This window comes from Equus przewalskii, chromosome 16 (assembly GCF_037783145.1).
Source record: "Equus przewalskii isolate Varuska chromosome 16, EquPr2, whole genome shotgun sequence".
Lineage (NCBI taxonomy): Eukaryota > Metazoa > Chordata > Mammalia > Perissodactyla > Equidae > Equus > Equus przewalskii.
In genome coordinates, this window is record NC_091846.1 from 6,798,852 (window position 1) to 6,943,030 (window position 144,179).

General features: G+C 39.6%; 1 protein-coding gene across 8 annotated transcripts; it reads right to left on the bottom strand.

The window, feature by feature from the left end:
- Window positions 1-4,634: 4,634 nt before the first annotated feature.
- Window positions 4,635-90,570, bottom strand: USP12 (ubiquitin specific peptidase 12). 8 transcript variants are annotated; one of them, XM_070578712.1, is made up of 10 exons: window positions 90,151-90,373; window positions 73,042-73,120; window positions 48,773-48,853; window positions 38,094-38,307; window positions 30,306-30,535; window positions 26,472-26,548; window positions 26,271-26,354; window positions 12,403-12,600; window positions 8,953-9,031; window positions 4,635-7,752 (listed from the first exon to the last, which is right to left on the bottom strand). In XM_070578712.1, the coding sequence occupies exons 5-10, from the start codon at window positions 30,516-30,518 to the stop codon at window positions 7,651-7,653; spliced, it is 753 nt and encodes a 250-aa protein (XP_070434813.1). In that variant the 5' UTR covers window positions 30,519-30,535; window positions 38,094-38,307; window positions 48,773-48,853; window positions 73,042-73,120; window positions 90,151-90,373; the 3' UTR covers window positions 4,635-7,650. The 8 variants fall into 8 exon arrangements, 7 of the variants coding, with proteins under 7 accessions (XP_070434813.1, XP_070434812.1, XP_070434814.1 ...); XM_070578711.1 differs by lacking the exon at window positions 73,042-73,120 and having other exon boundaries at window positions 90,151-90,570; XM_070578713.1 differs by lacking the exons at window positions 73,042-73,120; window positions 90,151-90,373 and adding an exon at window positions 89,573-89,897.
- Window positions 90,571-144,179: the final 53,609 nt, after the last annotated feature.

The window sequence follows — 144,179 nt, forward strand, 5'->3', positions numbered from 1 at the left end:
GATTTCCAGATTCCCTCTTTGGGCCTAACAATCTGCCTGCATCTCTGTGGATGTCAACCGTACCTTTCTACCCCGCCTTTCTCCACCTATTCTGTGTGGTTGTGTATATGTTTAAGTACACAGGTGACTTCCATAGCAATGTTTCCTCTGACTCCCTCTTAGATGACAAATCCCTCAAGGGCAAGACGATGCCTTCAACTTTCTTAATAGTGACCTACAGTGCGTATATAAGCATTGGTTATTTGCAAAAGCCTTTTGATATTCTCAAACTCTTCCAAAAAGTTCAAGAGGAGGGAACACTTCCTAACTCATTCTATAAGGCCAGAATTATCTTGACACCAAAACCAAACAAAGACACTACAAGAAAACTACAGACCAGTATCCCCTATAAATATCCATGCAAAAATTGTCAACAAAATATTAACAAACCAAACTGAGCATCATATTAAAAGGATTATACACCATGACCAAATGAGATTTATTCCCAGAATGCAAAAACGGTTCAACATATGAAAATCAGTCACCATAATACATCAGTTTAACAAAATGAAGCAGAAAGACCAACATGATCATCTCAATGATACAGAAAAACCATGTGACAAATTCTCTACCCTTTCCTGATAAGAACACTCAAACTCAAAATAGAAAGAAACTTTCTCAACATGATAAAGGCCAAATATGAAAAACCCACAGCTTATATCATACTCAATGGTAAAGACTGAAAACTTTTCCTCTAAGGTCAGGAACAAGGAAAAGATGCCTGATTTCACCACTTTTATTCAATGCTGTATTGGAAGTTCTAGCCAGAGGAATGAGGCAAGAAAACGAAATAAAAGCCATCCAAATTTGGAAAAGATGAAGTAAAATTACCTCTGTTTACAAATGACATGATCTTACATGTAGAAAACCCTAAAGATTCCCCCCAAACTGTTAGAGTAAACAAACTCAACAAAGTTGTGGGATATAAAATCAATACACAAAAATCAGTTGTTTCTATACATTAACAATGAATAATTCAAAAAGGAAAATTAAGAAAACAATCCCATTTCCAACAGCATCAAAAAGAATAAAATATTTAGCAATAAACTTAACCAAGGAGGTAAGAGACTTGTATACTGAAAATGATAAAACATTGCTCAAAGAAATTAAAGATGACACAAATAAATGGGAAGACATCCCATGTTCATGGATTGGAAGACTTAATATTGTTAAGATGATGATACTACCCAAAGTGAGCTACAGATCGAATTCAAGCCCTATCAAAATCCAAAGAGCAAGTTTTGCATAATTTAAAAACCCATTCTAAAATTCTTAAGGAATTTCAAGGGAGGCTGAAGAGCCAAAACAATCTTGAAAAAGAACAACAAAGTTGGAAGCCTCACACTTCCTGATTTCAAAACTTACTACAAAGATACAGTAATACAAAGTGTGGTACTGGCATAGGGACAGACATATTGACCAACGGAATAGAAAAGAGCCCAGAAATAAACCTTCACCTATATGGCTAATTGATTTTTTTATTGAGTTCCTGATGGTTTACGACATTGTGAAATTTCAGTTTGTACATCAATACTTGTCTGTCACCATATAGGTGCTCCCCTTCTCCTGGTAACCACTAAACTGTTCTCTTTTTCCATGTGTTTATCTTCCGCCTATGAGTGAAATCATACAGTGTTTGTCTTTCTCTGTCTGGCTTATTTCACTTAACATAATACCCTCCAGGTCCATCTGCCTTGTTGCAAATGGGACAATTTTGTCTTTTTTATAGCTGAGTAGTATTCCATTGTGTGTTGTGTGTGTGTGTGTGTGTGTGTGTGTGTGTGTGTGTGTGTGTATATATATATATATATATACACACACCACATCTTCTTTATCGAATCATCGGTCAATAAGCACTTGGGTTGCTTCCATGTCTTGGCTATTGTGAATAATGCTGCAATGAACACAGGGGTGAGTAAGTTACTTTGAATTGTTGATTTCAAGTTCTTTGCACAGATACCCAGTAGTGGGATAGCTGGGTCATATGGTATTTCTATTTTTAGTTTTTTGAGAAAACTCCATACTGTTTTCCACAGTGGCTGCACCTGTCTGCATTCCACCAGCAGTATATGAGGGTTCCCTCTTCTCCACAACCTCTCCAACACTTGTTACTTTTCGTCTTGGTGACTATAGCCATTCTAACGGGTGTAAGGTGGTCTTAGGGTAGTTTTGATTTGCATTTCCCTGATGATTAGTGATGTGGAGCATCTTTTCATGTGCCTATTGGTATGGCCAACTGATTTTTGACAAGGTGGCAAGATCATTCAATGGAGAAAGAACAGTCTTTTCAACAAGTGGTACCAGGAAAACTGGATATCCACGTGCAAAAGAATGAAGTTAGACTCTCACCTACACCATATACAAAAATTAACTCAAAATGGATCAAAGACCTAAATGTACGAGCTAAAACTATTAAAGTTTTAGAGGAAAACATAGAGGAAAAGTTTCATGACATTGGATTTGGTGATGATTTCTTGAATATGACACCAAAGGCATAGGCAATCAAAGAAAAAATAACTTAGACTGCATGAAAATTAAACTTTTGTGCAAAGGATATCATGCCTAAGAGTGAAAAGACAACTCACAGAATGAGAGAAAATATTCGTGAATCGTGCATCTGAAAAGGGATTAACATCCAGAACTTACAAAGGATTCCTACAAATAAACCACCCAATTTTAAAAACGAACAACTCAATTTAAAGAAACGGATAAAGGACTTGAATAGACATTTCTCCAAAGAAGATAAACCAATGGCCAATAAGCACATGAAATGATACTCGACATCACTTATCAGGGAAATGCAAAACAAAACCACGACGAGACATCACCTCACACCAGTTGGGATGACCACTCCCAAAAAACCCCACAAAATCCAGAATACATTAAGTGTTGGCAAGGATATACAGAAACTGGAACCTTGGTGCACTGTTGGTGGGAATGGAAAGTGGTGCAGCCTTTGCGGAAATAGTATGGCAGCGTTCCTCAAAAAGTGCAACACAGAACCATGCGATCCAGCAACTCCTAGTATATACCTAAAAGAACTGAAATCAGGAACTCAAATGGATACTTGTACCCCCGTGTTCACAGCAGCAGTACTCACAATAGCCAAAAGGTGCAAACAACCCAAATGGCCATCAAGAGACGAATGGATAAAGAAAACCCATACACACAACAGCATATCATTCAGTCTTAACAAGGAAGGAAATTCTGATGCATGCTACCACATGGACGAACCTTGAAAACATTATGCTAAGTGAAATAAGCCAGACGCAAAGGGACAAATATCCTGATTCCACTTATATGAGATATGTAGAGCAGTCAAATTGAGAGATATAAAGTAAAAACGAAGGTCCTAGAAGCTGGCAAGGAGTAGAAATGGGAAGTTACTATTTAATGGGTACAGAGTTTCTGTTTGGGAAGATGAAAAATTCTGGAAATGGATAGTGGTGATAGTTGCACAACACTGTGAATGTACTTAGTGTCACTTAATTGTACACTTAAAAATGGTTAAAATGGTAAATTTTATGTTATGTGTACTCTCCACAAAAAAAAATTTTGATAATGACAGCCATGGTTAAGAGCTTGGCAATAAAGTTATACCTATTTGAAGCCCGGATCTGCTGCTTCCCAGCTGAGTGACTGGGAAAATTACTTACCCTCCGAGGAGCCTTAGTTTCCTGTTTTGTAACATGAGGATGTCACTATTTCATAAAGCTTGTCATCAAGATTAACACTTAAAAAAAAAGGAAAACGCTGAGGATAGGGCCTATCATGCTATCAACTCAAAAATGATGGGTCGTGATTTCAGCAGCACTGGAGATAAAAAAGATCGTGGGTCATCACAGACAACACATGAGAGGAGAGAGGTAGAAAATAACATGCACAGGGACCGGGTAACAAGGGAACTTGAAGAAAAGGAGGGGCAGTCTCGGATTCTCAACAGTTCATGAAAAACTCTCTTGAATACGGAGAAGTTCATTTACTAAACGTTCAATATGGAGTGTGTGATACAGACGTTTAGAAAAGAGAACGCAATCTGAGGTCCCCGAGGACAGTCCAATTCTCCTGTTACTGTGTTTCTTCTAAGAACGCTCTTTCAGAGAGATGAATGAGCAGAGTGCTTCCAAGACCGGGTTCCCAGGAGCGATGGCAGACAGATGACACATCACAGCGGTGTAAGCAACTGCCTCAGTTACTCAACAATGGACCAGGCTTCAAGCACAGGGTGAACAATTACACGTGACAGGTCTTACAGGGGCGATTACTGAACTGGAAGGGAGGAGGAGCGCTGGAAATAGTGACTTTTAAGGTATTTTCCCATCTAAGATTGTATGATACTGAATTTAAACTTTTAAACTTGGGACTTGGGGCAAGACAATGCTACCACAGAAGGCAAATGCAAGATTCGTGCTGATCAGAGGAGGCTCACAGGGAACACTGTCCTACAAACGTGGAAGGCTGTCTAGGAAAATCTCTTTGCATAAAAAAAGTAGTAACTTTTGAGCAAAAGCAGTAAGACAATTCCCAAAGTGTAAACTTCAAATTTGAAATACGTTTTAGGCAAAAAGGAAAAAAACACACTAAAAACCCACAAGCACAAATAAACCAACTTTAATAGATATTATTTTGTATTTATATAGCGCCTTCTTCAAGAACCTTAAATGCTTTACAGACATTATATCTAATTAATCCCCACAACAACCCTGTGAGGTAGGTATTACTCCCATTTTACAAGATAGGGAGACTGAAGCACAGAGAGGTTAAGTGACTTGCCCAAGGTCACACAGTTAAATTCACTGAAGAGCCAGGACCTGAGCGCCTTAGCCTCCCAGCTCCCAGTTAAATACCTCATGAGAGAATCTTTAATGAAAAGTGTCTTTAAAGAAAGTATCAAGAGTAGTATGTTATGAAAGTGAGGTCTTTCTACTGCCATCAAGGAAAGAAAAAAACCCTATACTGATGGTTAGAGGCAACAAGACCCATATATTATACATTTTCTCTTTTCCCTTTTCTAAAGTCTCATGGCTCCTGTCTTAAGCAATCTTCTCAAGGTAAAGTTTCTAAGGCAGAAGCCATATGACTTAGAAGTGAGACTTAATTTAGAATATTTACTTTCAGTTACGATAATTTATAGAAATTTTTATTCCAATATACACACTATGGGACAGCCATCCCAACAGACATGTACATAGTTAGATAGCAGTCAGCCACCATTTACAACTTAAACCCGCCCCGCATCTCCATCACAGTCAACCAACAGACAAGCTCACAATGCTCTCCATCATGGGTCACTTTTCTCACTTACTATATCTGCATGTTTTTAACCCAACCCTAACCCTATATGTTTTAAAGTATACTGACTTTCTGATAAGCTTCGAAACATTGTACGTAGATGCAGCTGCACTAAGAGTAAAAAGTAAATTGAGAACCATCACCCCATAGTCCCTCGCCTGACAAATCATACTATTAAATACGGTGTAGATGTGGACAGTGTGTGACTACCATGGAACTCAATAAAAATGCTTTAATATGAAGTGTAACCTTGGCTTTTACTGTATGTTTTAAATGCAACATGTAAAAACAAACACAACATAGTATTCTAACGCTGTACCTTTATGCAAATGACTTCATCTACCTTTCTCATACATGCTGTGGCCCCCAAGGAAAAGCTGACTCTGCCCCACTGTCCTCTTCTCTGTACTGAAAGCTGCAGGAATACAGCTTTAAATTCTGAGACAATTTGGCTTATGCCCTCAAAATGAAGAATGTACCTACTCCCATGCTATGACCTTCCCACCATCTTGGCTGTGACTCTCTGTGCAATGTTGGTAGATCAGGCAGGCTGCGCAATTGGTACAAACCATTCCAGCCAGGGTAAGGCTTTAGAAACTATGTGTTAAAGAGCAATTTGTCAAATACATCATAATTTTCTCCCAGCACATCTGTTCAAATAGCCCAATTAGCTGAGCGACCCTGTCACAGATCTGTTCATGGAACGAATAGGTGAAGTCATTTCCTGAGCTAAAAGATACAGATAATAAATGTTAATAATAGCAGCAGACAAAAACATTCTTTTTTGTTGTTTTTCATAATCAACAGTATTAGTAAAATAAGTTTAGAAAATTACAGCAACTAAAAAAAAGATTACTGCCTGAAAAGACTTTGATAAAGAACACCCAAGGCCTGATTGCTCTTATTTTGAATGTGCATTCAATTATTTTCTGCGAGTTACATTCGGCCACTGTCAGACAACTTACTGATGCATGGAAAAGTGTCAAATGCAATGGTTTACAGACATTAATACATTACATATATTACTTCTCAAAACTCCCAACAGAATGAAGTCTTTAACAAACACAAAGTTTAACTTCTGAACGTTCGTAAAGGTGGAAGGAAAAAAACACCTTTTTTTGGTATATTTCCGGTTTAGTTCATTAAAATTTCATCTTAAAAGGGTTTTCAGTTAGCTGCTGCTGGGGGGATGACGGATGACTTCGTTCCAGGGTAAAGAACGACATCTGAAAATAGCGTAACTGCTATGACATGAATTTTCTAAACATGGCCTCAACCTGAAACATTAGAGTATTTAAGAATTCTAAATGGTATGCCACCACTGCACCAGAGTTTCTCTTATCATTCCAACAACTACAGGGAATTTCTGACAGTTTCTTATTTTACTGAAATTAAAGCTGGATTAACAAAAGGACAGGCGCCGAGCCAGAGATGGCAGTTCCTCCCGTAAAGAGCGCTGGCCCCCCTCGCTGCGGCCCCTCCCAGGGTGTCCTACAGCCCACCTTAAACAGAGACAGACAAAAGGACCAGTTACACTGACAAAGCTAATAAACATATGCTCCAATTTACGGACAGAATCATGGGCACTTCATACAATACTTACACTCTACCAGTTTTCAGTAAAATAAATAAGGAAAAAAATTATAATTACAAAGCCAGTCTTTCCCCTTGGGGAAACAAAAAGCCACTTTTGACCAATTGCTCCCTACATATACATATACTGTATATTATTATAAGCTTCTTCAGAGAAGCAAAACATATTTGTCTTCCCGACACTGGATTCGAGCATCTGTTAGTTTTTTTACATCAGGAAGGCAACTGCAAGTGTTGGGCCCAAAAGTATTTCTGGTTTACGCTTGAAAAGACCACCAAATAGTCACTCTTTCTATACATATTCAACACAGGCAAATTCATGCATTGTGTTCAATATTATCTCCTTAAATTACCAATACAACCTAGCACAGATTCCTATTCTTTCTACTGCACCCCCAAGGAGTTCACATCATTACTGGTGCAATTAAAAAAGAGAAAATGCACGTCAATGACTGGAAGGCTGTTTGACAAGAGGAGCTGGTATCTCTGATTTCACTTCCTTGTTGTGTGGAACTGCGCAGACAGCATGATACCTGAGCAAATAAATCAACTACCATGATAGGAAGAGCCTGTTAATCCATAGTCTTTGCTTTATTGTGTGCAAAGTGTGCTACTGCCCCCTGAGCTTCCCGCATTTCTCTTTTCTTGAAAAATCAGTGCTTGATCCTTTCCAAAATAACCAGAGAAGAAATGAGGCAGAAAGTCTCTCTTCATCACGGTTCCCCCTCAGTCCCGAGACTGATAGAAAAGGATGTAACCAGACTCAGAGTTCTTTGAGATATCTGATGTTAACCCGTAGAATTCTTCAATAGCTTGTGCATCTATTTTCTGTAAGGTAAGAACGTAAACATTAGGACACAAATGAGCTCTCTGAACTGCTTAAATCCAGTAAAAGCTTCAACATTTCTTAGAATCATGCCTTTCATGTTCTCATTTATAAAACAGCTCTGCACAACCAGAATGGCTTAAATTTAAAAGACTAATAATACCAAGTACTGGTGAGACTACGGGGCAAGTGAAACTCTCATACATAGCTAGTGGGAATGTAAAATTGTACAGACACTCTGCAGAAAAGATTTGGCATTATCTTCTAAAGTGGAACATACAATTACACTTTGACCCAGCAATTCAATTCCTAGAGATAGGCTGAACTAAATACTACATGAAATATATGAAACGACCAGCTGTCAACCATGTGGGACTTACGAAAACGGCAATTTCATACAGTCCAACCTAACACATACCCAAGAAAAATGAACGCATATGTCCAGCAAAAACGTCTACAAGAACGCTCAAAGCAGTTTTATTCCTAATAGTCAATTATGGGCAAAAGCCAAATTTCTAACTTGGTATATTCATACAACAGAAAACCACGCAGAAATAAAAAAGAACTACTACTACAGGCAACGAGACTGAACTGCACAGACACAATGCCGAGGAACAAAGCCCACCACAAGAGAAGTCATACTGGATGAGCCCACCGATATTCGAACGTAAGCAAAAGTAACCATATTGATAAAAGTCAAAACAGTGGGTTCAAGGGTACGGTGGGCGGAGGGGAGGAAAGCGGGGGGTACTGACCAGGAAGAGGAATAAGGGCGCTTGCTGGGGTAGTGAGAAAGCAGTATATCTTGATTTGGATGGTGGTTACAAGTGTGTGTGTATGTCAGTGTGTGTGCACTCACAAGCACAAATTCAAGTTACTGCTTAAGATTTGTGTACTTTACTGTATGTATGTTATAGCTCAGTACATTTATTTTTTAGTCATAGAAGATTTTTTTAAAAACTAGCTCTGTTGTTTAAAGCTTTCCCTTGTTTTATTCTAAACATTTGAAAAGCTAGCTGACCACTGAAGCATTGGGATTGGCTACTAAGGAGCAAGAAGTAGGAATTAGACGACAATCCCAGGACCCAGACATCTGTCTGAGACTCATCACCTGTCACATATGAACGAGAGACTCGGAGAAAAAATAAAGAGTAACATACACACAACTTTGAAGAAAAATGAGAAATTAAGAAACTACTTACTTCTACAATGTCGTCATCAAACAACAACCAAAAATCGTGACTCTTAACTATTGCAATATAATGGCCTCGATTGGGACCACTGAAACAAAGAGAAAGACGAGTTATTTTCATACAATATTTATTACTAATATTCTTCTTCTATGCCCTAAGTTTCATCTTAGATAAAGAAGAAAAAGTGAAACAGATAAAAATACTCCTTACCTAGTTTTTTCCAAAAAAGGTAAAGCTACATTGATTTGAACTGGCATTCAATTGTAAAATCAAATAATTAGTACCCTATTTTGAGAGATGTAATCAGTATTCCATTTGTATAAAGCTATACTATTACAATTCTTTACTGTCTTCATAATAATTTTTAAATTAATTATTTTTTGAAATAATTTTCAAATTTGCTTCTATGAAAGATTTAAATAAATTTCCTAACATTTTTTGGGAAGGGGGGGGTCATAGCCAGAACATGCTGAGTTATACTACAAAATGATGCATGTAGAACTATTTCTAAGTCTTACTCCCTTGGCAATAGCTTTTCTCTTGAGGAAAGACCCTATGGGAGGCTTGAAAAAGCAAAGGGATCAAACCCATGGTTCTGAAACCAAACTCAAACTTCAAAAACTTCTTTAAAAACAAACGACATTTTGTTAGTGTAAGAAGTGCTATCTCTAAGTACCTAATTCTGAGCACCATTATAATTCTTATAATTGCCTCTACATCTCATTTTAAACAAATCTGAAATACAGAAATCTAGAAATGTGTAAAAACAAAGATGGGACTATTTCTTTTAAAAGAAATTCTTTGCTTTTTAAAAGCCATGGCAAAGATTTTAACCTCTCCCAGTTTAAGTACGATTCATTATAAAAGCTCACATATAATTGTTTAAAGTATAATTCTATTACAATTCTTATATTATAGAATTTGAAATAATTTTCAACACAAATTATTCTTTATGGTGAAGACTATTTTAAAAATAGCAACCTCAGATATTAGAATAAGCCACCTCTCATGTTTCCAATGACTCAGATCCTCTGATCCTGTGGTTGAGATGAGTCTGTTAGGTGACGAAAATGACACAAACAAGAGTACTTTTTTCCCTGAGGAAGATTTGCCCTGAGCTAACATCTGTTGCCAATCTTCCTCTTTTTTCTTTTTTTGCCTGAGGAAGATTAGCCCTAAGCTAACATCTGTGCCAATCTTCCTCTATTTTATATGTGGGTTGCCATCACAGCATGGCTGCTGAGTGGTGTAGGTCCATTCCTAGGATCCAAACCCATGAACGCAGGCCAGTGAAGTGGAGTGTGCTGAACTTAACTACTATGCCACAGGGCCAGCCCACAAAAGTACTTTTTATACAGAAGAAAACACCTCAAAACTTCTTAAAAAAAATCATCTACTACTAAAATAAGTCTACTTTCTCCATTTCTATAGGATTCATCTAAGGAGTCTTATGTTTTATAAAGAGAGGGTAAGAAATGAAAGAAAAAATTTTTAAGGGGTTGAGAATAAAGAAAACTCACAGACAGGCTGAGGAACAGCCTGAGAGGGAAGGAGGCAGGTAGGTTGAGGACCAGGAGGTATAAGATTGAAAAGGTGAGGCAGCGCATTCCTTTGGCAAAGAGCTACTTTGAAGAACGGTGGAAAAAAGTTAATTACAGAAACTAGTACTAACACGAAGGGCTGAGGCTAAGAAACTTAGACGCAAGGAACTTGTTACCTAGGGATTTGCATCCTGAACCTAAGACCAGCTCAGTTCAGTACACACGATGCCTAATGTGTGCAAACGACCGTGCTGGCTGCTGTGGGGACTGGAAAGACACCATCAGTGCAGTGACTGACTACTCCAAAAACACGAGACAGGGCAAAGCAGGATCCGAAAGCAGAGCCCCAGGGGGAGTCAAAGGGAGAGACTCAGCCAGCGAGGGCTGAGGAGTCAAGACAGGTTGGTTACACAGTGGGGTTGGGGTCTGAGAGGGGCTTAAAGGAAAATACTTCATAACTCAGCAAACACTTGTTGGAAATCTACTCTATGCCAGACAGCAGGGATAGAGAACGAGCATGCTGGACGGCACAGACGTGAACATGAGGCTCCTCGACAGGCGAAGGACACGGGCAAGTTTAAGCCCTCACACTCTCAGGTGAGGCGTACCTACAAATAAACCTTGTAAATAAAAGGAAAAGTGAAGAGAGGTTTTAAAATATTAGTCTTTTGTTAATGAACAAAGTATTTCCTGATTTAAGAAGTGCCCATTCTCATAAGGGAAACAGACATATAAACTGATAAATAAATACACGAGGGCCCGTTACAGCTAGCTAAACGCATCTGGCAGTCGTGTGAATTCAGAGGCACAGCCCCAAGTGGAGACAGGCTGGACAGAACAGCACCGAGACAGGCTTCCTGCAAAGTTTAAAAGGCACAGGAGGGGACAAGAGGAAAGCATGAGGTAGTCACAGCGAGAGAAGAGGAGGCAGGAGGCGCGGGGCCTGGTTGCGAGCAGGAAGCTCAGAGTTCAAGATCCTGCAAGCAGAGCAATTCCAAAAGACCCAGCATAATCCAAGTCGAGCAAAATTAACTGCCGCTGAATGCAAAGAGGCTGAAGAACAGCACAGTGACAGTGTGGGAAGGCAGCATGATCATTATTGCTCTTAAAATAGCAGCAGCAGCTAAGCAGTTTACATTTCCCTTTTAGTCCTAAGGATGCAGCGAGGTAGTTACTAACATTTACATTTCATAGAAGAGAAAACTGACATTCAGGGAATTCTGTATGAAGTCACACTGGCCATAAATGGCAGAAACAGAACGGAAACCCAGGCTGTTCTGACGTTCCAAATATAAATTTTTACAGAAACAGAACGGAAACCCAGGCTGTTCTGACGTTCCAAATATAAATTTTTATTATGTGACGCTCTGCTGTCGTAGTTTGAGAATCTTTTGAGCTATTTTATAAATTAAGATATATAGAGAAAGATCACACAAAACTGGTTAATAGGAAATAAATCATTTGGTAAAATCAGAAATCTTATCTTTGAAGATTATTTTCAAAGCCACTTTAAATGTTTTTCACAACGATTAACATGAACATAATCAGTTTATCTCAAAAATAATTTATTCTGCAAAATCTATTTAGGCAGCATCATTTTTACCAACAACCCAAAAATAATAATAATAATACTAAGAGAAAAACAGGCCTTAAAGTTCTCTTAGAGTAATATTTAAATAACAGGAATGAAAATCAAACCCAGACAATAACATAGTATTTTAATATATAGAAGTTTTAAGGAGGAAACGATAAAATGTATTGTATCTGGAATATCCATTTTGTACTACACTTATCTTGATACTCAAGCGGTGAAGGGTAAAGACCTCTAAAAGGCCTCTGTTGGACTCTCTCCCCAGCACCTGCAGGCGCTGCGCCGCTGACACAGACCCTCACCACCAGGTCCCATGAGTGCAATTACCTTCCACAGTGAACCACAACGGCGACAAGGTCGTACATTCTGTCAGGATTGGTTGCATCGCCTGAAGTGTTAAATAGACGAAGTTCTAAAGGAAAAACTACCCGGTAAGAAAGTTTTGTATATCGATGAAGTTGATCCATATACTTAAATCTTTTCAGGTGCAGAGCTAGAATCATGGGCAGTTTTTTAACTTTCATCCTATTAAAATAAACATGAAAACAAAACTTCGTGAAAGACAATCACCATGACCTTAAAAGAATTATCAAACTTTATGATTCAATTAACAAAGTTAATGGTCAGTTTCAACAGCCCAGAACTGCCCACTTTTGCATATTTCTACCAATTATTTTTCTTTTTTTTTTGAGGAAGACCAGCCCTGAACTAACATCCATGCCCATCTTCCTCTACTTTACATGTGGGACACCTGCCACAGCATGGCTTGACAAGTGGTGCGTAGGTCCATGCTCGGGATCCGAACCGGCAAACCCCGGGCCGCCGAAGCAGAACACGTGAGCTTAACTGCTGCACCACCGGGCTGGCCCCTCTACCAATTATTTTTATACCGGCAAAGCAATATCCGGAATGTCCTAAGATGACCCCACCCAACCATCAGCACCAAACCACACAATTTGACTCAGCACTTGATATGGCTCCAAAACAGATGGGATGGCATCAGTCCTTTGGTAAGAAATCCGTATTTCTGAAATATAGGTCCTTTACAATAAGGCTAAATACACATGATGCCTACAACCATTGGAGGAAAAACCAGTTCCTTAAAGCTGCTAATTCCTTTGGATGTGGGTGGAGACTGAAATCCATTTTTTCTATCAACCTATATAATTCAATAACAGATTGAGAATAAGAGACAATGAAAAAAGCATTGAAGACCATTCCACTAAAGGAGTTTAACAGAGAGAAGAAATAACTCCACATTAGGAATAATGAATACATGTATCCTAGAAAGGGAGTAAAATAATCTGGAAATGTAGGAGCTACGTTTTTAACTGTGAAACCCAGGCTATCCTTCACATTCTAAATAATCTTCATCATGCCCCTAAATGCCCCCCTCCCTGAGACCGCTCTGCACCCCACTTCACCTGACAGCAGCTTATTCTTTCAAAGGCTCAGCTCACTTCTTCTACCATCTGGCACAAACACCTGCTCTCTTCAATCCTCCATCAGCACTTCAGAGTCACTTTATACACAGTTTATTACACTATAAAATACTTAGATAATTATGGGGTCTTTCCCCTTTTTAGGGTCTGAACCCTTGGCAGGTGGAAATCCTTTCTTTCATTTTATTTCTCCACTATCTAGCAACATGCCTGGCACATGAAGGATATTTGACAAATGTTGCAGATCTAAATCCTGTATGTGTTCAGTGGAGCAAAACACTTTTCATAATTAAAAAATGAAATTTACTAAGCCATTGCCTCTAATGAAGGAGGGAAAAAAACCCATTTTGATAGTATTATACTAAAGCTGCATTATACAGAACTTAAACGTGGTAGGCAGTTTATTATTCTGGAAGTATTTACTATTCTACTAACCTTGCCTTTGAAAAACATTAGTGAAAATAAATGGAAACACTTAATCATTCCTGGAAAGCAATCTAGCAATATGAATTAAGACCCTTTATGGCCTTTGCCTCAGAAATCCCATTTCAAGAAATTAAATTAAATATGTCATCTCAAATATAAGGTTTCCGAGAAGAATTTACTTCTGGAGTTATTTTATATCATGAAAATTGGGAAAATCCTAACTATTCAATAATAGGAAATGGTGAAATAAATTAAAATACACCATAACAGAATATTATACAATTTCAAGCAACGTTGATGATGAAAGTTTCTAAATGGCACGGGAAAATACTTATGGAAATTAAACAAGTCAAGACAGAAAATTATATACAAAATAACCCAACTATTAAACATCAGATATTCCATTAAACCTATACAGAGTTGCTAAAACAAACTCTTTCAAAACAACAAAAACAAAGCATCCTTTGAAAGTTTCCTGGGGAGTGTAGATCCAGAAGAACTTCCTCAGCGTGAAACAAATATGAATGTAATAGATGGCAGTTAGTTAAGATTAGCAAGAGGAGGCAGGCATGCCCTGTGGTTAGGAAAAATGTGCTTTTAGAAACTAAACAAGCAGACGGGAAAAATAAGTCCAAATGGAGAAAAGACAAAATATCTAAATGCTAGTTCATAAAATATGTTCGATCAGACAATACATGAAGGATATGAATCCTACTGGCAGTTTCCTCCCAGGGGAGGAACTGTCAGGTACTACAAAGAAACCAAACACTTGCAGGGATAAACATGATAAAGTCAAACAAAATATTTGTGGACCTGTATCTCAAAGATGAGGAGAGACTATCTTGCAAAATTTTCCTTGTACTGAAATGGTTCAGGAAGAAAAGAAGAAAACTGCTCGCACACACATGCAAGGAGTCTGAAATATTATGTAGATTTTGCAGCAGAAGAAAGAAAGATGTTGATTTCCTGCTCAAAACACCAATTGTACCAACACACCAAAGAATTTATTGGGTTCTGGTTTTCCTTCCATTCAAACTTGTGTGGAAAGAGGTTACATTAGGGAGCCCTGGATCTCTGTCATTGTTTTTTAAAAAGTTGTCTTAGAATGCTAATGTTTTCTACAAAAGACAAACGTGTCGAAGAAAAAAATAGGAGGATAGAGAACACATCTTTCCTTTTCAGTTATAAAGTTTGAATTAAACATCGATTTTTATCTTCTGTAAACTGACATAAATCAATTTTCTATTTAAATTTTTTAATGGCATTTATTCACTACAGAAACAATGATTAAAGTTTGGATGAATTGTTACACATTTTCTTGCTTTTACATCTTTAAAACAATGAGGTACATTCATTTTGCACTCTAACTTGAGGTGTTTAGCTTTCTTGATAATGTCTAATTATAGATTAAAAGTATTTAAAAAAGTAGAAGGATGGAAAAAGACATAAACATTAAGAAAGGCAGCTGGCTGTGGCTGATACCAGTATCACACAAAGTAGACTTCAAGAGAAGGAATATTACTAGAGATAAAGAGAGACATCCCATATAGAGTGGGGCAATGAATCAAGAGGACATAATCTTAAAATTCTATGCTCCAAATATCAAAGCTTCAAAATTTGATAGAATTAAGGAAATAAACAGATACACAATTAGAGTTGAAGTCTTTAACAGACTTCTCTAAAAAAAAATTAGTAACAATAGGGAAGATATGAACAATCTAATTACAGATCTAGTTGACATTTACAGAACACTCCATCACAAACAGCAGAATGTGCATTCTTCTCAAGTACAATGAGGACATTCACCAGTGTACTGGACAATGAAAGAACTCTCAACAAATTCCAAAAGTTGAAACCACAGAATATGTTCTCTGACAAAAATAAAAACCAAAAAATATCCAGAAAAACCACCAAAATATAGAAACTAAACAACATACTTCCAATAATCCATGGGACAAAGAGAAAATCACAAGGGAAATTAGAATAGATTTTGAAATGGATCATAATGCAAATATAACATGTCAGAATGGGTGGGAATCCAGCCAAAGCAGCAGTAAGAGGTAAATTTATAGCTTTAAAATCTTCATATTAGGAAAGCAAAAGGGTTTAAAAATCAATAACCTAAGTTTCCAACTTAAGAAGCTAGAAAAAAATGGCTAATGAAACCCAAAGCAGGCAGAAATAATAAAAAACAAAAACAAGAGAGGTTCATAGCATTTAAAGCTATAAAATTCTAGCAAGGGTAATCAAGGAAAAAGAGAGAAAACATAAATAGCCAATATCAGAAATCAAAGATGGGCTATTACTATAGATTCCACAGACACTGAAAGGGGAGTTAAGGGTACCACCCAGCAATAGAAAGGAATGAACCACTCACATGTGCAGTGACTTGAACAAGTCTCAGGGGACTGCGATGAGTGAAGAAAGCCAATCGCAAAAGGTCACACACTACATGATCTCATTTAGAGAACATTCCCAAACTGACAAAATCATAGAGATGGAGGAGTCGCTAGTGTTAGGATGGGACCAGCGGGGGTGTTGTGTGTGACTACGTGTCAAGGGGTAGCACAGGGGAGATCAGGCACAAGGGAGATGGGACAGTTCCGTATCTTTACTGTTTTGGTGGTTACATGAATCTACACACGATATAGTTGCACAGAACTACACACACACACACACACACACACAGACACGAGTACATTTAAAAGTGGTGAAATCTAAATAAGGTCTATGGATTGTACGAATGCTGATTTCCTGGCTTTGCTATTGTAGCCTAGTGATATGAGATGTTAACCGGGGAAGATGCTGAGGGAAGGTGGTACACAAGACCTCTCTTTACTATCTCTCTACCATTTTTACAAACTTTCTGTGAATCTATAATCATTTCAAAACAAGAAGCTAAAAAATTAATTAAGGGAATATTGTGAATAATATTACATTAGATAATTTAGATAAAATGGACAAATTCTTTTAAAAAACACAATTTACCAAAACAGAGGCAAGAAATAATAGAAAATCCAAAGAGTCTTGTATCAATTTGTAATCAAAAATCTCCCTTTCAAAGGAAACAAAGAGGACCAAATCACATAACTGATTAATCCTATCAAGCATTTAAGAAAGAATGCCTATCTTATACAAACTCTTTCATAAAACAGGAAATGATCCCCAACTCATTTTTGAGGCCAGCATAAACCCAGTACCAAAACCTGACCAAGCTATTACAAGTAAAATTACGGGCCAATATTCCTCACATTTCAGATGTGAAAATCATCAACAAAACATTACCAAACTTAATCCAGCAATATATAAACCCCACTTGGTGACGATATAATAGTTATATTAAATGAACTGATGATTTTTTTCTCAAGTTCTTTCTAAAAATCAGTAACTATAGAAATGAATAAATTAATAAAGTAATAATAAATATGTAAAGGGCACTTACAAAAATTAATACAGCATATTTCTCCTTCTAAAGAGAAGCATCTTCACCTCAAATTAGATTTTCTAGAAATTTTACATCTCTGCAGAAAACTTACGCTGCTTAACAATGTGATTTTTAAAAACAAGCATGTCCTCTTCCAACCTAATCAAAGTATTCTGCGTGAGACCAGGAATGAGGAGACTATGGATGCTATCCTCTCAGCAACAGTTTACTGTCCACATTGTACCCACGTTAGAGACTCTATGACTGCGGCACGAGTCTCCTACAACAGGAGACGTGGGGTGTGCTGAGGGGAGAGCCATCCTCCCTATTTCGGGTCCTATTCCCCAGAAGCAGCCCCTGAGACTAGAAGTCACACCCCAGATTTATCAAGGTGGTGCGCCCTGGCAGAGTGAGGGAAGCAGGGAGGGGAGGGGAGGATGCCAGGGAAGGGTTCCACCTCAGGCAAAACCCAGGGTGCAGCTTCAGCCCCGTCCCACGGGCAAACCCTGGACTACGAATTTCACTGCAGATCTCTCTCAACCACAGCAAGGTGGCTGGGCTTTCACTCTTTTCCACCTGTCAGTCAGAGGTCAGAGGCCACAGGTGGCAGAAATTCCCAGAAACTTCCTTCTGAAGTAGCCCAAGGGGTCCTCTAAACAAGAGACATAAGTGACAGCGACTCCAAAGGCATCGGCGGCAGGAGGAGCACTGACACTGTCTACGATGGCTCCTGAACTCGAAGGCACAGAGCGCAGGCCCAGTACGTCAATGTTGTCTGCTGCTTTCTTTTTTTCAAGAAGAGCCAGAAAACATTTTTTTAAGTAAAACTTCCCATTTGTATAAACTGTGTGAGCCAAGCAAAGAGATCTACAGATTGAATTTGACCCAGGGGGCACTAATTTGCAAACTCTGTCACAGAGAAATTTAATATCCCAGCACAAACACACAGAGAAGTCTTGACCACACAGAAAAGCTTAATAACTGTACAGATATAAAATTCCACACTCATAAACTGTAATGTCAACAAGGATGGACTGCAGCAGATTCACTGAGGGGTGAGAGGGGATACAATGCTACGAGGAAGACACTAGGTGACTGAGATGTGGGCACTGACAGCAAAGTCAGACAAGACGAGGGACCCTGACCTCCAGCACGTGTTACAAACGAAGGACAGGTCAGTGGATGGATGAGGTCCACGGAGAGTCCCAACCAGCAGATGGCACGGAGTACTGAGCACTATCTGGAGATGCTGCCAGGTATGCAACCAGGCACCATCAATCTGCCAAAAGACAGAAGGACCCAGACAACCAGAAACACAGGTCAGATTCAGGAGGATTACAGGGGGAAGTGCTAGAGTTTGCATGTTTACAGCCCCCCCAAACTCATACGCTGAGATCCAAATGCCCAAAGAGATGGTATTAGTAAGTGGGCTTTGGGAGGTGCTTAGGTCATGAGGGCAGAGTCCTCATGAATGGGATCAATGTCTATATAAAAAAGGCACCAGTAAACTGACAAATATTAATGTACAACTGAAATTTCACAATGTTATAAATTACTGTGACATCAATTAAATAAATAAAGGCACCAGAGCACTTGCTAGCACCACTCCATGTGAGGGCACAGTGAAAAGGCAGTGGCTATGAACCAGGAAGAGGGCCCTCACCAGAACGCAACACGCTGGTGCCTTGATCTTGGACTTCCCAGCCTCCAGAACTGTGGGAAGTCAATTTCTGTTGTTTGTAATCCACCCAGGCTATAGTATTTTGTTACAGCAGCCTGAATGGACTAAGACAGGGTGTGTGTGCAAGGAGTGGTTGGGAATATTGACCACATGGCAAATCCCTACCGCTGAAAAGATCCTAACATGACATTTACTACATAGGTAACCATGACAAGACCTGGACACAGAGGAGTAAGATACGGATCTAGTTATGAAAATGGAGCAAAAGGGAAGGACTTGATTTCAAAAATAGGAAGAATCTCAATTACTAGATCTAGGGCAGATAGAGATGGACATGTGACCATGAGAACTTGCTGCCGAGTCACCTGGGCATGCAGGAGTCTTCTTCAACACCTGGGAAAGACAGGAGTGGTCCTGAAAGTGGGCTAAGCCAAATATGGTATAGAGAAAACACAGCGAGGAAAGAGAGAGGAAGGATGCGTAGGCAAGGAGCCAGGCAGGCTGGCTCAGCTCCCAGTCCACTGTCACTCATCCTCAGATCCCACTCTAAGTGACAGAGGAGCGACAGAAATATTGCTCTTTAAAATCTCAGGCACCACTCCCACCCCACTGCCCAGAGGACAGGGAAACACTACCTGAAACCAAGCCATCAAGTCCCTCCTCATTCCAATTCCCCAGGGACACCACTCCACTCTTGCCCATAAGCTGTACCCTCCCCTTGGACAGAAGGATACGACTGTTACATTCACATTTACCAAGCTAGTAGTTTTCCCGGACCGTGCTGTAACATAGTTCAACAGGTATGCTACAGAAAAGGAGTCTATGTGCCAACAAATTCTGGAAAAAGCTAGATGAAAAGATAAACCTCTTTATACTGTGGATCTTCTCAGAGTCTACAATATAAAGCACAAATAAATAACTAAGAAACTTTATTATATAGCAAATTCATTTGATGGAATATTTATTTTATGGCATATTAGTAACATTTCCAGAAATCGCTCCTCAGTGTTCCCAGACAGAAACCTTTTTTTAAAGAAGATACTGTCTTTATACTAATACAAATATAGATATATTATGAATGAAAGTCAAACCACATGCATTTTTTTTTATTGTGGTAAAAACTACGGAACATAAACTTTACCATCTTAACCCTTTTTAAGTGTACAGTACAGTAGTGTAAGCTATAAGCGCACTGTTGTGCAACAGAATCTCTGGAACTTTTTCATCTTGCAAACTAAAACCCTATACCCATTGAACAACTCCCTTTTTCCCCTCCCTGAAGACGCTGGCAAGCACCATTTCACTTTCTATTTCTAACAACTTGACTACTTTAGATTCTTCTTCTAACTGGATTCATACAGTATGTCTTTTCGTGACTGGCTTATTTCACTTAACATAATGTGCTCAAGGTTCATCCATGTTGTAGCATATGACAGGATTTCCTTCCCTTTTTTTTTTGGTGAGGAAGATTGGCCCTGAGCTAACATCTGTTGCCAGTCTTCCTTTTTGCTTGAGGAAGACTGTCACTGAGCTAACATCTGAGCCAATCTTCCTCTATTTTGTATTTGGGATGCTGCCACAGTGTGGCTTGACAAGCGGTGCTAGGTCTGCGCCCAGGATCCGAATCTGTGAACCCTGGGTCACTGAAGCGTAGTGTGTGAACTTAACCACAACGCCACCAGGCCGCCACCAGGCCGGCCCCAGGATTTCCTTCTTTTTGGCACCAGGGTTTCCTTTTTTTAAAGGCTGAATAATATCCCATTGTATGTATATACTACATTTTCCTTATCCATCCGTCAATGGACACTTAAGTTGCTTCTACCTCTTGGTTACTGAGAATAGTGCAACAATGAATATGAGAATGCACGTATCTCTTTGAGATCCTGTTTTCAATCCTTTTGGATATATACCTAGAAGTGGGAATGCTAGATCACACAGTAGTTCTATTTTTAATATTTGGAGGAACCTCCATACTGTTTTCCATAGCAGCTGAACCATTTACATCACGACCAAGAGCACACAAGCACACAGTATCTCCACATCCTCGTCAACACTTGTTATTTTCTCTTTTTTTGATAGTGGCCATCATAACTGGTATGAGGTTTTATCTTATAGTGGTTTTGAATTGTATTTCCCTGATGATTAGTGATTTTGAGCATCATTTCATGTGCCTATTGGCCATTTGTATGTCTTCTTTGGAGAAATGTCTATCCAAGTCCTTTGCTCATTTTTTAATCAGATGACTTGGTTTTGTTGAGCTTAGGAGTTCTTTTAATATTCTGGATAGTAATCTATTAGATATCCGACTTTCAACTATTTTCTACCATTCTGTAAATATTTTGCAAATATTTTCTTTCATTCATGCCTTTTCACTCTGATTACTGTTTCCTTTGCTGCACATAAGATTTTAAGTTTAATGTAGTCCCATTTGTCTATTTTTGCTTTTGTTGCCTGTGCTTTTGGTGTCATATTCAAGAAATCATTGCCAAATTCAATATCATAAAGCTTTTCCCCTAGGTTTTTTTCCAGGAGTTTTATAGCTTCAGGTTTTATACTTAGGTCTTTAATCCACTTTGAGTTAATTTTTCTATATGGTATAAGTTAAGGGTCCAACTTCATTCTTTTACACGTGGATATCCAGTTTTCCCAAAACCACCTGTTGAAGACTATCCCTTCTCTATTGAAGCCTTGGTACATTTGTTAAAGATCATTTGACCTATAGGCAAGGGCTGACTTCTGGGCTCTCTGTTCTGTCCCATTGGTCTGTGTGTCTGTCCGTGTGCCAGGACCACATTGCTCTGATTACTGTCGCTTTGTACTATGTTAGGAAGTGTGAGGCTTCCAGCTGTGTTCTTCTTTCTCAAGACTGTTGGCTATTCAGAGTCCTTTAAGAGTCCCCATATGAATTTTGGATGGCTTTTTCTATTTCTTTAAGAAACACCATTGAGATTTTGATAGGGATTGCACTCAACCTGTAGACGGCTTTGGGTAGTACGGCCATTTTAACGACATTAAGTGTTCCAATCTATCAACACGAGAAATCTTTCAATTTCTTTGTATGTAGCTTCTTTAATTTCTTTCAGAAATATTTTATAAGTTTTTAGTGTACAGATCTTTCACCTCCTTGGTTAAATTTATTCCTAAGTATTTTATTCTTCTTGATGCTATTGTAAATGGGATCATTTTCTTCTCAGATTGTTCATTGTTACTGTACAGAAACACAACTGATTTTCGTGTGTTGATTTTGTATCCTGCACCTTTGCTGAATTTGTTTATTAGTTCTAACAAGGTTTTTCTTCTTTAATCTGTAGGGTTTCCTATGTATAAGATCATGTCACCTGTGAACAGAGGTAATGTGACTTCTTCCTTTCTGATTTGGATGCCTGTTACTTCTTTCTTGCCTAAGTGCTCTGGCTAAGACTTCCAGTACTATGCTGAAAAAAAGTGGCAAGAATAGGCATCCTTGTCTAGTTCCCGATCTTATAGAAAAAGCTTTCAGTTTTTCCACTGTTGAGGATGATGTTAGCTGTGGGCTATTTGTATATGGCCTTCAATATGTTGAGGTAATTTCCTTCTATTCCCAGTTTGCTGAGTGTTTTTATCATGAAAGGGTGTTGAATTTTGTCAAATGCTTTTTCTGCAACCACTGAGATGATCATGTTTCTGTCCTTCATCCAGAGTGAAATGTTTTTAAGTCAAATTGATTTTGTTTCTTTAGTACGAACTATGATCTCTATATCCAACACATGTTTATTCTGTTATCTTAAGACTAGAAACTATAGACTTTTAGAGCTGGTAGAGACCTTAGAAGTTGACTAATCCAAGTGAGACCCAAAGAAGATTAAATGACTTGCCCAGTATCACACTGGAAATTAGCAGAAGGACTGATACCAGATCCTAGCAGAAAACAGATAATTTCTGATTTCTGTCTTTTCATGAACTTACACAGAATTTATCCTACAGAAGTACTCTAAAAACTGTCTGAAAATACGTGGGGAGTATGAGTGTGTGTGTGTATACATACAAAATACATTCATCAAAGCACCATAACAGTGAAAAATGAGAACCACCTAAACTGTTGGATTTGGAGGATTGGCAGGTTAGTGTGTCCACACAAAAACACCATGCAGCACCTCTTACAAATGATGAAAAAGTATATTTTCATTGACATCTTTGTAATTTATTAAGGGAAAAAGTCACAAAACTGGATACAAAGTTTGATTCCCTTTCAAGAATTACGTGTGCACATACATATGCACTTAAAAAAATCTAGGATATATACAAAAACGTTAATACTTTTATGAATAATGATTCTTAATTGATTTACTCTTATCTATATTTTCTAATTTCTTTACAAAAAACATATTCCTCATGTAATTTAATAAAAGATCTAATCTTAAATAATATATTAAAATCTCATGGACGTCTTCAAAACAAACAGCTTGACTCTGCAGACAATTCCTAATTACTCACTACGATACTTGTCATTCTGTGTGCTCACAGATGGACCTTCCTCCTTGTAGCCAATACAGTTTGAGTTGCATTCCTCTTAGCTACATTTAGTCCTTAACTGTAACTTCCTTAACCAACAGTCCTGGGTACCTTCTACGACATTTTCAGGATTAATCTAATGGATCAGCCCCCATGCCTCTAACCAAACTTAGCCGAGGTGCTCCAGCGTAGTCTGCGCTAATGGAAGGGAACACTGTGTACTGCTTTCGTTACCTGTGTCCATTCCCCAAAACACCTCCCTTCTTAGTAGATAGTCTGTGTCCAAAACAAAAACACAATCACTTAAAAATCTAAGTTCTTCCACTTCCCTTCATGAACATTTCAGTTCAACCATTAGATGGGGCCACGTAAGGCAGACATCTGTGCAGGCAGGGGAGAGGGGAAGCCCAAGCAGAGTAAGGAGCATGACTGTATGAGAGAAGTCTGCGTGTACATGCAGGGGAGTAGGAGGTGCTAAGATTGGTTACCTACAGGGGCACTGACCGAATAAGCAAATATACAGAGATAATGGGAACCAATTTTTACAGTCAGAGAAGGAAATTACAAATATTAAAAAGGAAGAAATCAGAATGAACCCTAGGGTGTTGGCTGAAATTGGAGATATTTTGAGTTCATGGTTTTTCAATATAGACAGAACAAGAGATAAATAAGCACACATGTAAATATGCGCACACACACACACACACACACATCCCCTCCAGCTCTGTTCACTAAGGGGGCTCAGGAACAGGGACATCCCTATAGCACTGAGCACACCTATACCAAGATCCTAGTTTCTAAATATCATTCTCCAGCTAAAAGGAACCAGGGCTCCTTGGAGAAATGGCTGGTCCCAGGGTGGGGGCAAGGAAAGTACAAAATGAGCTTGGAACATCTTAATTCTACCAGAAAGTAAAGAAGTGCTCAAGAACAATGGGACATGTCAAAAAGACACAGGAACTCACTTGAAGAGGCTCCTGCTGGCTAAATCAGGGATAATTTGAACATGAAAATAAATAAGAATGATAATGGATCATAACCCACCGAATAAAACAGAAATCCTTGAGTCTACACTGAGATTTAAAAAATGAAAAAAATTGCAAGTTTGATGAGGAATGGGGATATTTACGATCTCAAAATACCTTCACACAAAATACTTATGAATTACAATGGGGAAAAGCATAGCTTAACAGTGAAGAACTCCGGGAAACATCACCTTAATCAAGTGTTCACAGATAACAGCACCAGCAGGGATGTGCGGGAAAGAGTTAACACAGCAGGCCTCAGACTAGCCTTAGAAAGGCCTGCTTGCAAGGATGATCCTTGGTTAACACCTGGGAACTTGGATTTGGGGAGTGTTCCCACCATTCCCCAAATGATAAGGGTGTCTCAGTGTGCCTCAAATGTTTCTGCAAATAGTATGGTTTATGCTGAACACCTTTCCTTCTGGGAGTCTTGAATTTTGGTACAAGCTAGGTAGAGGGTACCTACGTGAGCAGCCCCCAGTTAAAACCTTGGGCACTGAGTCTGTAATGAGCTTCCCTGGTAGACAACACTTCTCCCATGTTGTCACATTCGATGCTGGAGGAATTAAGTGAGTCCTATGTGATTCCACAGGGAGAGGACTCATGGAGGCTTGCCTGGCTTTCCCCTTTGCTGACTGTGCTCTGTCACTTGTCTCTAATAAATCTGAGCTGTGAGCATGACTATATGCTGGGTCCTGCAAGTCCATCTAGTGAATCAGCAAATCCAGGAGTGGTCTTGGGAACCCCTAACACATGAGACGTATCAAAATTGTGTGCCACTTAAGAGGATACAGTGAGAAGAACACAGCATCACTTCTGTGAGATTCCTGCCCAAAATATATACCCTGAACCTAATCATAAGAAAACATGAGCAAACCCAAATAACTAATTTGTAATTTTTAAAAGTGTCAAGATTACTGACGTCAAGAAAAGACTAAGGAACTGTTCAAAACGTAACAAGACTAAAGAGACATGATTACTAAAGGTTATGTGTGATTCTGGCCAGACCCTTTCTTCTATAAAGTACAGTACTGGGACGACTGATGACAGCGGAATAAGGTCTGTGATCCGGGAACACGCCAGCGCTGCCTTCCTGATCCAGATGGATATGCCACATGGGAGAACTCTCTTGTTGACAGGAAACAGCTACTAAAGTGTCCAGGATCAGGGGACATCACATCAGGACCCTACTTTCAAATAGTTTAGAATAAAAAAACATTCTTGCTACTGTTCATGCAACTTTTCTCTGAGTTTGAGATTGTTTCAAAATAAAAAATAATAACAAGGACGATGATGATGATTCCATTTGTTGATACCAAAATCCAGTCTTTATAATAATTTACTAAGAGAAGGTACAAAATCCCATGTAGGGATAGCAGAAAACAGGGCAGGGGTGAGGAAAGCACTTTTCCCCTCATCCTCCCTCACCAAGAAAGAAGTTTACACGGTCAGGAGAGCTCCGAAGCCAAACATTCTGACTGTGCCGGCTTCCGAGTACTGAACAGTCACTGAACGCAGACAGTCACCTGAGGTGCCAGAGCTGACGCCTGCTTATCCAGTAATTACCTAATGAGTCTTAACTGTCCGTGACAAAATTAAGAATTTCTACTCAGTGTAAATGTCCATAGATCACTTTCAGCTGGAAAAGCCATCTACACCATCCATTACCAAAGAATCACTAAAAAATTTCAAAAACATGAAATTACCGTTTGTGTGCTTCCTGTTTGCTGCGACATTCTTCACAGTAATATTTGTATTCACTGCATAGAGTTTCTGTGTTGCTAAAACCCCTGTGTAAAATTCAACATAAATTTATTTTGTCTATACTAGAAAATCACATATTCATTTAAAAACATTCTAAACCAAAGATATTCATTAAATTTCAAAATAAACAACTCCACACTTACCTTAAGCAGTGAGTAATTGATGTGTTTTGTTCCACGTCAACAGAAAGGTCTAAAAAATCTTCATCTTTGCTGCTTATCTGTAAAAATAGGAAATTACCTTTGATTTCTTTAAATATCAGTAAATCACTGTCCCACTAGTCCATTAATTAATGATAGAATTAAACGCATTCTATTATTAGTAGTAAGTACATGAAGAATTCTTTTTCCTAAGTTGAAAACTACTTGATTCACATTATTCAAAAGGACACAATAAATAACTCTTATCATATGTAGAAGGACAACACCAAAGCACACCTGGAACTGATTACTGGCAAAGGCCAAGAGGATGTGAAATTCCATTACTTTCCAAAATCTTGATGTTACTGTAAAGCACAAAACAAACTGTACCACATACACTAATTCTTAAAAAAACAGAGGCAAAGACTTACTGAGAACACTTGCCAAAGGACATGATACCTGTATTGTTTTATCATTTAAGAAAATAATTTAGCCCAAAATGCCAAATTACAATCTTCATTTATAACCCTCGTTTATTTCTTCAAAAAAAATCTAACAGTCCATGTTAAGGAACAGGAAGACTCAATATTGTCAAGATGTCAGTTCTTCACAACTTGTCTTACAGAGTCAACACAATCCCAATCAAAATCACACTACATTATCTTGTGGATAATAAATCAGTCTCTATGATTCTAAAATTCATGTGAAGAGGCAAAAGACCCAGAAGAGACAACACCATATTAAAAACAAAGCTGAAGGACTGGCACTACCCAACTCCAAGACTTACTATAAAGCTACAGTAATCAAAACAGTGTGGTACTGGAGAAAGGACAGACAGACAGATCAATGGAACAGAACAGACAGCCTAGAAATAGACCCACATAAATACAGTTAGGTGATCTTTGACAAAGGAGCAAAGGCTATTCAATGAAGAAAGAGTACTCTTTTCAACAAATGGTGTTGGAACAACTGGACATTCACATGCAAAAAAAAATGAATCTAGACACAGACCTTACACCTTTCATAAAAATTAACTCAAAATGGAGTACAGTCCTAAATATAAAATGCAAAACTATAAAACTCCTAGAAGATTAACATAAGAAAGAATCTAGATGATCTTGGGTTTGGTGATGACTTTTTAGATACAATACCAAAAGCATTTCCATGAAGGAACTTTATTGAAATTAAGATCTTAACATTAAAACTTCTGATCTGCCAAAGACACTATTAAGAGAATCAAAAGACAAGACACAGACTGAGAGAAAATATTTGCAAAAACATATCTGATAAGAGACTGGTATCCAAAATACACAAAGAACTCTTAAAACTCAATAATAGGAAAATAACCTGATTTTAAAAATGGGCTAAAGACCAGTAAAGACATCTTACTCAAGAATATATACAGATGGCAAATAAGCATAGGAAAAGATGCTCAACATCGTATGTCATCAGGGAATTGTAAATTAAACAATCAGATACCACTACACACATACTAGAATAGCTAAAATCCAACACTGACAACACCAATGCTGACAAGGATGCGGAGCAACAGGAGCTCTCATTCATTGCTGGTGGGGATGCAAACGGTACAGCCACTGTGGAGGACAGTTTGGCAGCTTCTTACAAAACCAAGCATACTCATACCACATGATCCAGCAACTGTTTTGCTTAGTACTAACCAGAGGAGTTGAAAATTTATGGCCACACAAAAATCTCTACATGAATGTTTAGAGCAGCTTTATTCATAATGATCAAAACCTGGAAGCAACCTAGATGGCCTTCAATAAGCGAAGGGATAACCATGGTACATCCATGCAAGGGAATATAGTTCAGCAATCGAAAGAGATAAGCTACTGACCTATGAAAAGACATGGAGGAAACTTAAATATATGTTGCTAAGTGAAAGGAGACAATTTGAAAAGGTTGTAGACTCTATGATTCCAACTACATAATATTCTGTAAAAGGCAAAACTATGGAGGCAGTAAAATGATCAGTGGTTGCCACAGGTATGGGGAGCAGGGAGGGATAAATACACGGAGCACAGAGGGTTTTTAGGGAAGTGAAACTATGCCGTTTGATACTGTAACGATAGACATATGCCACTTCATATCTGTCAAAACAAATAGAACCACGGAATAGACAACACCTAGAGTGAACCCTAATGTAAAGTATGGATTTTGGTTAATGACAATATATCGATATTGGCCCATCAATTGCAACAAATGTACCTCACTAACGCAAGATGTTAATAATAAGGGAAAGTGGAGAGAAGAAGGTATTTGGGAACTCTCTGTAATTTCCACTCAGTTTTTCTAAATTGACAATTTTTTTTATTAATTAAAAAAAAGACAGTTCATTATTAGTCTCTGCCTGTGTAAGTTTATCAAATTTAGTAAACCAAGACACTGTGATTCTTGCAAACATCCATGAAACATTTCTCTTACTTTTCTTGCTTGTGGATTCTCTTTCCCAAAGGACCATGCTACTCTCCTATGCTATTAAAAACTAGTAGTACAACCATCATAGTAAGACTGGATTAGGCAAAAATCATCAGTGGATGCTAAATCTTAGAGAGAGATTTTGATGAGGAACAAGATTTTTGTGTTTCCCCACAGACTGCCTACTAGTTACAAGGGCATAAAAACCAGTCATTATCCAGTGGAGAAAATGAACGACACCTAGAATGAGATCAAAATTAATTTCACCAATGAGGGGCAGATGGATATTGTGAGCCTAGATGTGAAACCCTGAGAAGGACACAGCAATAACTACAAACTATTCCAGCCAAGAATGCATAACCTGCATCTAATTAGAAGGAAACATCAGACAAACTCAATATGAGGAATGTTAGATTTAAAAAAAGGAGGGGAGGGAGGAGGGTATATTCTTTAAAAATGGATATGTCATAGAAAACAAAGACAGTGGAATTGTTTCAGACTGAAGGAGGCTAAAGAAAACATGCTAACTACATACAATGCAAACTACTACCAAACTCTAAACTGAATTCTGTACTGCAGGGGAGGAAATGCTATAAAGGACATTATTGGTTCAACTGGCAAAATTGGATAATGGATGCCGCATTAAGTAAGAGTTTGATCTTTCATTCCTCAAGTGAGAAATTAGGTAACAAGGTAAGAATATAAGAGGAGTGCTGGCTTATCTGATCCTATGTGTAATCAGTTTTCAAGCTTTTTCCCTACTGTTCATCTTTATGAAGGATCCAGCAAATGGGTATTTTCCCCTCTCTGAGTGTACACAGTATGCTTTGGGGGTTTTTCGTTTGTTTGTTTGCTGACGAAGATTCACCCTGAGCTAAAATCTGTGCCAATCTTCCTTCATTTTGTACGTGGGACGCCACCACAGCACGGCCACTGACGAGGGGTGCAGGTCCTTGCCTGGAAACGGAACTCAGGCTGTCAAAGCAGAGTGCACCAAACTTAACCACTAGGCCACGGGGCCACTCCCCAATATGCTTTAGTTTTTATTCCAACAATAAACAATAAATGTAACTGTAGGAAAAGGAAAAACAATCACTATAACTCCCTGACCTATAAGCCTCTGAAGAGCTTAACTAAGACATGTAATTTCCAGAACATGGCTCTAAGCCTCCTGTATTTGAGCAATGAGGATTTTCCTCTCACCTCAGGTATTCACTCTTCATAAGCAGCATTACGAAAAAGTGTAGATTCCTTTCAACTGGCAAGTACATCTTTAACATTCATTTATACTATACCTAAGAATTACAACTTTCAAGTTCATGTCTCATCCTCATCCTCAAAGAACTTTCAAGATAATGAATTCAATTTGTTCTACACAAAATTTTAGGATATACTTACAGTTTCACAAGTAAGACATCTGGTTTCATTAGTTAATGTTCCCTGAAAAATCTCATGAACCCAAGTTGGGTCTGGTGTGCTGTTGTTATTCTCACTGTCAATATTACCATTAGGTAAACGGCCATTTTGTTTTTCCTGCTTTCTCTCTTCTTGTAAAATATCAGCAATCGTATTTAGTAGGTAATTTAAGAATTCATGGGCATCTTGCTGCATGTAGTTGTCAAAAAGCTCTAAAAATAAAAATATATTAGAGAATTATTTCAGAATTAAATAACTTCATTAAAAAACTAAATTTAAAAAAGAATATCTAGTATTCTATCAGAACTAAATACAAATGTTTGGTATTGTTAGTAATGTACAAGAAATAGATATCTTTCTTATATAAAATTGTGACTGAATTTACGGAAAAGAAAGTTAAGATGAATGAGAATCTTTTTTTTAAGAAAAAAACAAAACCCATCCTTATGCATTTACCTAATATACTGAGGAGATAAGAAACAACTGCTTTTATTAGCTCATCTAATCTATTACTCCACAAATATTACAACATGGCCACTTTTAAAGTGGAAGCTGGACAACCTGTTGCCACTGCCAAACCAAATGCCTAAGAACCACACAGAAAGTTTGCTAAAATCATAAATTACTGGGCCATCCATCCTAGAGATTCTGATTTAGTAAGTCAGAGATGAAGCCTGAAACCTGGGACTTTCCAAAGCTCCTCCAGGTGACTCCGAAGTACTTAGGTTTAGGAAATAATGGTATCATGAATTATCTATTTAATCCACACAATTTCTAAGGCCCCTTCCAAACAAGAGATTTTATAACTCCATGAAATGTTCCCTGTAGTTACACAAATGAGTAAATCTAATGGAAATACAGACAGTCGCTAACATCAAGCACTTTATCCTGTGCTTGGCATTACACAACCTTAAGATCGAAGAGTAAGGGCTTTAGAGGCAGTATCTCATTTGATCTTCTTAACAACCCTGTGATCCTGTTGTTAACGTTATTTATAAATGAGGAAATGGGATCAGAGAGGGTGAAGTCACGCTGCTAGGAAATGGCAGGGCCAGGACTCAAACCAGACAGTCCGACTCCACCAAGCTGTAGACCGAGCTGCAAGCAGCAACGCCCACGCGACCGAGCCACGACGCCTGGGGTCCAACAGAACGCACCGAGATCCTCCACGCCCATTTGATAAATCCCCGAAAGATTATTGTTTACATTTTTTTAATGAAAGAACAAAACTTTAGAAAAAAATTTAGGGAAAGTCTTTCTAAGATAAAAGGAATAAAAATTACATTAGAGGAGCTACAGATATGACTGCATAAAATTAAGTTCTATGCATTAGAACTCATTTAAAAAGTTAGAAAGTGAAATCTGAAAATTATTAACATCTTCAACATATAGAGAGCTTACACCAAAGAAAATACGAAGTGGGCAAAGGACTTGAAATCAACAATTTATAGAAAGAAAATTCAAAGGGTTAAGAAACATGAGGAAAATGTTCAACCCTGGGGTAATCAAAAAGATCTTGATTTTCCTTTCTGTAAAATGGAATACCATCCTCCTTTGCGAGATTATTGTAAAAATAAAGTGGGGACAAATGAAAATACTCATTGAGGAGGTATATTAAAAGAAAATAATGATTTTAATCTTGGTGTCAAAAAGATCTCTAAAAAGCATCACATTTAAGGCGCAGCTACTAGAGCAAGATGGTCTGGATTCCTATTACAGCTCTACCTCTAATTATATGGATGTCATAGGCAATTTACTCAGCTTTCTGTTGGAGCTCAAATCAAACACAATAATATTAACAATACAGCTGGAGCCACACTTCATTTCTCTGCTGTAACGTTTGCCTTGAGGGATTTGATTAGTCTTAAACGTCTTATGTTATCTTTAAGAACAATAAAAGCCCTGAGTCTTAGGAGTTACCGCATTAGCCTACGTGGACTCAACGCCTGATTCTAATTTGGTATACTGTGTGTCCACTGGTTTCCACTCCACCTCTCTGAGAACAAGCCAAGTCACGTTCAGAACCCTCAGATGGTTCCACCACTGGACTGGTTTAGGCCAAAGCCAAGACAACTGAAGTCCATTACCTTTAACCTTGCCTCTCAACACAATAATCTTCCATCCCTGAAAATACTACTCCACCCTCACCCCCAGTCTTCTATCCTCTAGTACTCTCATTCGCTTATTCTATCTTATTTCCTTCCTCATCCTTGGGATTCTCTACTTCCCCAACGCTTTCTGCTGTTCCTTCTAGGAACCGCTTTCTGTTCTAAACTCCCCATCTCTTCAACCTTCGGCATTTTCTAGCTCCCTGCAGCCACTTCTAAACCATTACACTTTCACCTGCATATAAAAACTTGCCCTCAATCAAAAAAGCTCTTAAGATCTGGCCATACTACCCTTAATCCTCCTCTTTCTACAATCATTCTGTCAACCTCCCCTTGCCCTCTAATGGCCTGATTCATGGTTTCTTTGTCCACCCTGACTCCTGCACTAACCTTGACGCTTTCAGTGTCTAGGGAGCTTCCTTAAGTGCACGTGAACCCCTTAAAAATCAAGAGTTCTCATCTCTCACTCACTCACCCGTCTCCAGGTCACAAATCTAGAACCACCCACCTCAGGAGGTCCGCCAAGATAAGGACTGGAAGGAAATTATGCTAGAGTTGATTAAGGGGCTTTAAAAAAGTGGAAATAAACTTGAAAAGTCATGGAGGAATGTAAAAAGAAGGATAATGGGAGAGGACCAGTAAAAAGGTTTTATAAACACTGCTAAGGGCCTAGTTAAGGTGAGAGATGAATAATTCACTCTAATGGATCTACATGCTGGCTCAATGCCACAATTTAAAGTTGTCCCATGTTTCCCTGTTAAAAAAGCTATTCTAGCATATACGTATGGTTTTCAAAATAATTACCTTTTTTGTAAAGCAAAAATGTGCAAACGTTTTTGTTTTCTAAAAACTTGAAATATCTTTTTTTAGATATTCTTTTAACACAGAGCAATGACTTCATATTCACAGAAATACTTCAACTGACTTGAATGCTCTAGAAATGAAATGCAAAGTAAACCAGAAAATACTCTTTAAGTATTTTATTGAAATATTTAAAATAATTTATAGTCCATTTTCTAAAAATATAGTATATGAAGTATGCCAGAATCTTGCAGTGCCTAACAGCAGCCGTTACAGTTTTTAAAACATCAACCAGGACCACATAAACATTGAAACAACATCAACTAAATGGCCTCAGGACAATCCCTGTAAACCGTATTAAATTTCACTTTTAAAATCTTGGTTTTCTTACGGTTTGCTTTCTTCTCTGCTAAGTAGCATAAGGGGAAGGTGGACTTCACACTTGCTTTGGCACATTAAACAAACTCACTCATTCAACAAATATTTAGTAGGCACCTACTCGATGCCAGGAACTGGATTATAAACTGGGAATATAACGGTGAGAAAAACAAATGGGCTCCTCCATCATGGAACTGACAGTCTAGTGGGAGAGACGGACAGTTTCATAATAAATAAATGTATATGAAACGGATAAACTGTTAAAGTCCTGATATAGCTGCAACATTAATCCAAAAAAATTAAAACTAAATCACTGCTTAAAAATAAGTTACGTTTTCTTCATAATTGAGAGATAGCTATAGCTTTCATTACACAAAATATCTTTCATGCTCTTTTGGAGAAAAAGGATTGAAATGAATATGGGAAATTATTTACTCAAATCTATTTAATATGCGTTATTTGTGAACAATTAAATTTCTTCACTTGAGGAAGACCAATACTTAAATATACACATTTACATATTTATATCTGCATCTCTCCACAGCACCTGAAACACTGCCACGTACATACAGGTCCCTTGAGAACAAGACCCTTTCTATCTCATTCACGACTGTATCCCCAGCACTTAGAACAGTGCCCACCACATATTAGATGTGCTTGACATTTTCTGAATAAATGAATGAACAATAGGGGCTGAAACAGCTAAAATGACATGAGAAGAATAAATGTGGCCCCAAACAACAATATGAACTATGGACACAGCTAAGTTCAGTGAGTCGGAGCACAGAGCTGCAGACGTCAGCTAATCTGACTTCAAGCCCACCTTACACGATGCCAAGCTCTCCAGCTGAGTCAAGTCCAACTAACACAGAATAAGATCATCAATCTGTGTGTTAACTCTTCTAAAATAACAGAGAGCCTATAGAAAGCTAGTAATTCTAAACAGATAACTTCAGTTCTTACCTAGATTGCCCCAACAGCCTCCTGGCTGGTCCCCCTGCATCCATTCCTGCTGCCCACCCCCACCGCTTCCCACGGCCATGCCACACATCAGCAGAGGGATCTTTCCTCACGCAGATCAGACCGTGTCACTCATCCACTCAGAACCCTGTAATGGTTTCCTATGGCTTTCAAAACAAAACCCAAGCTCTAGGCCCTGCCTTTCTCTCCAACTTTATCTTCATCCTACTCCACTCCAGCCAAGTTAATTTTCGTGCTGTCCTTCAAGCACCCAGGGCAACTGCAATTTCTGTTCTATCTGCTTCGAACAACTTTGCCTTGCATCCTCAAATGGTTTGTTTCTCAATTCCAATCTCTGCTCTAAAAACACTCATCAATTCCCTCAATTTTCTATCCCCTTTCCTTGCTTTATTTTTCTCCATGTCAATGACACATTATATCATATAATTGCTTGTCTTCTCCACTAGAATCTCAGCTCCCTGAAGGCAGAGGCTCTATCTTATTTCTACATCCCTAGTTTCTACACAGTGGCTAGCACACAAGAGGATCTAAATATATAATAATCAGTTCACACATTCAGCTAGTTTCCCATCATCAAAGACAACATATTTATGGAACAAGTGTTAGCACACTGGGCTACAGTCCTCTCATGCTATGATTAGGTAAGATAAATTAAAATTCTAAAAACAAAAATTCATTACTGAAATTAAAACATTCTTTCCAAGGGATATCAAAATGATTAGGATATAAAGCAATGGTGGTTAAAACAATATGGTAGTAGTATCTGTCTCTTAAGAATATAGAATATGAAGTTTTTAACATAATGTGGAAGGAAATTCATTTACGAACAGTCCAAAAGTGAAAGTTAGTGGAACACTGAACTGGGCAACATACTTTCCAGAGATTTAAAACAAACCAGCAAACAAAATCTCAGAAGGAGAGTTAGGCAATGGATACCTATTAAATTCTCTTTGCTTTGCATGCTCTTCTCTATATAATTATTAGGAAAAAAATCAAAACCCAAAAATATATTTCAAAACATACTTACAAAAGCCAGCAACATCAAATAATAAACATGCTTTTCTATTAAACATTGTTTCTGAAGTACAGAAAAGTGAAACAAAACTTATGAAGAAGGGTTTAGAATATGCATCCTGGAATCAGTCTCATTCAACAAAGTATTTAAGAAGTCTATCATGCATCAATTTACTCTGCCTAAATACATTGAAAAAATTCAAAAAATACTGAACATATAAAACCATAGGTATTCAACCACACAGAAGTTTCAAAACACAGTAACTTAAACTCTGTGTTTAGCTTGAGAATCAATCTAAATTTAAAAAATCATTGTATACCTAAAGATCACATTATGGACTGCCTGCAGGTATCCCCTACCAAATTCCTATGTTGAAACTCTACCCCCTGATGCAATGCTATTAGGAGATGCCGCCTTTGGAGGTCATTTAGGTCTTGAGGGCTGACATTAGTGCCCTTATAAGAAAAGACATGAGGGGCCAGCTCTGTGGCCAAGTGGTTGGGTTCGCGCGCTCCGCTGCAGCGGCCCAGGGTTCGGATCCTGGGCGCAGACATGGCACTGCTCGTCAGGCCACGTTGAGGTGGCGTCCCACATCCCACAGCTAGAAGGACCTGCAACTAAAAATATACAACTGTGTACGGGGGCGGGGTATGGGAAGATAAAGCAGGGAAAAAAAAAAGAAGATTGGCGACAGTTGTTAGCTCAGGTGCCAATCTTTAAAAAAAAAAAAAACAAAAAAGAAAAGAAAAGACATGAGAGCTTCTTCCTCTTTCTCTCTTCGCCAGGTGAGAATACAGCAAGAAGGCAGCTGTCTGCAAACCAGGAAGAGGGGCCCTCATTGGACACTGAATCTGCCAGCATCTTAACCTTGGATTTCCCAGCCTCCCCAACTGTGAGAAATAAATGTTGACTGTTTAAGCCACCTAGTCTACGGTATTTTTGTTACAGCAGCCAAAACTAAGACAAACTATGACAGGAGCACATGGAATATATTAAACAATAAGGTCAAGAAAAATGTACTATTAAATGAAAAGGAAAATAATGTGTGTTTGCGTGAGTTTCGTGTTTCTGATGTTGAACGTTTCTAAAATACTAACGACATCACTGAGAAAGGATGGCATGTTCAATATCATGTACACGAATTTTCTACCAGGACAAAATTTTTCAAGTTTCACACCAATACAGACAAAAAGACTAAGAAGACTTGAACCTCTCAGTTCACATTCTAATAGAGTTGTATTTGGCTTTCTCAAAAACAGAAGATACTATACAGATCTATAATTTAAGAAGGTATATATGTTTAGCTTTCATCAAGGAAACACAAAAAAGACATATTTTTTTGAGCAATTAATCAACTGCCTTATATTTGTATATGGAGAAAATGAACAAAATCTTTAACGTGTATCAGATTCAAGAATAACAGCCTAAAGTCATCTTATTTCAGCATCTTCTTATGTTTTAGGGAACTAGATATGACACAGGCTTATCTCGATCCCTGTGATCATGAACACCGTGCACAGACTCAAGAGGACAGGGAGGATCACCCACTGGCGTATCTGACAGTCAAGTTTAAAGACTTCTCAAATCATATTTCTGTGGGCATCTTTCCATTTGACAGACAACAGATCAAACTGAAAACACCACTCAACTTTATTTCTCCAATGATTGAAATGCCTACATCAAACAAAACCCAGAATTCTACATGTTATTTAAATCTTATTTGAGTTTTTTGAGGTAGCATACCATATTAGACTGAACACTGGGCTTAGACATCAAGGAGAAGTGTGGGATCCTGACAAGTTATCTTAACTTCTCTGAGCATCAATTATCTCATGTAAAGTGAGGTAATAATGTCTAACTTATGGGCTTGCTGTGAAAATTAAATAAAAAACATTTTAAGAAAGAAAACGGAAGTGGGGCTTTATCAGTAACTATTAAAAGGAGGGTGGGAGGGACTGGAGTTAAAACTATCTACCCAAAGCCAGAAAGTTGGATTTATTGTTCTGGCTCTTTCCTTTCCCTGGGGTGTGACCTCTGGCAAGTCTTTTAGCCTCTATTTTTTTCACTGCTAAAATGAAGGAAATAACATGCTCTCTACATCAGGTTACTGTAAGGATCAAATGAGCCAATATACATGAAAGCATTACAAAAACAACAAATAAACAATAATGTGGGGGAAAAAAACTTCAATCTTGATAGAAATGCCAAGCAGACAAAAAAGAGAAATACACGATAATTTCTCATTTCCTGGCATATGGAATTTGATCTTTGTATAACACACTTCAAACACTGATCACACCTTATATTCATCACTGTGTGACTATCTCCTCACTAAACTAGGACTTCTCTAAAGACAGGAACATCATCTTTAGTTCTTCAATGGCTAATACATCATCAGGCATAAAGTCAATGCTTGCTGAATTGTAGGATGCTATATTTAACCTTCTTGTTATGTAAGCAATACATCAAGAAGTAGAAGAAAATTACCATTTTCCTTCCGTAATCTTGTTATGAACTTCTTAGGAGGTATTACTCCAACCTTTTTCTTCTGCGTGGCTATGCTATGGAAGAGATCTGCTAAGCACGTAAGAAGGTTCTCCTTCTTCCTAGGTTGACTCTTGTATGCTAGAACTTTTTCCCGAAATGGACGACAAAAATAAAGTGCTTGAAGAACTGAATTACAGTAGCAGGTATTCCCAAACTAGAATAGGAAAAAAAAAACAATTTTGTTAAATTTGGGGCAACACATTTTCAAAAGAAAGAATTTCCATGTGTACAGTTGAGAGAACAGAAAGAGAAGATAGGGAATTTATGATCCTCATAAATTAAAAGGTATCTCAGAGTAGAAATTATTCTGACTGCAAAGTAGCCATTTTAACATTAAATGGATGCTCTAGGCATCACTTTCAGGTTAAATTTGAAGGGAAATATATGCGATAAATTCGGCCTTTATGAAAACTGATTTAAAGAAACTATATAGTTTAAATATCAAGATTAGGTTTAGGATTCTGGATAATTTTTTTCTTTTCTTTTTCAATTCCCATTGTTAATATAGTATTGGTTGTATACAAAGTATTTTACATATTAAACATTTAAAAATATAACTCTCAAAAATTCTTAAAAAAGATACAAAAGTGAGGTTTTCTATCAAGTTCTTAAATAACATGCAGAAAATAAACAAAAACAAAAAACAAGGAAAAGCAAGATCCTCTGAAAGGTGAGATTAAAAATCATCAATGTGACAGGCTAACAACCAATGAAATGCTGCAATGCCAGGCTGTATCAGTCTCACTATGTTAGAAAGACATGGACTTCGGCTCCAGGGTTAAACCCTGAACTACGGATCTCTCTCTTGCTGGCCAGGTGATCTGGAGTATGTAACTACAGCTCACTGAAGTTCAATTTCCTCCTCTTTAATAATGGTGAAAAATAATCCTGCCTTACAGAGAACATGACACATAGTTTGATAACTATTTATTGCCTTCCTTTTCCCTCCCCAGTAATAGACACTGGCTCCCAGAGTCAGCTGATAAAACACCCGGAAGTCGACCCATGAGGATTTGGGGAGTGCCTTGAAACCGTAAAAAAGGAATGAGGACAGTTCTCATGGTACTGCTATGGGGTGAGGTCACATATATATTAACTTAAACAGGCTGGGCAGAGAAGAGTGTTTAAGAGTAGGCTATACTAAATGTTTGTGCATAAACATGCACGTTTGCTTACATTTAGAAACTAGGAAGGATAAGTTAAACGTGATTAAAAATAGTTATTTACAGAGAAAGAGGGGAAAGAGTGGAGAGGAACAAAAGTGAGATTCCTCTGCATGTACATTATAAAAAGATTACTTTGTACCAATTTTTTAAACTAAGTCATAAAAGAAAGAGAAAAAAAAATTCCTAAAATTGAAAACAGATAGAAATAAATAAAACCTAAATATATATCAAGCTGGTGGTAAAACTACACAGATAAAAGAATTATGTCAAGTGACTTTAAAACACAGAACTTTTACTATACGTGCCTACCGCAATACAGTCTAAGAATAAAAATAACAAAGAAATCCTAAACAGCACTCAGCAGTCACATTTTTAGAATTAATCTGTGGATACTGTTATTTTGAAACTACTATAGATACGTTCCAGGACAAAGCAAGTAAAGAATTATGTTAACACCCTTAAGAAGCAAAATTTTTAAAGTAAAGGAGAAAAGTTACAAGAATAAAAATTAGAAGAGTAAAAGCCCTATAAACTTAAACTGGAATTAGAAATATCAGTATAAACTCATGCCTTTTTGTAAATCTTAAGATGAGTGTATGCGTGCATGCGTGTGTTTTTTCAAGTTCTGTCCACTGAAAAGGCCAGCTGCAATTAAGTTTCCCCTGTACTCAGACCGTGGTCTCTAAAAACCTCTTTGCCACAAAATGGAACTACGATGCCTTGCAGATATGGCTATTCAACGTCTGAGACAGGAAATGTACAATGTACAAGATTAGCCTGGAATACCTTTTTGTGTGGATCCAAGAGCTAACTTTCATCAAAAAGAATGACTGCAATGGATAAAAGGCACATCAACTACATAAAAACCTATGAATAAATAATGATGTTAAAAAAAGAAACTTTCATTAGTCTCCAATGGAAGTTATAAACTAATAATAAAAGGAAAGTATCAAAGTTTTATCTTGTCCTTCTTATAAGAACCATATTTCAGGGGGCACTAAATAGTTGATAAAGGAAGTTCTTGTTTATAGAATAATTCTGCCTAATAACTTCAGAAGAAATGGTCGTAAATAATGGACTAGGCAATAATTACCAATGGATACTAAAAGCATTAGGTTAAAAGTTGATGGGGAACTTTAAAATGGAGGGCTCAGGCCTAAACCCCCAATGGTTCCAGTATCATTAAAAACGAACAACAAAACTTTCATGTTTTGCAGTGTGATGCACCAAGAAATATACAGCAACTCCTATTAAGTATCATTGTCCTAAAAAATAAAACAAAACCACTACACTTTAATCAAGTGTCTAGATCTAACTACCACTTTATAAGATACTCAAGGAATAGAGGAACAAGTTAAACACTACTACAAGAAAGGAATAGGACAGGAGACCCAGTGAAGATACATGACTTCCATGTTCATATAGCTCGTCAGAGCCATGAACTGATTTCATGAAGACAGCTGCTTGAAAGGCTTTCCAGAGACATGCTAACAGAAGTATACAATAATGATGCACTGATATTACTGATCCTAATTCATAAAGGCTACCCAGTGCTAAGTACATCAGCAGTAGAATCTACAACATTACTAAAGTTAACTTACCAATTACTCAGCATTAATTAGTCTGAAAAATACCAGTATTTGTACCACAGTCTAATGACTCTAATGACCAACAAACCATGGCTCTGTCAAGTGAAGATACAATCTCCATAATCTGGACATTTTTATTAAAGAATAAGCAACAGGGACTCTGCCAATTTCCACAGAGTAGGTAGGTAAAAACAAAAGACAGCATCTCACAGTATATCAGAAAAAGTTATCATAATGAGTTTGACTCACTTATAAAAAAGAAGGAAATGGGATAAGCTAAGGAACTAGAGGGAGTCCACACTTTGTACAGAATGCTCGCAGCCAGCCTCCTGCTCATCTCCCCAATTTAAAGCAATAGGTAACACTGTAATCAATTCTTTGAGGTCTTCTATTATGGTCTTTCACTTACCTTCATCAATCCCAATAAAGAAAAATTAAAGATTGAAACTACTACTACGCCTCCAGAATAAGCTAACTTTCAATCTTATTCATAACTCTGAAACTTTTAATTTCCTTGACTTTTAACAGTAACTTTCATTCTAGTTCCTAAAATCTAAAAATATATCCTTCAAGTGTATAGTTTTCCTGCAAAAGACTGTCTGGGATGTTTTCCTCCAAAATCTTATTTCTGAAAGCTCAATTTCCAAAAAGACATTGCTCTATGGTTGAAACCTACCCTGTATTTTTTCAGCTGCTTCTGAAGATCAAAGGTATGACCCTGTTTAAAATCAGGGGAAACAAATTTTAAAAGGAGCCACCCTCCTCGAGGTCTGATCCCTGATTTTTCAATCGCCTGTTGAACACAATGACCTATCCTTGCTTTCTCTGATGCCTTTTTCTCTAAGTCTTAAAAAAATGCCCCTCCACAAATATGAATCATTGCCCCATCAATAAGATGATTCTGAGTACACATCTCTAATGCATGTATATTTATTTATAAATTATATACATATATTACATACATTAAAAATATAACAGGGGGCCGGCTGCGTAGCTAAGTGGTTAGGTTCGCACACTCCACTTCAGCGGCCCAGGATTTCGCTGGTTCAGATCCTGGGAGCGGACATGGCACCACTCATCAGGCCATGCTGAGGCAGCGTCCCACATGCCACAACTAGAAGCACCCACAACTAAAAATAAACAACTATGTACCAGGGGGCTTTGGGGAGAAAAGGAAAAATAAAATCTTTAAAAAAAAAAGACACAAATAAGTGATTATATTTTGTTATATTTTTAATAAGACAAGACGAAGCAAACATTTTAAATTTGTCTTATTAATTTTTTCATTTTCACTAAAAATTATTAATATTTAACTGAGGGCAATGAGACTGAGTGTGCTTTTGTGTAAACTGTGGGATACAGACTGTAAGACAGTGATTTGATAGTCTGGGTTTACGTCCAGTTATATGGTTTTAACAGCTATCAAAGTTGAAAAAGGTATCTTCACAAAGATACATACATTAGTCCAAGTGAAAAAGAGTCTCCTTTATGGCCTTTATTTTCTAAATTATGGTATTAAATTTGCAATCCTATTTACTAAATGTTCGAATACATGTGAGTGATCACCGGCCTTGAGAGCAGCACAGCATGGGCACTGAGCGCAGAGGATCTGAAACCAAACAGTCTAGGCTGAGACCTGGTTCTGCTATGTGACCTTGGGAAATTACTAAACCACTCTGTGCATCAGTCTCCTCATCTGTAAATGGGGTTGATAACAGCACCTACATCTTAAAACCTTGTAAAGAATTAAATGAATAATCTGTGGGAAGTCCTTAGAACAATTCCTAACAGAATTACACAGTTAATTTTGAAACAACCTTTTTCAAGCCATTTGTCCATTTTGAGGAATTAGATTAATTGAAATTAAATCATGTAATCTCTAAATCCACATTTAAATTATAACAGATAAAACAGCATAAATGAGTAAGAGAGAGTGATGCTGTTGACTGCTCGGCACTGTGGCACTTGAAGTAACACAGGGCCATTTCAAACATGGATAGTGCGGGTGCCGGTATCATCCATTTATCAAGAACAGTAAAGCTGAATCTATCTTCCATTTTTAGATAAAAATAAACATCAGAAATTCTACGGTTTTCTTCTCATACCCCAGTGGACCGACTCAAGTATCTCATTTGGAGATTACTGGCTTTAACCACCATTATGTCAACAGTGTTACCTTTAAAAACTGTTTTAAAATGTTTGACTGCTCCCCTGTCCCCACGCTGGAGGCTGGTGACAGTGCCTGTCCTGTGAACATCCCCTTCGCAGGGAAGACCCCCTTCCTCCGACCACAGTGTCTCATTTAGGTGGCCTGTTTCATAACACTCTGCCCCACTTTGCCCTACCCACCACCCTCACTGCGGCCAAGTGGACCCAATCCCAAAGCGGCCTTCCTCATTCTAGCGGACATCCACTCCTCACCCCACGCCCTTACTCCATGGCCCTGTGCTTCCTTCTAGGAACTGACTTCTACGCAAATTCCGTAGGGCTGTCAATCACAAGCCCTTTCTCAGGCCCTGTAACAGGGCTGGGCTCTTGATCCACTCTAGACAGAGTACCTGGGCTACAGTTCTTTTGTCAGGTTTGACATGGACGTTCTCTGGGATCTCTGATAACGTAAGCCTCAAGGAGTCTGTGGCCACAGGGGAAGAGAAACTAAATGAGAATGAAATCAATGCGAAAGAAAACAGAACCAAGAGACATTTGCCTAATCAACAGTATAACCCACAAATGGAAAGAAAGTTTCATTTTTATTTCTCTCTCTCCTCCATAATGGTCCTTGTTCCCTGGATCTAGAATTCCAACTAATAAGTACTAGCAATTCAGGTTAAAAAGCCTTTCATAAGATGGTCTAGGAACACAATTGTAATTTCATAACAAAGGTCCACAGTAGCCTCCCAAATAGACTGATTGAGCCCAATCAACTTATGTGTTGGACCCTATTGTATTATAAAATTAATATAGAACCATACAATTAAACATTGAAGAATGGCTATTAAAAATGCATAGACTGCACAAAAAGTAGGAAAGAGACACTAGTTTAAATCACTGTCTATAATGAACTTTACTAAAATAAGTACTCATTAGCTACAAGACCTCAGAGGAAAAGGCAATCTGGTTTATCAGATGAAAACAACTTGTTTTCAAAGAATTTAGCTGACTGTAAAAACGGCCGACATGTGAGTGGGATATTTTACAGCAAGAGAAAGCTTCCAAGGGCTCCTGTGCCTCCTCAACGTGGTTCCTGAACCCCCACAGCACAGAACATTTCTCCTCGGATCCCATAACATCAGGAAGGTTAACGTATCCGCAGCAGTCCAACCAATAGGAAAGCCCCACTCTGTGTGTTACGTAAATTATAGTGACCAACATCAGAATCATCATTAAGAGTAAACTGCCATAAAAGCTATCTTTTTTGAAAATACTCTTCCAAGACAAAAATATCTACAAGTGAAAATAATGGAAAATAGGTTGTCATTAACAATGTTGAAAAGTAACCACTCTGTTGAATTTTCTGCTAGGTTAATCAAACTGTGGTACTCTTTTCTCCATTAAAACAAAAAAAGTCTAATTTTCTAACTGCCCAAATACATGTATTATTTCCCAAAAGCAAGTGCTATTGAGTGACCTACCACTGAGTGGTTGCAAAAAGGGATCCAATCAGGCAGATCTAATAGGAACTCTTTTCGGTATAAGCTTTTTATAAAAGCAATTAAAATGAACCTGGAAATGCACACTTAGCTAAGAACGGACTGATGAAAAGAAAATATACATGTGTCCCATTTTAACAAAATCCAATTGTTAGGAAAGGGTAACCACCAAGTTTCTTAAAGCAGCTACATTTCACTGTTATTTACAACACCAACTACTTGGCAGACAGATATAGGGGCAGGAAAAAAGTTAAAATATTGATCTCTGAATTAACAAGCCCCTACCTCCAAAACTCCAATCTTAATTTTTAAGAGACTCCTATAAATAAGTCTACAAATAAAAAAATGGGGGAAGGAAACAAAGAGAGAAAGAAAAGAGTAATGATAATTTGCAGGTTGAAAAATAAGACTTACAGAAAAAGGTTAAACGTACAGAACACAGTTGCAAAGTAGCATGAAAGTATAAATCCCAGAAAAAGTTAATCACTATACCAGTTCTGCTGCATCGACTCTGACCACTAATTTATCTCTGAGTATAATTCAAAGTGTTCATCAACCTTTCACAGTTGGAGCCCTGGCCACCTTAGAGATGTCAATTCTTCACCATAATAACTAGGCACAGAGATCAGAAACTATATTTCTGCTCCTCAAATGAACCTCTCGAGGGGATAAGACAGAGCTTCCTCTGATGGCCTCTTAGTCGCTTTACTCCCTCCTGCTTCTCTTGGTTTTACTGACGCTCAGTTACTCAGCTTCAGGAAGAAACACAAATACCACCTTCTGAATTTAGACTGATCCACAGGGAGTAATGAAAAATGCTATTTTCTTAGAAACCTTTTTTTTTACACAATTGACGCTGGCATTTTGATACTGATATCATATTAAACTTAAAACAACATAACAGCAGAAAAAATACTATAGAACTTCAGAACTCATGATTTATCTAAGAGGTTGTTTCACTCGTTCTGAGGCTATCTGCAGAAAAGTTACAGCTAGACACAATGAGGAGATGGAAATATTTATACTGGAGAAAGTTAAAGGTAAGACAGCCTTCAATATACAAATATATTGTGACAAAGTATAAATAAGTGCTATTCTAAAGACATGGGTTCTTCTGGGACACTATCAATGGCACAACTTCACTACAATTCAAGACACATGTGAGCACTGGAGTCTGAAGCAGGTACGAGTGGGAGCCACCAGGACGCAGTAACGAGACTGAAGAAACAGGTTTGCCACCCCCAGATCCAAACGAGGCTCTGACCACCGGACAACTCTGTATGAGAGCACAAACATTTCAGATCACATAAGGAGAGGCCAGACTTCTTGTTGAACAGGGAAATACTCATTTAACTCTCCTCCTCATGAAACCTCAATAAAATGACCATGGAAGAACAGATCAGGCAAAAACTCAAAAGGCCAAAGGAGACAAACCACAGACCAGAGATGTCAGGGAACAGACAGAAGGCAGACAGAGAAACTGCAGAAGCCCAAGAGCCCATAAGGGACAAACAAGAAACAAAGTGACTCATCCTGAAGGAGCAGGATGGGGGATGGGGGGTGGCGGGGGAAGGTGACATCTAAAAACACAAGTCTGGTCACAAGTGTTTCAAAGGACCATTTAGACCCCCAGGCACTTAGCCTGCTTTCAACTGCAGGTCAGTGTCCAGAGAGGCTGAACAGGGAACTCTGGGTATAAGAACAGCGAGGACAGCAGTGAGGCCTGGACAGGAACCAGAGGACCAGACACACCCGGAACGAAGCACCTCCCAGGCAGACTGAGGAGTCCTCCCAGAAGCAGACAGCCCGCCCAGAGCAAGGCTCCAGATGCTGACACTGGGGGCAGAAGGGAGTGGGCAGGGAGCGCTCTGTTTAAAGCCTGTTTGCCAGCGGGTCACCCTAGAGTGGAGCCAAAGGTAGACAAGCTCCACCCATAATACACAAAGCTCCAACCAGCGGTCTAGAATTTCATTTTTATGTATGATTGAAATTTGAGGAAAGCTTCCAATAGGAAAGACAGAGTTGAAAATGGGGGGTGGGGGTGGTGAAGTCAGAAACAATCCAGTAATCCTAGGAAAACCTCAGCAACAAACTATAAATAATATCCTGAGAAAAATAAAAGAAAATATTGCCTCCATGAAATAAGATCAAAAAATAAAAGTAACATTCTAAGAAACAAAAAAATGCAATGAGTTGGATGAAAAATAGTCTAAAATGTAGAAGAAATAGTCTAAAATGTAAAATAGAAAGGCAGATGATCAAAAATGGGAGGAAAAATAAGAAAAATAAAGAATCAGTCTAAGTCTTTCAATATGCAACAGTGTATCAAAAAAGACAGAACAGAGAAATTACACTGATAGGAAGAAAATTATCCAAATAATAGTATCAGAAACGTTCTAGAACTGAGGAAAATGAACCATCAGTCTGAATGGGTCCATAAACACCCAACGCAATAACAGGGGAGAGTAAGACACATCATGAAATTTCAGAACATCGTGCATGAGAGCATCTTAAAAGCCTCCCAAAATTTCTTTGAAAGGGGCAAAAAAGCCTCATACAGAAAAGATCAAGAACCAGAAGGGGGCCTGCCCGGTGGCACAGCAGTTAAAGTTCACGTGCTCCACTTTGGCGGCCCAGGGTTCCCAGGGTTAGTGGGTTCAGATCCAGGGTGCAGACCTATGCACTGCTTATCAAGCCATGCTGTGGCACGTGTCCCACATATAAAATAGAGGAAGATGGGCACAGATATTAGCTCAGGGCCAATCTTCCTCAAAAAAAGAAAAAGAAGAAGAAGAAGAAGAAGAAGAAAATGGGAAGGAAAAAAAGAATCAGAATGGCATCAACCCTCAACATCAAAAGAACCAGAAAGCAACAGAGTAATCTCTTAAAAATTGTGAAGGAAAGTTATAACTTAGGATCTATATCTAGCTGTAACAATAACCAAAACACTTTTAAATACACACGATCTCAAAGTTTATCTCCCATGCACACTTCCTAAAGAAGCTAGTGTAGACCGTGTTCCACAAAGCAAGAACACCAGAAAGAAGACAGGATCTGCAAGTGGAAAGAAGTGAAGGGAATATCCAGGGTGACAGAAAAAAGAAAGGCTGGACAAAAGCTGCACAGCAGGAGGACAGAAGGCTCCAGAGGGACGTCATGGGGAAAAGGAGGGGTTACTTGACGGGTACGACTCAGTGGAAACTGATACTGAGGAGGTCTTTTTATTTTTTCAGTTTTGTTGAAAAATCTGGGAAGAATAAATGAAAAATAAGAACATGGAAAAACAAAGCCATGATTGATCCCGTAGGGGAGGAGGAGGAAAAGTGAAGTTGGGCAGAGGCGGTGCGAGAAGAGAACTAAACTTCTAATCCACCTTAACAGGAAGTCAACAGGGTTTTGTTTTTTTTAAATAGCAGTACAAGCACTTTATTTAGAATGGAAGGGTAAAGTCCAGAAAAAATAGCCATCAGTTCAATGAGTAGCTTCCTGTGGGGAAGGACAGAAGAGGGTGGAGACGGCTGATTCTTTGTTACAAGCTTCACACTGACAGAGACCGACAGGTTCCCAGAGCAAGGGGAAACAGGTCACTCGAAGCGCTTCCCTCAAGTCACACAAGAAAGCACACATCCTAATTCCATACTCGTACTTATCGACACACCACTTTGTTCACTATAACTTACTTTGTTATCTGTACTACCGCCAACACAGACATTTTAAAACATTCACCATGGACCCACCTAACAGTACAACAGCATAAACTACTACAACAATTACATAACACAGATTTGCGGTGGTTTTGGTTCAGAGAAGAAAACTCTTCCAAAGTTTTAATAATGTATAATTACTAGAATTACCTCCACAAGGACTGAGATGTATGTTTTCCCTATATTTTGCACTTTTATATCTATACTACTGGGACAATGCCAGGAGTAAATTGACAGACACGCTACAGACACATGCAGGCATTTACAAACTATATTTATATCTGTACATTTGAACCACTTATATTTAGACATTTAAATAATTCTCAAAGAATCAAGAGATCTGTTCTCAGTTGTTCAGCCAACTTTGTTTCCCTTCCGTGACAGATAAATTTAAAATTCCACATCAAGTTTCTTGGCATTAAGTCTACTGAGACAAATGAACAATTTTCCTTTAATAAATTATGAAATGCATTCATCAATTCTGAAGGCTAAGTATCAATGGATACTTACATTGACTAATCCAAAATAGTGCTCATTGACTGGAAACTGTTCTGGACCAATCTCTTTCTCTAATGCCGAGGCATTGGCGCCCTATAAAATGAAATGCAGAAATCTTAGCATTTATAGTATTTTTATAACATTGTCACAATTATATAGGCATTACAGAGACATTCTTTAAAAAAACTACCTATAACTTACAGATCTATAACTTCCCTATAACTACCTAACAATACTGAAAGAAAATAAAGGATGAGAGTGAAGAACGAAGGCTTTTAACAAGATGACTAAAAACTAGTTTGCAGGAACCTTCTCACGGAACCAAAGCCTGGATCAAGGAATTATATTTATAACTTGTTCCTTTTTTCTAAGTAATGAATGAAAGTGGCTGTTGCATCATGCACTGTAACAAGAGTGTAATCTGACAGCAGCCATCTCAGAGAGCTGAAATTTTGTGAAATTCGCCTATATCCAGGGACCTAACAATTCTTCCGAGGTATACACCTGAAAAATTCTCACGGAGAGCTAAGGGCGACAGGAATGTTCATTGATGCGTCACTGATGATGCAGAGCTGACAGCAATTTAGGTGGTCTATAAAACATGACAACATCCTACGTAACAGAGTCAGAATAAATGAGCTAGATTTACGTACAAAAACATGACTATTTCTCAAAAACATTATGTTAAATTAAAAAAGAAAAAATGAGACTAAAACGAAACACCACCATATATATATACACACACACATACACACACTCACACACACACACACAATAGCACACGGCCAATGGGCTGGACAAATGCACATCAGACACACTTGAGTGGGCCCTGGAGGACGGCTGGGACTTGGAATCGGGGTGAAGGATGAGAAGGAAAAATAAAATGAAACCCAAAAAAAGAAGGGCCCTGCACAGACAATATCATATTCCTGAGACCTGTGTCATGAGCTCAGGAATATGATCAACTCCATTCTATGCATCTGAGGTCCCTGAAGAAAAAGCTTAGTGGGTGGGAAGACACGAAGTCCCTAGGCACCAGTACACAGTACCAAATGGACTCAAAACGTGGCTTGAAAGGGGAATGAAAGCAATTCTGAAAACACAGTAACTCTGGATATGTTTACATGAAAATCCCCAAGAAAAGGTACTGATATAACAAGAGAATATAACTGATATGCAGTCAGTCACAAAATACCTGAACACCACTCTGCAGGGCTGCACACGAGACAACACACACAGACGCCTCCTCGAGACACTGCACACGGTGAACAGCCCTGAGCGCTCAGGAGCCCACTGCGGCAGTGTCCTGGCTGAGCTCCGATCCTGAACCTGGGAAGCCCAGCCCTTCGTCAAACACATCCTCAACTTCCTGAAAGGTCAGGCCCGAAAATAAGCGCTGATCAAAGGGACCTGGCGGGTTGGTGGTCAAGTTCTGCCAAAACAAGATATTTCCTCTAACGTCCTCCAGCCACCCAGCACTTGTATGCAGACATGACACAGTCTTTATTTTTTTCATTTAGGCATTATTTTTAGGCTTTCTATAAAACCTCGATACAATCACTAGTTCATAGATACCATTTATTTCAAATTTGGCTATTCATTAACTGTTATTATAGCAACTTCAAGGTCCACCGAACAAAACTGTCTCGGCAGGAACGCTGCCAAGCCCCACTCCCCACTCTGCCAGCTCAAGTCCTGTCAGGAGATTTCCTCACATATGTTGAAAACTATTAGTAAGTCAAGATGTTTACCACCTACTATAAGAATTCAAACTGGTTTACTGGAACGAGTATAACCCTTCTGCACAAAAAAGAAGAAAAGCAAAGGTGCCATTACCCAAAATACAAGCTCATGTATCTGTCTGTGTGGAACGATTAAATGCCAGCACGCACACCTTAGGAAAGCATTTCTGGCCCTGAGGATGAACCGAGGACGGAATACCACATGTACATATGTCTCCGGTGTAACTGCAGTCACACGCCACACACTGTGTATCCCAGCCACCCCAGATGTCCCACTCGGCCCCCAAACACCACAGACTTCCAGACAAGCTTAGAAAGCCCACCTTCAGGGTAGTTTTCACTATGGATCAAGTTATTAGCCTTTCTGTGACTCAGTTTCCTAACTGTAAAAGGAAAATGTCACCAACTACTTTATAGGGTAGCTATAAATTAAATGAGTTTAAACTTTTTTTTTGTTAAAGATTGGCACCTGAGCTAACAACTGTTGCCAATCTTCTTTTTTTTTTTCTGCTTTTTCTCCCCAAATCCCCCTGGTACATAGTTGTGTATCTTAGTTGCAGGTCCTTCTAGTTGTGCCATGTGGGATGCCGCCTCAACACGGACTGACGAGTGGTGCCATGTCCGCGCCCAGGATCCGAACTGGCGAAACCCTGGGCCGCCAAAGCGGAGCACACGCGTGAACTCCACTTGGCCATGGGGCCAGCCCCGAGTTTAAACTTTTGTGAAAGCACATGGCAATGCCTGGTACATAAGCAGCTGTCCCAGAAATGTTGGTTCTCTTCTCCCCCTTTCCTTCAATTCCAAGGGGGGAAAAAGGCTTCTCTCATTTAGCCAGTAATGTTCATAAATATGATCTGCCCCATGTAACAGCTAAGAAATAACATGAGAAGGAAACAAAAGTTACAACAAAAAAATGAGACAGCTACCATAGAAAAAAAAGACAGATGGTCTCCTCAGTGCAGCCAGTTCCACAAAGCGGCGTCTGGAGCTTTCATCACTGTACCCCCAAAAGCCTCCTGACAAAGTGGAAGCACAGTCCAATCCGCCAGGGAAGACGAAGCGAAGTGTGACCAAGTGGAACAGCCACAGAACACTGCCATTTAACCCTTCTGGATTTAAGAGTCTTCATTTGCAAATAAAAGGGTCAGTCTCCTCAGTGATTTTCAAACCCCCAGCTCCAAGTTCATCTATTGGGTTTTTAAGTAAGCTTTTACACAAATGAAGGTTTTCACAGCTAAGTGTGTTTGGAAAATTAAAAGGCTGGGTAATTTCTAAAGACTCTTCTAACTCAACATTCTATCATTTCCAAGCACTTTTATCAACACTTCTGAGGACACTACTATCCCAACACAAAACTCCAGGGAAGTCCCAGTCAACCAATGCACGCTCCGCAGCGTAATTCAACAGGGAGCGATGGCCGTTACAGATGGAGTTAGGGGGGCAGACGCACTCTCCTTAATGCTAGTTCTGCATTCAGGTACACGACAGCACACTATCCCTTACTAAGGCAGTAATGCTGCAGAGCAGATCCCCAGTGTGCAGGAGGATACTCTCACGCACGGATTCACGTCTCTCCCTGCAGAAATGATCAGAGTGCACCCCGGCCTCCAGCAGAACTGCTAACTGCAAAGGCAAAGAGTCGACAAAGCAATCTAGTTTCTGATGAGTGTTTTTTTTTTAATTTAAAAGTGTTTTCAACACTAGAGTTAGATGTAACTGGTTGAAAACCACCACTAAGCTGAAAATTTGCTGTACAATTTTCAGCATCTTTTGAAGAGTGCTGAAACATCATCCCTTGAAGATTCTGTTGTAGGCTGACTAACCCTATCATGTCAAATAATGGTCAGTCAAGCACCTGAGGATTTAAACTGAGCCTAGAACAAGTCAGTATCCAACAGTAATGGCTCTGAACAATCTTCCATGCCTACACGGGAGAAATACGATACTACTACAATTAACAATCGTTTATGAAATCAGTGATTCTTTACTGGAATAAAGGGAAGAAATGGGGGTAAGCTCAGTTAAGAATTTCTGCTCTAAAGCTTTCATAGGTATCAGCATTCATTTGTTTTGTGTGAGTCCACGACACGCACAGAAGGAAGAAGACTTTTCTTCTGACTGGTCTCTCCCCATTTCTGGAACTTACACAAAAGATTATTTTAGACTCAGTACCTATTACCACAGAATTCATCATGAAGAAGCAATTGGATATTCATGACCCTCCTGAGGAAAACAACCAAAAGATGGATGAATTTTAAAATTAAAAAACAATAATTTACTGAGCTGGTGAGAAAATAAGGAATCCACAGAAACCAAATAACAAATGCTGGGGGAAACCCTGGGAGACAAGCCAAAGGCAAAGACAGATCCCACACCGCGGGGATCTGCCAACACTCATGACCTTGAGGCTCTCTTCCAACAGCGGAAGGGAGGACAGGAAAACCGGCCCTGAAACTCAGGGCCCACCCAAGAGACAGAAGCCAATGGAAGACCCCAGCATAACACTGAGATCCAAAGAGGACTGTATCTTCACCTTAAGGGGGAACAAGAAACAATCCTGTACCACAGAAGGAAACAGCAAGGAAATGTGCCTGACTTGTCCTTGGCACTGGGGTGGAAGTGAGTGGAGTGTTGAGGGGAGAAGTTGGGAGGTTAAATACCTTCTAAAAATTCATAGACACAAGCCGCCCTCATGAAAGTTTGTGACCCAAATTCACGCAAGCTGTATGATCTTAAAAAAAGAAAAAAGCTCAAGTAGAAAATATAATTAAAAGAGATCCTGAGTTGATAGTGCCCTCTTTCACCCTACAACTAGCAGAATTACACATGTACTCTGGAAGGCAAATTCAACCCACTCCACAAAGAACTCCAAGAGATCAGAGTTCACAATCAAAAATGACGCAGATACACAAAAACAACAGAAAAATACAGCACTATGATTAAAAGCCAGCAGAAGCACAGACAGCAGAGTCAGACTTAAGATATTATGTATCAGAACTATTTCAGACATGATATAAATAAAACAAATGCTTCATATGTACCAAGAAATAACAAAGGCTTGATTATAAGAATCAATATGAGACCCTGAAGTCTAAGCAGATTTTTTTAAAAGAACCAAATAAAACTTCTAAGTATAAAAATTACAATAATTAAAAGTAAAAACTCAATAGTAACTACAGAGGCAGTAAAAATTCAGAGGCTGTGAGAAGTTGGGGCGGGGGTGGGGATGAACAGGAAGAGCACAGAGGATTTTTAGGGCAGTCCAAACACGCTGTACAATGCCGTAGTGATAAACACGTCATCACACATTTGTTCAAACCCACAGAATGTACACCAAGACTGAACCACAGTGTAACCACGGACTTCACGTGATGACGACATGCCAGTGTAGGTTCATCAGCTGTCACACGTGCACCACTCTGGTGGGGATGGTGACAATGGGGGAGGCTACGCGTGCATGGACACAGGGGGTATGAGGGAAATCTCTGTACCTTCCCCTCAATTTTGCTGTGAACCTAAAACTTCTCTAAAAAAGAAAAACCTTTTTTTTTTTTTTTTGAGGAAGATTAGTCCTGAGGTAACTACTGCCAATCCTCCTCTTTTTGCTGAGGAAGACTGGCCCTGAGCTAACATCCATGCCCATCTTCCTCTACTTTACATGTGGGACGCCTACCACAGCATGGCTTTTGCCAAGCGGTGCCACGATCCACACCCGGGATCCAAACCGGCGAACCCCAGGCTGCTGAGAAGTGGAATGTGCACACTTAACCACTGCGCCACCGGGCCGGGGCCAAAAGAAAAAGTCTTAATAAAATAAATTAAGAAAGTAAATCAGAAAAAACTCAATGGTTGTGCCTAAGAAACAAGGTTAATATTGGGTAATATTTCTTAGTCAATATAATGCTACTAATTGAAACTAAAGTTTTATTAAAAATAGGAAACGTTATTTTATGGAAAAGATTTCAGTGAAGAATAGATTGATATGGATATGGAGCTGCTGCAGAGAAACCATAGTCTACTAAGAACAGCACTGCACTAGCAAAGCCACAAACTTGAGTGTGGTCCTGGCCGTGCCACTGACCAGCCATAATAACTTGACACAAAACGCCTCTGTCTTTGGACCTCAGTTATCTCATACATAAGATCTTGGTATTTATAGTGCCTCCCATCCCCACAAAGGAAATCTCCATAATCTAAAGCCAGAACATGATAAAACATGGTATCTAGGAAGATATGCCATTTTGAAAAGCTAGTTAAGTTCAGTATATACTGTTTAATAGACAACTTAATACATTTTAGCAAGAAATAAAAAACAATGAAAATGCAAAAAGATGAACATCTACTATCTAGAAAACATGCTTATCAAGAATATTTCCCTTTTTTCTTTTCTTTTTTTGCAAGGAAGACTGGCCCTGAGGTAACATCTATTGCCAATCTTCTTCTTCTCACTTGAGGAAGATTGTCTTTGAGCTGACATCTGTGCCAATCTTCCTCTATTTTATGTGGGATGCCACCACAGCATGGCTTGATGAGCAGTGTGTAGGTCCGTACCCAGGATCCAAACCTGCAATCCCCAGCTGCCGAAGCAGAGTGTGTGAACTTAACCACTAAGCCACCAGGCGAGCCCCAATATTTCCTTTTTGATACCAGACAGTTATGGCAAACTATTAGTTTCCAGGCAACTTTCTTCTTGTTTAATACATATATGAAAAAGTACATTTTTCCCACTTTTGTGTTTCAAATCATATCCTAGAATCCAGCGTTTACCATTCCAAGTTTCATACTGAAAGGGTCAGATCAGAGCAGTACGCAAAGGACAACTGCCAAACAGGCAGGAGAGGCTTCCCGAACATGAGAGAAGCAAGTGACCTTGGTAAAGTAAGAAAGGTTCTGGAGGCACAGGAAGAGCGACATGAGAGTGCGAACACAAGAGAGAGGAAGCTAAGGTGAGCAGGAAAAGGATGAACCCAAGGCACAGAGGGTGTAAGAAACAAGTCTCCATCTCTGAAGTGAGACAGCGGGGAAGGGAGGCTGAGAACCTGTCCCTGCTCTCCCTGAAAACAGCGTGTCCCCGAAACCATGTCAGACAACAAAAGTGTCTACGAGGAAACAAACCACGTCCACACTCGACCTTCAGGCATCAGCAGCACACTCACAAAGCGGCAGTCCCCCAGAAAAGGTGAAAGTCACTGGAATCTGAAGATGTGCTTTCTTCCCCACCCCCGGCCCCGAGGGAGGAGCTGCAGAACAGGAGTTTCAAACCACAGTACCGTTAGCGGGTGGCGAGATCAATTTAGTGCATCACAACGACATTTTCTTTCTCAGTAAAACAGAAAACATCACACTCTATCTCCCTACTAAGAGTAAATAATGATTTGTGAAATTTTTGTTCCAATATTTAAGTACGCATCTATTAGGTCTCCCTGTAAAACCTACTTCTCACTGTGGATTGAAATCAAAATAATTTTGATATACAGCGCTGTAGAAGATTTTTAAAAGGGCAAGAAAAAAATTACAAAGTCATAATCCAATTGGGGAGTACACAGTGAATAAAACTTAGCTTTTCGTGATGACACACAGGTAGAAAATTATTAAAAAATAAATTTAAAGTTACAGAGGAGAAAATAACTATCATACTATGCTCCAACAGAGCACGTACTGCAGGACGTCAGCACAGGAACAACACTGAGCGCTCGAGAACTGGGGCAAGGCTTCAGAACCGACGGAACTGAAAGAGCCAAGTCGTGACTTTTCTTCAGAGGTCTGTTCATGATGGCTTTTCGGGTTGGGGAATGAGAGGCCTGAAGAACACGAGCAGGCACTCCTCCTGAGGCTGCGCGCCAGCAGAGATACGCCCCAGGATCAGGAGCCCCGCGCTGCCCGCTGGTTCTAACACGACCCCCCTGACCGCAGGTCACCTGCACCAACCACTCTGCCGCACTTTTCCCAGCACCAAGGTGACAGAGGACAGATTTATGGCATCTACTGCAAATCTAAAATGCTACAATTCCAAAATAGCAGAAATGTAAAATCACAAAGAGTGAATTTAGGGCAAGATATTTCATGCCTTTGACCTCTAATTTCCTAATCTCGCCAAACAGGGCCAACAACCCTCTCTCATCACAACCTGTTTCTAATAAACGTCCCCGAGTGCTCCGAACAACGCCCGGCACAGTGAGCACTGAACAAACAGGTCCTCTCTCACTCCCGCCGCCAGATGAAGCCCCGAAAACGACTGCAACGCCCGGCGGCACTGAGAACGCGCTGGAGGGCTCCAGGCGGACGAGCAGCCCCTCTAAGAAGCCTGGCGCGGCCCTCCGCAGCGGCTGCTCCGGCTCTAACTCTGCCAGCCAAGCTAAACGGTGCTGCCCAGAAGTACAAGGATGCTTCGGGGGCCGCAGACTCAGCCCCGCGGGGCCCCGTCGCGCGCGGCACGGAGGGCCGCAAATGCTGCCCGAGAGCGAGCGCAGCGCCAGGCCAGCCCCGACGCACGAGTCCAAACGCCTTCCTAGCCTGAGACAAACGAATCCCACACAACCAGTCACCCAGCTCCGACCGCCGCGTTCCTGGGGGCCCGCGCCTCTACGCCAGGTCTTCTGAAAGCCAGCTGTGCCCGGGTCCATGAAGGACAACCCATAGGAACGTATTTCCAGTGACGTGTGCGGGTGCTCGTGTGTACATCCCATCCTCCCCACCACGCAGTCTTCAACCCAGTAGGGAAGACTTCGGGCAAGCTTGTAAAGTTTCCAAGAATAGAATTCTTCTCAGGCGAAATTAAAGTAGTTTACTTTCTCCTTCAACTGCCACCACAGGAGCACACACGTGACATATTACACACGTAAAATTCTTCATGTCAGCAATTCAGGAAAATTCATTTCTATGACTAATCACTGGCCAAATGACTGCAAACTTAAATTTCTCAGAAGACTGCACTTACGTGATCCTTTTCATCTAACAGTAATATATACACAAACACATCATGTAAGAAACAGCAGCTAAGCCACAAGTTACATATCTGAATCGTTATAATTCAGTGACCAAACCAAAAACAGGCATGTAACTCCAACCTCCAAAAGGGCAAATAGCCACTAAAAACTCAATGTTCCTATCAGACATGTGTTAAAAGCTACAATCTTCAAATTATTTGATCTAGTATCTTCAATGAAAAGTTTGGTTACATATTCACGGCTAAATGTGTGTTACTTATAGAGAATATTTATACGAGGAGAACGAAAGATTCAGCTTCACTTTAAATCTTTTAACTCAGTCAAGCAATGGAAGAGAAGACGGACTGGACGCCAACAGCAGCAGCACAACCCACGCTTTTGGTCTGTAAATGTCCACAAGACAGTGAGTTACTGAAGAAAATCTCGGTGATTCATCTCTGTGAAGTTAACAGTAGTGACACTGGGCTCATTTAGCAAGAATTTTTCTGCTGGACCTTCCTATTTAGCTTAACAATAATATCAAAAAGAAAATTCTCAATTATGACCAAACTTAGGCTAACAACATACTCAGCAATTCGAGAACAACGAATTTTACAAATCCCACTTTTGTACCAACGCCAAAAAGCTTTTCAAAAAAATTCACAAAATGCTCCCATATATAATTAAACATTTAAAACAAAACCACGCCTGACCTCAGTTCTGGCACCTTACCTACGACAAAAAAAGGGCAAGACTTTGGTTTTTACAGCATCTCTGCACTGCTTTCAACACAGTCACCTGCTTTGGCGAACAAATTACAGGAAATGTTTTATCATTTTAAGCTCTTTATACCACATTCTTGACAGATTTTCCGCTCTATTTTACCAAATAATGTTTCAGCTCTATAAAAAACAAGAAGCCCTGGACTGATCCAGGCGACCCCTCAGACACCTGACTCGGAAAGCTGATTCGTGTGATGATGCTCAATCTGAAAACGAGTGTTCAATGCTGTTCCACTTATAAAAACATCCACAGTTCTACTTTTCCCCAACTCCTATGTTACAGTATAATGAACTACTTGTAAAGTCCCTCACATTCCTGTGAAGACAATCACTATATAGATACAAAGTGCCAAGGTGAAGTGAAATCAAAACTATGTAAACTATTGACCGGCTTAATTACTCTGTTACTACAACAACAGTTCATATTCTAGATTCCAGAAGTTAAATGTACTCCAGCTCACTCTAATAAAAAGCAAAATGATCAGCAAACTTAAATAGTTCTGTCAAATATAGAAAGGAACTAGCTGCAGTTAGCACCACCAAGTGTAGTCATGTCCAAAATATAACCAAGGGCAGAGTGATGTCACAGAAAATGGCACAGTGGGAAGCTCCAAGGGTCAGTCCCTCCACCAAACGATTAATCTGAAAAATCCATCAGAATCAACCATTTCAGAACACCTACAACAACGAGGGGAGTGGTTAATGAAGGGAGAGGCTGCTGAACCTGTGTAAGGGAGCAGAGCGCACAAACCAGCTCACATCCCCCGTCCCTCAGCCCCACAGCAGAAGTGGGCACAGGACCACATTCCCAGAGCACTGGTTGGTGTCAGGGTGGGCAATGGGGACCCTGCCCTCCAAACTCCGGGGAAGTGCATTTTGGTCATTCTGGCAGAAGCCTCGTGGAACAGCAAGATACTTGCACTTATTTCTGCCCTCTTGGCCTGCAGCAACTTCTCCTTCTGGATTTGGATTTTTTTCTTTTGGGGGCTTGGGGGTGAGTGCAGACATTTAAGTAAATCCATGTCGGGTCACAAGCTGACCAGAAATAATGGAAGAGAAACTTCAGTGACTATGCAAGAAAGAATACAGGCTTTGCAAAATTAGTTTAGAAAAGTAAACAGATAATTGCAACTTTCAAGAGGAATCACCATGGAGGGGAGAATCTGATTCTCAGAGTCACCATATTATAATATTCAAACGGCCCAGTTCTCAAAAAAATTACAAAACATACAAAGAAACAGAAAACACAGCAATTTTGGAGGAAAAGCAGAATCTGATGGAAACTATCCCGTGGAATTCTAGACACTGGAATTATTAGTCAAAGGTATTAAATCAGTTGTCTTAAATATGCTCAAAGAACTAAAGGAAACAACAAGCAAAGAACTAAAGGACATCAGGAGAATGCTGTATTAATATACAGGGAATGTCAATAAAGAGATTATAATAATAAAAAAGAAACCAAATAGAAAATCCGGAATTAACAAGCACAATAGCTGAAATAAGAAATTCACTAGAGGGGTTCAACAGCAGATTTAAGCAGGCAGGAGAAAGAATCAGTGAACTTGAAAATAAGGCAATTGAAATTATCCAGGCTGAAGAGCACAATGAAAAAAGAATTTAGAAAAATGAACAGTCACTGAGGGACCTGTGGGACATCATCAAACATACCAACATATGCATCAGAGAATCCCTGAAGAAGAGGAGAAAAGAAAGGAGTGAGCAGGACAAAAATCTGAAGAAAAAAACAGCCCAAAACTTCCCAAATTTGACGAAAGACCTCAATCTACAGATCCAAAAAGTTCAACAAATTCCAAGTAGGAAAGCCTCAAAGACATCTACATATTATAGTCAAACTGTCAAAGGACAAAGCGAAAGAGAGAATCTTGAAATCACAAAAAGAGAAGCAACTCATCACAGACAAGGGATCTGCAATAAGATTAAGAGCCAATTTTTCCTCAGAAATCATAGATGCCAGAAGGCAGAGGGACAACATATTTAAAGTGCTGAACAAGAAAAACTGTCAACCAATTCTATAACTGGCAAAACTATCCTTCAGGAATGAAAGAAAAATTAAGACACTGCAAGATAAACCTAAGGGGACTCCTACCAGCAGACCCGCCCTACAAGAAATACTAAACAGAGCCCTTCAGGCTCAAATGAAAAGACACCAGGCAATAATCAAAGCCATGTAAACAAATAAAGAACACAGGCAAATATAATAACTAGTATATTGTACTTTCGTTTTTAACTTTTTTCATAAAAAAGGCAAACACATTAAACAATAATTATAAATCTGTGTTAATGGGTACACAATGTATAGGTGTGACAACATAATCTGTGACAACAATATAAAGGTGGAGGACATGTATAGAAGATGTACAGAAGCAGAGTGTTTGTACACTACTAAAGTTAAGTTGGTATTATTCAAACTAGGTTGTTATAAATTTAGGATGCTAATTGTAATCCCCAAGAAAACCAACACAGAAATGGAACAAAGGGAATCAAAATGGCACATTACCAAAAAATCAAGTAAACACCAAAAAAAGCACTAATGAAGAATTGAGGAATGAAAAACATCAAGGAGACACAAAAAACAAACAGCTAAATGGAGAAGTAACTCCTTCCTTATCAGTAATTACTTTAAATGTAAACAAACTCAGCTCTCCAATTAAAACGCAAAAATTGGCAGAATGAATAAAAAACAGTCTCCAACTATATGATGTCTACAATAGACTCATTTTAGATACAGAGACACAAAGAGGTTGAACGTAAAAGGATGTAAAAAGATACTCCCATCAAGTAGTAACTAAGAGAGCCGGAGGGGAGGGAGCTTTATCATTATCAGATAAGATGAATTTTTAAGTTAAAAAAAGTTATAACAATACCGTACTAATACCAGAAAGTTGTTAAGAGAGTAGATCTTAAATGTCATCACCATGCACACAAACACACACACACACACACACACACACAAAATGATAATTATGTGAGGGATGGAGGTGTTAACTAACTTTCTGGTGGTAATCATTTTGTAATATACACATGCATCAAATCATATTGTACACCTTAAAATTATATATGTTATCTGTCAATAATATCTCAGTAAAGCTTGCAGGGGGAGTTATGAAACATTATATATATATCAAAAAAGGTTTAATCAATCAAGATGATATAACAACTATAAACATACATGCCCCAACAAATAAAATCTCAAAATATATCAAAAACTGACAAAATTGAAGAAAAAGACAGTTCTATAATAGTTGGAAACTTCAATATCCACTTTCAATAATGGATAAAATAACCAGACAGAAATTCAATAAGGAAACAGAGGACTTGAACAGTATAAAACCAAATAGATGTAAGAGACAAACAGAACACTCTACCCAACAACAGAACATACATTCTGCTCAAGTGCACACGGAACATTCTCCAGGACAGATCACGTTGACGACAAAACAAATCTTAATAAATGTTAAAAGACTGAAACCATACAAAGTATCTTTTCTGACCACACTGTAATAAAACTAAAACTGATAAAAGCAGTTAAAACTAGAAAACTCACAAATACGTGGAAATTAAACAACACATTCTTAAACAACCAACAGGTAAAAGCAGCAGAAGAGAAATTAGAAAATAACTTAAGATGAATGAAAACAAAAACATCACATATCAAAACATATGAAATATAGCAAAAAGCAGTGCTTAGAGGGAAATTTATAGCTGTAAAAGTCTACATTAAAAATGAAAGAAGATCTCAAATCAATAACCTAAGTATACACCTTAAGAAACTAAAAAAAGAAGAGCAATCTAACCCAAAGCTGGCAGAAGGAAGGAAATAAAGATTCAAGGGGAGATAAGTGAAATAGAGGTTAAAAAAATAGAGAAAATCAACAAAACCAAAAGTTGGTTCTTTGGAAAGATAACAAATGTGACAAACCCTTAGCTAGACTAATGAAGAAGAAAAAAAGATTCTAATTAATAAAATCACAAAGAGGGAACGTCATTGCCAACTTTACAGAAAGGAAAAGGATTACAAAAGAATATGACAAACAAATGTCTGCCAACGAATTGGAAAATCTACATGAAATGGACAAATTTCTAGAAACACACAAACTACCAAATGACCTGAAAAGAAAACAGAAAATCTAAAGTAAGGAGATTGAATCAGTAACTAAAAACCTCTCAACAAAACAAAGTTCAGGACTAGATGGTGTCATTGGTGAATTCTACGAAACATTTAAAGAAGAATTAACACTAACCTTTCTCAAACTCTTCCAAAAAATTGAAGAGGAAGGAACACTTCCCAACTCATTTTATGAGGCCAGCATTACCTTGACACTGAAGTCAGACTAAGACTATAAAAAAACTATAGACCAATATTCCTTTTGAATATTGATACAAAAATCCTCAATACTAGCAAACCAAATTCAACAAAATATTAAAAAGATTACTGACCATGACCAAGTGGAATTAATATACAGAATATATAAAGAACTCCTATAACTCAAGAACAAAAAGACAACCTAATTGAAAACTGGGGAAATGACTTTAATATAGTAGACATTTTTCCAAATGACAAATAAGTACATGAAAAGATGCTCAAAATCACTACTCATTAGGGAAATGAAAATCAAAATCACAAGGTAACACCTGAACTGCAGAGTTCAGATAAGGCCAAGTGTTGCTTATTCAGTATACAAGCCCAAAAAGATAATTCTTAAAGTAAATAACATTTAAATTCCACTGCTTTGATTCAGCAAGTCACAACAATGCAAAACAAGGATACCACAAAACTTCTGGAAGGCGTCTATATCTCTGAGAAAAGATCAGTTTAGCAGGGTAAGGAACAGTGCAGTCTACTGACTGAAATAACAAGAGGATAACTGAATGATACCCAGTGTGTATGCGCGGCGCTTCTTAAAAACTGCAGTAAAACTCATCTTTCAAAATAAACACAGGGGCTGGCCCGTGGCCGAGTGGTTAAGTTCATGTGCTCCGCTGAGGCAGGCCAGGGTTTCGCTGGTCCGGATCCTGGGCGTGCACATGGCACCGCTCATCAGGCCACGTTGAGGTGGCATCCCACATGCCACAACTAGAAGGACCCATAAGTAAAATATACAACTATGTACTGGGGGGTGTTGGGGAGAAAAAGCAGAAAGGAAAAAAAAAGAAGATTGGCAACAGTTGTTAGCTCAGGTGTCAATCTAAAAAAATAAAAATAAAAAAATTAATAAAATAAACACAGATTTATGTATTTTAAACACAACTAGTATGCAGGAAGAAATCAATGTCGGAACATGAGTTTGGGTTATGTCATAAAGGAGAGACACTTCAGACATCCTCATCAGAAACTCTTACCCACACCAAAGCCAGTTTCACTGAGACCACTGTTCCAAGCAGCAATCTCCAAAGTGTTTTCTTAAATATTAAATATAGAAATGTAAAAGAAATTCATAGATCAATTATCTATCAGAAAATTTTTCAAATTTTACTCTAATTTATTAAAAAATAATTTTACTAGTCACACAGTATAAGTGAAATGTGTCACCACACTATAAATGAAAAGGACTGAAGAAGCTCTCTTTATGGGGGTACTGAAGACCTACAGGACAGGACCTGGAGAGACGCAACATACTGGGAAGTGTTTTGATCAAAAGCAATTCAATTCTAAAATTTATCACATTTTGCTGGCCATCTAAGCTCATCTTCTGTTATAGTCTAAAAAAATGACACAGAAAGAGAAGAAGAGCGCTCCCGTATTCAATCAGAGAGGGGGGAAATAAGAGTTCAAAGTGAGAATACATATATCTGCACGCCCAAGTACAAGGAGAACTTTCTCCCAAATCTCTCAGAAAAGACGGTGAGAACACATTTATTAATTATGCCTAATGGAAAGCAGTATGGAGTATCCTCAGAAAAATAAGGATAGATCTACCATATGATCCAGCTATCCCACTGCTGGGTATTTATCCAAATAACTTGAAAACACAAAGGCATAAAGATACTTGCACCCCTATGTTCACTGCAGCACTATTCACAATAGCCAAGACTTGGAGGCAACCTACGTGCCCATCAAGGGACGAATGGATAAAGAAGATATGGTATTTATACACAATGGAATACTACTCAGCCATAAGAAATTATGAAATCCGCCATTTGTGACAACATGGATGGACCTTGAGGGTATAATGCTGAGCGAAATAAGTCAGAGGGAGAAAGTCAAATACCGTATGATCTCACTCATAAGTAGAAGATAAAAACAACGACAAACAAACACATAGCAACAGAGATTGGATTGGTGGTTACCACAGGGGAAGGGGGAAGTGGGAAAATAAATTAATTAATCAATTAAAAAAATTATGCCTAGAGATATGGCTCATAATTGTACATGATGAATGTTATAATAAATAAGCCTTTAAAAATTACTTTTATAAAGGAGAGAACAGTTCAGCAATCTGTGATATATTATGTGGGGATACTAGAAAACAAGCAAACAAAAAGCCAACTGTCAATAATATATAAATAGAAATGCTATCCCAAGCCACAGTATCCACTGACGCCATCAAAAATGAATTTAAAAGTACTATACATAGAGATACACTTAAATAAAAGTAAAGATGACATGCTGACGAACTATGCTAGATGGCACAAAAAATAACTAGAGATGAAGAAAATGCTGATGCTAAAGCCATCTATGAACAATTTGAGTATGAATAAAATTCTACCATAAAATGAATAACATTTACAATTTATTTTTCTCAAATCTGTGTAAAATTTACAAATTAAATATAAGTAAGCCTTAAGTATATCATCTGATTTCCTCAACATTTATATATTCAAATCCTTAAATATTAAACTCTATGAAATATATAAATCATAAGATACATGCTATTTTATATATAGACCTATAACTATATATAAACATTTACTGCCAAAAGCAAGCTGGGGAAGGGGGCAAGGGGCAGGGAGCAGGCGGCAAAGGAAAATATGCTTTTCCTCACTCCCCAAGTTGGTTAAGAATATCTCATCCCAAAACATAGGAACTTCGGGGCCAGCCCCGTGGCGTAGCGGGTAAGCACACAGGCTCCACTTTCGCCAGTTTGGATCCTGGGCGCAGACCTACACACTGCTCATCAAGTCATGCTGTGGTGGCGTCCCATGTGCAAAGTGGAGCAAGACTGGCTCAGTGACAATCTTTCTCAAGCAAAAAGAGGAAGATGGGCAACAGATGTCAGCTGGGGCCAGTCTTCCTCAACCAAAAATAACCGACATCAACTTTGTTTTCATAGGGCTCCTCTTGTCTCGAACGCAGGCAGCAACAATCCCCTTCACCAGCCATCCTGCCCACTCGAGGCCTGAGTTATTGCTGCATTACGTTACCTCAGGACTGTTCCCAACACAGATCAATTCCGAGAAAACAATTAGGAAGAGTGGTCAAGTTCCCCACTGCCGCAGGATTCTGAGATTCTGAACTGATTCCTGCTCTGAGAGAAAAACAGTACTTGAAGCAGAAACCTAAGTTTCTGTCACACTGCTGAGGGTGGGAGAGTTAGGGTGACTATAACGAGCTGTTCACGCTCTATTTGACCTGCTGCCTGCATTTCAGAAAACCATGACTGCTAGAGAAGCACCAAAAACTTCAAGGCTCCTGAGTCCAAGTCCTGTGAACAACTAGAGCCAACAGACCCGAAGAAAAACCCTTCAGGGAGTGACAAAGTGAAATTCTCCTTCAGTGAGGAGAACAGAGAGATAACTTATCCCAGGTGAGTCTGTAGGGTCAATTCAAACTAAACTAGACAATACAGAACTTCATAACCTCTAAGCGGATACACGTGTAGCTTCCCAAATAGCCAGCCCAGGAGGTGTAGTGGTTACGATTCTGCGCTCTCCCCGCCCTGGCCTGGGGTTCACGTCCCCATCAGGGAACCACACCACCGTCTGTCACTTGGCAGCTGCGAGCTGCTGTGATGCTGAAAGCTCTGCCACTGGCATTTCATGCCAGCAGGGTCACCCACGGTGGACAGGTCTCAGCACAGCTTCCAGACTAAGACAGACTGGGAAGAAGGACCTGGCACCCACTTCCGAAAACTGGCCATGAAAACCCTGTGAGTAGCAGCGGAGCGTTGTCTGCTGTAGCGCCGGAAGAGGAAAGGATGGCGCAAAAAGAGCAACTGGGGTTCCGCTCTGCTGCCCACAGGGCCGCTAGGCGTCAGAGGCAGCTCAATGGCACTGTACTGACCACTCACTAGGCACCACTATGACAAAGCAATACATGGAATATATGTCCATATCCTCAAGAAACATCCAGTGTAAACGAGAAGAGCCTAGATCACACTCAAAAAGTTAGACCACATAATATTTAAATAATTAAATGATACCTGGGATTTGCTTCAAAATCACCTAGGAAGGTTTAAAGCAGGCAGGAACTAAAAAGACACCACAAGGTTGGTCAAGAGACGTTTTTTGCTGTAACTAGCTGACAGGTATATATGGTGGCGCATACTACTACTGTCTAACTTAATACGTGTTTAAGTTTTTCTATAATAAAAAAGATTAGGCTTGGGTAAAACAAAATGTAATACATGATTAACTGCCAAGTAAGTGACACAGTCAATAACTGCCTTAGTTCAGAAAGAGACCTCCCCTCACACAGGTCATCACACAGGAGGATCAGACGCAGCCAGGCTGAGAGCTACGTGAATGCATCATCGTGGGGGACAGAGAATAAAGTGTTCCCCTCCAGGGTGGAAGGGACCTGAGACTTGCTTCTACCCAATGCAATGTGCCGAAGGTGACAGGACGTCACTTATGTGATTGTGTCACGTTACAAAAGCTTTCAGACGGCCTGCAGGCTGGCTCTCTGATTCGCTGGCCGGCCTGTGGGGAGGGCGGCACCCCCCCGCCCCCGCCGCCCCCGCAGAGGCCCGGGTCTCACCACGGCGACCCCACGCGGGCAGGCTCCAGGGGAGGGGGCTCCGAGCGCAGCCCTGCAGAGGGCACAGCTACCCAGAGAAGCTACTATTTAACAAAGGGGCCTTGGCTCAAGCCACTAAACTTGTGATAATTTGTTACACAGCACAGAAAAATAACACAATCACTCATTTACCTGTAAACTTTTCTCTCATATTTTCAGTTCAAAAGCTCCACATTTGCCATGTTTTGTGTAGTGTTTGCCCCTTTAGTTGTGCTATTACTTCTTTAGAGTTTAAAGAAATATTCACTCTAGAAGTCTAGGATATGACAGAAATCCACGTTCACCCTATAACAGGATGACCAGGTGTCCCGGTTTGCCTGAGAGTTTGTGCCAACTGTCAAGGCATAATTAACAGCACATCTTTTCACTCCCAAGTGGCCCAGTTTAGACAATAAACGATCACATTCTCTATATTAATTATCTTTCCAGGCAAAATTAACTTATTCTTTTCAGTTTCCTCCTATTGCAGACACTTCATACCTCTAATCACTATAATTAACATTGTGCTGGACTTTCCCAAGATTGATGATTTCTTTGGCAATGAAGTTCAGCATACATATCAAAATACAATACCTAAGATGCAGCCACACTTAATCGAGCCTGCCTTACTTTACATCTGGACGGAGTACAATTACTGTCCAAAATGCTGATATGCCCTATATTCCTACAACTCTGATACAGTTTCCAACAACTTATGGTACATACTTACATAAAGTTGTTTTTAAAATAGCCTCTCTTATATAAATTCACAATACCTGAATTTCTTTAGAAACACAGAGTTCTCCTACAGCAATCTCATAGACCCAAGTCCCACCTTAAAATCTATGTTATGCTATGCTATCCTGCCCTATGCAGGGAAGACATTAATAAATACAGGTGAAGTCAGACACAAGTGTTACCATGTACCTGTCTACACTGATTCCTTTATTTATTTTACAAACATTTTCTTATATGCTAATTGGTGCTAGGTACCATGCAAAGGATGGGGACACTAGTTGACTTATCCTTACAGAAAAGGAAACTGAGTTTCCGCTTTTGTTGTTCACAGATTATTATTAAGTAAGCGATAGTGAAAGGGACATTCTAACACTCTTGACCCTCAAAAATGTTCTACTGATTACTGTAGATTCTACTGTAATAGGGACAAATCCAGATTAAAAGCTTACTTCCTACTTGCAAAATATTTTAGTAGCGTACTTACATTAAAAATCATAATATGCAACACAAGAAGCTATTTACAAATATAATTCTAATCTTAAAAACAGGGTAGTTCTTTTAATACATACATTATGTTTTGGATAGGGCATAACAAAGAAAAAGTAGAAAAATTTACGTACTGTCCCTTGAGAGAGAAGCTGGTAGGTGGTGACTAGGAGAGAACATGACGGTGGCTTCACAAGTGCTGATAATGCTGTTTCTTAATACTGGAGCTGGTTACATATGTGTATTTAGCCTTACACTTATATGTTAAGCAAATCAGTGTAGTTATGGAAACACATAGAAAGTTAAGAATTTTAGAATATGAAATCTTAGAGGTACATCAACAAGGAATATTAATCAAACAAGTATTTTTTAGTGCTTATTATGTCCCATATGCTATAGGGCACAATAACAATATTGTAATAATAATAGGTGCCATTTATTACCTACGATGGGCCAAGGACTATATTAGGCACTCTACACACATAATCTCATCTTATCTTCAAAACAACCCTTTTAGACATTATCCTAATTTTACAGATAGCAAAACTGAAAACTTCTCTAAATTAGCACTTTGAATCCTTAAAAGGTTGGAAATTTGATTAATACTATTCTTCTTTCACATGTAAATGAAGCAATATCTAGATATAATAAATTCATTTTAAAAGACTTAAAATTAAGTTTTTTAAATTGTAAAATGTTCAAGAGATCAGCAGATTTCACAATTATTCCCAAGTCAGCTGACAAGGACTATTCAGCCAAAACAAGATACTAAAACTACACATTACTACTGAACTTCAGAAATACCACAGAAGATTTTCTCTAAAGCCTTTTGCAACTATTTCAATTCAAAAGGAAGAAGATTCAAAGAAGAAAAAAAACTCTAATGTTAAATTTGACCTGAAAATATCAATGTAAGCTTTTTTTTTTAATTTCTTTGCTATGTCCACTAAAAGAGCCTCAACCATGACAGCCCAGTAGCAGCGAGCACATGTCGAGCCCATATCTTGGTTTCTAAATACCATCCTCCACTAAAAGGAGCCAAGACACTTCGGAGAATAGCTGGCTGCAGGGCTAAGGAAAGGAAAGTACAAGATGAACCTAGAGTATCTTACACCAGAAAGTTAGCAAGTGTTCAAAGGATGAAGAAGACATGACAAAGGGAAAGAGGAGCCAGATGAAATCCACTGGCCAAGTCAGGGATAATCTGAGCATCAAAGTTAATAGTAATGATAATGGATTATAATCTATTGTACAAAATAAAAGTCCATACTGCTATAAATAAACTCATAAATAAATAGACAGAAGGGAGGGAAACCTCTTTGTTGCAGCAGAATCCAACTAATACATATAGAAGGAATGACAGTCCTAAAACTAGTGAGTGAAATCTGATGAGGAGCAGTGTATTTACTTAGTCTCAGAAACATCTCCCCCAAAATTAACCATAAAGGGAAACACAGTTAACTTGACAGCGGAGAAACTTTGCAAAAAGCCACAACCAAATGATCAAAGCTAACATCACCACCAGTATTAGCAGAAACCAGTATCATCGTACACCTCCTAAATATGACACACCACTTCTGTGTATTCCCGCTAAAAAATGCATAAACTGAACCTAATCTTGAAGAAACATCAGCCAAACCCAAATTGAGAACAGTAGACAAAATAACTGGCTTTTATTCCTCAAAAGGTCAAGGTCAATAAAGACAAAGAAAGGCTGAAGAACAGTTATTAAAGGGCACTAAAAAGAATGACAATTAAATATACTGCATGATAATCTTTAATTTGATACTGGACATTATCAGGACAACTGACTAAATTTAAAAATGGACTATGGGTTAGTTAACAGTATCGACTTTTTAAATTATACCGTGTTTATGAAAGAGAATACCCTTGTTTTTAAATGCATGCTGAAGAATGTAAGAGTAAATTGGCACGATTCTCCAATTTATCCTCAAATAGTTTAGATAAAATCATGTGTGGACAACACTGCACATTTGCTAAGCAAATTTAGCAAAACGTAAACAATTGGTGAATTTAAGTAAAGAATATTTGGTAGTTCCTTGTAGTATTCTTGCAACTCTTCTACAAATTTGAAATTATATCAAAAAGTCACAGTAGCACCCAGTGAGGGGCTCTCAACAGCCAAATCTAGGATAATTTGAGCATCAAAAATGACTGTAACTATCAAACCAACTGTTACTCATTATATAACACAATAAATAAAAACCCATCACGATACTCAGGGGGGAAAGAGAGGCCAAACACAGAGGAGCAAAGGCCGCTCGCAGCAGTGGGGGCGCCGCGCTGACTCCCTAACGAAACACCGATCACCGAAGACACAGCATTTACTCTGCCTCCCAGGAGGAATTATACTTCAGCTCCAGCTAATGAGACAAAATTCCTTACAGAGAAACGCTTGCTAATAACAACAGAAAGAATAACAGAATTAGAAAAACATCACTTTGCAAAACCCAAAGAAACAACTGAAACTGCTTACATCACTGGATGCATTGGGGAACAGGATATGGGCAGAGTGGCGAATACCTCAGATTACTTCGTAAGTGCAAAGTGAAATATTTCACTTCTAAGGGAAAGATCTGGTGATTTCCACTTTAATCGAGATATCAAACAGCCTCACTGCTAATGACACAACTGGCATCCTGCTCCACATGACAGGCTGCAATATGAAATACGTAACATCACATATCAAGTATTCTTGTCAAAAAATGTTCAACCTCAGCCTAATCACACCTTAAGACCGAATTTCTACTTTAGAGGAAATACAAGGCATAGAGGAGCAAACTAAAAGACACCACAAAGAAACCTTCAGACAAATCCAGAAAGGGTCATTATTATATGAGACGACCTGTCTTGTCTGTTCAAAGTCAGCGTCATAGAGAAAAAAGAACCTGAGAGACTCTTCCAGATTTAAGACTACAGCCACATAACACCAAATGTAAAGCATGAATCTCGATTAGACTGCTGTTCAAAAAATAAAAGACCATAGAAGACATTTTTAAAACAACTGGGGCAACTGGAATATGGGCTAAATATTAGATGCTATCAGAAAATTACCACGACTTTTCCTGGGGGAGAAAATGGAGTTGTTACATAGAAGCGTGTCCTCAGTTTTGGATGATTCATCTAGGGCCTGCCTACTTAATCATTCCTTAGAATTCAGTTCCTTCATGAAATATGTCTATGACTTTCAATCTAAAGGTTAAATTTTTTCATTAGAACCTAAATTAAAGAAGAGATGAGATAAGTCTAAGTAAGACTACAAAGACAAGGCTCTCAATCCCCAGAGGGGAGAAGCGCTCTGAGGCATGGGGGGTTTGCAGTCACTATTTCTGACACCACGTGACAGTGCCACAGTGCTGGTCACATCTCTCCCCAAGATTTTCCCTTCCCCTTTCCACTCACCTTGAAACTGCCCTAAATTTTGACTGGAGATTTTCGCCTGCAGGAAGAAGGTAAGGTGCAGACAAATCAAGAAAGGTCCTATGTTATCAAAACTTCACTGATACAGCAAATCCATGATCTGTGATTATGAGTACACAGTGAGCCACGAAAATACACGGTTCCCAGCAGACACCCAAAGAGCTGAAGAAGGGAACTGACATTTCCTGAACTACATACTTAACACATGCTATCTTATTCACCCCTCCCGATCATCATTAAGCAGTAGTTTTGGACAAGCAGTTGAGTATGATAGTTATAAACAAAGTCTTTAGGGATTCAAATCCCAGCTCCACCAATTTAATGACCATATGACATTAGGAAAATTCCTTAAGCTACTTGTGCCTCAGTTTTCTTATCCAGAGAAGATAACTGCAGTTCCAACCTCATAGAGTTCTTGTGGCAAACACATGAGTTAATATGTGTAAAGGGCTTAGACTAACATCCAGCACACAGTAATACTACTAAACTTCACACATATTATTTTTGACCCATTTTATAGATGAAATAAACCCAAGAGGTGAAGGTAATTTGCCCACAGTTCTAACTAATAAATGGCAGGGGGAAAACTGAACACAGGCGTGTGTCAAATACAGAGCTCGCACTCTTCATGACACCTATTTCTCTTCCTCCTCAAACGTCAGGTTCTCCTCAAATAACTGTAAGAGTGTAAGATAGTTCCCAGGGAGTTGTCTTCTCGAGGGATGCCAGGTGGCAAAAGACATGAAATTCGGAGCCACGCTTTTCTCCATGTAGCCCCTATGAACAAACCAGCTGCCGTAACGTTGAACTACAGTAACCACAGTAGCAATCAGTGCTAAAACTATAGTCACCATCTACAGAAGGCTGTGTGAACAGTAGGAACCAGCAGTGCTAAAACACACCTTGTCCGTTTAGCTAAGGAACTGAATTCATACATTGTTCCTATGGGAAAACGAATAATGAGCTGCGGTCAACTGACTTTAAAAGGCTCTGTGGAAATCAATCTGTTAGTTGAAGATTTCCTGCACAACCATTTTCTTCCAATGCTTGTTATTCCAGTTTGGTAGCTTTTCAGAAGGAAGAACAAATTAACAATGATGTAAACCAGCTCCCACATAACTTCAATCTAAATTATTATGTTGAAGGGCTTCATTTAGAATCTGCTCATCACTGTGAAATATCTCAGATTTAGTTCCCCTGCAGTACTTACTTGTCACCATAAAGGGCTAGCTGTCCTAAGGTCCCCATTAACTCCAAAACTCTTTAAAGCTGTTAACACCAAACTTTTGCTGTCAAAAAAGAAAATGAGAAACAATGAAAACAAATATGCCTTGGTCTCCAACATGTTGCAAAAAAATAAAAAATGTCTGATTTGAGAGCATTAGCATTAATAAGTTAATTACCCACAGGACAGTTAAAAGAATATTTAATAATCCAAATTTTGCTGTAAAAATCACATATGGGACCAGCCTAACGGTGGAGTGGTTAAGTTCACACACTCCACTTCGGTGGCCCAGGGTTTGCAGGTTTGGATCACAGGTACAGACCTAGTACCACTTGTCAGGCCATGCTGTGGCAGAACTCCACATAAAATAGAGGAAGATGGGCACAGATGTTAGCTCAGGGCCAATCTTCCTCACAAAAACCAAAAAAAAGGAGAAAATCATGTATGAAAAAGACCAGGAGAACATACACAAACATCTTATCAATTACTAGAAACTGATTAATGGTTTACACATTTCTGTCCATCACAAACATTTATTCCTTTTATAATCAGTAAAACAAAAAAATCTCTTATTAGGTATCCATGTAACTAAAAGAAAATACTACACAGCTGTGCAAGGCTGGGGGTTGGAAGGGGACTGAGTAGTTATGAAGAGGAGAAAAATCAAGCAATTAGTTAACTACACCCACTTCCAGAAAATGTCAGCCATTAATAGATTAATGCAAAATCAAGTATAAATTCCAGCAGTGTAGAGCTCCAATGCTGGCTTATAAACAGGGTTAGAGGGAGTTAATCTAGTTAGCTTAAAAGATACCTAAACTATCCAATTGCTGCTCCCCTTTAAAAAGCACAGTTCTTGAGTTCCCCACCTTGTTTCTGAAAGGACTTCAGATGGCAATGCTCCCTTAACCCAGCAGTTATGGGCTGAACTGTGTGCCCCAAAAAAGACATACCGAAGTCTTAACTCCCAGTAGCTCTAAGCCTCCTTAGAAACAAGGTCTTTAGAGAAGTAATCACGTTAAAATGAGGTCACTAGGTGCGCCCTAAACCAATCTGACTGCTTTCCTTATAAAAGGGGAGATTTAGGGGCCAGCCCAGCGGTGCAGGGGTTAAGTTCCCGCACTCCACTCCGGGGGCCCGGGGTTCGCAGGTTCAGATCTCAGGTGCGGACCTAGCACCACTTTAGGCCACGCTGTGGCAGGCCTCCCACATGAAGCAGGCCCAGCAATACTTTACACACATACGTATTACTTTACCCAGCTACTTTTTAAGTCAGTTAAGAGAAGAAAGGAGGAAAAAAATGCATTTATAGTGTCCCTTGCAGTGAAACAATTACAGTCATGGGTCCTCTGCTTTTGCTCACGTGGACGTGAATTACTGTCTGAAGTCACTTGCTTTCAGCCTGATCAACCTCCTTTAGTATTTCTTGTGAGACATGTCTGCCAGCAGAAAGTTCTGTCAGTTCACCTCACATAGTATTAGACGTATATATTTCCTGGTTCTTCTTTTTTCTCTTAACATGTCTCTTCTTTTCTTAATCTCTCCTGCTCTCTTCATTTTCCTCCAGACTCATGAGCAAAACGAGAAAATAAAGTCCCTAAATGTCCAATTTTTCGTTTCAACCTATTTCTCTTAGTTTACTGCAATATCAAATTAATTATGGTAGTCATTTAATAACTGCACAACAAAAATCTTGTGAGCTTTGGCAATCCTGAAATTAGAATTTCTTCTAATATTATCTTTAAACGTTAAAAATCTCTCTCACATCCTACAAGAATCTCTGTATGTTTCCACTTTGCATAAGAAAAATCCCAGGTACCCTTCCCTACCCTCTCTCCCTGAGGAGGCACAGAGTCTGTTCTGAAAATCTTTTCTCTGAACCTCAAAGATTATCTTTTCATGAAAGCCAGCTGTCATTTGAATTATTATAAATATAAAAGGTTTTGATCTATCTTAAAGTCCTAAAATATATTCTACATATTCCCTGTGGAGCAAGGCCATATAGTATCCATTTTCATGACCTTTCATGCTACATAGCCTATATTTACTAACTCATCCAAAGTTGTAGAAGTACAGGCAGATAGTTTTCCTCAGTGCCCCACTGTGTCTTTACGTTTCTCCGGCTTAGACTGGAGGTATGCCAACAGTACTCAAAGTAAAAATTCACATTTTGCTACTCCTACACTTAAAACAGATAATAACCACCTACGAACATCCACTTAGCGCAAAACGTATATGTTTACTAATCCGCTCGTTCCAACCCTTCAGCACAGCCCGAAATTTATTACAAGCACATCAGGAACCAACTTTCTACATTTAACAGAATGCTGCCTTATTTTTTAAAGTGAACACTGTATACACACTGTGGTAGCAGAAAAATAACAACTCCCTCAAAATGACCACATGCTAATCGTCCGTTGGAACCTGAGAATATGTTAGGTTACATCATGGGGAGAATGAAGGTCGCTAATCAACTGACCTTGAGATGGGAGGTTATCCTGGATCATCTAGATGGGCCCAAGGTAGTCACAAGAGTCCTTGTAAGTGAAAGAGGGAGCAAGAAGAGCGAGTGCCTGAGGGAGGCGATGTGAGAAAGGCTGACCAGCCGCTGCTGGCTTTGTGAAATGGACGAGGGGCCACCAGCCAAGGAATGGAGGCAGCCTCTGGATGTAGGACACAGACCCTCACCAGGAGCGTCCAGAAAGGAAGGCAGCTCTACCAACACCTTCATTTTAGCTCAGCAAGACCCCCTCCAAACTCCCGGCCTCCAGAACTGTAGGATAATAAATTCATGCTACTTTAAACCAATAAATCTATGGTAATTTGTAATAGCATAAATAGGACACTAGTACACATGCAAATTTTTGGTTCATTTTAAACATTACAAATAGAAATAAATGCACTCTAGTATCCCTAAAATTTGAAAGTTAAAATGACTCTATCTGATTAGTTCATCTAGTTTTCTGAATCATATGGTTAAGGATTTGAAGTTGCTTTAATAACAAGAGCATTAAGTATACGACTTCAAAATGAACATACTGAAAGTGGAAAATAAAAGAAAAACTACTTTGTCAAGCATTAGTGATTAGTAAGTCTTATTAATTAGTTCAGGTGCAAGAATTTTCATTAGAACCCCACGTTACCCTTTTTGTTTTGAGAAAGATTGGCCCTGAGCTAACATCTGTTGCCAATCTTCCTCTGTTTTTTTTTTTTTGCTCTCCAAAGCCCCAGTACATCCTAGCTGTAAGTCCTTCCAGTTCTTTTATGTGGGATGCCACCACAGCATGGCTTGATGAGTGGTGTGTAGGTCCCCAACCGGGATCCAAACAAACCAACCCCAGGCCACCAAAGCAGAGCGTGCAAACTCTCTGGGCCAGCCCTGGCATGTACTTATTCACTTGTAATACGACAAAATTATGTTTAGACATGAAAAAAGTTAAATTTTATTTTAAAACTTAGCTTGACTAAATTTATAACTTGGGGAGTACAATTATGAAAATATTCTGCATATGTAAGAAAATTTACATCTATATAGCTTTACACATGAAATAAAGAATTAATCTACATTCTCTCTAAATGTTTTTATAGTATTTCTTTAAAATAAAAAACTTATATGGGGCTGGTCCCGTGGCCAAGTGGTTAAGTTCGTGCACTCTGCTGCAGGGGGCCCAGTGTTTCGTTGGTTCGAATCCTGGGCGTGGACATGGCACTACTCATCAAACCACGCTGAGGCAGCGTCCCACATACCACAACTAGAAGGACCCACAACGAAGAATATACAACAGTGTACTGGGGGGCTCTGGGGAGAAAAAGGAAAAAATAAAATCTTTAAAAAAAAAACACTTATAAAAGCAGTTAAAATTCTATTCTGAACCCCTAATAAAATGCTGGAAAATGAAAATGTGCCAACAGTATTACATAACCAAACCTTTCTAATATGATAGACATTGAAGATAAAAGAGAATTAAAATGAGCAGTTTTGACCTAGAATGAGCAACATAATCACAAAGAAAAATGTCCATTATACATTAAGTAAAAGAGAAAGTTGCAAATAAATCTGTAGATTCAGTGTGGGATGGAAAAATCACTCACTCACACTCACACACACACACACCCAGACATCTGCGTATGCACAGGCGACGTCTAGCCAGACACACACACACTCACACAAGCAACGAGCTTTTGGAAAGCACTGCCCCCTTCTCTTTGAAAGAGATGGATTTTTTTACTTCACACAATTTTGTACTTTTTAAGAGAATAAATGGTTTATTTTTTAACTTTTTAAAAATGTGGAATTAAAAGAAACTACTATTTCCTAGATAATCAAATGTCATATTACTCTCTAACTTGTGTTAAATCTGAGTGATTTAATTCACTTTTAAATTCCTCATTTTGATAGTTCAAAACCATTCATTAATTCCTAAATTACAAATATCTATTATATCTACTATTGGCATTATCTATTATTCCATTTCTAAAAGTGACCACATCATTATAGTTCAGAGTCAATAATTATTAAACATAGCTTGTTTGCAAAAAAGGACAGAAGGATAATAAGATATTTACCAACCACACCATGTTTACCCGGCATGTAATTCTGGGGGTTTTACAAATGTTCTGTCATTAAATTCCACTTCTCAACTGGGCCACACCTATTCAGTCCAGCCTTCTCCCAGGTACAGTACCAAGCAACATTTACCTAGGGACTTGTTAACTTTGATGTCAACCAAAAATGTACCCAAATATCCTAGCTCTCTTTAATAATATATCCTAGATTTATCATCTATAAATTTACCCATATCCAAACCCTCCCACACCTTTATTTCTGAGATTCCAATTGTAACTACCTAGTAAGCAGTCACTCATTAAATGTTAGATCTCTATACAAATTCCGTGGGAAAGCTGAAAATTACAGAAGTCACACACAACTTTACAAAGTCTGCTAAGATGACCCAAGTCATCGTTAATAAAAAAATGGCAAGAACATCACAATAAAGCCAGGCTCTTAGCATGGAAATGGTCTAATAACTACAAGCCGGTTCCAGAAGCGAAAAGCAAAGATGGCAGGGAATTAAAGCCAATAACAACTGGGGGGGACTCAACAAACACAAATGAGGCTTTAAGTACACAAGGAAGTAGAAACGCCCCAAAGAGCAGGGCCACAGACGCTCGGAATGAAAGTAACCTGAGCAAAGACAACCACCCAGTCTGTAAGAACAAAAATTATAAAACAAACTACAAACAGAGAGCACAAAGAAGGCAACAGACTTCACTCGTATCTTTTTAGTTAAAAAGGTCAACAGATAATGTGTCCAAACAAGGAGACAATGGTGCAAATATGCAAGTGCAGATGACAGGCTAAGGCGTGATTTTTATAGGGAAAAAATAATAAGCCGTTGAAAGTCGCTTCCTTTCAGCTATTTGCTAAACTGAAGGTCAAAGTCAGTCAAGGCAGCGCTTTAACCAGGCGTGGTCACACTCAGGTCTCTGTGAAGCCGGCTTCTCTGGGAGGGAGATGTAAACCACCTCAAATTAAGAAAAATGCAGTACAAACAAACTAACTAGTAAACTAGAGGAACTAGGAAAAAAAATGCGAACTTTCTGAAGAAGTACATATGCAAACAACGACAACAAAAGTAATAAATTTGCCTGGCAGAATCAAAGCACAGTGTTTTTGGTTTTGATCAATTATATCCAGTTTTCAGCCTTCGACATTTCAAAATAGTTCTAACTTTTGTTCACCTTGAAATAACCCTGATTTCCATCAGTCTGAGGAAATCATCGGTGCTACATTCTTACGTCCATCAAATAATAAATAGTGAAAACACTTGATTTCTACTCCTTGCCTGTTCCTAGATGAACCAAAGCGTCATCATTCAAGGCCAAAAGTCTGAGACCTTCTAAACATCACGCCCTGTTTCGTAGAAACAAGAACACCCTTCCTCTGTTATTTCAAGACATCTTCCTCATGGAAACTTCAAAGCACCAACTCCCAGCCCCAAGGTACTACCTTCATCATCCTGCACGTGAGTATCTTCATAAAGCACATTAAACACCAGGGAATCTTTCCGATATCAGCAAAAAAAAACACACAAAAAACTGTGGAACAATATTCTGGAAAAAAGATAAGCTTCAAAGACTTTTACACCGAGATAATCACGTGCAAGGCAGAAGAAATGTTTCTGCCTATGGGATCTCGTATTATAAACATATTTCCCATCCCAATAAACGCAGGCTTTTAATTTATCCCCTCCTCGCCTAGGACCTTCTCCACCGCTTACTTTACTTGTACGTAGATGGGCTCTTTCTAGGGTCCTAACTTGAAAGAATTACAACAGTTCTCTTTTCAGAGATCCCTGAAAAACCCAGGTAGACCAATACTGTAGAAATTAACACAATTTCTGTAGTGAGTAATACTGTAATTTGAGACCTTTAAAAAAAAAAACTTTACTAGAAGGGAATTACTGGAAGTTTGCTGACATCAGAAGTTAACTGCCCCATCAAAGCACAAACAACTTGGCAAACAACTGCAAACAACTGTACGTCAATAAGAGAAACAAGATACCTTATTAGAAGAAAAGAAAATGCTCTATGCACTATAAACTCATAATATATTAAAAAGATCTTTTTAAAAGAGTAATCTAAAACTTTGCTTCATCGATTACCCGAGCATCCAAAGACCAGGATCACTGAAACACCCATCATCAAGCTGAAATGACTACACGCTATCAAAGGCAACTTGTGAGCCGTGTTGTCTCCCACAGTCCACAGCAACTTAAGGTGCCTTCTTCTATCCTTTCCCTATGAGGACAAATAGTCCTACCAATAATGATCATATAATAATGATGTTAATTTCCATTTACAGTACAAGGACTTTCACATGTATCATCTTATTTCACATTAATTCTCTCATTTCATTTAATGGAGACGTTATTACTCCATTTCATAGCTGAAATCAGGTAAGTGATCTATCCAAGTACAAATAACCAGTAAATGAAGAAGGACTCAAAGCTACACACACACAGAAAGCGTAGAAGTTAGGGAGAAAAAATCCCTAAACTCTTGTTTTAAAAGGAAGGAAAAACAATTTTATCTCAACCACGAAAGCTGCTGTATGTTGGCTTGTCTTAGATATTGTCATGGATTTGGGAGTCAAGAAATCTGGACCTCATCCCTAGTTTATGTGAGGATGACTTGAAACTTGTTTTTCCAATCTGTGAAAGCGAGGATAATATTACCTGAGCTTTCCTAGGTCTAAATGGACCTTCAGGATAACAGATATGAGAAAAAGCAGGAGACTAGCCAAAAAAGATAAGGACTACGTGATTTTGAAATATCTCAAAAAGCAATCTACATACTGTTACCTTTCTTAAGTGTGATAACTGTATTGTGTTATTGTTATATACACTGCCATTTTGTTTTAGGTAGGTTTCATGTTAAGCAGTATTTTGTTTTTTATCCAATCTGATAGTTCCTTTAATATAATATAAATTTATTCCATTTAGATTTATTGTAATTATTGAAACAGAGCTTTGTTCTTCAACTTTATTTTGGTTTTCTGTTTTGTTTTGTAGTTTGTTTGCATCTTGTTTTTCCTATTTTCCTGCCCTCAGAGTTTTAGTAACAAAGCTTAAATTTCTGCTGATTTCAAAGCAAGAACATTCATTTCTTGTATGGGTGTATATTTTATCCTTAATTTTTAACGTGTATATATACTTTAAATTTTCTAATATTGGAGGTTCTGGAGGGATAAGACCTTTAATAGGTTTTAACTACCCACTGAATAGTCCTTCACCGCACACCATCTTGTTATTTTCATTTTATCTTTTTTTTAAAAAAAAAAAAAGTAACTTTTTAACAACATAAGGAAATTTACCAACATATTTTTATCAATTCCATTGTTTCTTTATCCCCATAACTTTCCTCAGAACTTTGATCTCCTCAGGCTAAATACATATTTTAATGAGAGTCAACAGTTAGTAAACTCTCTTGGTACTTCTTGATCTGACCCCTGCCTCCTCTCCAATCTTATTTCTCCCAAGACCCCTTGCATGCCAAGCCACCTTCACAGAACCTAAAAGCAGCACATTATCCCACGACTCTACACCTTTGCTCACATCCGGAATCCCATCTCTTCACGTCCACACAATAAATGACTTCATCTCACAAAGTTCAAATCTCTTCCAGGAAGCTTTTTCCCTAAAGCCCTCTTCTCTCTCCCAGAGAAAAATAACCACTTCCTCTTTCACGTATATTTACCATTACTTACATTAATAGGAAAATCATCTCATCACACTCATTTGTTTTATACATCTATCCTCCTTCCCAACCTTTTTCTCATCATGGCACACACAAAAAACAGTATCTATACAGCCCACAGGAATATACAGACAAGACTGTTCTCACCTGGATGTGACTGGTAAGGGTCTCTGGTCAATCCAGATTCTTCCAGGCTGCCAAGGGGCCAAAAGGATTACTTTCTCAGCACAACTATACCCATTCAGGGCACACTACATGGCAAGCTCTGCGAGACCAGAGCTTACCAGTCATCTCTGTCTTCTCAGAACCCACATACACCCCAATACAATGCAGGTCTCCATTAATAATTCCTGAAAGTACTTACTGAAGAAAAGCCACTCTTCACAAGAAAAAAACAGTCATTTTAGCTTAAAAGAAATAAATCCTCCCCCTCCTCCCATGAAAAATACTTACTCACTATTAGGCAGAAGGCTAATCAGGTCACTAAAATAAAATCAAAGACAAGAATAGTCTAACTCCATTAAAAGATATATGATTTAAACCATTATTCACAAGCAGGAAATGCACAGATGGTTCCCACACCTATGAAGCGTTTCAATAAGAACATCTGTTAGTTATCACTGAAATAAACATCCACTTCTAGTTTTAAATTGGAAATAAATTTTTAGTGGCATGTAGCTTTAGACATGTGGATTACTACAGATGGAGATTCTAAGCAAGCTTATACATCACTCTGTAGACACTACACAATTTTTAGAAAAAGCTAATGGTCTTTCTTAGCAAGAAGCAACAGAAAAGCCTAAGCCAGAGAACATACAGGATTATGAAGAGCTACAGCACCTCACACAATCATGTTTGGTATTAAATATCTCGTACTTGGGGCTGGCCTTGTGGCCGACTGGTTAACTTTGTGCACTCGGCTTCACTGGTCCTGGGTTTCTCAGTTGTGGTCCTGGGTTTGTCAGTTCGGATCCTGTGCGCGGACCTACACACCGCTCATCAGGCCATGCTGTGGCAGCATCCCACAAAGAACTAGACTGACCTACAAGTAGGATATACAACTAGGTACTGGGGCTTTGGGGAGAAAAAAGGGCAAGACTGTCAACAGGTGTTAGCTCAGGGCCAATCTTCCTCACCAAAATAAAAAAAAAAGAGAGAGAAAGCATATGTTAAATAAATAAATATCTTGTACTTTACACTATCATAAAATTCTTCTTGATTGTGTACTTTTGTAAAAGTAGTCAAAGACTTAATAGTTTTCCTTCCAAAACAAATTATGTATATAAACTGTCTGTCTCATCTTCTAGTACAAATTCTGTGCATAAGATTTTAAATGATGAAACTTAGAAATAGGTATTTTCCACAATACTGAGTCTCAGAGAGTTTTCAATTCAGCAACCTGTAACTCTTCACAATAGCTAGCAGCTTCCCTCTTCTTCCAACACCTTAAAGTACTTCACAGATACTTAAACAATCCTCTTCCAGCCCATGTGATGAGAGAGAAGAGGTTTCAGACAAAAGCAGGTTGCGTAACTGCACTGCAGGCCAACAAGAGATGTTCTTCCAGTAAAGGACAGAAGTAGAAGGGAATTAAGTGCAATAATACAGCCCCAGTAAACAACAGGCAAAGTTGAAAGGAAATAAGGCCTGAAGCTGATTTTAATACACACAACTCATTCTAACAATGACAAAAAGTCAGTGTGCTTTTTTTTTGTTAAGTAGAAAAAAATAAGGTAAGATTTTTCCTCTAAGAATATATTTCCAACCTATCTAAACTTCTAAACATGTTTGAGAATGTCACAACCTAGACCATTTTATTCCCTGACAAAAGGAATGAAATCTCTTTCTACAAACTATTCGAAACAGAGAAGGTCATCTACATTGTTAGTTTATAATATTATAACCCAATACACTTAACTTCAAAATAAGTTGGTGCCTACTCAGAGGTATATACTACTAATAAACTAATGCTTCTTAGGATGAAAATGAACTAACTGCATTTCATAAAGCCAATTTCAATTCTGGCTACTAGTGTCTGCTGAGCTAACGGTAATCAGTAGTGCCAGTGAGCCCTTCCTACCACACCAAGGGGAGGAGGTCACTTGAGAAGGTAACACAGTTGTGCGTCATTTAACAACAGGGATCCGTTCTGAGAAAAGAGTCGTTAGACGGCCTCGGCGTCATGTGAACACCACAGAGTGTGCTTACACAAACCTAGACGGCGTGGCCTACTACACACCCAGGCTACACGGTACAGCCCCTTGCTCCGAGGCTACAAACCTGCACAGCACGTTCCTGCACTGAGTACTGTAGGCAACTGTAACACTGTGCTAAGAGTTTCGGTATTTAAACATAGAAAAGGGACAGTAAAAACAAAGTATAAAAGATAAAAAACAGTACACCTGTCCAGGACATTTACCATGAATGGAGCTGCAGGACTGGAAGGCGCTCTGGTCAGTGAGCGAGTGGTGAGTGAGCGTGCAGACCTAGGGCACTGCTGTACGCTGCTGTAGACTCTATAAACACCGTGCACTTAGGCTACGCTGAATTTATTAAAAAATATTTTTCTTTCTTCAGTAATAAATTCATCTTAGCTTACTGTAACTCTTTTACTTTATAAACATTTTCACTTTTTTCACTTTTCGACTCTCGTGATAACAGCTTAAAACACAAACATATCGTACAGCTGTAGAAAAAGTCTTTCTTGATATCCTTATTCTATAAGCTTTTTCTATTTTTAAACTTTTTTTTTTTCAGTTTTTAAAAAACTAAAACTGAGACACAAACACACATTAGCCTAGGCCTCCACAGGGTCAGGATCATCACTATCAGTGTCTTCCCCCTCCACATCTTGTCCCACTGGAAGGTCTTCGAAGGCAGTAACATGCGTGGAGCTGTCATCTCCTGTGATAACAACGCCTCTTCTGGGACACCTCCTGAAGGACCTGCCTGAGGCTTTTCTTGAGAAGGCGTCACTCTTTTCAGAAATATGTCCATGGCGGTTTGCTTGGTTTGTTTCTTTTTCTTCATCACAGACTTGCTTGTAAGCAGATAACGCACCATGAACACCCCTCACTATTACTGAAAACCTACAGTGTTACAATGAATACGTCACTAGGCGACAGGAACTTTCCAGCTCCATTATAATCTTATGGGACCACTGTTGTATACGCAGTCCATCATTGACCAAAATATCGGGACGTGGTGCATGACTGTAATAACTGCCAAGGCTACAGATTACAGTAGGCCACGTACCATCCTACCGCCCTACCAAACTAGGTACTATTCTATCCCCATCTACAGATAAGGAGAACGTGGCACAGAGAAGCAGTTTGTCCAAGGTCATACTCACAGCTAGGGAAATAAACGCGGAATGTTAAAAAAGGTAACCAATTCAAATCTTTTTTTAATGGTATTGGCAAAGGAAAAAATGCCAAAAATTAGTAAAGAGCTATGTGGATTAGCCTATTAATGAATAAAATGGTGGTATCACTAACCTCCACTAAATGCTTTTAAAGGAAGAAAAGTATATTTACTTTGGACTGTAATTTTCCATAAATTCTGTAACATTAAAAAAACTGGGAAAGTAGGCATAACTCATATTTACCTATGTCTAATTCTATGCTCCTTATATTATCTAAAACATGATTAGAGCTTCCAAAATTATGTCATTTATAAACTCTCAACAGATCAGAGACTACTGAGTTTTAGATCTAGAAGGAAACAAACATACAAGGAATATTTATTAAAGAGTGTCTACTCCAATCCCTCTAATTTACAGATGAGAAAAATCAACTCAAAGTTTTAACAGACTTTCCCATATATACAGATCCAAATGTCAAAATCTAGACTAGAATTTCCCTTCTGTCCAACTGTTCTTTTTAACATACCACGCTGTAGGATATATAATAAAATACTGCGTTAAATTTCTGTAATTGAGCTACCGAAAGAGAAAAATCAGAACAGAAGTTGATTATTTAAATCTGAAAAATGAAAGTTTCTGGAAAGGAATTAATGCTAAGTAAACAAATGCTTAAATAATCTCTCCTGAAACCATGAAAGTTTCAGAAGAGCTAGAATAAATACAATTTTAAAGGCAGGAAGGAAGGAAGAAACTTGCAAGTGACAAAATGGAGGTGGGCTCAGTCTCTGGGGCAAAGCCTGGAATCAAATAAGAGACATGTTGTGATCACATCTGGCTGAAACAGGCCACATGGACAGTGCGTGGTAGGTAAGTAATTAACCTACTTTGAGATCTATTATGCAAAGATTAGCCAGGGGCGGAAGGAGAAGACCAGGAGGTGTGCAAAGCCATGGGATATAAAATAAGACCAGGGTCTTCACACACACGCCACATAATTGAAGATGGTATTGAAACTACACTTTTTAAGCATATTAAACATTCCAAATCCCAGTGGTCTTACCTTTATTTGTAATAACTAGTAAGTGCCTAACATTAGAATAAACCCACTATCTCATAAAATTCCCTTTCTACTAACTATGCAACCTCATCCTCTAATAATCATTAAATAACCTGTCAACGACCTGGGAGCCTATCACTGTGCCTTACTGAGTTAACAATCTTGCCATATTATCATTTTAAAACATTAAACTCTCCATGTTTATCCTGAAGTTGTACAAATTTTAACACTAACAAGACAATAGTTCACGGCGAAAATGAAATGTAAAATTGTATCTAGGGTATAAGCTTAATTAAGTTTTTTAAAAGACAAAATATGCTCTAGGAGGTAAAATAAGTTATTTTCTTTTTGCTTCCTTGAGAATTTCCAAACTCTTTTCATAGACTCTTTTCTCAAATTTTCTGTGACAAGAATGTGTCATTTTTAATGACCAAAATGTATTTCAGCCAAATTCAAAAGATCAGAAGGCTTAGATAAAACTTTTGTAACACTTATTCTAAATGTTCTCTCCCCAAGCTCCTCACAGACATGCTCAAACACTCCCGCCAGTACTTAACCATTAATAGAACAGAAGACTCCTTATTTTTGATGTTTTCATCCCTTTTAAATTAACACTTACAGTAAAAACAGCAAAATTAGATAAGTAAAACAATGGCCACTCTGAATGTTCCTATCATAGAGGCACTATTTTGTTAATGAAATATTAATAAAAATTTAACATTTTACCAATAAAACAATTACATCCATCCTATTTCTTGAGAAGTATCAAGGAATTTTATTATTCAACATAATATTCTGACGGCATGAAGAGGAGACTGACGCCCCGTTCAACAAGCCTTGGGCTTCTCGGGGTTTTTCCCCTTTCCTTGCTTTCCGGAAGATCCACACACCTTACTCAGACTGACCTCACCCAGTGAGACTCAAACAAGAAGAAACAAGTAGGCAGCTTCACCTGCGACTTCTTTCAGCAAGGAGTTTAAAGTTTACCACAAGGAGGGTGCCCTGCTAGGTACAGGCTTTTTTCGAAGTAAACCTGTCAGAGCCACTGAGCAGCTCACCTGTGGCCTCGGCCTCACGGACACCAGGCTCTACCGGATCCATCTCACGCCCGTGATGGGAGGTGGGCAAGGAGCCAGGCCAGTCCTTCCCCCACAACAACTTCTCCTTCATCTAATCCCCCCCCACAAGCCCTTCCCAACCATGACCCCTACAGCCCACACAGGAGGCCACAATCACCACAGTCCGAGCCCCATTTCTGGAGCCCCTCCTCTCCCTGACAGCCAGGACCCATACTATCACTGTCTCCACTGTCTAGGCCTAGGCCACCAAAAGCTGCTCCACAACTCCACCTCAATTTCAAAACACAGGCCCCTCCATAGGTATGTGGCCACTTTTCCCATTACTTCACAATGATTAAGTATAATATTAAATACTAGGTAGCTACTCTGTGCCAGGCCTTTTAGTGTGAAGCAAAGAGGAAAAACAAACACCATGTGACACTGAAAATGTATTATTCCACAGACAAATAACAACAGGCATTTCTAGATGAACCTTTGCAAATTTATTCATTGCAATCTAAACAATCACTTATTTGGGTCAGGCTATAACACTAAGTTCAGAACAACAAACTTTACTAATTTTCACAAGTAAGCAGAACAACAGTGATCTGGAATAAGAAATGTCTGAAGAGATTTGCATGAACAGTTACTTAACCCAAGTAAGATACTGTTGATTTGCCCAGGTACCTCACATTGAGAAATGAAAAAAACCATGTAAACTTCACTGATTTCAATTCATCACCCATGCTTTCACAGCCTGCTGACTCTCTGAGAAGCATCACTCTCTTTAGGTCCAGTCCTCTTCTCTCCTCTCCACTCCATCTCAGGCACGCTTACCCAGATTCATTTCCCCGGATATCGCGAGGGTAACAAAAGGTTCTGGGAAACTTTTCTATTGTACGCAGTAGTTAGGGCTCTGGCAAACTGCAGAAACCAATGACAGTCCTTCCCCTTAAGACCTCACAATCCAATAAGCAGATAAGAGAAAAATGTACAAGACGGTAAGTATGATAAACGCTACTGAAATTCCAAAAAACCTGTGAAATTATAAGAGGAGATGGACAGCGGAGGATTATTCAGGTCAGTCTACCTGCTTGAGAGAGGTATGAACTCGCCAGGTATGGGGTGGGGGGCAGCTCAAAGCCTAGCAAAACAGCACCTCTGAAGGCTTAGAGGGAAATATCTTGGCTTTTCTTGACTGTTAATTTTGTAATTCTCAGATCAGTTGCAGTTTGCTTCAGAGAATAAGAATGCAAATTACATTGAGATGTTTACCATTATTTTGGGAGCACATGAGAATTTATTCAAATATGAATAGAGACACACCCAATTTTAACATTACTTCTGGAACCATCTCATTTGGCCAGGCAGATATTTCTGTGTTTGCCAACAATGCACACACACCTCATGCAATTAAGGCACCCGAGTGGAAGCCTGAGGAAGAGCTCGGAGTCTCACACTCTGGAGATCAGAATCACACTCACTCAGGGCCTGACTTGGCAAATCTGTCTCTGCCTCATTTTCCTAATCTGATTATGGCACATATTATATTTGTTAATACATTATTTGAATATTGTTTGTGTCTCTCAACTAGAATGTACACACCATGAAAACAGGGGCTGTCTTGACCACTGCAGCATCCCCAGCACACAGCACAGGCTCTAACACTTACTAGGTGTTAAACCCGACAGACTTGAGTGGATGACTGGTCAGGAAAGAATAACACATCAGCCTGAAAGCCCAGACCTCGACAGTGAACTATGACCAGACAATCTGCGTAGCTCAGCAACCCGGCAAGATTATCACTTTCAAAGACTTAATTATCACATTCCCTTTAAAATAGAATAATAATTGTCTTACCTAAAAATAATCCAAATGAACCTTGGAAATCGTTTTAATATAGTCCCTTTAATATCAATGCTTTCCTAAAATGTAAATTGTGAGTAAAAAACAAACATCCATTGGGGAAAATGGATTCTTCAATGATTCATTCTTCAATATGATTTCTTTAATACTGTAGATTTTAACCCCACCTGATTTCAGCCATTTTTTTACACCCTTCCTCTGCAAGCGGTATAGAATCTGCTTCTAAACCATCTTTCCGATCTCATTCACCACTCCTTAAAGAAAGGCATACAAAATGTATATACAGGTATATAAACGTATATAGGCATATAAAGGTATATAAGATGTACCACCCTTAAGCCGAAGATTGCTTGGGGATCTCCTATATGCAATCGGGTGCGTAAAAAGGGCTAGTAAGAAATAAAAGAGAAGGGAAGATTTCAGAAGTCTTTAATAGCATAATCCCTAGGCCCACGTTGCAAAGAATAACTTTTTTCTGTGATGGCTCATAATTAGGATTCCTAGACGTAAGCTCATAAGGAGCTAACGAAACGAATTTGCCCCATCGTGTGGAAGACCGTGGTCCTTCCGGCCAAGCACAAAAACACCGAGATCGAAACGCACGCACGTTTTGCATTATTCGGAACTTTTCAATAGGCATTAGCACTTTTTTCCCCTTAAAGTCTATTTAAAAGCCCCCATAAAACACACACAATAACCCTTGCAGTCAGTCCCTGCACAGAAACACTTTAAGCCACACAATGATGTGGCTGGTGTATTAAAGTAAACAAATGACAGGAAAGCTTAAGCTGTTTTTCAAGATTAACGTTGATTCCCAGAGACAAGACTGCCACCTGGACACATGGTTGGAAAAGGGAGAGCTCGTCCCTCCAAGACAGAGTAGAAAATGGGAAAAATTTCAACAGCACTTACTTAAAGTTTCCACCTTCATACACACCCCCTTCCCCTGAGCGGGGGGTGGGGGACTCGGCCTCGCCAGAGGCGCGGGGACTACATCTGCACTTGACTTCCGTCCCCTCCCGGGCAGGACTGGGACCCCGCCTCCGGCCGGCAGCCCCCCACCCGCGCCCAGGGACGCCTCCCGCCTGGCGCCCCGCCAGACGGAAATGGACAGCGCGCCGTCCGGGTCCTTCCACCTCCGACCAGAGCCAGGGCCGCGCTCCGCCCGGGGAGACGCGGGCACTCGAGGCCGGGGCACCGAAGACCCGTGCCCGCCCCCGCCACCCCCAGCACGGCCGCCCCCTGGCGAGTCCCCCTCGCGCCGCCCCGGCTCGCCAGGCGCCTTCCCCTTTCCCGGGCCGCTCATCCCCGCGCTGCCGCCGCCGCCGCCGCCACCGCAGCCGTCCAACCGCCCCCGCCCGCCTCGCCGCCCCCCGCCCGGGCCCGGGCCCGGCCCCCGCGCTAGGCCCCGCGGGCGGCCCGGGGGAGGCGCGGAGACCAGGGCCGCCCGCCCGCCCGCGGGGTCCCGGCCGCCCTCCCGCTGCACCTACCATGGTACAGATGGAGGCGAATTTGGAGACTGTCATTAGGATTTCCATCCGCCCAGCGCCATCTTCCACCCAATCACAGCGGCGGCGGCGGGCGGGGGAGGAGGGGAGCCGGGCCGCCCGCTCGCACCGCAGCCCGCGGGCGGACCCCGAGCCGCCGCGGACCCACGCACCGAGCCTGCGCTGCCGCCGCTGCCGTCGTCGCCGCCGGCGCTACGGCTCTCCCCGCCCCGGGCCCCAGCCCCCGCCTGCCGGCGCCCGCCCGCCCCCGGCTCCTCCCCGGCGCAGGGCGCAGCCGCCGCCTCGGGGCCCGCGCCTGCCCGCGAAGCCGCCCGCCGCACACCCCGCCCAGCGCTCTGGGGAGCTCCGCCGAGGCCCTAATGCCCGGCCTGCCCGGCAGCGGCGCGGCCACCGGCGCGCCCCGCCCCCACCGCGCGGCCCCGCCCCCGGCCCCGCCCCCGGCCCTGGAGCGCGCAAGCCGGGGCGCGCCGGCACCGCCGCTCCACTCGTCCGGGGCGGGGCTCGGCGGGCTCCGCCTCCTGCCGCGGCCCTCGCGGTCCTAGAGCCCGATCTCCCGAGTCCTGGCTGCGAGAGGGGCTCCGGGGGAGGCTGCGGGCGCGGCGGGGGTGGCAGCCACCACCGAGTTCAGCCCCGGAAAGTACTGACCCGCAGCTCCTGCCGAAGAGGACGCTGCCGAAACGGCCAGCGGAGACGACGATCTGAAAAATTCCGAGTGGGTTGGAAAGAAACCTGCTTCTGTACGGTTAAAGTAACCTGGGCCCAAGCGCTTAAAATGTAAAGTGGTTTGTTTCTTTTCACATACATTGGGTGAATCATCTGAGTCAAAACTCCATAGCTTAGCAAAAGACAAATTAATTAACTAAAAGTGAAAGAGACAAGAAACCATGTATGCTTAGCTCTTTGACTTAAGAAGAAAGGTAAGTAATGGAGCAGGAGGGCGAAGCTGCCTTCCCGCCTGCCTGTTGGCCATAAATTTAGAAAATGTTTATAAATATAGTATCTAAGTATATTTGTTTGTAAAGTTGAGTTGCAAAATAGGGAAGATTTCCACCCAGCAGTGATGATGATGTTACCAGAGATGAGAAGTCTCGCAAGTGAGAAAAATGTCCTGTAAGAAAGACTTAAGCAGTGTTAGCTAGTGAGACAGTTCCTCCTTTCTACTTTTATAAGTTCATCATTGCACCCTGTTCTTCGAGTCAGCAGCGCAGCATTATTTCTTCCTGTTTGAGAAAGTAGTTATAGTTAGTAGAATAATTTATCATATTAGAGAGCTTGTGGTATTTCTCGATTGGTGAACTGCAGTGATGGGGTGCTTTTTGGGGTTCCCCCATTTCAGTGGGGCTGAGGGCCTGAATTCAGACAAAAACTCCAAGATCAGATATGCCTTACCTCATGGATTCACAGCATTCAAAAAACAAAACACAGCATTCAATCAAAATTTAAGGGAAAAATAGATTTCTGGTACATGAATACTGTTTCCATAGTGATTTCCATTATAAGCTTGCTTGGTGAAAAAAATTGCAAACAGAATATAGCCAAATCCCATAGCAACAGTCCTGGTTCTCCAGGCACCTGCCTCCGTAGAGGCCGGGGCCTCCCTCTTTGCCCTGATACCCAAGCCAGTGACTAGGACCCTGCTTTTCACCGCCACACATTCAGGTGTGTGGAGTTCTTGCCTCCCTGTTTCCCTCTCTAGACTTAGCAGTATCACCCACCTGGCTTCTTTCTTGCTATGTTCCATCCTGCTTAGATCTCCAGGGCCTGCCTGGGCCCCGTCCTGGTGTCACCACAGCCCTGGACCCTGTCTGTCTCGCCTATTTAGATAAATGTCTGGTGTCATCCTGTCTTCCCCACCTGCTTCTGTTCCAGCAAACAGGTCTAATGTGCCAGAATTTGAGCCCTGCCTCTGTCTGTGCTGCCCACCAACATGCCTCCTTGTCCATGAATCCTAAAAAGTCATAGTAACTGAGGCCACTAGCTAGCATTACAAATTAGTTTATATAAGAACAAGTCCTATTTAAAATGGATTTCTAATAGAATTATCTGGAATTGTGTATAGTTGGTGTTATAGCTGTCTATTTGCAGGTGGTATCATAGATCCTAATTGCAGAACCTCAGAATGCCTCGTCTCCCCAGCCTAAGGTTGACTGGAGAGGCGCAAGCATAAAGAGAGATTCCTCTGTGAGCTAGGCACTGTACTGGGGAGTTTACCATATGTAACACAGTTGACGATAAGATTTGGCTGAAATACCACATTTTGCATCCAGAGCCTAGAAGACGTCATCTGGGCTTAGAACACAGTTTTTACCTGCAACTGTATCCATTTTACAAAGAACTTCCTTGTGCCTAGGAAAAGATGGGTTTGTGTACAACTGACTTCTTTGGGCCTTCCTGAGTGGGTAAGCTACAAAACAGACCCAGAAAACTTCATGGACCGAGCAAGTAATCAAACGAGGGCCAAGCTTAATCCATTCAGTCAGCCTAATGTTTTAAAATTTGCTTCGTTTGAATACTTTTACACAATCCTGTACTGTCCAGTTCCTCGCAAGCCACTTCATATTTTCTGTTACTCATCCTGTCTGCAGTTAACCACAGGTCACTTCATATATTTCTGCCACCTCCCTTCTCCCTGAAGGCATTTGGGTTTGCACCAGCTAAGATAAATGAGTGAAATGTTGCCTGTGATTGGGAGGCGGGGTGTGGAGGAAGTGTGGGGAAGGGGTAAAGAGTGGGTGTAAGACATCCAGACAAGTAGTGCTTATTGAGGACATGTCTGTGCACCAAGTATTTTATGAAGTGCTCATAACAGCCCAGGGATGTAGTTCCCCGTTTTCTAGATGAGGAAACTTACCCAAGGTTGCACAGTTAGCAAGCAGTGGAACCAGGATTTGAACCAGGCTCCAGAGGCCACACTCGCATCCACTGTGCTATACCAGCTCATGTATAGTGGTACGTCGTTTTGATTTAGTGGGATGAGGTTGAGAGGCTCTGACTCCTTTGGGACCCACATGCAGGTTTTAGCTACAAAATATACGCAAATAACTATTTCTTTGTCTCATTTTCCTCGTCTGGAAGATAAGGGTAATGATTATGCCTACCTCAGAGGGGTGTGACAAGGATAAAACATGGAGGCATGTTTAGAACAGCACCTGCACTCCGCACAAACTGGAGAGCTCTGAATGGCCATTCAAAGTCAACAGTTTAAAAGTCAGGGTGGGCAAACACAGCCCTCAGGCTGCCAGTTTACTCCCTCGGATTTAGTGAGCCTCTGCTGTATGCCAGGTACCTAATTAGTACTTCAGATGCATTCTCTAATGGAACCGTCCAATGCCCTTGGAGCTCCATCATTCGTGCCCATTTTACCTCTTTCACCGTGACTTTGCTCATCTTGTGCAGAGCCAGGGTCCAAACCCAGATGCTCCGACTCTAAAACTTGTGATCTCTCCCCAACTCTCCCCTGCCCTTTGACAGTTGAATGGATCAGCCTTCTTGGTGGCTTTAATTAACATCATCCAGCTGTCCAGAGGTAAATGTCAATCAAAACAGTGATGTTCTTCTGTTGGTTTGAATCAACAGATAAGTGACTGACTTCCAGTTCAGAGGAGTAAAATCGAGTCTTCTGCACAATGGATGTATGACGGATTTGCTGGGCAGGATGGCATATAGCTAATATATCTAAAATTTTGTCAGTATTTAAATCTAGGTTTAAAAGAAGAGGACCAACGGCGTAGCCATGTTATACTCTATTTCAAACTGAAATATGAGTTCATTCATTAAAACAAATATCTGTTGATCATCTACTGATGAATAAGAAGAATCTTTGCCCTCAGGAAGCACACAGTCCATTGGGGTAGACAGATGATTTTTTTGGAAAATGAGCTGAGGAAATGAAGAACCAAGTGCTGTCAGCTCCAAGTGGGGTGGGACTAGCTCTGGCTGCAGGAGGAACAAGCCGAGGGCAGCTTCACCGTCTGGAAAAATAGGATGAACCGGGGTAGGGGGAGGGCAGTGGTCTCCCAGGCAGAGGGAACGTCATGCACAGACCCTGAAGGAGCCTGGAATGTGTGTCAGGCTGCAGCACGGGTATGTTGCAGGGAATTTGTGGAGAAGAGTGTGGAATGTCAAGGGGACAATCCGACCCACAGTCACACCAGAAAGGTTATGGTCTCTGGGATCTCTCCTGTCATATCCATCAATAATAAATGGTAGTATCAGCCTACCTTGAAACCTGTTCCTTGTTCTTCATAATATCAGTTTGGATTCCCAGTCGTGCAATTTGTTGAGACTAAACTTGGCAGAGAATTTCAAGGAGACATCAAACCAACAGGTTTATAACTGGGGAGAAAACCTTGACTTCTGGTGAGTGCAGAAGTAAGCCAGAATATTTTGTGTGCTTAGCTCTTCATTTAGCAAGGTCTGACTAGAAGAGACTACACAGCTGCTGGGGAGGGTGTCGCAATCATTCCACTGTTTAGAACTAGTTCAGAAGTTGCTGAGCTTAACTTCGGAAGGGGCTACCTTTTGAGGTCCTTGCATTAGCCACCCCTTCTGTGAAAAGAAGAGAACAGAGCGAGAGCGTGGACAACCTTGGATACAAACATGATCCATTCTGGTCATGCAATTATTCAGCAATGTATATCTGAATTGCATTTTTTTAGTCAGTACGTATCTGTTGAGTACCTCCAACTTGTGAAGGCTTCTGGTAGACACCTAAGGAACAAGAGCCATGCCTTCAAAAAGTTTGCCATCCAGTTGAGAACGAAGACGTAAATAAAGCGCCTCAAGTTAGGTTAAGTGCCAATTATGTGATTTATGGTATTACAAGGGTTTGGAGAAGAAAGAGATTGTCTCTTCTTTAGGTCATCAAAAAATGCTGCTGCATCCTGGAGAGTCAGGTCGTTTGATCTAAAGGGAAGTTAGAAAATCTCAAAGAGTAACAATTAAATCTTTTAAGTAATCATTAAAGAAAAATTTGTTCATATTTAAATTGAGGATAATGATATTACCTGCCTCCTGCAGTTATTTTGAGGATTTGATTAGCTCATACTTGTAAAGTACTTAAAGCAGCACCTGGCACCTAAGGAGCAGATACAGCTGTCGTCCTCCTCCTCCTCCTCCTTCCGGTCTTTCCAGCTTCATCTCATCCTCCTCCCCCTTCACTCACTGTTCCTGTCACACTTGCCTCCATTTTGTTCCTCAAACACCAGCAAGCTCCATGCCGGCCACCTCTGAGCGTTTGCACTAGCCATTCCGTCTCCCTGGAGCTCTCTCCATCCTTCGGGTGGTGTGTGTCATCTCGTTAAGGAGACCTGCCCTGCCGTGGACCCCTCCTCCCAGGGCACCATGTCTGTCTGTTGAGCTCTATCCCCAGTGCTGGAAAGGGATAATAAGTGCTCAGCAAGTACTCGTTACGGAATGAACTGACTGATAAGCACCTGCACTCTAAGGATGTCCAACTCCAGAGCAAATAAAAGTAATTCAGGAACACAGAGGGGTTTTATCCTAACTAATCAACACCATAAATTTGAAGTCTCCTGAAGCACGGACAGATACTCTGCTCTTCTGATTCTCTTCAGGTTGGACTTTCCCGTTTTCACCTCAGCGTTTGCTGAGCTCTAGTGAGAAACTTCACCAGAAAAATTAAAAAATAAGAAATCGTAACATCCTCTAGACTCCAAAACATCTCAAACACCTATGTCTGACTTCCCCAATCGTAACTGCCTTTCTTTGTGGTGACTTTAGGTTTTTTCCTGTGGAGACAGCTTCTTCCTTCATCCTGCCCTCTCCCTACCACCTACTTCTCAAATATTCCGGGATGGTTTTTCAACACACTTTCCCAGAGTTTGCCCAGGTGCTTGGAGTTTATACTGTAAAAGTTTGGACTAACTTGTGGTTTTACTATCAGATTCGCATCTTAGCACCCACAGGGCGTCTTTGCTCCTTGACCTTAATTAGCCTACCCAGGGCACTTAGCGAGGGTAGTGTACCACTCGGGGGTTTCCTCAAACGTTCAAGCTCGGTCATCAGTTCAGAGAAACAGGCATGGCTTCCACTTCTTCTTTTTAAAAAAGACTCTATTAAACTAGCCAAGCATAGCAATGTTAAACAAAAGTAAAAATTCCAAAATATATTTAGCATAAAGAAACTCCTGTTAGATACACAAGAAACTGTTGATGGTGATTTCCTGAGACTGAGGAAGCGGGAGTGGGTGTATTGGGGGGCGACATGGAAGAGACCATTTTTATTGTATACTTTTTTACACTTTTTGAGTTTTGAACCATGCAAATGTATAACTCTTTCAAAAATTCAAGAGACTGAATATTTTTAAAACTTAAAAGACGTATTTATGTGACAATGTTTTTGAATTACTAGGCACAATCTAAATTCGTTTCTTTGTAAAAGTAACTTAGTGTGAGCCTGGTTTGATTCCGGTGCTGCTCTGCCTGATTAGAACATGCACTTGAACTCTGACACTTCCTTTGGACTCTCCGATAGCTCTTATCTTCTGCCTTCATTGGCTCAGACTCTCCTAGTAAAGAGAGACAACATGAATTAAAGGGCAAGCTTTTTTTCCGCCTGCTTGAAGAGGGCTATCCACGGGTTATTTTTCCTGCTCTATCAAAAGGAAGAAGTGGTGGGGAAATGAGAGATGAGAAGGAAAGTGAACCCAGACACTCCTCTCTGCTCTCACATGCCTGGCTCTCCATCCTCAAGGCCCAAACAGAAAAGAGATACAGTGATCACAGCCGCTCGTGTGGTCCCAGCCCAACACCTCTAAGAGTCCTGTCCACAGAGCTGCCCTGTAGCTGGCTTTTCCCCAGCAGAGGAGGAGCACTTGTCCTCTCAGGCACTTCTGCATCTTAACCTTTTCTGGGGTTTTTTGGTAGGATTTTTTTTTTTGCTTTAGCCTTTCCCAGTTCCCTCTTGTCAATTCTACCAGGCACAGTATGCACCGAAATGTAGTTGTTTTTTTTTTTTAACAACAATGACACACAGGAGCAGATACATCTGCTTTCTGATGCAAACCTTGAGGTTATACAAATGACAGGTTATACGAGAATTTCTTTGAATAGGTCTTGCAGGTAACAGGGGAATGCACGTCTGTCTCTCCCTGGCTCAAGCCCGGGGCTGCTTTTCCTGACAACCTGGGCACACAGTGTCCCCAGAGCCACCTCTTCCTCCCCTTTGCTGCCTGTAAGCAGCAAGGAGTTTTTTTATTTTAAGGATTCTGTTATTCATCGTTACTGGGAAATAGGAAATAGACAACAAAAATAATGAATTAAGGAAAGACAAATTTTATAAAGCTCTATAGGCCTGAAATACTAAAGGGCTTCAAGTTAAGACTTAGGGCATCAGAAGGTTTAGCTGAATCTTGGTGATCCTGAACAAGCTCTTAACCTCTAAGCTCCAGTTTCCTCATTATCCAAGGGGGAAGACCCCAACTCCGTCGGGCTGTTAAGAGCATTAAATGAGATACTGCACATAAGTAGCCAGAACCTCAGCGGGCCCACAGGACGAAAGAGATCAAAGGAATGCATGGTGGTTCGCCTGGAATCTTTTCTCCTCTCCTCAGCAAGATAATTCATTCAGAATAGTGCATGATGGCTTGATTCAAAAACAATGAATTCTCGATAGCCAAATGTGGACATAACCCAAGTGTCCATCCACAGAAGAATGGATAAACAAAATGTGGTAAATATCTGCTATGGAATATTCAGCCTGAAAAAGAAACAAAGTACTGACACATGCCACAGCATGGATGAACTTGGAAGACAATATGCTAAGTGAAATAAGTCAGTCACAGAACGACAGTGCTGTATGATGCCCCTCATCTGAGGTTCCTAGAGCAGTCGAATTCATAGAGACAGAAAATAGAAAGGTGGTTGCCAGGGGCTGGGGGAGGGGGAGTCAAGAGTTAGTGTTTTAACGGATAGTTTCTGTTGAGGATGGTGAAAAAGTTTGAGGTATAGATAGTGATAATGGTTGTACAATAATGTGAATGTTCTTAACACCATTGAACTGAACACTTAAAAATGGTTAAAATGGTAAATTTAATGTTATGTATATTTTACCGCAATAAAAAATAACAATTGAAAAAAAACTCATCAAGGACTTGTAGACAAAACAGAAAGCAGCTTTGTTAATTTAGGCTGAGTTGCTTCCTCCTCTGGGCACCCAGAACGCCGGTCGCTTCCAATACATTGTCTGGCTCCTGATGCCTCTCCTCTGCCCTGCAGTCCACCTCTCCACCCTTAGGGGGCGCGTCTCAGTAGTTCTTCCACGGACCTACCAGGGATCCCTTGCTGTGTTCTGAATCCTGACCAGGAGGTGCAGAGGGGAGAGATGCACGAGGCATGCCTGTGGCTCAGCCAGGTCTCTGGTACCTACTTCCCCGCCCATCTGCTTCAGTACTTCTCCGTCACCGGCTCCCTGCTTCCCGCAAGGCACCTTGACTCCTTTTCTGTCTGCACTGACCCCTGTGGATTTAGTGACTCAGCTCTTGGACTGGCCCTTGGCTCAGCACTTGGCCCTGCAAGATTCAGCTTCCTGCATCTGCTCCCTGTCAACTCTCAGAGTCTGCCAAGCAGCTGAGGTCATCCTACGCTTGTCACCACCCTATGGAAAAGGAGAGCAGAAGCCACTAGTCACCCAGGCTGGGAAGGTTACGTGATCCATTTCTTGTTTCCCTCACCTCCTGCCCCTCCATGCAGCCCAGTCAGTTCCACCTCAGGAATACCTGGTGTATGTACTTCCTTCTGAACCCGCCCTCTCCCATGCTGCTTGAGATCAGGGGCCCGTCATGCCCTGGTGAGCCACGGCACCAGCCTCCTGTCTGGTCTCTCTCCTCTAGTCTGTGCCCCTCCAGTCCTTTCTCTACATGCTTGCCAGAGCTATTGTCCCCAGATGCAAATCTGGTCCCAGTTCTCTCCTGCTCCACAGGCCCCCAATGCTGGAGGGCCAAGTTGAAGTTCTCTGCTTGCCAGAATAATTCCCTCACACTTCGACCCCCACCCCCTACTCCAGCCCCAGCCCCTCCTCCAGCAGTGCCACCCTCCCTACTCCAACACACCGAAGTTCGCTGCCTTCACCCATTTGTTCCTTCTGTGGCACAGTCTGAGTGACTGTATGGCCTGGTTTGCCCAGAACAGTCTCTGTTTACACCTGTTCAGTGTAATTATTAACAGCCTCTCTTTCACTCTCCAAAGTGTCCTGGTTTGGGCAAGAAGTTATGTGGTCAGACTACCTTTGCCCTCATTCTTCACCTGGTGAATCTCTGCTCCTCTTCCACAATCTGCTTGATGTCAGAAGCGCTGGGGAGCCTTGCCTAAGACCTGCAGGAGAAATCGGTAGCTCCTTCAGGACTCCCTCGGCCTTCTGTGTATAACTTCATGACAGTGTTTACCATGGTGTAGTGTCAGGGATTGTGTACATGTTTGTCTTCCCTACCAGGCTTCCTGAGTCTTACATATCTGTTCATCCCCAGCACTCAGAAGAGTCCCTGACATATAGGAGGTGTACAACTAAAATTTGCTGAAGAGGAATGAAAAAATGAATTCATTTATTACGTGAGGACTATGTGCTGGGCACTGTTCTAGGTTCTTGACAAAACAGATGAGCATCCACATTCTCCCAGAGTTTACGTTTAAGTGGGGGGAACAGACATAAGTTAATTTCTGAACAAGTCGTAGGTAAGGGTCTAGGTCTGGGATTTCCTTTGACTAAGCAGGCTCATTCCTAGGGCTGGGGCTGGGGGGCAGCTCCCTGTGAGGCATGAGGCTGTCTGAGGGATGAGGGCCACCTGGCCAAAACAAGCATTCTGGCAGAAGGAAGAAGCAAAACGTGATGATGAAAGCAGGACCAGAGAGATGCTGCGATGCTTGTTCTGAAGATGGAGAAAGGGGGCCACAACCCAAGGAATGTAGGTGGTCTCTCAAAGCTGGAAAAGGCAAGGAAACACATCCCTTTCTAGAGTCTCCAGAAAGGAACACAGCCCTGGGGATACTTTGACTTTAGCCCAGCATCATACTTCTGACCTCCAGAACTATAACATAATAAATTTGTACTGTTCTTTAAAAAAAAAAAAAAGAAGAAGAAGGAAAGAAGCAAGGATCAGATGCTGGGTAAACTGTGTCCATTTGGGGAAGGATTTCAGAATGATTTACTTCCAGGTCGGACTTCTGTCAGTCCTCTCCGTGTACTTCCGGGACAGTCTGTTTGACCTCATTGAAGATAATTCAGAGTGTTATTGTAAAGCCTTGGATGAATGGCTCCCTTGGCACATCCTGCGATAGAGGCTGTCGTTCAGATTCGTACGTGGTCAAGATGAGTCAACCTTGTCGTGAAAACTGTCCTGAGTATTGCAGCTACCTAACTTTCGCATCAAGTACCACCAATGATGACTTTTAATCATCAAAATATCAAATCTGTAGAAAAATATGCCCACAGAGATTGCTACCATTCCAATGTTAAAATAAAAACACATCTACGGACATAAAAATGGCAATATGATCTGTTCTGTGGACATAGTTCCAACCAAAGCAAGGCCCTCCCCCTCCCCCGGAGTAGCTAATCTCCATGCAAGGTCTCTGTGGGATGAGGCCCCACCCTGGAAAGCCCTCGATACCTTTCCTCCTGGGTCTGTTAGGAAATGCTCTGACAAAGTCTCAATCCTCTAACCAAAAGCATATCAAAGAAAATTTTTCTCACTGTTTTTTTCCTTAGGAGATGACAGAGTAGCAAGTGTATGGATGAGAATACCAAGTAGGCATTTTGATGATGCTAATCATGAAGTTGGCTGGAGAAAATGGGAACTGGATCAGAAAATACTGAATAAATCCTTTTGTGCTCTCTCCTTTTAACACCTGAGTCAAAGCAACCCCTTCCGTTTTCTGGGATCCTGCGTTAGTGTTCCAGCAAGCCAGGCCCCTGCCCAAGCCAGTGAGCCATTATCTGTTTTAACTGAAAGGTGCCACTCTTAATCTGCCCCTTTTATTCCATGCCATCACTCTGATTTAAATAATTTTCTTGCTTCCAATACTGCAGTAGATTTCTTCTTTCTTCTCTTTCTTTTTTCTTTTTAATTTTTATTATAGAAATTTTCAAACGTATAAAAGAAGTAGAGAGAATAGTAACATGAATGCAATTTACCCATCACCTAGTTTTTCTACAAAAAATTTACATATAGTAAAAAGCACGGATTTTAAGTGTACAATGTGTTTTGATAAACGTATACACCTGTTTAATTGCCACCCCCAATCAATATATAGAGCATTCCCGTCACCCCAGAAAGTTCCTTTGCCCTCCCCCAGTCTTAGCAGTTATCACTACATGCCGTGTTTGTTTCATCTATACCCCCACCCCAAAACCTCAGGATGATTTTGAAGCAAATCCAGACATCATATTATTTTATCTGTAAATACTTCCTTATGTTTCTCTAAAAGATAAAAAATATTGTCACACCTAAATGAACAATGATTTCTTAACGTTATTAAATATCCAGTCTGTGTCTACATTTCCCCAATTCTCTTCTAATAGATTTGTAATTGGTTTGTTCGCCTTTGATATATCCCATTGACTTTGAAAACCACTCCAGATTAACATTTCCAATCCACCATCGTGATTATGTGCTGACTACTCCTTAGTCTAGCAGAACCTGGACTCAATGTATAACTTTCCAGTTTAAATTTCCAGTATTCCTCTGCAGGCAGCTTACTCTTCAGCAAAAGTAAACTAGCTTTCGTATGAATAAACCTTGTTTCCCTGCCTCTGAGAATTTGATTGAGTCTCTTGCCTCCGCCAGGGACGGGTTAGTGGCTAGGGAATCGGTAGTAAACAAGACCAACATAGCTCCTGCCCTCGGGGAGATTGTGGCCTCCTCTCCTCTCTACCTGTTGGAACCCCATTTACTTTAAGGTCAAGTCCAAACGTCATCTCTGTGAAGTCTGCCCTGATCTCCTCAGGCAGAAATATTCTCCTGCTCCTCTAAAGCTCCTGCACTGCTGCATTTGCACTGCTCCTAGAGTACGTCCCACACAAGGAATTTGAACATAAGACAGGTAGAGAGAATTACTTCATCTTTGTAATACCTTCAACATCTAATGGGAACACAGCGAATGAAGGAATGAAGGAATGAATACTATGCTAAGAGGAGTTATCAAAAAAAAAAAAAAAAATCACCCACCAACTGCCAAACCTGAGCCAACTGTTTAAGAAAACATATGTTTGAGACATCCTCCACCTGGTATAGATGATTGCAATGCTTTGAGGGCATCTGGGAGAAAAAGCCCGTTTATGAAGCATTGGGAATTAGCCCGGAGATTAAGAGCATATGCCTTGAGGTCTTCCATCTTTCACTTATCTTATTCCTTTCTAGTCTGTTTCTGAACTTGGGACACAGAACTAAAAAGCTGATTTTCTGCAGCCAGAAATCCTTAAAATTAGTTCTCTGTCATGACAAAAATTTGAAAACATAAAAAGGCATAAAGAAGAAAATTAGAATCACCCATAACCCACCAGTCAGACGAAAATCACTGTAAACATTTTGGTCTATTTGCTTTCAGTCTTTTTTTTCTGCGAATAGGAAAAGGGTCTGCTCTGCAGCACTGGGTTTCACACTGGCGCTGAGGGTGGGTGGACTTACACAAGGAGAACATTTTGTTTTCCATGTTAAAGTCGTATGGCCGTCGTCTCCTCTCCATTCTGCCTTTCCTCACTGATTGATGGATCTCTCTTTTTTTTTTCCACACATTTTGTTCTGGCTCTTCCCCCACTGAACCCAGAGTTCTGGTCTTGTGACCCTAATTTGAGTCTTCACGCCAATCTCTGCTCCCAACATCATGTCCCTAATCAGAATATCAGAGCCCTGTCATTTCAAATCTGTTCACCTCACCTCCTGGGCTCTGAAGCCAAGCTCCTGGACCACATCTGATCTCTGACCTTTATCGTACTTTTTTTTTTTCCACTTACGAGCATTTTCCCATGGCATGAAAAAGCCTTTGTAAATTGAAACTGAATGGCTGCATATTATTGTCTTTTATGTTTGACCATAATTATCTTAATCATTCTCTTAATATTGACCTTATGTTAGTTTCAATTTGTCACTATTATGAATAACATTTTGATGAATATCTTTGTAAATAAATCTTTAACCATGTATCAGATTACTTTCTTAAGTCAGCTACATAGAAATAAACTAATTGACATAAAATATGGCATAAAAAACATTTGATACATATTGTTAATGTGATTTCTAGAGAGAACGTGCAAACACACTCCCACTGCCAAGTATAGTGTGTCTGTCTTGTTGCATTGTGGCATTATTGTTAGAAGAGAACTTAGGAATAGAAAGGAGTTTTCTCAATGTAATCAAGCACATCTCTGAAAAATGTAAACTAGCATCATACTTAATGGTGACAGACCGAATGCTTTCCCCCTAAGATCAGGAACAAAGCAAGGATGTCCATTCCCACCAGTTCTATTCAACGGTGTATTCTTTTTAAATATTTGCTAATATGGGATATTAAAAATCATTGTGCATCAATTTGTGTATCTTTGTTTTATTTTCTTACCTTTATTAACAATTTGTATTTCTTCTTTTGTGTATTATGTATCTTGTAGTCTTTGCCCATGCCTCTGTTGGAGTTCTAAGGCTTTTTATTTCTGTGAGCTCTGTATATTTCTGTCTTAATTATTTATTTCTACAAATTTGTAGTTTGCTTTTTCATTTTTGAATCCCATATTTTTGCCATAGAGAAGTTTATTTTATTTTTTGTGAACAAAACTATTGTGTCTGTCTCTTTTTAAATTGCTTTTGTGCTCAACTCTTTCCTCTTCTAGCACTCCATGGTTCTACAGAAGCTATACTGCTTCTATATTCAAGGACTGGTTGAGTAGTTCATCACCCCATTATTTTGATAACCAATTTTCAGATGAGCAGTAGTTCTTATAGCCTGCAACTGGTGTTATTTGTGTCATTATAGTCCATCAACAGGAAAAAAAATGGCCCAGAGAATCTAATTTGCAATATTGGCTCAAAGTTATAATGTGTAGAATTTATACTCAGTTTTGAGTCATGTTTTCATCTACAAAATTTAATTAAAGGATGGTGAGGCTGATATTCAAGAATCACATAGGAGCATAAAAATGTATAACAGAATCTCACAGAGAAGGATAGCTTAATTTGGACTGGAAGCTTATCTTACTAATTGTTCAAAATGGAAATGGAGAAGCATTTTCTCCTGTTCAAGAGTAGCTAAAGAGTAAGGAGAACAGGGTTGGCCTGGTGGCGCAGTGGTTAAGTGTGCACATTCCACTGCGGCGGCCCGGGATTCGCCCGCCCGGATCCCGGGTGCAGACATGGCACCGCTTGTCAAGCCATGCTGTGGTAGGCAACCCACATAGAAAGCAGAGGAAGATGGGCACAGATGTTAGCTCAGGGCTAGTCTTCCTCAAAAAAAGAAAAAAACACTAAGGAGAACAAATAAGAACAATTATTTTTCACATGCTATCAATCAATAGAGTTATACTGAGTATTGAATTTTCCAGAAGTTGTTAGTCTAAAAGGGGTTGATTTTTTTTTAATGTTAGTCTTTTAGGTTACAAAATTGACACTAAAGAATCTTCTATTTGACTTTATTTGTAGCTTAACTCATGTATACTATTTCTGGGTTAATAGCTGATAAATTATTGTATTTTTATTATACCTCATATTCTCTGGTCTCATAAAGAGTTTGGATGTGAGACCGTAAGAAGAGATGTACCTCAGAGTAACTACTTTCCAGAGTTAGTACAAGCATGTGATGAGTAAGATTTTTATGATACCAAAATTCTCAACGTAAAACAAAGGGAAAGTCCAGATGAAGCAATTTAAGATAATAATTTACACAAAAGTACAAAAAAGAGCCCTGGACTTCAACAAGAATTCATCTATCAATCACAATTTCAAAATACTTGAAAGAAGAACATTGCACTGAACAGCACCACTGAAGGGAGCTCTGAGCGCGTGGAGGCCGCAGCACAATTTGAGCCCCCGCCGGCTCATTCTGCTTCCCGCACGCCCAGTTCAGCCCAGCCTTTCTCGAATTTGCTCTCTGCACCAGCATAGGACCTGCAAAGAGCAGGGACTCAATAAATTTGTTGTTATGAACACCTTTTTGGTAAGTCCTTGGGGAATAGAATCAGCATTCAAAAGAGTACCAAGAGGTGGACTGTGGGGCCAGGCTGTCCTGATGCAAATCCTACATCTGCTATTTACCCACTGGGTGACCTTGAACATGCGTACTTAACCTCTGAGTGTCAGTTTACTCTCATTTAAGATGAAAATAATGATAGCATCATAGGTTTGTGTCAAGATTAAATGAGACAAGGCATAAAAAATACCTAGTATATAGTAAGCATTTGGTACATTTGAGCTATTTATACACAGAGGAAAGAAAAGCACAACCACCTGAATATTTCCTATCTATATCATCCTATGCAAGTAAATGATATATATGTGAGCAAAAGACATATAAACGCACTCTAAGAGCCATTGATTCAGTTAGGGTTCGGGTTAGCTGCATGAAATAAATAAATACCCCCTGCCCCCATACACCCAAACCAGCCATTTAGAAAAATCGAAATTAATTTCCCTCACACATAAAATAAGCCAGAAGGTAGGCAGCCCAGGGCTGCTCTAATGGATACATAATTATCTGGCTCCAGGCTCCATTCTTCGGGCTGCCCCTCCCTCCTTAGTGAGCTGCCTCAGGGTCCTGGAAGGTTGCTTCACCCCCACTATCTGATCTCCTTTTCTGGACAGTGGGAAGGAGAAAGCGGGGGAAAATGGGCCTGCCTTTACCCTTTAAAAATATTTGTCAGTGGTTACATCCAACACTTTCATTAACATTCCATTGGCCAGAACTTGATCCGAGTCCCATTGAGCTACAAGGAAGGCTGGGAAATAGCCTTTATTCTGAGCAATCCTGTGCCCAGCTAATAATTAGAGGTTCTGGTACAACAAAGAATATTAGGGAGGAAAATAGCATTTCTTACCACAGCCCAGTGGATAACAAACTGGCTCTGAGAGAGAAACATAATATATTCCAGAGAAACGAGGGCAACCCCAAGATTTATGTATTTGCTTATTTATCTGTTAGGGGGCAATTGTCACTGGTTTATTCTGTTGTGTTTGCGCTTCATTCCTCAGTCATAACAAAGATTATGTGCTCGGCCCTCCTAGAAATGCTTACCAGAGTGTCCTTCCCGTTCTGACCTCCAGGCCTTCGAGGCGAGGGAAAGCTCTTGGGGAGGATTTCAAAGAAAAACCACCAGATGACTAACAGCTTGAAACAGTAAGACCTCACACGGACCTTTAAGGGATGGGCGTGAGTCAGCCAGGGAAAGGAACGGCTAGAGGGTGACTAAATAATGGTGTCCTCCTACGTAAAGGACTCTGACACAGAGGAGAAGCAGAGGGAGGAGGAGGTGGAGGGTCAGGAGGATGGCCAGCTCTTCATCTCCACTAAGGACTGAAGAGAAGAGAAAAGGGAACAGAAGCGACTGCGGGTGGCATATAAGGAGAAATGTGCTGCCGGGGATGGCTGTTAAAACACTGCGCATGCAGATTATACACTGACATCTCTGACCACTGAGATGTTTGACACACTCCTCCTGAGCGCAGGGGTCTGGGGTTGGAGGGGCGGGGCACAAGCAGAGGGCGGGTGAATGCCTTGAACATTAACAGTTTCCTTTCCCATGTCTCAGTTTCGCTCATGGAATAACTATGTTTTGGAGCTTAGAAAAAGGGTACGATGTTGATTTGAAAGATAAATTCTGGTTTTGCATGTATATAAAAAAATAATAACTACACGGTATCAGTATATTGTAAAATAGAGGAATGAATTTTCTATGTTTTAAGACACCTTTTTTTAAATTATAAAAGTAACACAATGGCTTTCTGGTCAAGATGGTACAGTAGGATGCAAAAGACCCCCTGCAAACAGTAAGCTATGCCAAACAAAACATACAAAGAGAAACACAAAAAGATATAGCCTGGCTCAGAAAGGAGATGATTACTTATGGGGCCCAGAAACAGAAGACAAACAGTAAAGAGCCAAGGGAGGCGGAAACTGGGACCTGCGGCCGAGGGTCTCAAAACAGGCGGTGGGAGCTGAGAATCCGGCCCCTCTAAGATGCTCCGCCTGAGACTGAAGACCAAAGCCACACTCACTGCGAAGCCAGAGGCCGGGTGTAAGATCTCCTTCCTCCTCTCTTCCCCTTCCCTTCTCCAAATCCCACTCCCCAGGGATAACTGCTTTTCCTGTTGAGCTCTCCTGATGGCCACTCGGCAGATAAGGACATTACAGCATGTACGGGTCTTTTTCCCTCTCCTGCCCTTTCTCTACTTTTGTTCAGGTCTGCCGTTGTTCTCACATTTCATTCTGATCCGTAACCATAATTAAGTCTTTTGTGCTTTGTATATAGGTCCATTGCAAAAACAAGTAATGTGGCTGAACCCCCAGTGGAGGAAATGTATCCTATGTCATGAAACCTGTGCCGTGAGTAAATAGGCTATTTTTCTGAACTCTGTGTATAGCTCAGAATCATGTCATGTTTTACTTAGCTTCTCATTTAGATCATGATTTTCTTTTACAGCATTTGTTTTCCCTAAAGTTTCTAATTTCCTCTCCTGTGTGTGTGTGTGTATTTATATGTAATTATTGAAATGCCTTCACTTTCTCATCCAGTACTTCCAAGTTCTTAAATATGCGTTATATGTAATGACACCTTTTTTCTTCTTAAAGATATTCTTCTTGGAGCCCTTTCACTTCCTGTTTCAATTTGAGCTGACAGCTGTCCAGGCCTGTTACACAAGTGACCCCCTGCGGTTTCTCTTCGATGATTTCCTGGGCTAGTTTCCTTGGTTTTTGGAGTCAGTCTGCCTCTTTCTTGTATTTCTTCTCAGTTCGAGAGGAGTACATCCTCAGTTTTTACAGAAAGGGTGTTTGTAGAGAGAAACTTTGTGAGTGCTTAACATTTTGACTTTGTCCTCGCCTTATTTGTTTGATTGGATGTAGGATTCTAGATGGAAATAATTTTTCCTGGTAAATTTTGAATTATTGCTCCATTGTCTTTTAGCAACCAGTGTTGCTTTAGACATATCTGATGCCAATTTAGTCCTCATTTCCACCTGAGAAACTTCCTTTCTTTCCTCTCTACACAATTTTAAGGTTTTTCTTTTTAAACATGGCATTCTGAACTTTCACCAGAATATGGCTGTGTTGCTATAGATGTGTCACCCTCCACCCTCGCCAGAGTAGGAGGTGGGTGAGAAGTTCTTTCAACCTGAGCACTTGAATTTTTCTTCAGTTCAGGGAAATTATCTTCTGTTATTTCTTTAAATACTTTCTCTTCATTCCCTATTCTCTCCTCCTGGAACTCCTAATAGATATTGAATCTTCTATGTTTCTTAACTTTTCCTCATTAATGCTCCATATTTTGGAATATCTCTCTCTCCATATCTTCCAGATCACTATTTGATCTTTTCTTCATTCAGTCCTTCTATTTTTTTTTTTAAAGATTTTATTTTTTCCTTTTTCTCCCCAAAGCCCCCTGGTACATAGTTGTGTATTCTTCGTTGTGGGTCCTTCTAGTTGTGGCATGTGGGACGCTGCCTCAGCGTGGTCTGATGAGCAGTGCCATGTCCGCGCCCAGGATTCGAACTGACGAAACACTGGGCCGCCTGCAGCGGAGCGCGCGAACTTAACCACTCGGCCACGGGGCCAGCCCCCAGTCCTTCTATTTTGAGTTTTCATTCTACCAACCGTGTCATTAATTTTTGAGAATTTTTCACTTTCTGAGTGCTCTTTTTTCATGGCCATCTGTTTCTATTCTTTCTTTGAATAATTTATCTATCATTGAACATCTTTTGGAGCTTAGATTAGAAAGTTTTTTTTAAGTTCTATTTCTTGATTTTTTGTCTCCCACTCTCTGAAACAATGTGTTCCATTTGTTCAAATTGGTCTTTCACAGCATTATTCTTTTAAATGTCTTATGATTTTGTTTGACATGGCTTATGAATGATGAAATATATTGATTTTCACAGGCCACTTACCTGAGTTTCCTTCACCCAAAAGGCCTCTTCCTCACCCCACTCCCACCCTCTGCTCCCATCAGAATAGGAAGTGAGTAAGAAGTCTCCGTGTAAACGAGTGTGTATGCTCCACAGGCAGGATTCTCAGAATTGCCAGGGTAAATAAGAATGTCCTCTAAAAGCAGACTAGCCAGCCCTGGTGGTCCAGTGGTTAAGATCTGGCTCTCTCACCACCCCGGCCCAGGTTCGTTTCCCGGTCAGGGAACCACACCACTGTCTGGCAGTTGTCCTACTGTGGTGGCTGTGTGTTGCTGTGATGCTGAAAACTATGCCACTGGGATTTCAAATACCAGCAGGGTCACCTATGGTGGACAGGTTTCAGCGGAGATTCCAGACTAAGACAGACTGTGATGAAGGACCTGGCCACCCACTTGCAAATAAATTTACCATGAAACCAAAGTAAGAGGATGGCTCAAAAAAGTTGTGCAGAGTTGTGTGACTCTGCTGTACACAGGGTCACTAGGAGCAAAGTCCTTTGCCTGTGGCTTCTTGTGGGGGACCTGAGTCTCTCAGCGCCTGCTCCATCTCAGTCTCCAGCCCTCATACCTTCACCTTTTCACCTTGAGATCTCCCCAGACATAGTACTTGGAGGAGGGGCTCACAGGGCTGCTGCAGCTGGGGCAAATGGTGCTGCTCCAAATATTTAATGGAGAGGGAGGGACTAACTGACTGAGCCATTCTATAGATGGTCCTTCAATTCATCAATCCTTCTCTCCAAACTTATTGACTCCAAGTCTTGGAATTTCTCCAGAATTCTGCCACGAAAAACAGCTAATACTTCCATGGTGGCCCGGGGTTACCATTTTGCTCTGCTCTCATCCCATCTACTCTCCGTCTTCTATGAATTTTTCACAATGTCTTGTCTGTGGATGGTGCTTCCTTGTTTTCCAGGCGCCCGTGTCTTTCCACTTTCTCTATCCTTTCTAATTTCACTTGGGTCTGCTCAGCCCTGGGCTTACGGCTGGAAAGGAGATAGTCCCTCCTCGCATGGAGTTGATGTTCTTGAGCAGCAAACGAGCAGTTACGGTTGAGCAGACAACTCATGGCGTTAGGACAGTAAACGCTGCAGGAGGGACTCCCTAACCAGAGTCACAGTTAAGAAAGGCATGTAAAGAAAAGGCTGCCTTAGCTGAAATCTGATGAATGAGCAGGTACCATTTTGGAGCAAGAGGAGGGATGTGGCCAGAACAGAGAGAAGGGAGGACAAGCATTCCAGCCTGAAGGCACAGCATGCAAAAATGTGGAACCCTGCAGGTGAGAGTGGCCAGCCACATAAATGTCCCTCTGCCTCACGGGACAGAATGAACCCAAACAAGCTGCCTGATGGCTGCCCACCCTGTCACTTAGGATGTTCCCTTTTCCGTATTTTTCTTACAAAGAACAAAAGAAATCAGTGTCTGCAGAGGGCTTCCGGTGGAAATGCTTATGCATATCATCTCCCTAATTCTCTCAGTAATCCAGTGAGATGGGCATAATCAATACTACTTAGAAGTAAGGAAATTGAGGCTCCGAGAGGTGAACTAACTTTCCCAAGACCACACAGCTAGTAAGTAGTAATGCTGGGATTCTAATCAGTGGGGGCATCTCTAAAGCCCACGTGCTTTCCTATATTAGGTGTCAGTAGCTTTTTTTTCCAATTCTTTTTATTGTGGTAAAATATACATAACATAAAATTTATTGTCCTAACCTTTTTTTTTTTTTTGATGAGGAAGATTCTCCCTGAGCTAACATCAGTGCCAGTCTTCTTCCATTTTGTATCTGGTTCACCACTACAACATGGCTGATGAGTGGTGCATGTCCGCACCCAGGATCCAAACCCATGAACCTGGGCCACCAAGAGGAGCACACCAGACTTAACCATTATACCACGGGGCCGGCCCCTTCTTAAACATTTTTAAGTGTACAGTTCAGTGGCTTTAAGTACATTCATAGTCTTGGGCAACTATCACCACCATCCATCTCCAGAACTCTTCCTGCCTTACAAAACTGAAACTCTGTCCCCATTAAACAACTGCTCCCCACTCTCCCCTCCCTCCAGCCCCTGATGTCCACCATTCAACTTTCTGTCTCTATGAGTTTGATTACTCTAGGGACCTCATATGGTGGAATCATACAGTACTTGTCTTTCTGTGACTAGCTTATTTCACTTAGCATAATGTCCTCAAGGTTCATCCATGGGTTCCAATATCTTTTTAATACCCTGTACTGAGGAGGCAATGTCAAGACAGCAGTGTAGGCGGACTCTGAACTCACCTCCTGCCATGGACACAACAAATTTACAACTACTCTGGGAACAATTACTCCTTAGAGAGAACTGAAAACTGGATAAAAAGAACCCCAACAACAAGGGACAGTGTTGACTTAGGTGGAAGAGGAAGAAATACCTTTCTGGAGAGAAAAATATCACCTTTTAGGCACAGCACTAAATGGCCAGACAGAAGAAATCCTAAGGTATGAGGCCTTCCCTAAAGGAATGGGGGATCTGAGCGGGGGAGCATAACCACAATAAGCAGCTTTTGGACTCAGCACAAGCAAGACGAGTGTCATAATATCTGGCTTTGCTGGCTATTAACAACAATGGGGAATACCCCCAGAAAATCTATTGGACATAAGGGGACAAAAAAGCCTGCTCCTGAGGGGCCCACACACAAATTCACCTGTTTCAGAAACCAACCTAAAATCATCAGAAAGAAAGATGCACAGTCCTTTGGTGAAAAAAGACTCACTTGATAGGCTCTGGGTGCATCTCAGCAAGAAGTGAGACTTCCTCAGGCTGGAACTGCCCCCCCAGGGACTGAGACATTGGCAGCAGCCATTACTGTGACCTAGTACAGGTATGCTGACACAGATGCTAGCCGACACCATTAGAGTTCTTCCCCTGGCCTGTTAGCCCAGGAGTCTGCCCCACCCACTAGAGCACCAATTTAATCCAGCTCAGCCAGGGCAGGCAGCCTACCCTAGGGACATAAATGAAGACTTGGGTTACCCGATCAATTAACAAACCCCACTCAGTCTGGCAGAAGGGAAGATAAATGTGGAATGGGTGGTGGAAGAAGCGATGGTTATCAATTTGTACTTCATGACTTGCTACAGAAATAGGTTCAGTAGTAGTTACACTTTATGTTGGTCATTTTAATTGTTCTCACTTCCTCCTGTTTTATTCTAAGCCCCGCTCATACCTTATACAAAGGGCACTGGCAATGGCTAACATTTTTTATTTCAGGTCAGATTGTGACTGAATTGAAATCACCATGCAATGACGCAACAGTTGATAGAACTTCTGAGGTACTCTGTGCTGGGAAAGGATAAGAGTGGATGCTGGGGGCTCTTGTACTAGATATCTTACATTTATGAAGCCTGAGGGCTTGAAGTGGAGTTCAAGGAGTCTTCTTGGGCCGGGGGTGAGGATGCTGGAGCAGAGGGACAGGATGCGCTACTTCACACTGGTGTTCACGGCGAGATTGGAGACACTGAATTTTCCACTGGGAGATGGAACATCAATTATTTATTTGTTTGTTTGTTTGTTTGTTTATTTTCTAAAATTGAGATATAATTGGCATATAATTATATTAGTTTCAGGTGCACAACATAACGATTTGATATATGTATATACTATGAAATTATCAGTACAAGTCTAGTTAGCATCCATCATCGTACATAATTACTAATTCTTTTTCTTGTGAGAACTTTTGATTTGCTCTCTTGGCAACTTTCAAATATACAATACAGTATTATTGACTATAGTCATCATTCTGTACCTTAAATCCAAGGACATTTATTTTAGGAAGTTTGTACCTTTTGACCAACTTCACCCATTTTACCCACCCCCCATCCTCTGCCTCTGGCAACCACTAGTCTGTTCTCTGTATCTATGAGTTTGGGTTTTTAAAAAAATTCCACATATAAATGAGATCACACGGCATTTGTATCTGTCTGACTTATTTCACTTAACATAATGACCTCAAGGTCCATCCATGTTGTCACAAATGGCAGGATTCTGTTCATTTTTATGGCTGAATAATATTCCATTGTGTGTGTTTTCTTTATCCATTAATTCACCACATTTTCTTTATCCTTTCATACATCAATAGATACTGAGGTTGTTTCGATGTCTTGGCCACTGTAAATAATGCTGCAGTGAATATGGGGATACAGATATCTTTTTTACTGTTTCCCTTTCCTCCAGATAAATACCCAGAAGTGGAATTGCTGGATCATATGGTAGTTTTATTTTCAATTTTTTGAGGACTCTTCATACTGTTTTCCACAGTGGCTGCACCAATTTGCATTCCCACCAACAGTGCACAAGGGTTCCCTTTGCTGCACATCCTCATCAACACTCGTTATCTCTTGTCTTCTTGCTGATCACCATTCTGTCAGCTGTGAGGGGATACCTCACTGTGGTTTTGATCTGCATTTCCCCGATGACTAGTGCTGTTGAGCACCTTTTCATGTGCCTGCTTACTCAATTGTTTCTTTATGATTGGATTTACCAGAATGGTGATTGGAGCTGCTTCCAGGTTAAAGTGGGAACAAGAATCTTAAAAAGACCTGTCCCCAATCTCCTGATCCAAGATGTAGCAAAATGGCATCCACAAAGGAAAACAATTCTGACTGCCAGAGCTTCTCAAACTTTAATTATGGGACACGCCCCCTGGGGACTTTGTTAGACTGCAGACTGTGACTCGGTAGGCCTGGGTAGGGGCTGAGATTCTGAATTCGAACTACCTTTCATGTGATGTTGCCATTGGGCCTCCCTTTGACTACAAGGCATAGCTCTGAGGCTCACAAACCTGTTATAGATTAGAATCAGCTGGGGGCTTTTAAGACCCACTCACGGCTAAGCCCCTCTCCTGGAGATTCTGATTCAATTTAGAGGCCTGATTTTACTGGGGCTTGGGTATCATTTCTTTAAAAGTCTTCCATATAATGCTAACAGTTCCTTAGAGGAATATTTTTAGGACCAGGTGACATAGTTGATTATTTCCAATTGATTAATGATGCATTTTGAATAAATCATTCATTCACTCATCCATTCATTTATTCAATTTCCAACTCTAGATTGAATGTCCTATTTTAGAGAAATTATGTCTGTGAATTTTTCATTTTTCAAGCAGTTCTTAGCATCTTCTTGAAATACCTATGTTCTTTCTGCTGAATTTTCACTAGGTTACTACATAATGAAATTAAGCTCTGAAAATGGCATCCTTCCTACAAATTTCACACTAAGCTGCTTCTTTTGGAACTAGACAATAGCAAAGGAGAACAAAATTAAATAGTCTAGACAAGGAAGAAAAAAAAATCTATTTTCAGTTTACATTTTATTAGAGGTGACTTGCCAGTCAGATGATATGTTAAAATTATACAGAACAAAAAAAGAATGAGTACTTTTGTGAAAATCTTCTTTTTTCATTCTTGAGCATTTCCCCAAGGAATTACGCACATAACGAAAATTCTAGGTGACTCCAGCAGTGGGCCGGTGATGCATCTATCCGATGCTTTCAGAAAACAGGGTAGAAATACGAAGTTTCAATCTTGCTATGAATGTTCTTATGAAGTCTTACGCATGTGGGCAACAGTTGTCGTAGGTACATATAAGTGGAATTGCTGGGTTATGTGAATGTTCGACTATGAAGATGTTACCAAAGTGTGCCCAAAGTGGTTGTATATTCTTATCCTCCCCACTCACAGTGTATGAGTTTCTATCGATCTTTGAGACTTGTGATTATAATCCTTAATTTTAGCCAGTTTAGTGGGTTTGATGTACTGCATGTTGTAGTCTTGATCTGCATTTCCTTAATTACTAATGACACCGAGCAAATGTTTCCACGTTTATTCAGCTTTTATGCCTCTTTCTGTGAAATATCTGTTTTCATGTGTTTGGACAGTTTTTCCACTGCTTGTTTGTCTTTTTCTGTTTGTTTTATAAGAGTAATCTGAATACTGCTTTCTTTGTCCGCTATATGTGTTTCTGGTCCGTAGATTGTCTTTGCACTTTCTTGTTGGTGTCTCTTGATAAACATAAGTTCTTAATTTTAACATAGTCCGATGTACCAATCTTTCCAACTAGAGTTTGTTGTGTTCTAAGTACTTTTTCCTTACACAGAGATTAAAAAAGATAGTCTCCTATTTCTGAGTGCTTAGAGGTCTTACCTTTATGCCTCTTAGTGTTAAATCCTTCCCGAATTAGGCATCATAAACCCACTCGTAAGGGCTGAGTCACATGTGGAAAGGATAGCCACAAATTCCTCCCAGGAAAGCGTGCCTGGTGTGTGTTCTCTGGCTTGTGAAATCCTCCCCTCATGCATATTTTGAGTTTGTCACTTCCTTACAGGCCAGGAACAGTAACAAACATGGGGACTCTGACATTCATAGTTACTTCAGCCCACCCTGGTACAGTGAATTAGTTTCTCAGTTCCCAATCCCAATAGATCTGACAAAGGTGGTAAACTAGTTATGAACATAAGAGGAAATTATAACCCCAAGGGGTGAGCAAAATTCCCCCCACCAAAGCATACTTTTAAGCTTATTATGTGACTTTATTATGTGACTGCTTTTTTTGATAACCGTTAAAAGGCCTTTCTGTGAAAACAACAACTCTAATTACTCCTATATAAATAAGAAAATTAACACAAAACAACCAATTAATGATACTGAATTTAAAAACAACAACAACTACAAGCCAACTCTGCAGTCTAATCCACATCTTTTTTTTTTTTATGCTTTTTGGTGAAGAAGATTGGCCCTGAGCTAACATGTGTTGCCAATCTTCCTCATTTTTCCTCCCCAAAGCCTCAGTACATAGTTGTATATCCTAGCTGTAGGTCGTTCTAGTTCTCCTATGTGGGACACCGCCACAGCATGGTTTGATGAGTGGTGCTAGGTCTGTGCCCAAGATCTGAACCGGTGAACCCCAGGCTGCTGAAGCAGAGCGTGCAAACTCAACCACTCGGCCATGGGGCCAGCCTCCAAATCCACATCTTAATGTCAGGAACGTGACCGAAGGAGGCAAGGAAGAAGCCAACGCTGACCCACACCTCTGCTCCCAACATGACTGACTCTCGGCAGACAGCAGCCAGGAAGGAAGTCAGGCACTCTGCACTCTGAGGGAAACCAGAAATAATAAAGGTACCTTGACTGGTTTGGGTCTCCAAGATATTAAAATTTTGAAAATCCTAAAACCTGGATTTCCAAACAGAAACGACTTTATGCCTGATTTTGCTATGTTGATATCTGAGACGATGTCTTGGGCTTTATGACTATCATCACGTGAGGAAGTTGTCTGTCGTCACTCACTAATGTAAACTTGGGGACCTTGATACCTTTGTGGTTCATTTGATTAAACACTTGTTAGGTTCTCTATTTGGGGAGCGAGTCCTTCTGAAGTCTGACTTCCTGGTTCTCTTTGCAAGTACTTTCCCTTTCAAAGTCTTCTGTCTCTGAGTGCCCCTTTGCCTTGTGCAGTTGGGTGCTATGATGCCGTCATAGTGTCGCTTATTGGTCATCTTTCTTACTTGGTAGTTCAAACTGTCAATGTGATGACATTTTCTTGGTTCATGGCCCACCCATACTTCTCACGTTTTGACTGGGCGTATTTTCACTGACACTTTACAGAGATCCATCCTTGGTTTCCTCCTGAAGCAGCGATTCATGCACATGTCCTCTTGGACACACGCAAGATGAAACAAAACCACGCTTGGAAAGGTACCTCTTGGGTTTGTTCCATCTCCAGCCCAAGCAAAACCTAGCAGTTAGAATTCGGCCAGTCATGAAACTAAGGACTTTTGAGCAATTTTTATCCTAAGTCTTCCTTATCAGAAAAAAAAACCCACCTTATAAAAAAGTATTTTCAACCCTATAAATCCCTTGCAGTAATAGAAGTGTTTGGGCATGTGTACTTGGGCAGTTTTCCCCCATTTGCTTTTTATCTAGGACAGAGTTTACATGTCTTCTTAGGGTGACTGTGCCCACATTGCAATATCTGTAGCTCCCTTGGGACAGGTCGTCATGGGTTTCACAGTCTCACCCTCTCCTGGGATCTAGGACAGAAGGTTAATGCAAAGGCCCTGAGGTAGACACATTTTTTTTTAACTTTTTATTGAGATTGTGATAGTTTACAACCTTGTGAAATTTCAGTTATACATCATTGTTTGTCAGTCGTGTTGTAGGTGCACCACTTCACGCTTTTTGCCCACCCCTTACCCTGCCTTTCCCCTGGTAACCACTAATCTGTTCTCTTTGTCTATGTGTTCAATTTCCACATATGAGGGGAGTCACACAGAGATTGTCTTTCTCTATCTGGCTTATTTCACTTAACATAATTCCCTCAAGGTCCATCCATGTTGTTGTAAATGGGACTATTTTATCCTTTTTATGGCTGAATAGTATTCCACTGTATATATATACACCGTATCTTCTTTATCCACTCATCAGTTGATGGGCACTTAGGTTGCTTCCATGTCTTGGCTATTGTAAATAATGCTTCAATGAACACAGGCGTGCATGGGACTTTTGGAATTTCTGATTTCAAGTTCTTTGGATAGATACCCAGTAGTGGGATAGCTGGATCATATGGTAGTTCTATTTTTAATTTTTTGAGAAATCTCCATACTGTTTTCCATAGTGGCTGCACCAGTTTGCATTCCCACCAGCAGTGTATGAGGGTTCCTTTTTCTCCACAACCTATCCAACATTTGTCACTTTTTGTTTTGGTTATTTTAGCCATTCTAATGGGTGTAAGGTGATATCTTAGTGTAGTTTTGATTTGCATTTCCCTGATGATCAGCGATGATGAGCATCTTTTCATGTGCCTATTGGCCATCTGTATATCTTCTTTGGAGAAATGTCTGTTCATTAGACACATTTTTTTTTAAAGATTTTATTTTTTCCTTTTTTTCCCCAAAGCCTCCTGGTACATAGGTGTATATTTTTAGTGCAGGTCTTTCTAGTTGTGGCATGTGGAGTGCTGCCTCAGCATGGCTTGAGGAGTGGTGCCATGTCCGCGCCCAGGGATCAGAACTGGCGAAACCCTGGGCCACCGAAGCAGAGCACACGAACTTAACCACTCGGCCCCGGGGCTGGCCCCTCATTAGACACATTTTTTCAACAACTCATTTCTCATGAGAAACTATGGAGGCCAAAGGCAGTGAATGACATATTTAAAGTACTGAAAGAGAAAAACTGTCGACCAAAAATTATACATCTAGCAAAATTATTCTTCAAAAATGAAGTAGAGGGCCGGCCCGGGGCCAAGTGATGAAGTTCACGCACTCTGCTTCCTCGGCCCAGGGTTTGACGGGTTGGGATCCTGGGCGCTGACAGGGCACCACTCATCAAGCCACACTGAGGCGGCATCCCACATGCCACAACTAGAAGGACCTACAACTAGAATATACAACTATGAACCGGGGGGCTTTGGGGAGAAAAAGGAAAAGTAAAATCTTTAAAAAAAAAATGAAGTGGAAATTAAGATACCCTCAGATAAACAAAAACTGAGGGAATTTGTCAGTAGCAGATCAGTCTTAAAAGAAATGCTAATGTGAGTCCGGCGGGCTGAAAGGACGATATACTGTAACCTGAAGCCTCAGGAAGAAGCAAATAATTCCATTAAAGGTAACTACACAGGTAAATACAAAAGCCAGCATTGTTGTTTTGTAACTCCTTGTTTTTTTGCTATATGATTTAAAAGATAAATGCATAAGCAATAATTATATATGTTAATCAGCACACAATGTATAAAAATGTGATTTGTAACAGTAACAAAAGAGAGGACAAACAACACATATGAAGGCACGAAGTTTTGTATACTATTGAAACTAATGGTATAAACTCAAAACAGATCGTTATAAATAACCATGACAATTGCAATCCCCAAGGGAATCACTAAGAAAATAACTAAAATATACAAAGCAAAAGAAATGAGAAGAGAATCAACACAGTACAAAAGAAAAAAGTTAAATAGAAAAGAAGGCGTGAATGAGACACTGAGAAACAAAAATGATAAAAGACATAGAGAAAGCAAACAGCAAAATGGCCAAAGTAAGTCCTTCATTGTCAATAATTACATTAAATGAAAATGTATTAAACTCTCCAAGGAGAAGGTAGAGATTGCTATCACACATGAAAAACATGATTCAACTATATACTGTCTACAAGAGACGCATTTTAGATCCAAAGACACAAATAGGTTGAAAGTGAAAAGACGGAAAAAGATTCCATGTAAACAATAACTAAAAGATAGCTGGGTGGCTATACTAATATCAGATCAAGTAGACTTTAAGAAAAAAAATTGTTACAAGAGACCAGAAAGACAGTATACTTTGATAAAAGAGTCAATCCATCAAGAAGATAGAACAATTATATCTAATAAAAGAGCTCCAAAATATATAAGGAGCTCCAAATGTAAAACCTAATCAAATGCCTCCAAAATATATGAAGCACCTAATAAAAGAGCTGTGAAATATACAAAGCAAAAACAGACCAAATTAAATGGAGGAAGAGACACTGCTACAATAATAGTTGGAGATTTCAACACACCACTTTAAATAACGGACAGAACAACCAGACAGGAAACAGAGGACTTGAACAACACTATAAACCAACCAGAACTGACATATACAGAACACTCCATCCAAACACAGCAGAATACACATTCTTCTCAAGTGCACATGGAACATTCTCCAGAATAGACTATATGTTAAGCCACAAAACAAATTTTAATAAATTTTAAAAGACTGAAATCAAACAAAGTATCTAATCTGACCATAATGGAGTGAAACTAGAAATCAATAATGAAAGAAAATCTGGAACATTTAACATATATGAAAAGTAACACACTGAAACAACAATTGGGTCAAGGGGGAAATCACAAGAAAAATTAGAAAATAATTTAAGATGGATGAAAATGAAAACACAACATACCAAAATCTATAGGAGGCAGTTAACCAGTGCTCAGAAGGAAATTTATGGCTGTAAATGCTTCCATGAAAAAAGGAAAAACAGAGGGCCAGCCCAGCGGCTTAGTGGCTAAGTTCACATACTCTGCTTCGGCAGCCTGGGGTTCACGGGTTCAGATTCCGGGTGCCGACCTGCACACTGCTTATCAAGCTGTGCTATGATGGTGTCCCCCACACAAGATAGAGGAAGACTGGCACAGATGTTAGCTCAGGGACAATCTTCCTCAAGCAAAAAGGCGAAGATTGGCAACAGATGTTAGCTCAGGGACAATCTTCGTCACCAAAAAAAAAAAAAAAAAACTTCATGCTGAGTGAAAGAAGACAGACACAAACGGCCATATACTGTATGATTCCACTTATATGAAATGTCCAGAGTAGCTGAATCTATAGAGAAAGAAAGCAGATTAGTGGTTTCCAGGGCCCGCGGTCACAGGAGCAATGAGGATTGACTGCTTAATGGGTACACGGCTTCCGTTTGGGGTGATGGAAATGTTCTGGAAGTAGATAATGGTGATGGTTGTACAACATTGTGAATTTACTAAAAGCCACTGAATTGCACATTTAAAATGGTTTCTATGGCGAATTTAATGTTTTGTGAATTCTACCTCAATAAAAAAGAAACAAACAAGACAGAGTATTCACTGACTTATGTAGGACTCAGGATTTCTTGGTGGTACTTTTGTTTGTTACGCATTTATTCAACCATCAAACAAAATTTTATTTGGCACCTGCTTTGTGCAGAAAGTACCTACGGAAGTATAATGTGCTTGATGTTGAACAGGAAAATATATTTCCTTTAATTTGTGGTTCTGTATTTCAGTCTAAACATAATCAAACACACATACACAAAAGAAATAGGAATATGTATACATTTAAAAAATTTTAAACATACCAACAAGCAAGGATAAAAAAATATGGGCAAACTAGAACAATATTTTCGTTACTAAAACTGGAAAAGTCAACACATTATTTATATGGCAAATTCTTTTCAAAAATCTACCTGTGCTATATAGCCATAGAAATTTGTAGGTCTTTTTCCTAGACCATATATCATTGAGTCAAGATAATTTATTCACAATTTTGTATCCTCTGATAAAATGAATACTTCTCAGGGGTATGGATGTAATTGTATAAGTCAGGTGATGATTCCAAGTGTGTTGAAGACATATGCCTGTGCTGTCCTCACTCACTCCCGCAGTTCGATGCCGTCTACTGTGGCAGTCTTGCCTGCTCCCCCAGAGGAAGGATCACACTGCTGACGTTCTCATAGTCTCAGCTGGTCCTTCACGGCGCATGTGAAAATTGTTGTTAAGTAATCTTCTAATTACTAGTTTAGTATCTGTCTTCCTGGAGAACATGTATTTCCCTAAAGGCATAGACTTTGTTTCCATCTCAGGAATGGTCCCAGTGCCTCCTTTGGTACTGCTTAGTACCAAAGTACAAAATGCTTAGTAAAAGTTAATGAATAAATATGTCACATCACAGAGGATTTTACAATGAGAGGACCCTCTATATGTTTTTCAATTGTCTTGTTTCTGGTTTGTATGGAGAATAATGATGTAGAAGGGGGTTCATACTATTCAGAAAGGCACGAGAGGACATGAGGTTCTGGCATTCCAGGGCTTAATCATCTCCCAGCTTCTTGTCAAATGTCAGTTAGAACAAGCCTTACTTTTTATTCCACATAATCATACTAGTTTATCATTTTAGTGTCCTGGGTTTCAAAAGTATTAGTTAAAAACTTTCCTTCTTAAATAATTGGAAGGCACTGCTGATAAAATAGTCCCAACATGGAAACAAACAAAATGTCTTTCAGTAAGTGAATGGTTAACAACCTGTAGTACAACCATACCATGGGATACCTTCAAGTAATGAAAAGAAATATGAATTATTGATAACATGCAACAACTTGGATGATCTCAAGGGCATCATCTGAGTAAAAGAAGCTGATCTTCTACATAAATGATTCCATTTATTTAACATTCTCAGTATGACAAATTCTAGAGATGAAGGACAGATTAGTTGTTGCCAAGTACGGTGGGAGGAAGACGTAGGTGTGACTAGAAAGGGGTGGAACGTGGGAGTTGTGATGGAAGTGTTCTGTAAAATTCTATAATGCTTCTTCTAAGCTTTTCATAAGAATTAATTCAAATATTTGAAGAAAAAAAAGGCAATGCTGAAATTCATTATCCTACTACGGTAACATTCATTTTCCATGGTCCCAGTGGCCATATTGCTACGTCAGAATCCTCCGCATGTGATACAATGGCATAGAGCTGTCCACACACACTGTCCCAAAGTCAACTTTCTGGTTTTGAGATTGTGCTACAGCTATGTGAGACATAGCCACAGCGGGAAACTCGTGAAGGACACACAGGATCTTTTTGTACTATTTTTGCAGCTTCCTGTGAGTCTATAATTATTTCAAAATAAAAAGTCCAAAGAAATGTAAAAAAGCAAGGGAGCTAAGTTTCACACAGGAAAGCGACCAAACTTTGTGAGGTTGGAGCATCTTTCCAGACACACTGTACGAGGGCAAATGCACCCACGGAAGAAGGGCATCTAGAGAACTCAGCTCCTCATCAGAAATTGCACTGGCTTTAACTTCTTTCTGGAATTAGTTGCTACTTTAGCTATTGTGTACAGAAATTATGCTATGGATTATATATAGTTGTAGAAGCAGAAGGAACCTAAGAGAGGCAAACCCCTGAAGTTCCACCTAAAAAGTCTGGAGAATGATGGAGAAAAGAGGGTTTGCCCGTGGTCATCCTCTCTGCCAATGACAGTCTTTAGATCCCTAAGCCAAACGCTCTCCCACCACACCTTGTGGTCCTCAGTAGCAAAATCCTTAAATTCTTTAGATGGAGGCTAAAGACATAGTTCTTTGATCACTAAGATAAAATGCCACCCACTCAAAATTTTAGAATATGAAATAATTTTTTTCCTTTGAAATGTGGATAAGATAGGTACTGCTAAAAATTCTATAATGCTGCTTCTAAGCTTTTCATAAGAATTAATTCAAATATTTGAAGAAAAAAAAGGCAATGCTGAAATTCATTATCCTACTATGGTAACATTCATTCTCCATGGCCCCAGCGGCCACATTGCTACGTCAGTATTATGTCCCACAGTCACTCAGGACACAGGCCTCCCTAGACAAAAAGCCAGTGTTTGTTTTTAACAGCTTTTTTGAGATATAATTTACATTACACAAAATTAACCCATTTCAGTGGTTTTTTCCACATTCACAGCCATTACCACAATCTAATATTGGACCGTTTCCATCATCCCCAGAAGAAGCCTTGTGCCCAATACCTATCAGTTCCCTTTCCCTCCTTGCTCCAGCTTTAGGCAAACACAAATCTACTTCCTGTCTCTATTGATTTGCCTATTGTAGATATTTCACATAAATAGAGTCATACAATATCTGTTCTTTTGTGTCCAGCTTCTCTCACTGAGCGTGTTTTTGAGGTTCATTCAGTTTGTAGCATGTAACAGTGTTCCATTCCTTCTTACCCTCTAACAGTATTCTATTATACGGATACACATACTACATTTTGTTTATCCATTCACCAGTTGATGGACATTAGAAATGTTTCCATTTTTGGCTACTGTGACTACCAGTGCTCTGAATATTCAATGTAGAAATCTTTGTGTGAACGTGTTTTCATTTCTCCTTGGTAGATGCCTAGGAGTGGAACTGCTGGGTCATGCGGTAACTCTGTATCTAACTTTCTGAGGAAGTGCCAGAATATCTTCCAAAGTGACTGCTCTGTCTTATATTCTCGTCAGCAATATATGAGGGTTCCACTTTCTCCACATCTTTGCCAACACTTGTTAATATGTCTTTTTTTATGTAGCCACCAGAGTGGTTATAAAGTGGTATCCCATTGTGGTTTTTGATTTGCATTTCCTTAGTCACTGCTAATATTAAGCATCTTTTCATATGCTTATTAGCCATTTGTATAACTTCTTTTTAGAAATGCCTACGCAAACCCTTTGCCCATTTGAAATAAATTGTGTCTTTTTATTACTGAGTTGTTAAAGTTCTTTATATACTCCAGATATAAGTCCATTATTGAATATATGATTTTCAAATATTTCCCCCATTCTGTAGATTTTTTTCACTTTCTGGAAAGTGTTTTTTGATGTCTTTTAATTTTGAGAAGTCTAACATCGTTTTCTTTTACCACTGTACTTTTGGTGTTATTTCTAAAAAATCATTGCCTAAATTCAAGGTCACAAAGACCCTCTTTTTGTTCTAAAGTTTACAGTTTTAACTCTTTCATTTACACCTGTGATCCATTTTAAGGTAAATTTGTGTATGGTGTGAATTTGAGGTCTAAATTCATTCTTTTGCTTATGTGGATTCCAACTTTCCCAGAACCATTTTTGAAGACTCCTTCCCCATTGAGTTTTCTTGATAACTTTGCCAAAAGTCAATTGACCATGAAGTAAGGGTTTATTTGTGGGCTTATTAATTCCACTCCCTTGATGTATAGTCTATCCTGTACCAGTACCACACTGTCTTGATTACCATAGCTTTGTATTAAGTTTTGAAATAGGTAACTGTAGGTCTTCAAATTTTATTATTTTTCAGGATTGTTGTATTTTTTCAGCGTCCTTTGCATTTCCATAAGAATTTGTTAGCTTCTCAATTTCTGCCAAAAAAAAAGCCGTCAGAGATTTTATTAGGGTTTGCACTGAATATGCAGTCCAGTTTGGAGTTTTTGCCATCTCAACAATATTAAGTCTGTCAATCTGTGAACATAGGATGTTTTTCCATTTGTTTAGGTCTTCTTTAATTTCTTTCAGCAAGATTTTATAATTTTAAGTGTCGAGTCTTGCACTTTTGCTAGATTTATTCTTAACTACATTATTCTCTTTGATGCTATTGTGAATGGAATGGTTTTCTTAATATTATTTTTGGATCATTAATTGCTAGCGTACAGATGATACAATTGTCTTTTTTTTAGGGGAAGATTCATGCTAAGCTAACATCTGTTGACAATCTTTCTCCTTTTTTTCTTCCTTTTTACTCCCCAAAGCCCCACAGTCGTGTATAGTTGTAAGTTCTTCTGGTTCTTCTTTGTGAGCTGCTGCCACAGCATGGCTACTGACAGATGAGTGGTGTGGTTCTGCACTTGGGAACTGAACCCGGGCCACTGAAGTGGAGCCCACTGAACTTTAACTGCCAAGCCATCAGGGCTGGCTCTACAATTGGTTTTTGTATATGCATCTTGTATCCTATGGGCTGAACTGGTTTATTATTTCTAATAGTTTTATGGTGGATTCTTCAGGATTTTCTATATACAAGATCATATCATCTGGAAATACAGATAAGTTTACCTCCTCCATTCCAAGCTGGATGTCCTTCTGTTTTCTTGCCTAAACACTCTGGCTAGAACCTCCAGTACAATGTTGAATAGAATGGTTAGAGCAGACATCTTGCCTTGTTTCTGATTTTAAGGGAAAATCATTTAGTCTTTTGCCATTTATAATGATGTTACCTATAGGATTTTCATAGACAGTCTTTATCATGTAGAGGAAGTTCCTTTCTATTCCTAGTTTGTTGAGAGTTTTTATCATGAATACATATTGGAGTTTTTCAAATGCCTCTCTGCATCTTTTGTGATCATGTGGTTTTGCCCTTTATTTTATTATGTAATGTATTACAGTAATTTATCTTCAGATGTTAAATCAGCCTTGCATTCTTGGGATAAATAGCATTTGGTCAAGATGTATAATCCTCTGTATATGTTGTTGGATTCAGTTTTTTAATATTTTAAGGAAATTTTTTACATCTATATGCATGGGGGATATTGCTCTATAATTTTCTTTTCCTGTAATGTCTTTGTCTCATTTTGGTATCAGGTAATACTGCCTCATAGAATCAGATGGAACGTTTTCCCTCTTCCTCTATTTTCTGGAAGAGTTTGTGAAGAATTTCTAGTTAATTTTTCATTAAATGTTGGGTAGAATTCTCCAGTGAAATTATTTGGGCCTAGTGTTTTCTTTGTGGGAAGATTTTAAATTAAAGATGCAATCTCTTTACCTGTTATAGGTCTATTCAGATTTTCTATTTCTTCTTGAGTCAGTTTCAGTAGTCTGTGTCTTCCTAGGAATTTGTCCATTTAATGTAAGTAGTCTAATTTATAATTCTTAACATTTCTGTAAAAGTCAGTAGTGATGCCTTCTCTTTCATTCCTGGTTTTGAAAATTTGAGTCTTCACTCTTTTTTTCTCAGTCAGTGAAGCTAAAGGCTTGTTAATTTGTTGCTCTTTTCAAAGAATCAACTTTTGGGGGCTGGCCTCATGGCCAAGTTGTTAAAGTTCCTCATGCTCTGCTTCAATGGCCCAGGTTTGCCGGTTCGGATCCCTGATGCTGACCTGTTCCACTCATCAGCCATGCTGGGAGGCATCCTACATAGAAAAAACAGAGGAGATGTTAACTCAGGGCTAATCTTCCTCAAGCAAAAAAAAGAGGAAGACTGGCAATGGATGTTGGCTCAGGGCAAATCTTCCTCACCAAAAAAATAAAAATAAAAATAAACTTTTGGGATAGACAGGCTGAATGGCTCCAGACAGAGGAAGAAAGAGAACGAAGAATTTAAAAAACTGAAGAAAATATCAGAGAAATAGCTGACTCAATGAGAAAACGCAACTTAAGAATCATCGGAATTCCTGAGGGCATGGAAAACGAAAATGGAGCAGAAAGTGTGCTCAAAGAAATAATAGAAGAGAACCTCCCAAATCTAGGGATTGAGAGAGAAATGTGTGTGGAGGAAGCTTTCAGATCTCCTATATTTGTCAATGTAAAAAGAACTACTGCAAGGCATATAGTAGTAAAAGTGGCAAAAGTGAGTGACAAAGAAAGGATAGTGAGAGCAGCAAGGCAGAAGAAAATAACCTACAAAGGAACCCCCATCAGACCTTCAGCGGATTTCTCTACAGAAACCTTATGAGCTAGGAGAGATTAGAGTGACATATTCAAAACTTTAAAGGATAAAAATCTTCAGTCAAGAATACTCTATCCAGCAAAAACATCCTTCAGATATGAGGGAGAAATTAAATCATTTCCAGACAAACAAAAGCTAAGAGACTTTGTAGTCACAAGACTTCCACTACAAGATATCCTCAAGAAGGCTCTCATACCTGAAAAAAGAAAAAAAGGGAGAAAGGGGTCACAAAACACAGAGTAGGGAGACACATAGATACAATCTGAATAGGATAGCAAATATTCAACTATAGCATTAGGATGAAAGGAAGGAAATCACCAAAGCAAAGACTATCTTATCACTCTAACCACAAACTCACAGCACAAGTTGGAATAAGGGATGAAAATAATAATTTAGGAGGGGAGGAGGAAAGGGACTGAAACAGTCTAGGCTAAGGAAGTAAGAGATCACCAGTAAATAGAATATGTTATACATGAGATTCTGAATACAAACTTCAGGGTAGCCACTAAACTGAAAAACAGAGCAGAGACACAAAACATAAACAAGGAAAAATCTAAGAAACCCAGCATAAGAAATTGCAGAAGTCAATGGGTAGGCCAAAACACACAGGACGAGAAACAAAGGAAATGCAGGAAAACCAGAAAACGAGCAACAGAATGACAGCATTAAGCCCTCATGCATCAATACTCACCCTCAATGTAAACGGATTGAGCTCTCCAATAAAAAGACACAGAGTGGCAAAACGGATTAAAGAACAAGATCCAACAATTTATTGCCTCCAGGAAACACACCTCACCTCCAAGGACAAACACAGGCTCAGAGTGAAGGGGTGGAAGACAACACTCCAAGCTAATAGCAAACAAAAAAAAAGCGGGTGTCACAATACCTATATGAGACAAAACAGACTTCAAGATAAGGCAGGTAAAGAGAGACATAGAGGGCCAATAATTTATAATGATCAAAGGGACGCTTCATAAAGAAGAAATAATGCTTATAAATATCTATGCACCCAACACAGGAGCACCAAAGTTCATAAAGCAACTATTAACAAACCTAAAAGAAGATATCAAAAATAACACAATAATAGTAGGGGACCTCAACACCCCACTCACATCAATGGACAGATCATCCAGACAGAAAAATCAACAAAGAAACAGTGGAGCTAAACGAAAAGCTAAAACAATTGGACCTATAGACATATACAGAACACTCCATCCAAAAACAGCAGAATACACATTCTTCTCAAGCATGCATGGAACATTCTCAAGGATAGACCATAGGTTGGGAAACAAGGCAAGCCTCTACAAATTTAAAAAAATTGAAATAATAACAAGCATCTTCTCCGATCATAATGCTATAAGGCTAGAAATTAATTACAAGAAAAAAGCTGAGACAGGCACAAAGATGTGGAGACTAAACAATATGCTATTGAACAAGCAGTGGATCATTGACGAAATTAAAGAAGAATTCAAACATACCTGGAGACAAATGAAAATGATAACGTGCCATACCAATTCATATGGGATACAGTAAAAGCTGTATTAAGAAGAAAATTCATCACAATACAGGCACATCTTAACAAACAAGAAAAATCCCAAATAAGCAATCTTAAACTACACCTAACTGAATTAGAGAAAGAAGAATAAATAAAGCCCAAAGTCAGCAGAAGGAGAGAAATAATAAAAATCAGAGCAGAAATAAATGCTATTGAAACGAAAAAGGTGGTAGAAAGGATCAATGAAACAAAGAGCTGGTTCTTTGAGAAGATAAATAAAATTGGCAAACTGCTAGCCACACTTACAAAGAAAAAAAGAGAGAAAGCTCAAATGAACAAAATCAGAAATGAAAGAGGAGTAATAACAACAGACTCCACAGAACTACAATGGATTATAAGAGAATACTACAAAAAACTATATGCCAGCAAAATGGATAACCTAGAGGAAATGGATAAATTCCTGCACTCCTACAGTCTCCCAAAGCTCACTCAAGAAGAAGCAGACAATTTGAACAGACCAATCACAAGGAAAGAGATTGAAACAGCCATCAAAAGCATCCCAAAGAATAAAACCCCAGGACCAGATGGCTTTCCTGGGGAATTCTACCAAACTTTCAGAGAAGATTTAATACCTATACTTTTCAAGCTATTCCAAAAAATTAGGGAGGATGGAACACTTCCTAACACTTTCTACGAGGCCAACATCATGCTGATACCAAAGCCTGACAAGGACAGCACAAAAAAGGAGAACTACAGGCCAATATCGCTGATGAACATAGATGCAAAAATTCTCAACAAAATTTTGGCAACCCAAATACAGCAAATCATCAAAAGGATCACACATCATGATCAAGTGGGATTCATACCAGGGACGCAGAGATGGTTCAACATCCGCAAATCAATCAACGTGATACACCACATCAACAAACTGAGGAATAAAAAGCACATGATCATCTCAATAGATGCAGAGAAAGCATTTGACAAGATCCAACAGCCATTTATGATAAAAACTCTGAACAAAATGGGCATAGAAGGGAACTACCTCAACATAATAAAGGCCATATATGACAAACCCACAGCCAACATCATACTCAATGGGCAAAAACTGAGCGCCATCCCCCTGAAAACAGGAACGAGACAAGGATGCCCTCTATCACCACTCTTATTTAACATAGTACTGGAGGTCCTGGCCAGAGAATCAGGCAAGAAAAAGGAATAAAAGGAATCCACATAGGGAGAGAAGAAGTAAAACTCTCGCTGTTTGCAGATGACATGATCTTATATATAGAAAACCCCAAAGAATCCATTGGAAAACTTTTAGAAGTAATCAACAACTACAGCAAAGTTGCAGGGTATAAAATCAATTTACATAAATCAGTAGCATATCTGTACTCTAATAATGAACTAACAGAAAAAGAACTCAAGAACACAATACCATTCACGATCGCAACAAAAAGAATAAAATACCTCGGGGTGAATTTAATTAAGGCAGTGAAAGACCTATACAATGAAAATTACAAGGCCTTTCTGAAAGAAATGGATGACGACATAAAGAGATGGAAAGACATTCCATGCACATGGATTGGAAGAATAAACATAATTAAAATGTCCATTCTACCTAAAGCAATCTACAGATTCAATGCCATCCCAATCAGAATCCCAACGACATTCTTTACAGAAATAGAACAAAGAATCCTAAAATTCATATGGGGCAACAAAAGACCCTGAATTGCTAAAGCAATCCTGAGAAAAAAGAACACAGCTGGAGGCATCACAATCCCTGACTTCAAAACATACTACAAAGCTACAGTAATCAAAACAGCATGGTACTGGTACAAAAACAGGTGCACAGATCAATGGAACAGAACTGAAAGCCTAGAAATAAAACCACACATGTATGGACAGCTAATCTTCGACAAAGGAGCTGAGGGCATATAATGGAGAAAAGAAAGTCTTTTCAACAAATGGTGCTGGGAAAACTGGAAAGCCACATGTAAAAGAATGAAAATTGACCATTCTTTTTCACCATTCACCAAAATAAACTCAAAATGGATCAAAGACCTCAAGCTGAGACCTGAAACCATAAGGCTTCTAGAAGAAAATGTAGGCAATACACTCTTTGACATCAGTATTAAAAGGATCTTTTCGGACACCATGTCTTCTCAAAGAAAGGAAACAATAGAAAGAATAAACAAATGGGACTTCATCAGACTAAATAGCTTCTTCAAGGCAAGGGAAAACAGGATTGAAACAAAAAAACAACCCACTAACTGGGAAAAAATATTTGCAAGTAATACATCCGACAAAGGCTTAATATCCATAATATATAAAGAAGTCACACAACTCAACAACAAAAAATTAAACAACCCGATCAAGAAATGTGCAGGAGACATGAGCAGACATTTCTCCAAAGAAGATATACGGATGGCCAATAGGCACATGAAAAGACGTTCATCATCGCTGATCATCAGCGAAATGCAAATCAAAACTACACTAAGATCTCACCTTACACCCATTAGAATGACAAAAATAACCAAAACAAATAGTAACAAATGTTGGAGAGGTTGTGGAGAAAAAGAAACCCTCATACACTGCTGGTGGGAATGCAAACTGGTGCAGCCACTATGGAAAACAGTATGGAGATTCCTCAAAAAATTAGAAATAGAACTGCCATACAATCCAGCTATCCCACTACTGGGTATCTATCCAAAGAGCTTGAAGTCAGCAATTCCAAAAGTCCCATGCACCCCAATGTTCATTGCAGCATTATTTACAATAGCCAAGACGTGGAAGCAACCTAAGTGCCCATCAACAGATGCATGGATAAAGAAGATGTGGTATATATACACAATGGTACACTACTCAGCCATAAAAAAGAGCAAAAGTGTCCCATTTGCAACAACATGGATGGACCTTGAGGGAATTATGTTAAGTGAAATAAGCCAGATAGAGAAGGACAATCTCTGTATGCCTCCACTCATATGAGGAATTTAAACATGTGGACAAAGAGAACAGATTAGTGGCTACCAGGGGAAAGGTGGGGTGGGGGGTGGGCACAAAGGGTGAAGGGGTGCACCTGCAACATGACTGACAGACAACAATGTACAACTGAAATTTCATAAGCTTGTAACCTATCCTTAACTCAATAAAAAGTTTTAAAAAAATAAACTTTTGGGTTTCATTTATTTCCTCTATTGTTTTTCTATTTTCTATTTTCTATTTCATTTGTTTTCTCTCTATTCTATGTTATTCCCTCCCTTTTGCTTGCTTTGGGTTTTGTTTGCTCTTCCTTTCTACACTCTAAAGGTGTGAAGTTAAGTTACTGATTCAAGATCTTTTCTAACATAAGATGTACTGGTGGGGGTGAAATGGGTAAAGGGGGTAAAAAGGTACAAACTTCCTGTTATAAAATAAGTCCTGAGGATGCAATGTACAGCATGGTGACTATAGTTAGTAATACAATATTGCCGTATTCGAAAGTTGCTAAGAAAGTAGATGTTAAAAGTTCACACGACAAGAAAAAAAAAATGTATAACTATGTATGGTGATGGATGTTCACTGGACTTATTGTGGTTATAATTTCACAATATACACAAATATTGAGTCATTATGCTGTACACCTGAAACTAACATATGTCAATTATATTTCAATAAAAAAAGAATTTAAAGCTACAAGTTTCCCTGTAAACACTGCTTTCACTACATCCCATACATTTTGGTATATTTCATTTTCATTCATCTCAAAGTATTTTCTAATTTCTACTATGATTTTGTTTTCTTTAATCCATTGGTAACTTATAGTGTGTCATCTAATTTCCCCATTTGTGATTTCCCAAAATTTCCTTATGTTTCCACTGTAGTCTGAGAACGTATTTTGTATGATTTCAATTATTTTAAATTCTTTGAGAGTTGTTGTATGGCCTAGTATATGGTCTATCCTGGAGAATGTTCCATGTGCACTTGAGAAGACTATCTATTCTGCTGCTGTTGCTTGAATGTTCTATAGATGTCAGTTAGGTCTAGTTGGTTGATGGCATTGTTCAAGTGCTCTATATTCTTGTTAATCTGATTGTTCTATCCATTACTGAGATGGGGTATTAAAGTCTCCAACTATTATTTTTGAGTTTTCTATTTCTCCCTTCAATTACCTTCTCTTTAATCTTAACAGTAACCTCAGAGTGATCTTTTACAAAAATAAGTCAGATTATGTCACTACTCTTCAAAATCCTCTAATACTTTCTCTCCTTACTTGGAGTACAAACCAAAGTATATACAATGCCTAAAGGTCCAACAAAACGTGTCCCCCATTACCTCTTACTGCATTCCATACTATGCTCCTTCTCCTCCTCTTGATCCAGCCTACTGCCAACGCCCCATCCCCAATATTGCTTAAACATGTCAGACACTCTTTTCCCACAGGATCTTTGCACTTGCTGTTCTCTTTACTTGTAATGCTCTTCTCAGATATCTGCATGGTTCCCTTCCTCACTTTCTTCAGATCTTTGCTCAAATATCCTTCTCAGTGAGGTCTTCTCTGATCACTCTATTTCAAATTGTAACATCTCCTCATTTCCCCACTCCTGCTTGATATTTTTCTACATAGCACTTATCTCCATCTGTCATAGTGTACATAATGTAATATAATAATGTAAGTAGTGTATTATTTATCTTCTGTCTTTCCCCACTAGAATGTAAACTTCAAGAGCACAGGGATTTTTGTCTGTTTTATTCTCCTGTATCTCTAGCACTGCATCAGTGCCTGTCACACATAGTAGGGGCTCAATAAATGTATGTGCTATGAATGAATGAATGCCCTGAGCGCTGCTTGAGGAGACCAGGCAGCTTGTCAATCTTAAGTGAACCCTAAACACCAATTCATTCTGTGACCATAGACTGCATTGTGAAAAATCATTTTCTTAAACTTCCATTAATACTATTAAAATTACCCATATTAACACTGATCCATTTGGGTCAGCTTCTTGCTCCCTTCCATTTCCATCTTTTCCACCTCTGTTTCCAAGTATTTATTGAGCATTTACTATATGCTAAGCATTGGATATAAGGCAGGAAGCCTATAGTGACAAAGTCCTTACCTTTATGAAGCTTACATTATAATTTTCTGAAATTCACTGTGCCAAAGTAATCAGACCACTATCCCTAGAAGTTCCCTATCAGGTTTACTCCCCAATTTCAAGTATTTTCTCCTACAACTAAAACTGAATAGAATTCTAGCAAATGATTTAAATTGAACCTTACCAATTTCATGCACATAAATCAGTTTTCAAATACTACAGAAACCAAGTTTTAAGCACCACAGATATTTGAAAACTAGTTTGAAGAAAATATTTGACAGTCAAATTGCATCTATAAAACCTGAAAGCTTAGTGCAAATTAGCAGCATTAAACTAATGTCTGACAAAGGTTCTTCACATAACATTTTATGCTTCAGCCACAAATCCCAGTGCTGAAACTTTTAAACTTTTAAAAGCATTTTGTATCAATTATTTTGCAGAAATATTTTGAAGTCTCTGCTGCTCATTATAATGGTTAAAGTTACTGTCAGTTTTCCAAAAAAACCTATTTCAAAAATTCCTGGCATACATGAAACTGGAGCCAGAGCAATTTTTCTAACGGCTAGAAAGGTTTTAGTCTTTTGTCAGCAAGTACTGTAGTCAAAATGTTTCAACCACAGATCGTTCCTGCTCCATCAGGGTGCAGCAAAGTACCTGAACGACAGCTCAGAGGTAGAGGCAGGACACTGTGCTGGTCAGCGAAAAGTTTTGAATGTACTCACGGGACAGAAGCTTAATTGCTCACCTATCTCATTTGACAGCCAGAAAGACTGTTTTGAGAAAACTTTTGTGGGTTTCTTTTTGAAGTGTCTCCAAGGTAAATTTTAAGAAGCATAATCAAGTGCTAGTTCCTTATCTGATTTTTCCATAAAATTTGACTTATTTGCCTAATAAGCCGTTTCACTGGAAATCTAAGGACATGATAGAGTAACAGAAGCAAAATCAGCCTAATTACAGAATAAAAATCCAAGACCTTCAGTTTAAGGAAATTCAGCAGTGGTACTGTGACTTGTCTGGAATTCACAAAGCAAAATGGAAACAATCCCATGCGCCCATGTTCTTGAATAACTTTGCAGAAGCAAGATCACTATGGGAACACACATATTTTGACCTGGGACTCATCCAAACTGATCACAGTCAAAGTGTGCTACAAGGGGAGATCATCTCAGGAGCTGGCAGTGCCATCTAGGCTCTCCTCTGGGAGTCAAAGCACACCCAGCAGAGCAGAAGTAGGTGACTAGGACAGCGTTCTCAAGCCTTTTGGTCTCAGGACCAATTTAGCTCTTAAAAATTACTGCGGACCAGTAAGAACTTTTGTTTATGCGGGTTTCATCTATCAATATTCACCATATTAGAAATTAAAAGGAAGAACTTTTTGAAGGTCATTAACTTATATAAAAATAAGTAAAACCCCACAACATGTTAATATAAATAACATCTTTTTATGACAAATAACTGTATTTTCCACAAAAAATGCTGAGAAGTGTGGCACTGTTTTACATTTTTGCAATATCCTTACTGTCTAGCTCACTCGAGGATAGTGGGAGACATACCTGTTTCTGCACTGATTTTATCGCCCTGTGCTGTCTTGTCGGAGTATATGAAGAAAACCTAGCCTCAGACAATATGTTACAAGAGGAAGAAGTCTTTTCTTTTTTCTTTTTTCAGGAAAATTAGCCCTGAGCTAACATCTGCTGCCAATCCTCCTCTTTTTGCTAAGGAAGATTGGCCCTGGGCTAACATCCGTGCCCATCTTCCTCTACTTTATATGTGGGACCCCTGCCACAGCATGGCTTGATGAGCGGTGCATAGGTCTGCACCCAGATCCAAACCAGCAAACCCTGGGCTGCCAAGGTGGAGCGCGAGTAACCCAAACACTATGCCACCAGGCCAGCCCCAAGGAAGGAGTCTTAACTTAAAAGCTCAAATTTTCATTGGCAACAAACACTGTCGTTGTTTTCCTCAAAGTAGCAGTAGTCTGGTTTAATTCATTTTTCAGAAAATTTCTGCCCAATACCCAACTCTGAATAATCACAGTTTGCCTGTTTGTCTTTCAAGTAAAAATAGTGCTCAACAGGAAAAGGTGGTAGTTAGCTCAGTTTTCAATTCAAACAGAACAGGTGCTTTTCCTCCAATCGGCATACTGGTTATATAGCACAAGTATCTTATGCATACTTCCCATTTTGTCACACATGATTTATTAAAAAGATGTGTTCTATAGGATGGAGATTAAATAAAATTAATGATTTTTAATCCCCCTATTAAGCATATTCTTAAGTGACCTGGCTTTATTTATTTATTTTTTCTCTTAACTGTGAGTGCATGGTGGTGAAAAATACAACACAGTCATGAGCCATATAACGTTTTGGTCAACGATGGACCACATGTATGACAGTGGTCCCATAAGCTTAGTACCATATAGCCCAGCTGTGTAGTAGGCTATACAAGCTAGGTTTGCGTAAGTACCCTCCATCATGGTTGCACAATGACAAAACTGTCTAATGACAAATTTCTCAGAATGTATCCTCATTGTTAAGCGACCCATGACTGTAATGACCAGTGCAGTTTGTTGCCGCTGCCTTGACTGATGTTAGGCACTAGGTTGTCTTTCCCATTATTGCTTTTGCATCATCAGAGAAATGTCAATGCTGTGAAAAAGGCAAATAACGTCTTAGCATTGTTATGAAAAGAGTTCCGACTTCACATATCCCTTGCAAAGGTCTCAGAGAAACCCAGGGGCCCACAGACAAGACTTTGAGAATTCCTGGACTATGAAAAAGAGAAGCTGTAAAGGACAAGGGAGACGACACGCTTTGTACCTACCAGGTGACAATGCTGTACAAAATAGAGAAGACGTTCTACGTTCATTATTTCATGTGGTATTATAAATTCAGCCCCTCTTAAGTATTCGTGCCTCCATTTCAAGACAAAGAAATAGGCTCATAGGAAGTGATAGAACATAGAGTTGGAATCTAGTCTGTCTGACTCCAAAACTCATGTTTTCCTCCCATGATGGAAACAGATATCTTCTTTCTTACTAGCTTTGATTCAGGGACCCCTCTTCCAGAGCACTCCCCCCCACCCCATGAGATGCCATGACCCCTACGCTATTTCCTAGCCTGCTTCCATATCTGTGCAGGTCTTTGCCTCTTTCAGTGAAATTACTTTTTCTACTACCAGTTATGTAAATCAGAGGTAACAAAACTACTGCATGCAGAGGTCTTTTTTCCCCAGTGAGCTCCAATCAGGCATTAATAATCTTTAATTTTCAGTCAGCCTGGAATTGGCCTCAGAAACTCCTCAACTCAGGTCTATGCAGCCATTAACTGATTGATCAATCAATCCATCAGGGCTAACAACAGACATGAAATTTGTCAGGCTTCATCTAAATTATTATGAAGCAAGTGTGTGGATCAGAGAGTGAACCTCTTCCTTCCTCCTTTAAAGTAAAGTTTGCCAAGAAGAGAGTGGATAGCTCCAAGCGATGGTGTTACCCAGAAAAACTAACATAACATTAAGAGTAAGGATTGTTAACCCCTACTGACGACTGGTCTCCTTGAATTTATTATAAGCCCAACAGCCTACCAGATGCTTCCTACCTACTACAAAATGACACTGTATCTGCTTCCACATTTCCAAGCCGTGCTTCACTGTCTAACATAACTGGGCCTCCACAAATCACTGCAGTGGCTTCCCCAACTCTCACTTAAACACTTTCCCTGTCTGAACACTTCTGATATTTGATTAGGTTCTTCCTCATGTCGCACTGGCCTGAAAGTCTTGGGCAGTTGAATATATTTTAGAAGCTGGAACAAGAGGCGGGAATTTTAGAAGCTGGAACAAGAGGCGGGATTCAGTAACAGAAAAATCTGGATGCAGACAATGAGTTCCTGGGTTAGGGGGTTGAGAGTCAATTTGAATGTCCAATCACAGGGTCACAAGCCTGTTTACGCCTCATTGTTTTCAGGTAGAGAATCAAATTCTGGAAGAAGGTAAACTTTGCCTTGCTTGATTAAAAAAATAGATTTTATCTTGTTCATTTTCTCTGCTTCTCAGGATCTCAAATGAAAATTTTGATGGAAAAAAAGATTATTTAATGTAATTATTCTTCCTTGTATGTTTTTCAATTATTAATAGTATTTCTACCCTTGTTATTTTAGCTACACTATAGTGACATTTTCCTGGAGACAAGAATTCTCATTATATACTTTCCAGACTAGAAACTCCCTATCAGTTCTTGTTGGAAATTGCTCCCCTGCCAATCTACCAAGACAACGGGCAAATCTAACGGAGCTGACAGATACTCAGCGTTCCCAACTAGAGCCTCACACGTGGACGGCAGGTCCTTGTTCCTTCCCAGCTTGGAAAAATTGTCCTGCTGGAACTAAACTGCCAATGGCTTCTGAAAACCAAAAATAAAACAAAAATTATAATTTTTAATCCCTTCACAAGAGAAAATACAAAAATGGAAATAGAGAAGTGAATTTAGCTTAATGACCAAAAGTTATGGGTTTTGTTTAGTATTTTACTCAAGGTTGGTACAAAATTGTAAATTTGCTTTATTTTAATGCCACATTTCTGGTCATTTGCTGACCTTATTTTCTAAAGCTATTGGATGACATTCATTTCTCTAGTTTTAAAAGTTGTTATCCATTTCTGTGTCATAAACTAAAATACCTTCTCCCTAAAATACCCTTACTACTTGTTCTCTGGTCAAAGTGTTATTCTCATCAAGTTCAAGACCCTCTGTGAAGATTCTGTTTTTGTCCAGGGGCTCTTCTCTCTTCCACTCCTGTCCTCCAATCTCGGTGCAGGGGCGTCATCCATGGAGCTCCCACACCGCTCCCTCATAGGGTCCCCTGTCATACCACTTAGAATGCTGTAATGTGTGCACCTTGCTCTTCCACCAAATTCTGCGGGGAGTCCTTGAGAGCAAGGATCATGTTTTATTCATTTTTAGAGTCTCATCACTCAGTACAGTACCTGATTTAATTTAGATGCTAGTAAATATTGAATGAATTTTGAGTTCTTCACATTTTATATTTAATTGCTTCACAGTTTGTTTCAAGTTTCAATGCTGTTCTGATTTTCTTTACATTAATGATCTCAAGCTGGAGACAATTTGACCATTAGAAAAACTGAGGTAACCACTTTGATTTTCAGATCTGTATGATGGAGCTAGTGAAACAAACCTATTTTATACACTAGAACTAATAAATTCAGTAAAGTTGCAGGTTACAAAATCAATACACAAAAATCTGTTGTGTTTCTATACACTAATAATGAACTATCAGAAAGAGAAATCAAGAAAACAATCCCATTTATAATTGCATCAAAAACAAAATATGGGGGTTGGCCCCTTGGCCAAGTGGTTAAACTTGTGCCCCTGCATCAGCAGCCCAGGGTTTCGTCAGTTCAGATCCTGGTTGCGGACATGGCACCACTCATCAGGCCATGTGGAGGCGACATCCCACATCCCACAACTAGAAGGACCCACAACTAAAGTATACAACTATGTACTGGGGGGATTTGGGGAGAAAAAGAAAAAAAAAGATCAGCAACAGTCGTTAGGTCAGGTGCCAATCTTTAAAAAATAAATAAAATAAAGTATCTAGGAACAAATTTAACCAAGGAGGTGAAAGACTTGTATATTTAAAACTAGAAGACATTATTGAAAGAAATTAAAGAAGACACAAATAAATGGGAAGATATTCCTTGCTCATGGATTGGAAGAATTAAGGTTGTTAAAATGTTCACAGTACCCAAAGAAATATACAGATTGAATGCAATCCCTATAAAAATTCCAATGACATCTTTCACAGAAATAGAACGAACAATCCTAAAATTTGTATGGAATCACAAAAGACCCTCAATAGCCAAAGCAATCCTGAGAAAGAAGAACAAAGCTGGAGACATCATACTTCCTGATTTCAAACTATATTACAAAGCTATAGTAATTAACAGTATGGAATTGGCATAAAAACAGACACATAGATCAGTGGAAGACAACAGAGAACCCAGAAATAAATGCATGCATATACGGTTAATTAACTTATGTCAAAAGAGCCAAGAATACACAATGGGGAAAGGACAGTCTTTTCAATAAATGGTGTTGGGAAAACTGGACAGCCACATGCAAAAGAATGAAACAGGGCTCCTATTTTACACCATGCACAAAAATCAACTCAAAATGGATTAAAGACTTGTACTTAAGACCTGAAACCATAAAGCTCCTAGAGGAAAACATAGGTGGTAAGCTCCTTGACACAGGTCTTGGCGATGGTTTTTTGAATCTGACATGAGAAGGCTTGCTTCTGCACAGCAAAGGAAACCATCCATAAAATGAAACAGCAACCTACAGAATGGGAGAAAATATTTGTTTTTTTGTTTTTTTGTTTTTTTTGAGGAAGATTAGCCCTCAGCTAACTACTGCCAGTCCTCCTATTTTTGCTGAGGAAGCCTGGCTCTGAGCTAACATCCGTGCCCATCCTCCGTGCCCATCTTCCTCTAGTTTATACGTGGGACGCCTACCACAGCATGGCTGCCAAGCAGTGCCATGTCCGCACCTGGGATCCGAACCAGCGAACCCTGGGCCGCCGAGAAGCAGAACGTGCGAACTTAACCGCTGTGCCACCGGGCCGGCCCCTGGGAGAAAATATTTGTAAATCACATATCTGATAAGGTACTAATATCCAAAATATATAAAGAACTCATACAACTCAATAGCAAAAAACAATCTGATTAAAAAATGGGCAGAAGATCTGAATAGACATTCTCCAAAGAAGACATCCAGATGGCCAACAGGTACATGAAAACATGCTTTACATCATTATTCCTCAGGGAAATGCAAATCAAACCCACAATGAGATATCATCTCACATCTGTTAGAACGGCTACTATCAAAAAGAGAAGAAATATCAAGTATTGGTAAGGATGTAACGAAAAGAGAACACTTGTGCACTATTGGTGGGAACATAAATTGGTGCAGCCACTATGGAAAACAGTATGGAGGTTTCTCAAAAAATTAAAAATACAACTACCATACAATCCAGTAATTCTACTTTTGGTTGTTTAGCCAAAGAAAACGAAAATGCTAACTTGAAAAGATATCTGTGCCCCCATGTTCATTGCAGCATTATTTACAATAGGCAAGATATGGAAACAATCTAAGTGTCATCAGCGAATGTAAGGATAAAGAAAATGTGATATATATACACAATGGAATATTATTCGGCTTTAAAAAATAATGAAATCTTGCCATTTGTGACATGGATGGACCTCAGCATTATGCTAAGTGAAACAGTCAGATAAAGATAAATACTGTATGATCTCTCTTATCTGTGGAATCTAAAAAAAAAAGTATACATATATAAAACCAAGCTCATAGATGCAGAGAACAGATTGGTAGTTGCCAGAGGCAGGGGGTAGAGGGGGATAGAAATGGGTGAATTGCTTTTTAGTTTAAATAAAAGGAATAATGAACAAATAATTAACATATGTTGAAGTGGGCACTGTGCTTATGACCTTTATTAGGCATGAGGCTAAGAACTTTACATGTTATCGCCTCCTCAACCCAAGAAATAAATACTATTACTATCTCCATTGTATAGATGAGGAGACTGAGGCTCAATGAGGATAAGTAACTCGTACAAGATTACACAGCTGGTGAAAGGCAGGGCAGGGATTCAGATCCTAGAGGCCTAACTCTGAAGCTTAGTCTCTTAACCATTACTGGAAGGAAATCATCATAGGTAGTGTCCTACGGTGAAAATACATGATGCAAGATTATTTTAAATGATATTTTTTTGCAGGAGAAAATGTTGACTATCACTTCTCATTTCTTCTTTTTTAAAAAAAATGTAGTCTCTCTCTCCCCCTGCATTTTTTCTATAGTATAATTTGTAGGAAATGTATTCATGACTCATAAGTGACTAATTTTTACTACAACTTTGTGTTGAGGTTATAGGTCAAGAGCCATTATGTTAAAAGGAAGGTGGCATGATACTTCTATAAACAATCTGAAAGAAAAAATGAATGCCTATAGTAAAAATAAATGCCTTACTCTTTTCAGAAGAAAATGCTAAATAAATAAAATGGGGGTTCACTTTGGAAAACAACTTGGTAATTTTTTATGGAGTTAGACATACACCTACCTTCTGATAAAGTAATGTTAATCCCAGGTATTTACCCAAAAGACATGAAAAAATGTTCGCAAAAATATTTATGACAGCTTTATTCATAGTAGCAAAACACTGTAAACAACTCAAATTTCCATCAAGAGAAGACTATAAATAAATTGTGGTATATTCATACAGTGGAATACTACTTAACAATAAAAATGAGTTGAACTACTGGTACAAGCAATAGCATGATTGAATCTCAAAAACATTAAGCTGAACAAAAAGAGCCAAACAAAAAAGAGTGCGGTACCGTCTACATGAAATTGAAAAGCAGACTAAACCAATCTATGGTTATAGAAATCCGAATATTGGATGGGTCTCATGGGGGAGGGAATTAGCTAGAAAGGAGCCTCAGGGAATTTTTCATGGGAATGGCAATGTTCTATATCTTGACTGGGGATACTGGTTACAAGGTTATAGACATTAGTCAAAAATCATCCAATTGTACACTTAGGATCCGTGCATTTTCGTGGATATATTTTTAAAAATCTATCTCAATCTCTCTCTCTCAAATATATCCACACACATACACATATGTATAAGTGCATATATACATATACATGTATACAAACACATATATATACCCATCCTGGGGTTCAATTATTTACATTAAGTCAATAAGAACAATGTTCAAAGTCTAAAATGGTGCCACAGGAAGAACGCATTTAATTTTGGAATTCATTTTGGTATACTACTATTTTTATTTTCTTAGTTACACTTTTCTTAGGATAATAGTAATATGATTTTGGTTTACTTAGCCAGGACCAACTGATGAGTGAGATAAATGACAGAATATGCTAAAAAAAAAAGAAAGAAAGAAAGAAAAATTGACTTAGAAGTAAAATTTTGCTATGACAAATAAAGGTTTTTTGAAAAAGTTATCTAAAACAGAAGTAATTGTAACTACTTTGGTCACAGACATTTGGATTTCCTCTATAATTAAAACATCTTATTAAATTCCTAGCTATCTAGACATCTAAAGCAATGTATATATTTAGGAAGTAAGACGGTGAGAAGGAAGGAGCCGTTTGAAAGGCAAAGGAAACAGCATGCATAAAGCCCGTGAGACTGGAAGGAGCTTGCCGGGTTCAGAACTGAATCAAGCACTGGGAGACACAGCGAACTGAGAGGAACCACGTGAACCTGAAAGATACGCAAGAAGTGGTCCACGCAGGACCCTGTAAACCTCGGTTAGGAGTTTCCATTTTATTCTAAGAACAATAGAAAACCTGTGGAGGGCTTTAAGCAAGGGTGTGATGTAAGGAGCCTTCCAGTTTTAAAAGATCACTCTGGCTACCATGTAAAAAAAAGGAAAGAGCAGAGGCAAGGGAGAAAAAAGTGACCTCAATGAGGCCACTGCTAGTTCAGGCAGGAGATTCCAGTGGTGGTGGCCATAGAAATGGAAACAGATAGGCCATCTGGAGATATATTTTGCAAGTGGAACAGGGAGAAAATTTGTCCATGGATTGGATATGGAGGGGGTAAGGGAAAACTTAAAGACGAAACCAAGGTTTCTGGCTTATGCCACTTACTCACATGGGAAATACTGGAGCAAAAACAGGTTTGGGAGTGGAAACCAAAAGTTTTATTTTGGACATGTGAACTTTGAGATGCTAAAGGGTATCCAAGAATAGATGTCAGGTTCAACAGAAGTTTTGAGGAAGAGGCCTGAATTAAAGAAATAAATCTGGTAGTAAGCAGAAGAGAGATTTAAACTTATACTTAAAATTAATAGCTGTAAATGGAATTACCTAGGAAGAGACTGTAAAAACAGAAAAGCAGGGGAACTAGTTCCAAGTCCTGAACTCGTTCCTTGTCCTTATTTAGAGGACAGGGAGAGAAGGAAAAACCAAGAAAATAGGCTGTGGAGCCGTCAGAAAGGGCAGTGTTTCAAGGAGGAAGGAGAGGCCAACGGAGTCCAAACCTTCTGATTACGAAAGACAGGAATAGGGAATGTCTTTTCGTTTTGGCAACATGGAAGCAGCTGATGACCTTGACAAGAACAGTTTTAGTGGCATGATTGGGGTGGAAATCAGATTAAACCGAAAACAGATTGGGAAATGAGGAAGAGATGACAGTGTTCATGTATTGGTTAAACCATACAAGTGTCACCTGAAATCTGACAGTTTTTCATGTACAAAACCAGTAATTTTATATGATTCTTTTTTTAAAAGTTTGATGGACGAAAACATGGGGCAGTAGATGGACAGGAAGATGGG

What these genes read in the sequence shown, in the direction of transcription:
- USP12 (XM_070578711.1), bottom strand. Translation starts at nt 90,198, where the DNA reads ATGGAAATCCTAATGACAGTCTCCAAATTCGCCTCCATCTGTACCATG. An exon ending in AAGATTACGGAAGGAAAATG is followed by an intron (nt 30,536 to 38,093) that starts GTAATTTTCTTC and finishes TTTTATTTTTAG; the next exon opens with AGCTTTTTGACAACTACATG. An exon ending in GATGTCTTACTTGTGAAACT is followed by an intron (nt 26,549 to 30,305) that starts GTAAGTATATCC and finishes CTATTTTTACAG; the next exon opens with ATAAGCAGCAAAGATGAAGA.